The 144,179-nt window shown below is 44.4% G+C and overlaps 1 protein-coding gene across 1 annotated transcript; it reads left to right on the top strand.

Moving 5' to 3' along the window:
* Window positions 1–62,176: 62,176 nt before the first annotated feature.
* On the top strand, window positions 62,177–137,711 carry NCS1 (neuronal calcium sensor 1). The gene is made up of 8 exons (XM_069747496.1): window positions 62,177–62,546; window positions 94,128–94,152; window positions 121,777–121,915; window positions 122,177–122,255; window positions 124,353–124,441; window positions 124,732–124,809; window positions 124,967–125,087; window positions 136,786–137,711. Exons 1-7 carry the CDS (start codon window positions 62,483–62,485, stop codon window positions 125,063–125,065), a joined length of 573 nt encoding a protein of 190 aa, XP_069603597.1. The 5' UTR covers window positions 62,177–62,482; the 3' UTR covers window positions 125,066–125,087; window positions 136,786–137,711.
* Window positions 137,712–144,179: the final 6,468 nt, after the last annotated feature.

The raw sequence follows: 144,179 nt of genomic DNA, 5'->3' as shown, positions 1-144,179 counted from the left end.
AATGGGCGTGCGCTAGCGATGTGCCGTCATTGAGTGATGGACCCGAGACGCGGGCTGCAGCGTTTCAGGGTCCGTCACTCCTAGCGCACTGCTAGCGCAGATTGAGCGAGCAGATGCTCCATCTGCGTTAGCGCAGTGCCAAAGTCGGCACTTGCGTTTGTGCAGTCCGTGCAGGTCCTATCGCAGGTCGTGATCGTTGTACACCTCTGTGTTGAAGGGACAATGAAGCAGGAAGTGGTCCATGCTTTCCAGCACGGTACCACAATGCTCCCGAGGACAGTTCCTGTCCTCAGAGCTCCTACACTTCAGATTGTCCCTCACACACCGTTTCCCATGGAAGCAGCTCTAAGCCAAGTCCCAAAACTTTGAGGGAATCCTGATAGAATTCAAAAGATGCAAACCCACCCCAATATCCCGATCCCTGAGCGCCAGAGGCCTCTGGAAATGGGTCAACAAAACCATATTGTCAAGGAGTTTCCTTGGCAGAGTCCTGATCTCCCACATTCCCAGACCCCCCCGACGAATTACCTTCAGAACCAAGGTAGCGTAAGCCAGAAGATGTCCATGTGGTGTGCGAAGATCCTTCACTTCCCCTCCTGTCTCCCATTCCTGGATGAAAGGCTGAAACCATCCCCTACAGGAGAAAACCCACGGAGTAGCCCTCTCTTTCCAGAGGTTTGCAATATTGATCTTAATGACCACACCCAACCCTCCTAGTCTCCTCGTACGGTAAGTAACCTCCCTCTTGACCAGGTTCAGTCTATTCCCCCATAACAGTTGGAAGAACAAACTGTAGACCCGAGTTCAGAGAGATTCTGGCAAGATGCACACATTGCCCAGATAAATCAGTAAAGGGAGCAGGTAAGTTTTGATCAGGTTTACCCTTTCCCTTAGGGTCAAAGACCATTGGTTCACCTGAGTGGTGATCTCTAGCCTGCTGTCCCAATTTTGTTTGGGGTAATCCTTCTGGCCAAATTCAATGCCAAGGACTTTTGCAGAGACTTTGGGTCCTAGAAGGGTATCCGACAGATCAAAACCAGGATCTCCTCCTCCCAGCCAGAGACACACTTATCCTGGTTGATCTTGGACCCGGATGCTTCCAAGTAGCGATCTACCTCTGACATCAGCCACCCTGCCTCCTCGTGAGAGGAAACAAAAACAGTGACATCATCGGCATATGCCACCACCCTCAGAGTGGTTTCCGGTGCTGCCCGGTCCATCCCGGCTAACGGTCCACAATCCACCCTCCTAAGAAGTGGGTCAATTGCACGTACAGCAACGGGCTCAAGAGACAACCCTGGCGAACACCAGACCCAACCTCAAAAGAGCTGCCAATCCAACCGTTCAGAAGCGGGAAACTCTCTGCCCCACTAAACAAGGTCTTAAGCCAATCAACAACACCCCCCCCCCCCCCCCCCTTGCAGGCCATATCTCAGAAGGACGCACCAGAGGTACTCGTGATTAACCCAATCAAGCACTTTTGCCTGGTCCAGTGACAGCATGTACCCCTCCCAATGACCAGCCCTACCCTGCTCCACCGCCTCTCGGATACAGAGCACAGCACTAAATGTGCTGCGGCCTGGAACAGAGAATGCTGGGCCTCTGAAAGGAGTCGGAGTGCAAATTTGACCAGCTAATTAAACAGCACCTTTGCCAGAACCTTCCTGTCTGCAATGAGAAGTGCTATGAGACGCCAATTCTCAATGGAAGATGGGTCCTTACCCTTTGACAAGATGATCAGGGCAGACCTCCTCATTGACTTTGGTAGAGTGCCCGAGGAAAGACACTTATTGAACACCTCAATCAACAGGTGAACCAAAGCATCCTTAAAGGTCTTATAGAATTCAGATGCTAAGAAGTGATGAGCAAATATACTCATTGCTCGGGTTTTCCCAAGCACGCTCGGGTGGTCTCTGAGTATTTGTGACTGCTCGGAGATTTAGTTTTCCTTGCTGCAGCTGCATGATTTGCAGCTATTAGACAGCTTGATTACATGTGGGGATTCCCTAGCAACCAGGCAACCCCCACATGTACTCAGACTGGCTAGCAGCTGTAAATCATGCAGCTGCGTCAACAAAAACTAAATCTCCGAGCAGTCACAAATACTCGGAGACCACCCGAGCAACCAGTATACTCGCTCACCACAAATGTTAAGCCATCTGGACCAGGTGATTTTTTTTTGGGGGGGGGGGCAAGCCCTTCAATCGCCAACTTCCTCTTCCCTGATTATCTCTCTCAAAACGTCGAGAAGGGTCTACCCCTGGTTCAGGGACGGCTTCAGCCAGGAAAGCCAACATCTCATCCCAATCAAGATGCCTCTTCCCCAAAAGGTGTGAACAGAAGGATCTGACAACCTCCAGGATCCCTGATCTGGATTGCCTCAGGGACCCTGCAGTGTTGACCAATCTTGTAACTACTTAGAGGTCTGGATACACATGATGAGAGCATTATACTGCCTCTGTACAAATCCCTAGTTAGACCGCACATGGAGTACTGTGTCCAGTTTTGGGCACCGGTGCTCAGGAAGGATATAATGGAACTAGAGAGAGTACAAAGGAGGGCAACAAAATTAATAAAGGGGATGGAAGAACTACAATACCCAGATAGATTAGCGAAATTAGGATTATTTAGTCTAGAAAAAAGACGACTGAGGGGCGATCTAATAACCATGTATAAGTATATAAGGGGACAATACAAATATCTCACTGAGGATCTGTTTATACCAAGGAAGGTGACGGGCACAAGGGGGCATTCTTTGCGTCTGGAGGAGAGAAGGTTTTTCCACCAACATAGAAGAGGATTCTTTACTGTTAGGGCAGTGAGAATCTGGAATTGCTTGCCTGAGGAGGTGGTGATGGCGAACTCAGTCGAGGGGTTCAAGAGAGGCCTGGATGTCTTCCTGGAGCAGAACAATATTGTATCATACAATTATTAGGTTCTGTAGAAGGACGTAGATCTGGGGATTTATTATGATGGAATATAGGCTGAACTAGATGGACGAATGTCTTTTTTCGGCCTTACTAACTATGTTACTATGTTACTATGTTACTTTACTATTCACGGACATCTTGCAGTTTCTGTAAGGGCCAGGTTAGCGATACTTCCTGTAATCCCTCTCAAAAACCAAAGATGCGTGTCTATCATACTGACACCTCATAAGCAAAGGACTGTCTTATCTCCGCTTCTTCCAAGAGAGACGAATTGAGCCTCCAAAAGCCTCTTCCCAGCCGGAGGGTCTCTGACATTCAGAGAAAACAAAATTAAACAGTGGTCGGAGAACTCCACCTCAACAACAGACACTGCTGAAGAGACTGCTTCCTCCTTTAAATACCTATCTATCTTGGACCTACAGTTACCTTTATGATAGGTGAACCCCTCGTGGCCTGGTGTGTGCTGAATGTGGACATCCACCAGGCGAGCCTCGCTAGCTATTTTATTAAGGGCGACGCTACCGTAAGTCAGCTTGTCTCTGGAACCGCTTCAATCTTGGGGCCTCATGACAGTATTCAAGTCCCCTCCAAGGATAACCTGCCGAATTGTAAAAAGGTAGGTCTTGATCCTAATGAAAAGACTTCCGGTGCAAATTAGATTGGGGACCATAGATGTTAATGAGCCGGAGCTCTTGTCCCTTCATAAGGACATCTAAGATCAGGCACCTCCCCATTTCTCACTCAATAACCCATAGGCATTCCACCACTGCAGTAAAAAGAACCACCACTCCACTATATCGCTCGGCCGCAAGAGACCAATAGGAGGGCCCAAGTCTCCACTCCCTCTTAGCTTTAAACACGTTTGGCAGTCTGATCTCTTGCAAAAAGAAAATGTCAGCTTGAACCCGACTGAGAAAATGAAAGGCCGCAAATCTAGCTGTATTTGACTTTATGCTGGTGACATTAATGGACGCCAGCGTCAATGGAGTGGGTACCCCCATAATTGGTGATTGAGTTACATGGCTTTCTTCTTCCCACTCCCCTTATCCTCTGCCTCAGGAGGAATCCTTCCCTCTCTTTAATGACATAGAGGTGTCCATTCCCACGTGTTTCCTCACCCTCAGCTTCCTCCTCAGAGGAAGAGATGTTCTCAAGGGCTTGGAACCGGTTAGAAAGACCAACCAAAGGGGAGTCAGTTTTTCCTTCCTTAGGTACCTTGGTCAGAGCGGGAGATGTTTTATCTCCATTCTTTCTCTTTTATGTGCCGAGCTTACGCTTGTCCTCTAGCCACTGCCTATTATCCTCATCCATACTTTTATAATGGGAGGATTTGGAGGCAGTGGTGCTTTCCTCCCTGTGGATCCTCCTGCCCTCCTCATCCAACTCATCCCTCGGGGCCTCAGCAGCAAGACTGGTGTCCAGGACAGGGGCCGCCCCAGTAGCCCGGGTCTCGCCCAGCTCCCTATCCTGTCTGCCCTTGTCCAGAAGCCTCAGCTGGGCAGGTGTCTTTTTATTGCTTTTCCTCCTTGGCCCCTCAGCTCCCCCATCCCTGCTAGTTCCTTCCCCAGCAGAATCAGCCTCACGGCTTTCTCCCACTGGGGTCACGACTGCGAAGGAGCGAGGACAATGGCTGAATGGGTGACCTAACTCAACACACAGGTGGCACCTAATCTCCAAACAAGATGCAGCAAGATGGCCGACATCCCCACACAATGCACATTTCTGCACAGTGCAGTTTGCACTGAAGTGTGTGTGGTCGCCGCACTTGTGACAGAGCTGCGATTGCCCCTGGTAGAAGACCAGGATACAATCTCTACCCGGGAAGGCAGATGATGGTATGTGGGAAACCGTACCACCTGAACTTAAGCTTTACCATAAGTGTCCAGACCCCTGACCAGATACCAAACTCATCACGGTTTTTCTTTGGCATTTCCACCACTTCTCCATACCAGCCAAACCATGTCATGATGTCATAACAAGAAAGCGACTCGTTACAGGTCATCACGGTCACTTTCTTGACTTGGTTTTGGTGAGACACCACCTGAACGGCAAAATCTAACCAGCTGGGCTCATTTTTTGCCAACTCATAGTTCGACCAGAAGAGCTTAAGCTCCTCCGGCCGAGCAAAGCTAACATCCACTCAGGCGCGGAATAGGGATGGATCAAGGTGCAGATAACAATTGCCTTGAAGCCCATCCTAAGCAGGAGCTCCACAACCTTAAACCTTAAAGGACATGCATCACTGCCCCTCCACCGAAGATGGACCACGTTCCTACGCACACTACCCGACTCGGCTTTGGGAGAGACCACACTGTATCCCCCCTTTGCTCTCGGAAGACAGCGAGGCCATGCCTCTCTATCCAGAAGGATAGATCAACATCTCGACCCTCTACCATTAGCGATCTCTCCCGCTTCTTTAAGGCCTCCAGGAGATGCCGCTGCAACACTCCGTCCCCAGAGCCAAGGAGGACACCCTACTTCCCCACACTATTACCCACCTCCATAACCCCATCACTCTCCACCAAACCAGCAACCACACCACTAGACAAAGAATTTTCCTCTTCCATACCCACCACCACATTCACTCCTGCTGGACCAGTGACAACAAGGGGTGACATTTTGATCTCCGCATCATCAGGCACAAGGGGCTGAGTCTCCTCCACAGAACTAGAGGCGACCTCACCCCTGGTCTTACATGTGCCCTCGGCATCATCAGTTGGCAATTTCCGCTGTTTCACAGTTGATGCCACACGCCGCTGATCTTTCACCGCTGTGATGTGCCGCTGATCCTTTATATCACCATCCTGTTGACCAGCAGTGCCAACACAGAATAGGACTTTGGAGGGAGGACCGGAACTCCCAGCCCCGGCAACCCCCTCACACTGCCGCTGCTTCTCAACTAAGTGATGCCCTAAAAACTCATTTGTTCAGATTGACCTACCGCCTCAACGCATTAAGTTAACTATCCCTATGTGGTCCATTTAAAAAAAAAACTTAAACCATATTCAGGTTTCTCGCATCATGTTCTCATACACTTTATGCAGTTAATGGCCCTCTGTGTCTATACTGTTACATACTTAGACAGTTAACTGGTTCATGCAGCTTTACATGAACACCCGAGCATTACATTATGGCTGGTCCGAATAACTAAAGCAATTGTTACCATCCACCTCTCGTGTCTCCCCCTTTTCCTTATAGTTTGTAAGCTTGCGAGCAGGGCCCTCATTCCTCTTGGTATCTGTTTTGAACTGTGATTTCTGTTATGCTGTAATGTCTATTGTCTGTACAAGTCCCCTCTATCATTTGTAAAGCGCTGCGGAATATGTTGGCGCTATATAAATAAAAAATATTATTATTATTACAAGTGATCAGCGACAACAGCATTTAGGGGCACCGAGGCTACCAGCGCTGCCCCAGACACTGGGCCACTCCCCCCTCCCACTAAGGAGCGCGCCACTGTATCGTGGCCTGACCATACGCCCGCCGCCCTCACTGTCCAGCCTCTCGGCTGATGCACCTGCTGCTATATCCCTGCTACTACAAGCAGAGACGGAGCTCTGCGCCTCACTACTTTGCTTTGTAATCTCCCCGTGCCTTTGCACTGGATCCACAGCAGACCCTGGGCTGGGCAACAGGGCTTATACGGCGAGCTGACTCAGGGGGTGCAGGGAGAGGGGCATATACATAGCTTACCGCTTCTTGCAGCTTTGGCTTAGTGGTCTTCTTTACCTTTTTCTTCTGGCTCCCTGGTGCCTCCTGGTAAATCATCACCAAGACGGAAGTTCTGAAGGCACACTAGGGACCCCATGAGCTTTATTTCTGCCATTAGCGCCCCTCCCTGACCGCTGTTGTCACTGTCCTCCCCAAGGCCAGCAGAACTGCACCCAGATGTTAATGTCGCCTGTCCTGCAGGGAGCTCGCTGCACGTGGCCTGCGGGTGACTTTGCAGGCTGCCAGGTGGGGCTTTCTGCTGGTCATCATCATCATCATCATCCACCTGGCTATCAGGCTGCAACCCCATCTGCCTTTGCTCTCTGGTGTCATCCATTTCTCTGAATCTGTCCTCATTCAAAAGCTTACCCTTAAACAGTCCACTTTTTTTCTCTGATGAAAGCTTTTCTGACTTTAAGCTCATTGATTTCAACTTTCAGTCTCATTACCTCCGCCTGGAGCGGATTCTTCCTTGATTTAGAGGCACCTGCAGCTTTAGCGCTTGTGCAGCGCAGCTCCTCTCGGAGCCTCCTCATGGTCTTGCTCGCGTCTTCATACTCACATAGGAGGCCCTTGACCGGGGGGGATAGGTTGACACAGACTCCCGGGGTCTCTCCAGCCCCCAACCTTCCCCATTGAGGTCGGCCTCACCTCCGTGAGCACTCAGCTTTCCCCCGGGAGGATCGCCATCATGCACAGTAGAAGGCTTCTCCTCCATGTTGGAAGCCTTGCGGCTTCTCTGGGTCTCTGCAGACCTGGGGGGAGTAGGAGCCACATTGCTGCGACTCCTGGTGGAGCGTCTCACCCCTTAGTCCTCTGATGTGCAGGCCGGTTGCTGGTTTCTTCCGGCCCCGCCGGCCTGGTCCGGGAAACAGAAACCTGGGACTTGGCTCCATTGCTCATCCCAGGAAACCCACTCCCTCCCAGGGTAGAAGAGAGCAGGTCCCTGGGTGGATAGCCTTTGGTTTCTCAGGAGCACACTGCAGGATCAGTGGTGACCACACCCACAATGAGCAGCTGAGCAGAGCTGCACTCACTACTCTGCTGGTGCAGTAACTGTGTACATACATTACTGATCCTGAGTTTCATCCTGTATTATAATCCAGAACTGCACTCACTATTCTGCTGGTGCAGTCACTGTGCACATACATTACTTATCCTGTACTGATCCTGAGTTACATCCTGTATTACACTCCCTGACAGAAGTTATGTCGCTTATCCATGTTATGTAAATAAAAGCTTATAACCTGACGTTAAATTCATCCACTGGTTGTATAAATTATTCTTTTGAAAGCTGAAACCCTCCGAAATGTGGTTTAGGTTAAGAAAATAAATTGGCATCAATGCAGAAATATTGATCAGTTAATGGACACAGAATCGTAAGATTTTGGCAAGACAAACATTTTGTCACCTGGTCATATAATGCACCCAATCCTAGTTTACATCCTCACCTGTGCTCACCCCCTGACGAAGGACTAAAGATCCGAAACGCGCATCGGGGTGCGCTATTACGGGACCTGGCTGACCGTCATATTAAGGTATATTGTGTACATACCCCTAGTTGTTTTACTCCGTGCACTTGTATTGATTTTATTGCGGGGCCCCTGCTGTATCTCCTCTTCTGAGGAGTACGCTGCACATTGCACTGCACAATTAAGGCACCTGGACATCCGGTGTTGCGGTATTGGCATTTTACCTAAGATCTTCTACATACATATTGATAGCCTCCATTTTTTGCGATATTTTGCACATTATATGTTCCAGTACTAGTTAACTTTACACAATTGCAAATTCTGCCTTGTTACTCTGCTCTCTATTTCTTGCACCTTATATTATTTGCACTATATATTGTGAAGCATACTACATGCAGGTTGAGAAATATATATTGGCAGCTGTTAGCACTTGATATTTTGCACCTTATATTTGCACATTATACGTTTTAGCATTCAATTGTTTTTTATTTCACAGTTTTTTAGTAGTTACACTTGTTTTAGCCTGATATATATATATATATATATATATATATATATATATATATATATATATATATATATATATATATATATATATATATATATATATATATATATATATATATATATATATATATATATATATATATATACTGGCATTACTTTGCCGTCTTTATCCTGCACTTTATCCACTTTTTTCACTTCATATACTACCTACACCATATATTTTGAGGCATATTGTGAGGCATATTGTGAGGTATACCACGACCCATGCTATATGTAGGTTGATATATAGTAGTGGCCTTTAACCCCTCTGTGACCTTAGGCTACGTTCACATTAGCGTTGCGCCGCCGTGCGTCGGCGACGCAACGTGCGACGCACGCTAAAACGCGCGCAAAAACGCGCGCGTTTGGCGACGCGTGCGTCGTTTTCCGACGAAAATCGGACGCACAGAAAATGCTACATGTAGCGTTTTCTTGCGTCCGACGCTAGCGTCGGAAACGACGCACGTGGCGAAAAACGCCACCAAAACGACGCACGCGTCCCCTATGTTAAACATAGGGGCGCGTCGCCGCTGCGTCGCCGCTGCGTCGCCGGCGCAACAGCGACGCACATTGGCGGAACGCCAATGTGAACGTAGCCTTAGATGTACTATCCCGTCGAGGTGCCCTAGGCTTATCTGACCCTGGACGGGATAGTACGTCATAGCCGATCGGCCGCGCTCACGGGGGGAGCGCGGCCGGGTGTCGGCTGCTTATCGCAGCTGACATCCGGCACTATGTGCCAGGAGCGGTCACGGACCGCCCCCGGCACATTAACCCCTGGCACACCGCGATCAAACATGATCGCAATGTGCCGGCGGTGCAGGGAAGCACCGCGCAGGGAGGGGGCTCCCTGCGGGCTTCCCTGAGACCCCCGGAGCAACGCGATGTGATCGCGTTGCTGCGAGGGTCTCACCTCCCTCCCTGCTTCCTCCAGCCCTGGATCCAAGATGGCCGCGGATCCGGGTCCTGCAGGGAGGGAGGTGGCTTCACAGAGCCTGCTTAGAGCAGGCACTGTGAAGGCTGCAGCGCTGCATGTCAGATCACTGATCTGTGATGTCCCCCCCTGGGACGAAGTAAAAAAGTAAAAAAAAAATTTTCCAAATGTGTAAAAAAAAAAAAATTTAAAAAAATATTCCAAAATTATGAAAAAAAAAAAAAAATATTATTCCCATAAATACATTTCTTCATCTAAATAAAAAAAAAAACCAATAAAAGTACACATATTTAGTATCGCCGCGTCCGTAACGACCCGACCTATAAAACTGTCCCACTAGTTAACCCCTTCAGTAAACACCGTAAGAAAAAAAAAAAAAAAACGAGGCAAAAAACAACGCTTTATTATCATACCGCCGAACAAAAAGTGGAATAACACGCGATCAAAAGGACAGATATAAATAACCATGGTACCGCTGAAAGCGTCATATTGTCCCGCAAAAAACGAGCCGCCATACAGCATCATCAGCAAAAAAATAAAAAAGTTATAGTCCTGAGAATAAAGCGATGCAAAAATAATTATTTTTTCTGTAAAATAGTTTTTATCGTATAAAAGCGCCAAACCATAAAAAAATGATATAAATGAGGTATCGCTGTAATCGTACTGACCCGAAGAATAAAACTGATTTATCAATTTTACCAAACGCGGAACGGTATAAACGCCTCCCCCAATAGAAATTCATGAATAGCTGTTTTTTGGTCATTCTTCCTCACAAAAATTGGAATAAAAAGCGATCAAAAAATGTCACGTGCCCGAAAATGTTTTCAATAAAAACGTCAACTCGTCCCGCAAAAAACAAGACCTCACATGACTCTGTGGACCAAAATATGGAAAAATTATAGCTCTCAAAATGTGGTATTGCAAAAAATATTTTTTGCAATAAAAAGGGTCTTTCAGTGTGTGACGGCTGCCAATCATAAAAATCCGCTAAAAAACTCGCTATAAAAATAAATCAAACCCCCCTTCATCACCCCCTTAGTTAGGGAAAAATAAAAAAAAATGTATTTATTTCCATTTTCCCGCTAGGGCTAGGGTTAGGGCTAGGGTTAGGGTTAGGGTTGGGGCTACAGTTAGGGTTCGGGTTTAGATTACATTTACAGTTGGGAATAGGGTTGGGATTAGGGTTAGGGGTGTGTCAGGGTTAGAGGTGTGGTTAGGGTTACCGTTGGAATTAGGGTTAGGGGTGTGTTTAGATTAGGGTTTCAGTTATAATTGGGGGGTTTCCACTGTTTCGGCACATCAGGGGCTCTCCAAACACGACATGGCGTCCGATCTCAATTCCAGCCAATTCTGCGTTGAAAAAGTAAAACAGTGCTCCTTCCCTTCCGAGCTCTCCTGTGTGCCCAAACAGGGGTTTACCCTCACATATGGGGTATCAGCGTACTCAGGACAAATTGGACAACAACTTTTGTGGACCAATTTCTCCTGTTACCCTTGGGAAAATACAAAACTGGGGGCTAAAAAATAATTTTTGTGGGAAAACAAAAAGATTTTTTATTTTCACGGCTCTGCATTATAAACTGTAGTGAAACACTTGGGGGTTCAAAGTTCTCACAACACATCTAGATAAGTTCATTGAGGGGTCTAGTTTCCAATATGGGGTCACTTGTGGGGGGTTTCTACTGTTTAGGTACATTAGGGGCTCTGCAAACGCAATGTGACGCCTGCAGACCAATCCATCTAAGTCTGCATTCCAAATGATGCTCCTTCCCTTCCGAGCCCTCCCATGTGCCCAAACGGTGGTTCCCCCCCACATATCGGGTATCAGCGTACTCAGGACAAATTGGACAACAACATTTAGGGTCCAATTTTTCCTGCTAACCTTGGAAAAATACAAAACTGGGGGCTAAAATATAATTTTTGTGGAAAAAAAAATATTTTTTTTTTGCACGGCTCTGCGTTATAAACTGTAGTGAAATACTTGGGGGTTCAAAGCTCTCACAACACATCAAGATGAGTTCCTTAGGGGGTCTACTTTCCAAAATGGTGTCACTTGTGGGGGGTTTCTACTGTTTAGGTACATTAGGGGCTCTGCAAACGCAATGTGACGCCTTCAGACCATTCCATCTAAGTCTGCATTCCAAATGGCGCTCCTTCCCTTCCGAGCCCTCCCATGCGCCCAAACGGTGGTTCCCCCCCACATATGGGGTATCAGCGTACTCAGGACAAATTGGACAACAACTTTTGGGGTCCAATTTCTCCTGTTATCCTAGGGAAAATACAAAACTGGGGGCTAAAAATTAATTTTTGTGGGAAAAAAATTTTGTTTTATTTTTATGGCTCTGCATTATAAACTTCTGTGAAGCCCTTGGTGGGTCAAAGTGCTCACCACACATCCAGATAAGTTCCTTAGGGGGTCTACTTTCCAAAATGGTGTCACTTGTGGGGGGTTTCAATGTTTAGGCACATCAGTGGCTCTCCAAACGCAACATGGCGTCCCATCTCAATTTCTGTCAATTTTGCATTGAAAAGTCAAACGGCGCTCCTTCCCTTCCGAGCTCTCCCATGCGCCCAAACAGTGGTTTACTGCCACATATGGGGTATCAGCGTACTCAGGACAAATTGGACAACAACTTTTGAGGTCCAATTTCTCCTGTTACCCTTGGTAAAATAAAACAAATTGGAGCTGAAGTAAATTTTTTGTGTAAAAAAGTTAAATGTTCATTTTTATTTAAACATTCCAAAAATTCCTATTAAACACCTGAAGGGTTAATAAACTTCTTAAATGTGGTTTTGAGCACCTTGAGGGGTGCAGTTTTTAGAATGGTGTCACACTTGGGCATTTTCTATCATATAGACTCCTCAAAATGACTTCAAATGAGACGTGGTCCCTAAAAAAAAATGGTGTTGTAAAAATGAGAAATTGCTGGTCAACTTTTAACCCTTATAACTCCCTAACAAAAAAAAAATTTGGTTCCAAAATTATGCTGATGTAAAGGAGACATGTGGGAAATGTTACTTATTAAGTATTTTGTGTGACATATCTCTGTGATTTAATTGCATAAAAATTCAAAGTTTGAAAATTGCGAAATTTTCAAAATTTTCGCCAAATTTCCGTTTTTTTCACAAATAAACGCAGGTACTATCAAAGAAATTTTACCACTATCATGAAGTACAATATGTCACGAGAAAACAATGTCAGAATCACCAGGATCTGTTGAAGCGTTTCGGAGTTATAACCTCATAAAGGGACAGTGGTCAGAATTGTAAAAATTGGCCTGGTCATTGACGTGCAAACCACCCTTGGGGGTAAAGGGGTTAATACTTGATATCCCGCACCTTATATATTGCAATTTGCACATTTTAAAAAAACACCATAAGAGGAAAAACCTCCACTATACTAAACAGCAAAAAAAAAAAAACACCAGAATACAGGCAGAGATGCTTACCTGTTCAAGGCCTCCAACAATTGCACTAACCAAGGTGCACCAGGCCCAAGTAAAGATAGCAAAATACACAGGTGCAAATAATACCACTAATGCAGCCAACCTACAATCAGGAATTGGCCGCTTGGAGCACCCGTGCAAAAAAATAGTCTGTATGTGGCATATTCACACAGAAATGCAAAGTATATGGTGCAAAGCCTATTAATGACGCCATATGTATAGCGGGCTAACCATGATGCATCCTGTGTGAACAGAGGCCACAGTGTACAGAGCCATCTAGGGCCCAGCCGCACCCTGGAAAAATATACAGTGCACCAAAAACATAACAATATATGCAAGGTATTGGTTGATATTATGGCCACAATATTTAAGCTGCCAACCCACGTCAAGGGTCCTTGTATATTGGCAGTCCTAATCTAAAAAAACACCATAAGAGGAAAAACCTCCACTATACTAAACAGCAAAAAAAAAACCACCAGAATACACACAGGATGCACACAGGATGCATCATGGTTAGCCCGCTATACATATGGCGTCATTAATAGGCTTTGCACCATATACTTTGCATTTCTGTGTGAATATGCCACATACAGACTATTTTTTTGCACGGGTGCTCCAAGCGGCCAATTCCTGATTGTAGGTTGGCTGCATTAGTGGTATTATTTGCACCTGTGTATTTTGCTATCTTTACTTGGGCCTGGTGCACCTTGGTTAGTACAATTGTTGGAGGCCTTGAACAGGTAAGCATCTCTGCCTGTATTCTGGTGTTTTTTTTAATTTGCACATTTTACCATCTGGATGATATATTGCTAAGTTTTTTATTTTTTCATCATCTCTTTTGGGGCTGCACTACCTTGGATTTAAAATATATGTATATAATTGGGTCAGCCTCTACCATCTTCTTTTATTAAATTTTAATTATTGATGTAAATATTTTCTTGTCCTGTTATGCGCACAAATTGTTATATTATTTTACTTGCCAATCAGATATAATAAAGGCATTCTTTATATCTATCCTTGTCTTGGTCACTTCCTCCGGGTACGTCTATATATTGGCTGTGTTCGTTCTCTCTCACCTGTGCTCAGTAGATGATCGGTTAATTAGTGCATGTGTGTATTAAAAGAAACTCAGCACCCCAGACCTTCACTTGAACTGCAACTTGAGCTCTGTCAACATGCCAAAAATCCACCCTGCGACCAAAGCCTGGATTATCAAGAGGCTGAAGACCAGATCCACTGCAGAGGTGGCTGGCATCTTTAATGTGCCTCAGTGTCAAGTGCAAAGATTTAAAAAAAGATTTGAAGAGACGGGAGATGTGTTTGACAAGCCCAGGTCCGGAAGACACCGCAAGACAACTGCTCAGGACTCTCGGGAGGAACGTTGGTTAGAAAATCCAATGCAAGACCCTCTTCTACTGCAGCAGAGCTCCAACAGGCCTGGTCACCTCAAGTTCCTGTGTCAATTAGAGCAGTTTGTAGGATTCTGTCTCGAAATGGCCTCCATGGTTGAATCAGTGCACAGAAACCAGCACTAAACAAAAGGCAAATAAAAAACCGAGTGGCATTTGCAAAGTCCCACAGCCTGCTAAACAGATGGACGCTGGAAAAGTGGAAGAAGGTGGATTTCTCTGATGAATCTAAAGTAGAATTACACCACAGCTGCTGCAAACACTGCAGGAGACCTACTGGAGCCCGTATGGATCCAAAATACACCCAGAAAACAGTTACATTTGGTGGTGGAAAGATCATGGTCTGTGGTTACATTCAGTATGGGGGTGTGCGAAACATTTGCAAGGTGGAAGATAATATCAATAGCCTAAAATATCATGAAGTATTAGCTACCTCTTATATTCCAAATCATAAAAGGGGTCAAATTCTGCATCAGGATGGTGCTCCATCTCATACATCCATATCTACAACAAAGTTCCTCCAGGCAAAAAAGGTCACGGTGCTCAAGGACACCAGTCACCAGACATGAACATCATTGAGCATGTTTGGGGTAGGATAAAAGAGGAAGCTTGGAAGACCAAACCAAAGAATCTAAATGAACTCTGGGAGGCATGTAAGACTGCATTCTTTGATATTCCTGATGACTTCATTAATAAATTGTATGAATCATTGTTGAACCGCATGGATGCAGTCCTTCAAGCTCATGGAAGTCACACAAAATATTAAATGACTAATAGCACCACAACTTCATTCACAAATGGTATGCAACATATATTTGTATTTTAAGTTAATTATTTGTTTGAATATCACATTACTTTCTGTGGGCGACAAAACTTTTGTCTTGCCAAAATCTGACCATTCTGTGTCCATTAACTGATCAATATTTCTGCATTGATGCCAATTTATTTTCTTAACCTAAACCACATTTCAGAGGGTTTCAGCTTTCAAAAGAATAATTTATACAAACAATGGATGAATTTAACGTCAGGTTATAAGCTTTTATTTACATAACATGGATAAGTGACATAACTTCTGTCAGGGAGTGTATACTCCAGAGCTGCACTCACTATTCTGCTGGTGTAGTCACTGTGTACATACATTACTGATCCTGTACTGATCCTGAGTTACATCCTGTATTATACCCCAGAGCTGCACTCACTATTCTGCTGGTGCAGTCACTGTGTACATACATTACATTACTGATCCTGTCCTGATCCTGAGCTACATCCTGTATTATACCCCAGAGCTGCACTCACTATTCTGCTGGTGCAGTCACTGTGTACATACATTACATTACTTATCCTGTACTGATCCGGAGTTACATCCTGTATTATACTCCAGAGCTGCACTCACTATTCTACTGGTGCAGTCACTATGTACATACATTACTCAACACAAAAGAAAAGAATATGCACACAGTGGGATCAACCTGATATAATAAATTTTATTTTATTATAGAATAACACCTCACCACACATAAAGGCAAAACAGGAAGGAACATACATTTAAAAACATCTAAAAACTAGACAGACCTACCCTCAACCCCCCACATATGAAAGCAAGGGTCTATAAATGAAAAAAATATACATATGCAACTACCGCAGAGAGCATAACATACAAATTGGCAGATAAGAGACAATACATATATATAAGTTTAATTTCTGATGTAGCCAATTAGCATACTGCCCCTACACAGACATATATTTATAGAACCCTAAACAATAGCCCTACCTCCCAGTCCTGTCACAGGCCTGTGGCAAAAACACAATACCATTCGCCAGGTTAATACCTGGTGTAGGACAGGCTGTGGCTACACCAGGTATTAACCTGGCGAATGGTATTGTGTTTTTGCCACAGGCCTGTGACAGGACTGGGAGGTAGGGCTATTGTTTAGGGTTCTATAAATATATTTGTCTGTGTAGGGGCAATATGCTAATTGGCTACATCAGAAATTAAACTTATATATATGTATTGTCTCTTATCTGCCAATTTGTATGTTATGCTCTCTGCGGTAGTTGCATATGTATATTTTTTTCATTTATAGACCCTTGCTTTCATATGTGGGGGGTTGAGGGTAGGTCTGTCTAGTTTTTAGATGTTTTTAAATGTATGTTCCTTCCTGTTTTGCCTTTATGTGTGGTGAGGTGTTATTCTATAATAAAATAAAATTTATTATATCAGGTTGATCCCACTGTGTGCATATTCTTTTCTTTTGTGTTGAGTGTGTACATTATATATGCACGTGGCTGATCCCTGTAGCTTACATATCTGTTGTGCGGTGCCCGCCTTTCTTTGCTTTTTATGTACATACAGTACATTACTGTTCCTGTACTGATCCTGAGTTCCAGGCTGTATTATCCTCCAGAGCTGCACTCACTGTTCTACTGGTGCAGTCACTATGTACATACATTACTGTTCCTGTACTGATCCTGAGTTCCAGGCTGTATTATACTCCAGAGCTGCACTCACTGTTCTACTGGTGCAGTCACTATGTACATACATTACATTACTGTTCCTGTACTGATCCTGAGTTCCAGGCTGTATTATTCTCCGGAGCTGCACTCACTATTCTGCTCCCATACTTTTCAGGACGTATCTTACATTAGATATAGCAGGTTATTAGGGGCCCAGTGAATGGCCCTTCGTACTCAGCCCTGTGATATTCGGGGCCCTGTCCCCGCATTATCGCCTTTCCAGTGAGTGCAGCTCTGTGTAGATCCTATAGTGAACGAGGCAGCACCAATGGGCTGGAATCTGCATGAGAACAGACAGAAATGTGCCTCCAGCACCTGTGGTACTAAAAGCCTCAGCATGCCATCACTTATGTTTCCCATTTGCTGGGAACCTACACCTCACTGATGCATAGGTGCGCTGTGTCACCCCTGCTCCACCCTCCGGGTGCTGACAGGACGTGCGCCCCGAGTGATGAGCCTGATGGAGACAAGCGGGAGTAAAGCTTGCGATTCTGCTTTTAATTATGGTGCTTTTTGCTGCACATCGCAGCCGCCCCCACCCGCGGAGAGGCACCATTGCCAGGCAACAGTTGTTATGATGCACATTAACTGCTGCAGACAATGTCTGACAGGTCGTCCCCGCCCCGAGCCTGCGAGAAACCACCGAGCTCCTGCAGCCGGGCTCTGGGGACAGCTGCAGCCATGTTTGCCGGCCCGGGCTAGATACAGGCAGGGTGAGGGGGCCAGGAGCAGAGTGGCCAACTTGTTATTTTTTTCTGGACAGCTTCTAATAGAAATCATGGATGGGCAATGTTTTTTTACGCTCACATCACCATAATAAAGCGTTGTAATTCTCAGCGATCCGCATGTACAGCCCATAATCCTGACATGTTCACATCAGCCGCAGTCATTGGAAAGCAATAATTCCAGTCAAAATAATCTGTAGACGTTTCTGCAGCATAGAAAAGATCACTGACATTACATTTTTTTTTTTATGGATGGGAAAAAGTGTCCTAATACAGCCTGCCTGGGTGGTCCGCAACCCTGAGCAGGAGACCGAGCCTGGGAGACCCCTAGATGAGAGGAGGCTACACATCATTCTTCTAAATGCAGAGGAAAGCTGAAATCCGCAGGACTGAGGCTATTTGCACACGTTGCGGATTAGGCTTAGGAATTTCTGGTGCAGATTCTGCCTCTCCTGGCAGAAAACGCACCTGCAGATTTGTCGCGTTTTTTTGTGCGTTTTTGCTGCGGTTTTCTTGTGGAGTTGCTGCGTTTTTTACTCCTGCGGTTTTCTATAATGGAATGGGTACAAAAACGCTGCAGATTCACAAAAAAGAAGTGACATGCTACTTCTTTTAGGCTACGTTCAGATTTGCGTTGTGCGCCGCTGCGTCGGCGACACAACGCAAATAAAAACACACCAAAACGCACGCAAAAACGCTGCGTTTTGCGACGCATGCGTCCTTTTTTGCTGAAATTTGGACGCAAGAAAAATGCAACTTGTTGCATTTTCCGCGCCCGACGCTTGCGGCAAAAAAACCGCATGCGTCGCACAACGCAGCACAACGCATGTCCATGCGCCCCCCATGTTAAATATAGGGGCGCATGACGCATGCGTTGCCGCAGCGTTTCCCGACGCAGCGTCGGGAAACGCTAATGTGAACGTTGCCTTAAACCGCAGCGGATTTTCCACAAAGTGTGCACAGCATTTTTTTTCTCATTGATTTACATTGTACTGTAAATCAATTGCGGATCTGCACTGCAAAAAACGCAGAGCATCCGCAACGTGTGCACATAGCCTAATAGCCGCCACCACACTGCCCATAGGGGCCAGAGACAGGAGAGCTCAGGAGTGACCCCGTCTATTCTCACCCCATCTCTGCGTTGTCAAAGGCAATAAACTTACTTGTAAAATGTTTCTCAGTGTGTGAAGGGACCCTGACCTCTTATTTCCCTGCTCTCTCCTTACCTAGCTCTCTTTCCTCCTCCCTATCCACCCCTCACTGCATCAGTCCCCTTTTCTTCTCCTTAATTCCCCTCAGCTTGTCGTCTCTTGCCCCTCTTCTCTATCTGTCTCTCCTTCCTCTCCCATCTTTCTATCCTATTTGTTTTCTCTCTATTATTTCCCTTTTCTTTCCCCTCTTTGACTCTTCTATATTTCCTCTCTTTATTTTTTCCTCCCTCCCCTCCTCTCTTAATCTATCCCTTCCACTCCCTCCTCTTCTTTACCCCTTCTTTCTTTCTGTCTCTCATCTTTTGTCTCTCCTCTCTTCCCTTTTTCTACCCCTTTTCCTGTCTATTTTTCTGTCTTTTTCTCCTTTCTTATCTATGTCTATCCTCTTTCTGCTCTTTCCTCAGACTCTCCTCTTTCCTGTCTCTCCTATTTCCCCTTTCCTCTATGCATCTCCATTTTTCTCTTTCCTTTCTCCCATCTCTCCTCTCTCTCTCATCTCTCTTTCCATGTCTCTCATCTTTACCCTCTTCCCTGTTTCTCTCCTTTTTCTGCTCTTACCTCTACTCCTTCTCTATCTTCTTTATCCTTACTCTCTCCTCTTTCCTATCTTCTCTCCCAAGTTTCTCCTCTTTCCTCTCTCTTTCCTCTGTATGTCTCTCCCTCGGTCTCTACTCCTTCCTCTCTCACATTCCCCCCGATGTCTATCCGCTTTCTATTTCCTATTTCCCTCTACTAACCTACCTTTGCCTGACATTGCCATCTCCGTGTGCGGTTCCACCATTACTCCAAAGCAACATGCCCGCTGCCTTGGGGTCATCCTTGATTCTGACCTTTCATTCACCCCCTACATCCGATCACTGGCTCGCTCTTCTTACCTGCATCTCAAAAACATTTCTAGAATTCGCCCTTTTCTTAATTTCGACTCTGCAAAAACTCTGACTGTTTCACTTATTCATTCTCGTCTGGACTATTGTAACTCTCTACTAATCGGTCTCCCTCTTGCAAAACTCTCCCCGCTCCAATCTGTCCTGAATGCTGCAGCCAGGATCATATTCCTCACCAACCGTTACACCGATGCCTCTACCCTGTGCCAGTCATTACACTGGCTACCCATCCACTCCAGAATCCAGTACAAAACTACTACCCTCATCCACAAAGCACTCCATGGCTCAGCACCACCCTACATCTCCTCCCTGGTATCAGTCTACCACCCTACCCGTGCCCTCCGCTCCGCTAATGACCTCAGGTTAGCATCCTCAATAATCAGAACCTCCCACTCCCGTCTCCAAGACTTTACACGTGCTGCGCCGATTCTTTGGAATGCACTACCTAGGTTAATACGATTAATCCCCAATCCCCACAGTTTTAAGCGTGCCCTAAAAACTCATTTGTTCAGACTGGCCTACCGCCTCAATGCATTAACCTAACGATCCCTGTGTGGCCTATTTATAATAAAAAAAAAAAAAGGGTTCCTCGCATCATGTTCTCATACACTTTATGCAGTATTAGCCCTCTGTGTCTGTACTGCTACATACTTAGGCAGGTAACTGGTTCATGCAGCTTTACATGAACACCTGAGCCTTACACTATAGCTGGTCCGAATAACTAAAGCAATTGTTACCATCCACCTCTCGTGTCTCCCCTTTTCCCCATAGTTTGTAAGCTTGCGAGCAGGGCCCTCACTCCTCCTGGTATCTGTTTTGAACTGTATTTCTGTTATGCTGTAAGGTCTATTGTCTGTACAAGTCCCCTCTATAATTTGTAAAGCGCTGCGGAATATGTTGGCGCTATATAAATAAAATTATTATTATTATTATGTCCCTCCTCTTCCTCTTTCTTCTCTTTTCCTTTCTTACTCTCTAAGTCTCTACTCTTCCTCTCTTTCCTTCCTGACCTCTTCATCTCTCTTTCCTCATTATGTCTTCCCCTTATTTCCTATGTCTCTCCTCTTCCTCTCTAAGTCTCTGCTTTTTCCAGATTTTCCTGTCTCTCCTCTTTTTTCTCTTTCGTCGCTCTCTTCTTCATCTCTTTTCTCTCTCTGTCCTCCCTACAGCTCTCCTCTTCTCACCCTGTCTCTGATTGCCATCCCATTTATTGGCACTCTTCCTCTCACAGGCTGTGGTCTATGTAGAGCCATCTCTGTTGAGTCTTATCATAGAGCTATGTAAGGAGGCTGTCTGATGGCAGAACGCAGAATGCCTGATATGTCAGCGTAAACAGTGCTCGTGATATTAAACAGGGCTCCCCCCAATAACCAAACGCCGCATGTTGCCTATGCGGTCACATCTGACACCTGCCGCCTCCCAGTGATGGCGGGTTAATATGGTCTGATCTGCAGCGGCCGTGTCCCTCCCGCTACGCTTCATCCTCATCTTTGATAGCACATTAGACAGAGAGCAGATAAAGAGATGTCTCCTTGGGGACCCTGCAGAAATCCCACAATGTCTGTTCTGCTGTCATGTATCCCTGCTCTGATACCACTGGGTGTGATTGCTGCTCGCTGCTTCCCACTGGTTGGGAGGGGCTTGTTTATAAGAAAATGGGGTTCTGCAAACTGGAGGAGCCCTTTATTTTGGTATTCTGATGGTGGCTTCTGCAGTAATGTATGTGCGGCTGGGGGGGTTAATCTGTAACCCCCAAATCCCTACGGCCCAGTGGGAAATGCCCCAACTGCTATCCTCGCCCAATCCAGCCATGTCCCTCCTGGTTATCCCAGGCCATTACTAGCCTCCACACTAATGCCCTCATGGATCATATGTACTGGGCTGCCCAAGAAACCTGCTGCTGGCACCACCGTGACAGCCTCTTCCACCACCAGCCCAAACATAACTCACCCATTGTGATGAGCTGTGTAGACCCCCCATTCCTTCTCTCTTCTAGCCCCCATTGATGATAACATATTAAAGAGGTTCTCTGTGAACTTTGTATACCGATGACCTCAGCCTCCATGATCCTCAGCTGATCCAAGTCTTGGTTTGCTCTGCATCCTCTTCCCCTGTAATCTAAGCACAGCGCCTCATGTCATAGTGGCTGTGTCTGGTACTGCAGCTGAGTTGCATAATCCCATCAGGTAGTCAAAGACACAGTCACTTACCAATATATGGAGCAGTACCCAATAAAAGGAAGTTATCGCTGTGTCCTAATGGATCAGCCAATCGTGCAGGCATCAGAAGTCAGACCCCACTGCTCAACCCTCAGATATTGGCCCACGATTAGCCTACAAGTCCTGAACATTAAACGCTTTCTCAGTCAATTATTTCAGGGCTGCACAGATCAAAAGCGACAAATAGATTTCCAATGAACCAGAATGACCAGAATGCACAGGGAAGAGACCCTGCACATGAAGGGAGGACAAGAGCGCTGGAAAGTGGGTCTGTCGCTTTGGATTAGCGGCTGGGACTGAGCACTACATCAGAGCCGCTCAGTCAGATCTGCACAGTCCTCACTTCTTACATGCTGAGTCCATGAACTTGATAGTGACACTTCTTATGTGGTGTGATCTGTGGAGACAGAAACAATTATACCTGCAATTTACCATCACAAACAAGGTCGCCCTGCACTAAAAAAAAACTTCTCACAGGCTGCTGGGACCTGCAGCGATCAGGTCTTCTCTGACAACCCAAAAACAATACAACAGTTTCCCTGCAGCGCCACCACAGGAGAAAAGAAGCATTACATGCTGGGGAGTGGAATCAAAAGACTAAGGTGAGAAGCATGGATGTGTCGGGTCCTCCAAAGAAAGGGACATGCTAATTGCAGCATTTTCTGCCACAGACAATTAGTGGAAGTTATGAATGAAGGACACTCACAATGTGGGCTTTGTGAACCAGATAGAACAGCTGTTGCTCTTCAGGGAAGGATTTCTACAAGATTTTGGTGGCATCAATAGGAATTTTTGCCCTTTCATCCATAAGAGAATTTGTGAGGTCATAACTTGATTTTGGAGATGGCCGGGTTCACAATCTCAATTCTTGGATGAGTTGAGGTCCAGGCTCTGTGCAACCGGGTTTTCCCCCCTCCATTCAGAGCAGGCATTAGGGGTGTTGAAAATTGGGCAATTACCTTGGGCCCTCCACGCCTGCAGGGACCCTCAGCATCTACAGACAAATTTATATTAATAATGGCTCTGCAATATCAATATAATTTCTGATTTTGACACTTCTTAAGGACCTTTGGTGATATAACAGTTATGTGACCATGATGTCACCAGAGGTCCTGTACTGTACAGGAGTTTAGAAGAACTGGAGAAGGGGAAACTGGTAAGCAGTCTATAGTTTGCATGTGTGTATGTGTGTATATATATATATATATATATATATATATATATACACACACACAGCATGCTTCTGTATGTATGTGATCCGTATACATATATGCTCTGTGTAGGCAGCATGTCTCTGTATGTAATCTGTGCACATATGTGTTCTGTGTAGGCAGCATGTCTCTGTATGTATGTAATCTGTGCACATATGTGTTCTGTGTAGGCAGCATGTCTCTGCATGTGATCTGTATATGTGATCTTTAATGTATGTGCTCTGTTTGCATGTATCTGTATGTATGTGCTCTGTGTTTGCATGTATCTGTATGTAGTTGCTCTGTGTATGCGAATATCATCAAAATACATAATATATTTCAGGTCTTGAATACAAAAAGTGAAACTCATATATTATATAGAATCATTACAAACAGAGTGATCTATTTCAAGTGTTTATTTCTGTTAATGTTGATGATTATGGCTTACAGCAAATTAAGACCCACAAGTTATTATCTCAGTAAATTAGAATACTTTATAACACCAGTTTGAAAAATAATTTTAAAATCCAAAATGTTGACATACTGAAATGTATGTTCAGTAAATGCACTCAATACTTGGTCGGGGCTCCTTTTCCATCAATTACTGCATCAATGTGGCGTGGCATGGAGGCGATCAGCCTGTGGCACTGCTGAGGTGTTATGGAAGCCCAGGTTGCTTTGATAGCAGCCTTCAGCTCGTCTGCATTGTTGGGTCTGGTGTCTCATCTTCCTCTTGACAATACCCCATAGATTCTCTATGGGGTTAAGGTCAGGGGAGTTTGCTGCCAATCAAGCACAGTGATACTGTTGTTTGTAAACCAGGTATTGGTACTTTTGGCAGTGTGGACAGGTGCCCAGTAGTGATGAGCGAGTATACTCGTTGCTCAGGTTTTCCCGAGCATGCTCGGGTGGTCTCCGAGTATTTGTGAGTGCTCGGAGATTTAGTTTTTGTCGCAGCTGCACGATTTATGGCTGCTAGCCAGCTTGAATACATGTGGGGAATCCCTAGCAACCAGGCAATCCCTACATGTACTCAGGCTGGCTAGCAGCCATAAATCATGCAGCTGCGACAAAAACTAAATCTCCAAGCACTCACAAATACTTGGAGACCACCCGAGCAACGAATATACTCGCTCATCACTAGTGCCAAGTCCTGCTGGAGAAAGACATTTCCAACTCCAAAATGCTTGTCGGCAGAGGGAAGCATGAAGTGCTTTAAAATTTCCTGGTAGATGGCTGTGCTGACTTTGGTCTTGATAAAACACAGTAGATCTACATCAGCAGATGACATGGCTCCCCAAACCATCACTGATTGTGGCAATGTTACACTAGACCTCCAGCAGCTTGGATTGTGGCCTCTCCACTCTTCCTCCAGACTCTGGGACCTTGATTTCCAAATGAAATGCAAAATTTACTGTACTTTCTTTGTTGAGTGTGTCAATGACTGCCTTCTGGACATCTGGCACTCAGCAGTCTTCCCCATGATTGTGGAGTCTACTGAAAGAGACTAAGGCTTCTTTTACACTTGCTGTGTTTTTGCGGCTCGTTTTTGCGGACCCAATACATTTCTATGGGGCCGCAAAAATTTGCCAGAGCGCCATACACCGTATGGCCGTGAGGGCTGTATTTACGGCCGTGAAAAAATATTGAGCCTGCTCGATATTTTTCACAGCTTACGGACACAGCCCCCATTGAAAATCAATGGGCCGCAAAAACAACGGAAGCTTGTTTCTGCGGTGCACTGTGAATACCGTTTTTGTGGACCAACTTTTTTTTGTTTCAATACTTTTTCCCAAGTATTCAAAACCAGAAAAAAGGCGATCCGAAAGATTTTTGGGGCCCATTTTTGTGGCAGACCGTGAAAATTACAGCAATACAGCCCGCAAAAAAACACGGCAAGTGTAAAAGAAGCTTTAGGGACCTTTTTAAACTCTTAGGAAGCCTTTGCAGGTGTTTTTTGTTAATTATTCTAATTTACTGAGATAATGACTCTATATAATGAGTTTCACTTTTGTATTGAAGAACTGAAATAAATTAACTTTTTGATGATATTCTAATTTTGTTTGTGTTCCGTGTACACAGTATCTGTATGTAGGTGCTCTGCATGCATGTATCTGTATGTATATGCTCTTTGTATACATATATGTGTGTGCTATGTGTTTATACATATGTGTGTGTAACATGCAGAATGTGTATTTGTGTAACACACAGTATTTATGTTGCATACTATGTGTGATTGTAGCATCCACATTTATAAATACTGGCAGCACAAACGAGCGTTCATAGGTATAAACATCGTCAATCACCCATCGAACGAGCAAAGCGCTGCTTATTCATTGGGTGATTGGATTGTTTATGGCGGAACAAAAATCATTGTTCTCGGCAGCACATCGCCGATGTAAACTGCAGATATGCTGCTGATAACATGATACTGTATGGGGACAGATGGATGTTGCATTCTTCCTCAGCCGATGTAAAGAGGCCGGAAACAAGCATCGAACTAGTTCAATATTGTTGATTTGATCGCACTCGTTTAACTGCCTGAATGCAAATACAGCCAAAATGTTTCTTCAGATCAGAGCACCATTTTTGTTTTATAAAACAGACCCTGCCTCCATGTCTGTATGGAGCTTGTGCTCTGGGCACAGTCATGGAGGACAGGGCCTTCCCCAAACTGTCCCCACAAAGCTGAAGCTACAATTGCCCACGCTGTATGCACTGGTCACACGCACAGCGTTACTGACGTTGCAGTTGGTGTAATAGGGACATTTTGGGTCCAATCCCCATTGTGTCCCAGCTCCGCCGGACTGACAGACGCACTTTGGCATGGAGGTTACACACCTCTGGAGATTTTTTTTTTAGTGCGAATAACCCTGAATATGTAAAAATAAAAAAAAATCATCTTTCAACATCTTCCTCCGGCTGGGAATGAACAGGCCCGCCGCCGCTTATCTCTGGAGAACAAATGTCAGACTCCACACTGAGAAGCTGATTCTGTTTCCTGGCGGCGATGATTATCTGTGGGTCTATACGTCCACAGCGCTGCCTCGTGGTAATCAGATGTTGGGGAGCAGCAGGCACAGAACGCTCCCATCAGACGCTCTCACCCACCGTGCAATCCTGCTCCAGCCAAATGCAGGCACCTCTCATCACAATCAGTGATATCTACCTCGCGGCCTGAGGTTGCTGCATGCACCGGACCCCTGGGGGATATAATGGGGTCCTCCAGGTGGGGGACACTAACATTCTGCGGATTGGGTGATGGCCCTACAGACCCCCGATGATGTATACACAAGCAAATGTGACCCCGGCCTAAATGGAAGGATCTTGCAATCTGAATATCTAGTACAACAGCATATGGGAGAACTACAACCCCCATTACAAGAGGATGATTCAACATCAAGCTCCTGTGCCGGATCTGAGCGTGCGGCTGCACGGAAGTACATACAACCACGTGCTCCGGTCCCGAGTGCCGGCGGCTGTGCTGGGTATTGAGATGCGAGACTTGTGCGAGTTTCTTGCAAGTGTGACCCCGGCCATAGCATGACTGTCTGCTGGAGTCTCTGGATGCTGGAGATGGCCGTGCTAATGCTTTACACTGCAGCTCTTCTCTATTAGGTCATTAGGGAGGACACACATACTCTGTCCGATATTAGGAGACTCCAGTAGACAATGCTGCTAAGCTGGAGTCCCTGATCATACAGGATCCGGATGTTGGTGATTGGTGTACTGATGCTTTACACTGCAGCTCTTCTCCATTAGGATACACCGTACATATGATCAGTGACTATATCTTAGCTGCTGGAGTCAAAAAATTCTCTTTCTGTTTTATAAAAAGTTTAGGCCTGTGCTCAATCCACTTGAGCTTTACACTGCAGCTCCTCTGGGAGCATAGTTGTTCTCCATGTCTACAGCTTAAATGCATTGTTCGTTGGGAGTCACCAGTCATCTAAAATTTGGCATTTTATTTAATCCAAGCCTTAAACCCTGTACACCTCGCTTTACACTGAAGCTCTGCTCTAATCCGTTTATGTCTATAGTAGATGTATAAAAATTATTACACAAGGACAGACTGGTTATAAATCACAAGAAACTAAAACACCGGTGAGATGGGGAGTTATGCTAATAATCTTACCCAAGGTCCCGATGTTGATGGTTATTATGTGTGCAATCTGTGATAAACGTGTCACTGTTTTGCACACATGTAACATAAAGCCATTCCCTCTGCTAATGACGTCCTCAGATCTGCGGCTCCAAAGTGATTTTTCCCTCCTCACTTCCCCAGGCGCTCAGTGTATAGATTCGGAGCCTGCAGGAGCCACTAACTACGGACTAATGTATTTAAATCACAGGCTCGAGCACCAGTAGGAAGCTGCGCCAATGCCGCAATCAATACAGCCGCTGCCTGCTGCAGTGATGTCAGGGATGAGCGGCCACAGCGTCCAGGGGCATCTCCATGAATAGTACCAGAATCACTCTTATCTCTCCCATCATGCATCAGGATAACGCTGCGTGATCCCATCACCCCATAAGACAAGCTATATACTGAGAACACCCCAAAAGATCCGCATACCTCCCAACTTTTGAAGAAGGCAAAGAGGGGCAAATTTTAGACCACGCCCACACCCATTTCACAACTAGTCACACCCATATCCACACCCCAACTACACCCATTTAGCACTGCTGATCACACTGTTTCATAAACAATAATTATAAACAAAAAAATATGGCCGCATGGTGCTCCATACTGTATAATAGCCCCACATGATGATGTGTACAGTATAATGGCCCTACATGATGCTGCACAGTATAATGGCCCCACATGATGCTGCATACTGTATAATGGCCCCACATGATGTTGCGTACTGTATAATGGCCCCACATGATGCTGAGTACTGTATAATGGCCCGACATAATGGTGCGTACAGTATAATGGCCCCACATGATACTGCGTACAGTGTAATGGCCCCACATGATGCTGCATACAGTATAATGGCTCCACATGATGCTACGTACTGTATAATGGTCCCACATGATGCTGCGTACTGTATAATGGTCCCACATGATGCTGCATATTGTATAATGGTCTCACATGATGCTCCATACAGTATAATGGGCCCACATGATGATGCATACTGTATAATGGCCTCACATGATGACATGATGCTTTGTACAGTATACTGGCCCCACATGATGCTGCATACTGTATAATGGCCCCACATGATGCTGCGTACAGTATAATGGCCCCACATGATGCTGGGCACAGTATAATGGCCCCACATGATGCTGCATGCTGTATAATGGCCCCACATGATGCTGCATACAGTATAATGGCCCCACATGATGCTGCATGCTGTATAATGGCCCCACATGATGCTGCGTACAGTATAATGGCCCCACATGATGCTGGGCACAGTATAATGGCCCATGATGCTGCGTACAGTATAATGGCCACACAGTTACCCCACCCCCATCATTGCCCTCACATCCCCATCATTGCCTTCTCCATCACCACTCGCACAAACACACCTACACACACACACCTACAGACACACCGCGCTCCCTCACAGCAGCCGGCAGCTTCCTCTCCCGCGGCGCTGAACGATGTCATCCAGCTGTGCCCAACTGCTCACGTTGCTGCAGCTACGGTACATCATTGATAAGGACGTGTGTGTCTCCTGTGCTAGTCAGTGTCTGAGCAAGGAGCAATATCTGCTCTGATCCGACACAGCTAGCGATCGCGCTAGCAGATTAAAGAAGCGGCGGTACATTTGATCTGAAGCCATGCGGGAAAAGGAGGATCCCGGCCGGGACAGGGAGAGAGTCTCAAAATTGGGACTGTCCCACTGGATCCGGGACGGTTGGGAGTTATGGACCCGCCGTATACCGGGAACATTCCACAAGACAAGCTATATACCGGGAACGGCCCACAAGACCCTCCATATACCAGAAACAGCCCAGAAACCTGCCATATACTGGGAACACCAAACATTACCTGCCGTATACCAGAAACACCTAGAACTGCTTTACACTGGGAACACACAACAGGACAAGCCATATACCGAGAAGACCCCACATGACCAACCATATTTGAGAAACACCCCACAAAACCGTTCGCATACAGGAGGCAGCCCACAAGAACCGCCATATTCTGGGAAAACCCCAAAAGGCACGCCATATACAGGGAACATCCCACAAGACCTGCTGTATACTGGAAACACGCCACAAGACCCGTTGTATACTGGAAACACCCCACAAGACCTGCCGTATACCGGGAACACCCCACAAGACCCTCAGTATTCCAGGAACACCCCACAAGACCCTCCGTATACTGTGAACACCCCACAAGACCAGGTGTATACTGGGAACACCCAATAAGACCAGCATATACTGGGAACAACCCCACAAGACCCACCACTGTATACTGGTAACGCCCCACAAGACCCGCCGTATACCGGGAACACCTCACAAGACCCGCTGTATACTGGGAACACTACACAAAACCCGCCATATACTGGGAACACCCCACAAGACCCACCGTTTTCCCGGAACACCCCACAAGACCCACCATATACCGGGAACACCCCACAAGACCAGCTGTATACCAGGAACACCCCACAAGACCCACCATATACCGGGAACACCCCACAAGACCCACCATATACTGTGAACACCCCACAAGAACCACCATATACCGGGAACACCCCACAAGACCCTCCATATACCGGGAACACCCCACAAGACCTGCTATTTTGGAGATGATCCGGTCTATACATCAGTTTTTCCCTTGTCACAGTTGCTCAGATACTTCCACATTTTACCCTGTCTGCTCACTTGCTGCCCTCATTGTGCCACCTCTGAGAGACGCCATTACACATAAGCTTTTGGCTTCACTTGTCTCAGTTGATGGCTGGACTCAGACAGGGATGCTTTGGCGATCATTACACCACAGCTCCCGATCTGCAGTCTCCATACATTGCAGCTGCTCACAAATTATGGAAGCGGAGAAGAGACAGATGTTTGGGCCCCCTTGAGGGTCCGGACAGAGATGAATGAGCTCATGCCTCTGTCAGTTCCAGAATGTTTTTCCTATAATGTAGAGGACTTTCCTTCCCCAGGACTGAGTCTCGGCTCTGCTTCACCAAGGCCCAAGAGAGTCTGGAGTCAATCCTGAAATAGCAGCAGCGACATTATTCTTAGACCGTCGCCGTTTTGTTTGTGTGTGGACGTATGTGAAGTAACTCGGGCGGTATCCTGCCATGTGAGTAGTATGCTAACCAAATATTGACTAATACTAATAATAATAATAATTTTTATTTATATAGCGCCAACATGTTCCGCAGCACTTTACAATTAATACTGGGCCTTTACACAAACTTGCGGGCACTGACCTGTGCCACTGCCAGGCCTGCAGCGCCTGTGCACTCCATGCGCACCTATCAGACACTTACCTCGCCAGGAAACATAGGACCGGGCATTGTAACCTGCACATCATCATTTCACTGCACCCCTTCATGTAGTCATTCATCCACCTATTGACATTTTCCAGACTGATTGAGCAGCTTGGAAATGTAAAAGTCTGTCCGCATTGTCCCAGTGCGGTGGTCATGGTCCATGACGTATGAGATGAAGCAGCGTGTAGCTAGAAGCCTATTATCTCGTATCTTCTTCACAGTGTGATCCGGCAATATCTGTCCATCTCATACCTGTGCGTGCTAAAATGCTCAAAGCTCAGCAGTGTCAGCGAGAAAACACGGTATTATGACAAAAATGTGATCTACTTCCCCAACCACATCAACATGTCCCCACGTATAACCACTAGATTATATTCCAGGCGTTGTGACCACCCACAGTGCCCCGTCCAACATGGACAACATCATCATATGTAAGACCCAGCGACATAAACGTCTGACTCCGCACTCTGGAAACAAAAATATTTGCAGAAAAAGGACGATTTTCTAAATATATAAGTTTATATTAAGCTTTACTGTCTCAGATCCTCAACTGATTGCAATATATAACACACAACAAACAGAATTACATCGCAGTAAACTTTATGTGATAATGATACTGCATTACTAAAATACTACTGCCTCATGTGCAAGAATATATCCACTATAATACTGTCCCTATATAGAAGAATATAACTACTATAATACTGCCCCCTATGTACAATAGAACTACTATAATACTGCTCCTATGTACAAGAATATAACTACTACAATACTGCTCCTATGTACAAGAATATAACTACTATAATACTGCCTCCTATGTACAAGAATATAACTACTATAATACTGCTCCTATGTACAAGAATATAACTACTATAATACTGCCTCCTATGTACAAGAATATAACTACTATAATACTGCCTCCTATGTACAAGAATATAACTACTATAAATACTGCTCTTATGTACAAGAATATAACTACTATAATACTGCCCCCTATGTACAAGAATATATCTACTATAATACTGCCCCCTATGTACAAGAATATGACTACTATAATACTGCCCCTATATAGAAGATTATAACTACTATAATACTGCCTCATGTACAAGAATATATAGTCATGGCCAAAAGTATTGATACCCCTGCAATTCTGTCAGATAATACTCAGTTTCTTCCTGAAAATGATTGCAAACACAAATTATTTGGTATTATTATCTTCACTTAATTTGTCTTAAATGAAAAAAACACAAAAAGAATTGTCCTAAAGCCAAATTGGATATAATTCCGCACCAAACATAAAAAAGGGGGTGGACAAAAGTATTGGCACTGTTCGAAAAATCATGTGATGCTTCTCTAATTTGTGTAATTAACAGCACCTGTAACTTACCTGTGGCACCTAACAGGTGTTGGCAATAACTAAATCACACTTGCAGCCAGTTGACATGGATAAAATTTGACTCAACCTCTGTCCTGTGTCCTTGTGTGTACCACATTGAGCATGGAGAAAAGAAAGAAGACCAAAGAACTGTCTGAGGACTTGAGAAACCAAATTGTGAGGAAGCATGAGCAATCTCAAGGCTACAAGTCCATCTCCAAAGACCTGAATGTTCCTGTGTCTACCGTGCGCAGTGTCATCAAGAAGTTTAAAGCCCATGGCACTGTGGCTAACCTCCCTAGATGTGGATGGAAAATAAAAATTGACAAGAGATTTCAACGCAAGATTGTGCGGATGTTGGATAAAGAACCTCGATTAACGTCCAAACAAGTTCAAGCTGCCCTGCAGTCCGAGGTTACAGCAGTGTCAACCCATACTATCCGTCGGCGTCTGAATGAAAAGGGACTGTATGGTAGGAGACCCAGGAAGACCCCACTTCTTACCCCGAGACATAAAAAAAAGCCAGGCTGGAGTTTGGCAAAACTTACCTGAAAAAGCCTAAAACATTTTGGAATAATGTTCTCTGGTCAGATGAGGCAAAAGTAGAGTTTTTTTGGGCAAAGGCATCAACATAGAGTTTACAGGAGAAAAAAAGAGGCATTCAAAGAAAAGAACACGGTCCCTACAGTCAAACATGGCAGAGGTTCCCTGATGTTTTGGGGTTGCTTTGCTGCCTCTGGCACTGGACTGCTTGACCGTGTGCATGGCATTATGAAGTCTGAAGATTACCAACAAATTTTGTAGCATAATGTAGGGCCCAGTGTGAGAAAGCTGGGTCTCCCTCAGAGGTCATGGGTCTTCCAGCAGGACAATGACCCAAAGCACACTTCAAAAAGCAGTAGAAAATGCTTTGAGTGAAAGCACTGGAGACTTCTAAGGTGCCCAGCAATGAGTCCAGACCTGAATCCCATAGAACACCTGTGGAGAGATCTAAAAATGGCAGTTTGGAGAAGGCACCCTTCAAATATCAGGGACCTGGAGCAGTTTGCCAAAGAAGAATGGTCTAAAATTCCAGCAGAGCATTGTAAGAAACTCATTGATGGTTTCCGGAAGCGGTTGGTCGCAGTTATTTTGGATAAAGGTTGTGCAACCAAGTATTAGGCTGGGGGTGCCAATACTTTTGTCTGGCCCATTTTGGGAGTTTTGTGTGAAATGATCAATGTTTTGCTTTTTGCTTCATTATCTTTTGTGTTTTTTTCATTTAAGACAAATTAAATGAAGATAATACCAAATAATTTGTGTTTGCAATCATTTTCAGGAAGAAACTGAGTATTATCTGACAGAATTGCAGGGGTGTCAATACTTTTGGCCATGACTGTAACTACTATAATACTGCCCCTATATAGAAGAATATAACTACTACTAGATGGTGGCCCGATTCTAACGCATCAAGTATTCTAGAATATGCATGTCCACGTAGTATATTGCCCAGCCACGTAGTATATTGCCCAGCTACGTAGTATATTGCCCAGCCACGTAGTATATTGCCCAGCTACGTAGTATATTGCCCAGCCACGTAGTATATTGCCCAGCTACGTAGTATATTGCCCAGTCACGTAGTATATTGCCCAGTCAAGTAGTATATTGCCCAGTGACGTAGTATATTGCCCAGCCACATAGTATATTGCCCAGCCACATAGTATATTGCCCAGTCACGTAGTATATTGCAGCGTTAATAGCAGCGTTAATGGAGTGCGTTACACCGCGGCATAACGCGGTCCGTTAGCGCTGCCATTAACCCTGTGTGAGCGCTGACTGGAGGGGATAATGGAGCGGGCACTGACTGCGGGGAGGAAGGAGCGGCCATTTTGGCGCTGGACTGTGGCCGTCGCTGATTGGTCGTAGCTGTTTTGCCGCGACCAATCAGTGAGTTGGATTTCCGTGACAGACAGAGGCCGCGACCAATGAATATCCGGGACAGACAGACAGACGGAAGTACCCCTTAGACAACAGAGTATTTTTGACCTCACTGTGCTCTTTTGTGTCTTCAAGTTTCTTGGTGGTGTGTGAACAGGTTCCTACAGACTTGTTCATTGTGCAAGTAGCCCATTGTTCTCTTGTTTCTACAAGACTAGGGTGTCCACCACTCCTTATGGGTCATTTGCATCAAAGCTGTTCCAGCCAGCATGTCCACATGAAAATTCCCTCTCTGAACCCTGCTTATACAGGTACTATACAGATGATCAGGTTTTTAAATACATCAGATAGGGATTATATACATTAGGTAGGACTGCTCTATATGGGTATACCTTGACGATTGGTGGAGCAGCTTAGTATACATTTTTTTGCAAAAAAAAAGTATCAACTAAATACCCTGTTGTTTCCATCTTTTGACTAGCACTTGCTTATTACTGTGATTTTTTTTTTTACAACAGAGTATTTTTTACCTCACTGTGCTCTTTTGTGTCTTCAAGTTTCTTGGTGGTGTGTGAACAGGTTCCTACAGACTTGTTCATTGTGCGAGTAGCCCATGTGTTTCTGGTTCTGTAACTGCTATAATACTGTAGTAATGGGCATGATCGACCACCACTTCGTTAATTGGGGCTCTGTAGAGCCTCTTGTTCTAAGGATCATGGGGGTAACAGTGGTTTAGTCCCCACAATCCTAGGAAGTAACCCTCTATCAAATGAAGATTAACCCTTTTAATGATTAGTAAATGAGAATAGAGCTAATACACAGGTTTACAGAACTGTAAAGGTTGTGGAGATACTGTATAAATTGATGGGGGAGAGTGATAAACTCTCCGTGTCTCCTGAAAGCTTGGCAGCATTAATGTCTTTATGTAATTTGGGGGAATTCACATATTTTCCTAATTCTCCTAAATCCTGGAGATTTATAACAAGTTTATAACTAATGCCGTAATGTTGCTGGGATGTGTGATCAACCATTAAAGCTGTCACTAGTGGAAGTGGCTGTATGCCCAAGTGTATACATTTTGCAGGAAAACAAACACTTATCTTTATTAAATGTTGTCCCGTCTTAAAGGTCTTCTATTTCTTTGTGGAGCTGAAATTAATGAGTGGAGCTGAAATGAATAAAAGAGTGCCCAGTGTTTTCATGCAGGTCCTACAGTCCCCCTGCAAGATATACAGATACATGTTGAAATATTGGTATATATAATTTTGTATTCTGCAGTTAAAAGTTAGGCCTTTGGTTAATTTCTAAAAGGTTCTTAATGAATGTAATCAGGGGGCTCATATCCATGTTTACAGTATCTTAAAATACAAAGGATCTTGACCATACGATATTCCCCTATTGTATTACACCTATTACAGGGTGATACCACCTGGCCAACATGTCTCTGTGTCATTTACAGGTTGCCAGTGATGAAGAATTAGGGTGTCATTATCCTTTGTAAGCATACAATAGGGAAGGAACACGTAGGTCAGAGCAGTTCTCTATCCATAACATGAGACGCTGTGTCTTCAGTTGTGGCGGAATGGGATAACTTGCTTCCCAAAAGGGGTATAAAGATCCAAGTGTGACAAGGGAGGAGACTAAGGTCCCTGAGATAGGCCGCACCAAGGAGAGGACATTCCTGGGAGAGGACAGCCACATCAGGGTGACACAACTAGGAGGCACGATGGGAAAGGTTCCTTACTGGGAATCAGGGCCGCCATCAGGGCATTACAGCCATGACTGGCGTATGGGGCGCAGCGGGCCCCATCTCATCTGCTCACCGTGCCCCCCACTACAGGCGCTGCGGCACGTTATGGACGTGCGGGCCCGCACGTCAATAGTTAACAGCCGTCAGCCAGTCGGAGGCTGGCAGCTGACTTGAGCTGCAGTGCGCAGTTTGCCGGCGTCTGACGTCATTGTCAGCCGCCTGCGAGTGCATGCTTCACCTGCGTGGAGGGAGTGAGCTTTGCCCGCCGCAGGTGCACAGCCAGGTAAGAATTCGTGTTTTTTTTTTTGTTTTGTTTTTTAGAGCGGCGATCCAATCGGGCCCTGGGGCAGAATGCTGGACACGCTGGGGCAGATATGCTGGACACAGGGGCAGAATGCGGGACACAGGGGCAGAATGCTGGACACGAGGGGCAGAATGCTGGACGCGAGGGGCAGACTGTGAGACACAGGGGCAGAATGCTGGACACGAGGGGCAGACAGACACGGGGGCAGAATGCTGGACACAGGGGCAGAATGCTGGACACGAGGGGCAGAATGCTGGACACGAGGGGCAGACTGAGACACGGGGGCAGAATGCTGGACACGCTGGGGCAGAGATTCTGGATACGGGCAGAATGCTGGACACAGGGGCAGAATGCTGGACACGAGGGGCAGAATGCTGGACACGAGGGGCAGACTGTGAGACACAGGGGCAGAATGCTGGACACAGGGGCAGACAGACACGGGGCAGAATGCTGGACACAGGGGCAGAATGCTGGACACAGGGACAGAATGCTGGACATGAGGGGCAGACTGTGAGACACAGGGGCAGAATGCTGGACACAGGGGCAGAATGCTGGACATGAGGGGCAGACTGTGAGACACGGGGGCAAAATGCTGGACACGGGCAGAATGCTGGACACGAGGGGCAGACTGTGAGACATGGGGGCAGAATTCTGGACACAGGCGCGGAATGCTGGACACGGGCAGACTGTGAGACACTGGGGCAGAATGCTGGACACAGGGGCAGACTGTGAGACATGGGGCAGAATGCTGGACACAGGGGCAGAATGCTGGACACGAGGGGCAGACTATGAGACACGGGCAGAATTCTGGATACAGGGGCAGAATGCTGGACACAGGGGCAGAATACTGGAAACAGGGACAGAATGCTGGACACCAGGGAAGAATGGCGATACAGGGCATGACTGGAGACACTGGAGGTATGACTGGAGACAGATGGGGCAGAATGGAGACACAGGAGGCATGATTGGAGACATGGGGGCATTACTGGAGCCATAGGGGGCAGAATGGAGATACACGGTATGATTGGAGACACGGTGCAGGATGAAAAACAAGGGGGCATGATTGGAGACAGATGGAGCAGGGTTGGAGACAGATCGTGCAGGATCATGGGACAGGATGGATACGATGGAGACAGATGGGGCAGGATGGAGAGATCATATGGGGCAGGGTGGATACTCATGAGGGCATGATGGGTGAACATATAGCTGAAGCCAGGCATGAGACACACAGGGCCAGGGTGGGGGATATTATTATTACCATAGGGGCTAATTAAGGGATATTATTACTGCAGTGATGTATTTATTTTATTTTTTGAGGACACTGTTTTAAATGGGGGGGGGGGGCGGTCCTGTTACTGTGTAGAGTGACACTATGTCGCCTTTTTTTCTTCATGTGGTGTAATGTAGAAGTTGGAAAAAATTAAGTAATTGCAAGCGGAGCTCGAGATAACTGTGTTATTTCCTGCAGAGATGAGTCCTACCTGGATGAAATGATGGCGGTCTGTGCTGGATGAAAGATGGTCTACCACCCTACCCGTGCCCTCCGCTCCGCTAATGACCTCAGGTTAGCATCCTCAATAATCAGAACCTCCCACTCCCGTCTCCAAGACTTTACACGTGCTGCGCCGATTCTTTGGAATGCACTACCTAGGATAATACGATTAATCCCCAATCCCCACAGTTTTAAGCGTGCCCTAAAAACTCATTTGTTCAGACTGGCCTACCGCCTCAATGCATTAACCTAACGATCCCTGTGTGGCCTATATTAAAAAAAAAAAAAAAAAAAAAAAATTAATTAACTGGTTCATGCAGCTTTACATGAACACCCAAGCCTTACACTATGGCTGGTCCGAATAACTATAGCAATTGTTACCATCCACCTCTCGTGTCTCCCCTTTTCCTCATAGTTTGTAAGCTTACGAGCAGGGCCCTCACTCCTCTTGGTATCTGTTTTGAACTGTATTTCTGTTATGCTGTAATGTCTATTGTATGTACAAGTCCCCTCTATAATTTGTAAAGCGCTGCGGAATATGTTGGCGCTATATAAATAAAAATTATTATTATTATTATTATTATTATTATGAAGGACTTCACCTAGAGACGTCACTGGTGAGTCAGTGTGTTACCTATACACTGACACTATACACTGTATACTATATACAGAGGTCCTGTGTATAATGTCACCGGTGATCACTGTATAACCTGTACACAGACATTGCATACTAAGTACACATCTCCTGTGTATAATGGCACTGATGGTGATATTAGTATTGTGTTTTTTTTATTACTGATCAGTATTGTAGTATTCAGTCACTATGTGGTGGTAATATGTGGTCTGGTCATGGTGTTGTGGTATTTGTCCCTGGTATGTGATATTATTCGATAACTGTGGTGGTAATATGTAGTCTGGTCATGGTGTTGTATTTGTTCCTTGTATATGATATTATTCGGTCACTGGTGGTAATATGTGGTCTGGTCATGGTGCAGTGGTATTTGTTCCTTGTATGTGATATTATTCGATCACTGTGGTAGCAATATGTGGTCTGGTCATGGTGTTGTATTTGTTCCTTGTATGTGATATTATTGGTCACTTTAAAAATTGAAAAATAAATAAAAATATACCTAAATTGTATTGCATATTTTAACAAATATTTAGTAGGCTACAGCAGAGTAGGGCCCGGCCAAAAGTGTCTACAGTGTTATGATGGTGGCTTAAAAAGTCTTTTGGCCAAAACAAAAGCTGCTGGCTATATGTGTGATCTGATGATTGGAACTGTTAATGTGTGATAGGTGAGAAGTGGGGTTTTTCCAAGAGAGAGCGGTGGGACTGTGGACAGTTTGAGGGGTGGAGCGTGGAGGCGGGACTGGGGTGGAGCCTGGGCGGAGTCTCAAGGGGGCCCCCAAAATTTTGCCAGTATGGGGCCCTGAAATTTCTAGTGGCAGCCCTGCTGGGAATTATGACAATGTGAATGACCGTAAGCATAAGGAATTAATGTTTCTTGGTTGTAATCACTTTGTTGCTGTTTGTTTTTGTACAGTTTATACTGCACATTTGGTTTGGGATATAACATAGTTTATTTTTTATACTCTAGTGTCGGTGTGCTTTCTTTGCTGACCATCCCCGAGAACCTACTGTATGTAGGGATCTTGTTGTTGTGCAATATTTGTATTGTCAATAATAATATTTATTGATGTTACTGTCGTTGACTATCTTTGTCATTCGATATTGATATTGCTCGCGATAATGGCATGTCTTACATAAATGGCGAGCCAGCCAGGAGGGGAGTAGGTGTGGCTGGAGAGTATAGAGATAATGGAGTAGATTTTCAGATCCAGAACTATTTGTGGTCTTGTAGGTTCACATTGCGTTAGTGCAACCCGTTTAGCGCTAGCGGGTTGCGCTAACGCAATGTTTTAATGGGGCTGCGTCTCGGGGTCGCGGTACGTCCCCGCTCTCGCAGATCCCCGATCTGCGAGAGCGGGGAACGGACCGCGGGCGCGCCTCGGACGCTGCAAGCAGCGTCCGCGGCGCGCCAGGAAACACCGGCGCGTCGCATAGCGCGTGCCGAACATGGCACGCGCTAGTGCTGCGCGTTCCCATTGCTGTGAATGGGCGCGCTAACGGACGCGTTGCACGGCGTTAATTTCACCGTGCAACGCTGTCCGTTAGCGCTTTCCCATTAACGCAATGTGAACCCAGCCTAATTTAGAGTTGATAAACTTTTAGATGTGTTGGTTGACATTTTGTAGCCTTCCGTTTCAGAAGTGTGCAGTGCGTTTGTCAGAGGATTATTGCTTTTTTAGGTTTTTTGTTGTTGTGTTTAGTTGTTGTGTAAACTGAAGCATGAAAAGGATTGTTAGGGTGAAGGATACTAAGGTTCTTGTAAGTGAAGGGATCTGGTGATCCATGGGTGCATTTCTTACCCCCTTAAGCCCTGACCAGTAGGTTTTCAACTTGCATTTCTTCTGTGAAACTATAACTCCCAGCATTCCCGCTAGCTATATATGCTATTAATCTGTTTGATAGGTCTTTACTTCGATGCCAACCCGTTATTTATATTTTGTCCCAATACAGAAATATATTTTTACTTTCTTTAAAACACAAATCCAAAAAACATAGGACTTTTCTAGATGGGCGCACTCTGGCTATGTCAAGTTTCCCCTGCACGGGCTGATACTGTATCAATATGGGGTTCCCCAAACACACTGTGCAGCAACAGAAGCTTCTTCACAGTCTGGTGAGTAGACATAAGAGCGGCCATACACTTCAGCAAGTGCCCATTTGGCTGGCACGTACCCCGCCAACTCCCTCATGAAGGTCTGGTGACCTCCATACACATTAGATAGTTGGCCAACCCCACCTATTACATTTCCTTAAAATGAATTGGCATCTTGAAGGGGACCAGTCACTTGCCATAAATACATATGTTTTCTAGCTGTTGTTAATGCTGCTATTCTCCTGAATCTGGAATTGTTTTCGTTTTGTTACTGCGCCTCTTTATTCCTGATACATGGCTACATTTTTCCTATATGCTAATTGAGTCTTGTTAGCAATCTGGGCGTGGTCACCATGGAGACTCCCACATAGAAGATTCACACACAGGGAATAGACATCCATATCTCTGGAACGGAGAGGCGCAGGGGGGAAAGAAATACAACGCCGGATTCGGGAGAGCAGTGGCATTAACACCAGCTAAAAAAAGTATATATTTATGGCAAGTGACACTTCCTATCTAACGGATGAGAGATGATCTTATTGCAATTAACTGGGACGATATCCTGAGACATAAAAACACACAAAGTAAATGGGAGACGTTTATTAGCATCCTGGATAGGACCTGTGCACAGTATATACCGTATGGGAATAAACATACTAGAAATAGGAGGAAACCAATATGGCTAAATAGAGCTGTAAGGGGCGCAATAAGTGACAAAAAGAAAGCATTTAGCGAATTAATGGAAGTAGGTAGTGATGAGGCATTAAATAAATACAGAAAATTAAATAAATTCTGTAAAAAGCAAATCAAGGCAGCAAAGATTGAGACAGAGAGACTCATTGCCAGAGAGAGTAAAAGTAATCCCAAAATATTCTTTAACTACATAAATAGTAAGAAACTAAAAAATGATAGTGTTGGCCCCCTTAAAAATAGTCTGGGTGAAATGGTGGATGAGGATGAGGAAAAAGCCAATATGCTAAATGACTTTTTTTCATCAGTATTTACACAAGAAAATTCCATGGCAGACAAAATGACTAGTGATAAAAATTCCCCATTAAATATCACCTGCTTAACCCAGCAGGAAGTGCGGTGGCATCTAAAAATCACTAAAATTGACAAATCTCCGGGCCCGGATGGGATACACCCTCGAGTACTGCAGGAATTAAGTACAGTCATCGATAGACCATTATTTTTAATCTTTTACCCCTTAAGTGCCAAGGGTGGTTTGCACGTTAATGACCGGGCCAATTTTTACAATTCTGACCACTGTCCCTTTATGAGGTTATAACTCTGGAACGCTTCAACGGATCGTGGTGATTGTGACACTGTTTTCGCGAGACATATTGTATTTCATGATAGTGGTAAAATTTAGTTGACATTACCTGCGTTTATTTGTGAAAAAAATGGAAATTTGGCAAAAATTTCGCAATTTTCCAAATTTGAATTTTTATGCCCTTAACCCCTTTCTGACATTAGACGTACTATCCCGTCTAGGTGGGGTGGGCCCGTATAACCACCGACGGGATAGTACGTCATATGCGATCGGCAGCGCTCACGGGGGAAGCGCTGCCGATCGCGGCCGGGTGTCAGCTGCTTATCGCAGCTGACATCCGGCACTATGTGCCAGGAGCGGTCACGGACTGCCCCCGGCACATTAACCCCCGGCACACCGCGATCAAAGATAATCGCGATGTGCCGGCGGTATAGGGAAGCTGAGCCCCCCCCCCCCGCAGCAACGCGATGTGATCACGTTGCTGCGAGGGTCTTACCTCCCTCCCTGCCTGCTCCAGGCCCGGATCCAAGATGGCTGCGGATCCGGGTCCTGCAGGGAGGGAGGTGGCTTCACTGTGAAGCCTGCACTGTAAGTCAGATCAGTGATCTGACAGAGTGCTATGCAAACTGTCAGATCATTGATCTATGATGTCCCCCCCGGGACAAAATAAAAAAGTTAAAACATTTTTTTCCAAATAATGAAAAAAAATATATATATTATTCCCATAAATACATTTCTTCATCTAAATAAAAAAAAAACAATAAAAGTACACATATTTAGTATCGCCGCGTCCGTAACGACCCGACCTATAAAACTGGCCCACTAGTTAACTCCTTCAGTAAACACCGTAAAAAAAAAAAAAAAAAAAACGAGGCAAAAAAACAACGCTTTATTATCATACCGCCGAACAAAAAGTGGAATAACACGCGATCAAAAAGACAGATATAAATAACCATGGTACCGCTGAAAACGTCATCTTGTCCCACAAAAAAACGAACCACCATACAGCATCATCAGCAAAAAAATAAAAAAGTTATAGTCCTGAGAATAAAGCGATGCAAAAATAATTATTTTTTCTGTAAAATAGTTTTTATCGTATAAAAGCGCCAAAACATAAAAAAATGATATAAATGAGGTGTCGCTGTAATCGTACTGACCCGAAGAATAAAACTGCTTTATCAATTTTACCAAACGCGGAACGGTATAAACGCCTCCCCCAAAAGAAATTCATGAATAGCTGGTTTTTAGTCATTCTTCCTCACAAAAATCGGAATAAAAAGCGATCAAAAAATGTCACGTGCCCGAAAATGTTACCAATAAAAACGTCAACTCATCCCGCAAAAAACAAGACCTCACATGACTCTGTGGACCAAAATATGGAAAAATTATAGCTCTCAAAATGTGGTAACGCCAAAAATATTTTTTGCAATAAAAAGCGTCTTTCAGTGTGTGACGGCTGCCAATCATAAAAATCCGCTAAAAAACTCGCTATAAAAGTAAATCTAACCCCCCTTCATCACCCCCTTAGTTAGGGAAAAATGAAAAAATTTTATTTATTTCCACTTTCCCATTAGGGCTAGGGTTAGGGCTAGGGCTAGGGTTAGGGCTAGGGTTGGGGCTACAGTTAGGGTTGGGGCTAAAGTTAGGGTTTAGATTACATTTACAGTTGGGAATAGGGTTGGGATTAGGGTTAGGGGTGTGTCAGGGTTAGAGGTGTGGTTAGGGTTACCATTGGAATTAGGGTTAGGGGTGTGTTTGGATTAGGGTTTCAGTTATAATTGGGGGGTTTCCATTGTTTAGGCACATCAGGGGCTCTCCAAACACGACATGGCGTCCGATCTCAATTCCAGCCAATTCTGCGTTGAAAAAGTAAAACAGTGCTGCTTCTCTTACGAGCTCTCCCGTGTGCCCAAACAGGGGTTTACCCCAACATATGGGGTATCAGCGTACTCAGGACAAATAGGACAATAACTTTTGGGGTCCAATTTCTCCTGTTACCCTTGGGAAAATACAAAACTGGGGGCTAAAAAATAATTTTGGGGGGAAAGTTTTTATTTTTTATTTTCACGGCTCTGCGTTACAAACTGTAGTGAAAAAATTGGGGGTTCAAAGCTCTAACAACACATCTAGATGAGTTCCTTAGGGTGTCTAGTTTCCAAAATGGTGTCACTTGTTGGGGGTTTCTACTGTTTAGGTACATTAGGGGCTCTGCAAACGTGGTGCAGTGGTTAGCATTGCAGCCTTGCAGCGCTGGGGTCCTGGGTTCTAATCCCACCCAGTACAGCATCTGCAAAGAGTTTGTATGTTCTCTCCGTGTTTGCGTGGGTTTCCTCCGGGCACTCCGGTTTCCTCCCACATTCCAAATACTTACTGATAGGGATTCTAGATTGTGAGCCCCATCGGGGACAGTGATGATTATGTGTGCAAAACTGTAAAGCGCTGCGGAATATGTTAGCGCTATATAAAAATAAAGATTATTATTAAGATTATTAATGTGACACCTGCAGACCATTCCATCTAAGTTTGCATTCCAAATGGCGCTCCTTCCCTTCCGAGCCCTCCCATGCGCCCAAACAGTGGTTCCCCCCACATATTGTGTATAATCGCACTCAGGACAAATTGGGCAACAAATTTTGGGGTCCAATTTCTCCTGTTACCCTCGGGAAAATACAAAACTGGGGGCTAAAAAAATAATTTTTGTGGGAAAAAATTTTTGTTTTATTTTTACGGCTCTGCATTATAAACTTCTGTGAAGCACTTGGTGGGTCAAAGTGCTCACCACACCTCTAGATAAGTTCCTTAGGGGGTCTACTTTCCAATTTGGTGTCACTTGAGGGGGGTTTCAATGTTTAGGCACATCAGTGGCTCTCCAAATGCAACATAGCGTCCCATCTCAATTCCTGTCAATTTTGCATTGAAAAGTCAAACGGCGCTCCTTCCCTTCCGTGCTCTCCCATGCGTCCAAACAGTGGTTTACTCCCACATATGGGGTATCAGCGCACTCAGGAAAAATTGTACAACAACTTTTGGGGTCCAATTTCTTCTCTTACCCTTGAGAAAATAAAAAATTGGGGGCGAAAAGATAATTTTTGTGAAAAAATATGATTTTTTATTTTTACGGTTCTGCATTATAAACTTCTGTGAAGCACTTGGTGGGTCAAAGTGCTCACCACACCTCTAGATAAGTTCCTTAGGGGGTCTACTTTCCAAAGTGGTGTCACTTGTGGGGGGTTTCAATGTTTAGGCATATCAGTGGCTCTCTAAACGCAACATGGCGTCCCATCTCAATTCCTGTCAATTTTGCATTGAAAAGTCAAATGGCGCTCTTTCGCTTCCGAGCTCTGTCACGCGCCCAAACAGTGGTTTACCCCCACATATGGGGTATCCGTGTACTCAGGACAAATTGTACAACAACTTTTGGGGTCCATTTTCTCCTGTTACCCTTGGTAAAATAAAACAAATTGGAGCTGAAGTAAATTTTTTGTGAAAAAAAGTTAAATGTTCATTTTTATTTAAACATTCCTAAAATTCCTGTGAAGCACCAGAAGGGTTAATAAACTTCTTGAATATGGTTTTGAGCACCATGAAGGGTGCAGTTTTTAGAATGGTGTCACACTTGGGTATTTTCTATCATATAGACCCCTCAAAATGACTTCAAATGAGATGTGGTCCCTAAAAAAAAAAATGGTGTTGTAAAAATGAGAAGTTGCTGGTCAACTTTTAACCCTTATAACTCCCTAACAAAAAAAAATTTTGGTTTCAAAATTGTGCTGATGTAAAGTAGACATGTGAGAAATGTTACTTATTAAGTATTTTGTGTGACATATCTCTGTGATTTAATTGCATAAAAATTCAAAGTTGGAAAATTGCGAAATTTTCATAATTTTCGCCAAATTTCCGTTTTTTTCACAAATAAATGCAGGTAATATCAAATAAATTTTACCACTATCATGAAGTACAATATGTCACGAGAAAACAATGTCAGAATCACCGGGATCCGTTGAAGCGTTCCAGAGTTATAACCTCATAAAGGGACAGTGGTCAGAATTGTAAAAATTGGCCCGCTCATTAACGTGCAAACCACCCTTGGGAGTAAAGGGGTTAAATCACAGAGATATGTCACACAAAATACTTAATAAGTAACATTTCCCACATGTCTACTTTACATCAGCACAATTTTGGAAACAATTTTTTTTTGTTAGGGAGTTATAAGGGTTAAAAGTTGACCAGCAATTTCTCATTTTTACAACACCATTTTTTTTAGGGACCACATCACATTTGAAGTCATTTTGAGGGGTCTATATGATAGAAAATAACCAAGTGTGACACTATTCTAAAAACTGCACCCCTCAAGGTGCTCAAAACCACATTCAAGAAGTTTATTAGCTCTTCAAGTGTTTCACAGGAGGTTTTGGAATGTTTAAAAATAAATGAACATTTAATTTTTTTTTCACACAAATTATACTTCAGCTCCAATTTGTTTTATTTTACCAAGGGTAACAGGAGAAAATGGACCCCAAAAGTTCTTGTAAAAGTTGTCCTGAGGGAAGGAGTGCTATTTGACTTTTCAATGCAAAATTGGCTGGAATTGAGATGGGACGCCATGTTGCGTTTGGAGAGCCACTGATGTGCCTAAACATTGAAACCACCCACAAGTGACACCATTTTGGAAAGTAGACCCCCTAAGGATCTTATCTAGATGTGTTGTGAGAGCTATGAACCCCTAAGTGTTTCACTACAGTTTATAACGCAGAGCCGTGAAAATAAATTTTTATTTTTTTTTTCCACAAAAATTACTTTTTAGCCTCAAGTATTATATTTTCCCAAGGGAAACAGGAGAAATTGTTCCCCAGAAGTTGTTGTTCAATTTGTCCTCAGTACGCTGATACCCCATGTGTTGGGGTAAACCCCTGTTTGGGCGCACGGGAGAGCCCAGAAAGTAAGGAGCACTGTTTTACTTTTTCAACGCAGAATTGGCTGGAATTGAGATCGGACGCCATGTCGCGTTTGGAGAGCCCTGATGTGCCTAAACAGTGGAAACCCCCAATTCTAACTGAAACCCTAACCCAAACACACCCCTAATCCCAACACCCCTAACTCCAACCCTAACCACACCCCTAACTCCAACACACCCCTAACCCTAATACCAACCATAATCCTAACCACACCCCTAACCCTAATCCCAACCGTAAATGTAATCCTAATCCTAGCCCCAATCCTAACCCTAGCCCCAACCCTAGCCATAACCCCCAACCCTAACCCTAGCCACAACCCTAACCCTAGCCCTAACCCTGATGGGAAAATGAAAATAAATACATTTTTTAAATGTTTTTATTTTTCCCTAAGGGGGTGATGAAGGGGGGTTTGATTTACTTTTATAGCGGTTTTTTTTAGCGGATTGTTATGATTGGCAGCTGTCACACACTAAAAGACGCTTTTTATTGCAAAAAAATTTTTTTTGCATTACCACATTTTGAGAGCTATAATTTTTCCATATTTTGGCCCACAGAGTCGTGTGAGGTCTTGTTTTTTGCGGGACGAATTGACGTTTTTATTGGTAACATTTTCGGGCACGTGACATTTTTTTATCGCTTTTTATTCCGATTTTTGTGAGGCAGTATGACCAAAAAACAGCTATTCATGAATTTCTTTTGGGGGGCTGTTTATACCGTTCCGCGTTTGGTAAAATGGATAAAGCAGTTTTATTCTTCGGGTCAGTACGATTACAGCGATACCTTATTTATTTTTTTTTTATGTTTTGGTGCTTTTATACGATAAAAACTATTTTATAGAAAAAATAATTATTTTTCCATCGCTTTATTCTGAGGACTATAACTTTTTTTTTTTCTGATGACACTGTATGGCAGCTCGTTTTTTTGCGAGACAAGATGACGTATGATAATAAAGCGTTGTTTTTTGCCTCGTTTTTTTTTTTTGTCTTTTACGGTGTTCACTGAAGGGGTTAACTAGTGGGACAGTTTTATAGGTCGTGTTGTTACAGGTGCGGTGATACTAAATAGGTTTTTTTTTTTTTTTTTTAGATAAAGGAATGTATTCATGGGAACAATATTTTTTTTTTCTTTATTTAGGATTTTTTTTTTACAAATCTAATTTTTTTTTTTTTATACTTTACAACATTGCCGGGGTGGGGGGGTGGGGGGGGGGTGGGGGGGGGGGTCTTGTCGCATCATGTTATAAGGTTAGATTGCTGATCTGACACTTTGCAGTGCACTATGTCAGATCAGCGATCCTCCCTGCAGGACCCAGATGCAGCCCCATTTTGGATCCGGGGCCTGCAGGGAGGAGACGCTCGGTACAAGGTGAGCACATCGCCTTGTACCGAGGGTCTCAGGGAAGCACGCAGGGAGCCCCCTCCCTGCGCGATGCTTCCCTATGCCACCGGAACACTGCGATCATGTTTGATCGCAGTGTGTCAGTGGTAAATGTGCCGGAGGCCGTCCGTGACCGCTCCTGGCACATAGTGCCGGATGTCAGCTGTGATAGTCATCTGACACCCGGCTGCGCTCCCCCCGTGAGCGCGGCCGATCACTATGAAGTACTATCCCGTCCCTGGGAATTACAGTAAGTCCCAGGTCACCTTGATGGGATAGTACGTCATATGGGATTAAGGGGTTAAAGACTCCATAATAACGGGGTCTGTACCACAGGACTGGCGTATAGCAAATGTGGTGCCAATATTCAAAAAGGGACAAAAACTGAACTTGGAAATTATAGGCCAGTAAGCTTAACCTCTACTGTGGGTTAAATCCTGGAGGGCATTCTAATGGATGCTATGCTGGAGTATCTGAAGAGGAATAACCTCATGACCCAATACCAACATGGGTTTACTAGGGACCGTTCCTGTCAGACTAATCTGATCAATTTCTATGAAGAGGTAAGTTCTGGACTGGACCAAGGGAACGCTGTGGACGTAGTGTATGGACTTTTCAAAAGCTTTTGATACGGTGCCACACAAAAGGTTGATACATAAAATGAGAATAATGGGGATAGGGGAAAATATGTGGAAGTGGGTTAAGAGCTGGCTCAGGGATAGGAAACAAAGGGTGGTTATTAATGGAGCACACTCGGACTGGGTCGCGGTTAGCAGTGGGGTACCACAGGGGTCAGTATTGGGCCCTCTTCTTTTTAACATATTTATTAATGACCTTGTAGGGGGCATACAGAGCAGAATTTCAATATTTGCAGATGACACTAAACTCTGCAGGGTAATTAATACAGAGGAGGACAATTTTATATTACAGGATGATTTATGTAAACTAGAAGCTTGGGCTGATAAATGGCAAATGAACTTTAATGGGGATAAATGTAAGGTCATGCACTTGGGTAGAAGTAATAAGATGTATAACTATGTGCTTAATTCTAAAACTCTGGGCAAAACCGCCAATGAAAAAGACCTGGGAGTATGTGTGGATGACAAACTCATATTCAGTGGCCAGTGTCAGGCAGCTGCTACAAAGGCAAAAAAAATAAAGAAATGCATTAAAAGAGGCATAGATGCTCATGAGGAGAACATAATTTTACCTCTATACAGGTCACTAGTTCGACCACACTTAGAATACTGTGTACAGTTCTGGTCTCCGATGTATAAGAAAGACATAGCTGAACTAGAGCGGGTGCAGAGAAGAGCGACCAAGGTTATTAGAGGACTGGGGGTCTGCAATACCAAGATAGGTTATTACACTTGGGGCTATTTAGTTTGGAAAAAGGAAGACTAAGGGTGATCTTATGTTAATGTATAAATATATGAGGAGACAGTACAAAGACCCTTCTGATGATCTTTTTAATCATAGACCTGAGACAGGGACAAGGGGGCATCCTCTACGTCTGGAGGAAAGAAGGTTTAAGCATAATAACAGACGCGGATTCTTCACTGTAAGAGCAGTGAGACCATAGAACTCTCTGCCGTATGATGTTGTAATGAGTGATTCATTACTAAAATTTAAGAGGGGCTTGGATAGCTTTCTTGAAAAGTATAATGTTACAGGATATATACACTAGATTCCTTGATAGGGCATTGATCCAGGGAACTAGTTTGATTGCCATATGTGGAGTCGGGAAGGAATTTTTTTCCCCAATGTGGAGCTTAGGCTACTTTCACACTTGCGTTTTTCAGCTTCCGTCACCATCCGTCGATTTTTGAGAATACAGGATCCTGCATTCTCCTCCCGTTTTTTCTGCACGCCGGAAAATCAGTCAGCGACGCATCCTGCGCTGCCCGTCATCGGCTATAATGGAAGCCTATAGACGCAGGATCCGTCGCTAACCGTCACACACAGGAATCCAGCGACGTATCACGTTTTCCCCCTCTGAGCATGCCCGGAAGCATTTTCAGATCTGGAAAAAAGTCAGTCTCTCTCTCTCCCTCCTCCCCGGACATTTTATTCCCGGAAATTTCTCCATTCAAATTGTGGATGACGCATCCGTCATTACACTGGATGAATCACACACGTTTTTCGCTATTTTACTGACTTCCATCGATACGCCATTTTGCTGCACAACAACGTACAGCAGAAAACGCAAGTGTGAAAGTTGTTGTGAATTCTGCTCTTGGGCTCCCTCCGGTGGTTATGCGTGGTAGTGCTGCGGTAGTTGGATCGCAGCATTTATCAGGTGTATCTATTTTTTGCAATTTGGGCTGGGTTATATAGCCTTGCTTGATCCTTTAGTCAGTGCCAGTTGTCCATTGTTTTTGGAGGATTCACATCTCTTCTGGTCTCTCCTGTTTGCTGTGCTTTTCTTCAAAGATAAGTCCTGGCTTTGTTTTTGCTGTCCACCTGCTGTGGACCTTATAGTTCTGTGCATTTTCATGTTTTTGTCTTGTCCAGCTTAGTCTGTGAAGGATTTTTTGCAGCCTAGCTATTTCTCTGGAGATGCAGATATACCCTCCATGTCTTTAGTCAGATGTGGTGTTTTGTATTTTCTGTGGTGGATATTTTCTAGTGTTTTGATACTGACCGCATAGTACTCTGTTCTATTCTTTCTTTTTAGCTAGTGTGGCCTCCTATGCTAAATCCTGATTTCATTTCTGCGTATGTTATTTCCCTCTCCTCTCACAGTAAATATTTGTGGGGGGCTGTCTTTCCTTTGGGGATTTTCTCTGAGGCAAGATAGGTTTCCTGTTTCTGTCTTTAGGGGTAGTTAATTCTTAGGCTGTGTCGAGGGGTCTAGGGAGTGTTAGGTACCCCCCACGGCTACTTCTAGTTGCGCTGTTAAGTTCAGGGTTTGCGGTCAGTACAGGTTCCACCTTCTCCAGAGTACGTCTCATGCTGCTCCAAGGCCACCAGATCATAACAGAAAGTAGCCTAAGGCTGGGTGCACACGTTGCAGATTTTTCACGTTTTTTTTGCATTTTTTCGCTATAAAAGCGTGAGAAAAAAGGAAACATACGTTATGCAACCCATCATTTAGAATGCATTCCGCAATTTTTGTGTACATGATGCATTTTTTTCCGCGAAAAAACGGATTGCGGTAAAAAAACGCAGCATGTTCATTCATTTTGCGTTTTTTTTTTGCAGATTTCCCACTATATTATTGCATTGGGAACCTCCGGAAAAATCTGCAAAAAAACGCACCAAAACGTGGTAAAAACGTGAGAAAAAAACACTCAAAAAACACATGCGGATTTCTTGCAGAAAATGTCCAGTTTTGCTCAGGAAATTTCTGCAAGAAATCCTGAACGTGTGCACATAGCCTTACTCTTTGCCACATGGGGTTTTTTTTGCCTTCCTCTGGCTATGGGTTGAACTAGATGGACTTAAAGTCTTCCTTCAACCTTAATAACTATGTTACTATGTTACTATTTAAGACCATGAAAAGAAATCACAGTCTGCAAACCAGGAATATATGGGAATAGTCATACAAGTCTTTATATTTTCAGATTATATATGACTGGAGCAAAAATATCCTTTTATAAAACCTGCAGAATCGTGTCGTTACTTGAAGCTAAAAGTCCTCAAAAAGTCCCCATGGAAACGGAGTGCAAAGTCATAATTACAGAAATTATATACCAGCAAGCATATCATTTATCGCCACCGACCTTCTGCCCAAATCATACTGCAAAACAGTCACAAATCTGTGCAGCAATGTCCAAGAGCTACAGACTAGGGGGAAGTGGAAGAGGGGTGTTTGCTGCCACCACCTTCATAGGAGTAAAATCAGGAGGTCCCGGAGGCAGGCTGCATTCAGAATAGGAAAATGCACTATACTCACCCCTGCACACTATGGCTCTGAGAGAGGGGCCATTCACATGGCGGTGTGTGGTTGTGTTTTTTTTTGTTTACAGACTAATCTATTCAGTCATTCTGTATAAAGCAGCGATGTCAAACTCAAATACACAGAGGGACAAAATTAAAAACTTGAACAAAGTTGTGGACCAATCTTGATATTTCCCTAAAAAAATGTCTACAATTGAGGATGTTTCTCCTTATCATCATATACAGCTCTGGCAAAAATTAGAGACCACTGCACAGTTTTATAAAAGTCAGCTCCTCTACATGTCTGACAGCCATTCTATTCTAGTGTCAGTTGAATTCCAACCAGAGTACAACTCATTCTACTTAATGTGCTTCTGATTAGGTGATCACCTGAACCAAATCTTATTTAACGAAGGAAAGTCCAAAAAACACTGCTGTGGTGTTCACAATCCTCTTGCAATAGGACAAGCTGGATGGCAAAACAAGTGCTAGTAAAAAAAGAAATAGGAATGAAAAAAAAACTTTTAACCATGCCAAAGGAGTTGAAAAGAAAAGTCTTGAGTAAGGAAAAGAAGGGCTCAATTCGGGCTTTACTATCAGAGGGATACAGTGAGCGTCATGTTGACTCTATCATTAAAATTTCTAAGAAAGCAGTCCATTACAACAAGGTCAAGCAGCAGATATTGGGGACAACAAAGCTACAGACCGGCAGAGGGAGAAAACGACTCTCCACTGACCGGGATGACCGTCATCTTATTTGAATGTCACTCAGCGACCGCGGGATGACATCACGTGACCCACAAAAGGAATGGCAAATGGCAGCTGGGGTGAAGTGCACGGCAAGAACAGTTCGTAACAGGCTCCTAGAGGCAGGGCTCAAGTCATGTAAAGCTAGAAAAAAGCTTTTCATCAATGAGAAGCAAAGGAGAGCCAGGCTGAAGTTTGGCAAAGACCATAAGGATTGGACCATAGAGGACTGGAGTAAGGTAATCTTCTCTGAAGAGTCTAATTTTCAGCTTTGCCCAACACCTGGTCGTCTAATGGTTAGAAGGAGACCTGGAGAGGTATACAAGCCACAGTGTCTTGCACCCAGTGTGAAATTTGGTGGAGGATCGGTGATGATCTGGGGATGCTTCAGCAAGGCTGTAATTGGGCAGGTTAATCTTTGCGAAGGATGTACACTATCGTTCAAAAGTTTAGGGTCACCCAGACAATTTTGTGTTTTCCATGAAAACTCATACGTTTATTAATCAAATGAGTTGCCAAATGAATTGAAAATCTAGTCCAGACATTGACAAGGTTTGAAAAAAAGATTTTTGTTTGAAATAATACTTTTCTCCTTCAAACTATGCTTTCGTCAAAGGATGCTCCCTTTGTAGCAATTACAGCATTGCAGACCTTTGGCATTCTAGCAGTTAATTTGCTGAGGTAATCTGGAGAAATTTCACCCCCACCAGTTGGTTTGTCTTGATGGGCACTTTTTGCACCATACGGTCAAGCTGCTTCCACAACAGTTCAATGGGGTTGAGATCTGGTGACTGTGCTGGCCACTCCATTACAGATAGAATACCAGCTGCCTGCTTCTTCCCTAAATAGTTCTTGCATAATTTGCAGGTGTGCTTTTGGTCATTGTCCTGTTGTAGGATGAAATTAGCTTCAATCAAGCACTGTCCACAGGCTATGGCATGGCGTTGCAAAATGGAGTGATAGCCTTCCTTATTCAATATCCCTTTTACCTTTTACAAATCTCCCACTTTACCAGCACCAAAGCAACCCCAGACCATCACATTACCTCCACCATGCCTGACAGATAACATCAGGCACTATTCCAGAATCTTTTCAGTTGTTCTGCGTCTCGCAAATGTTCTTCTGTGTGATCCAAACACCTCAAACTTGGATTTGTCTGTCCATAACACTTTTTTCCAATCTTCCTCTGTCCAATGTCTGTGTTCTTTTGCAAATATTAATCTTTTCCTTTTATTAGCCAGTCTCGGATATGGCTTTTTCTTTGCCACTCTGCCCTGAAGGCCAGCATCCCGGAGTCGCCTCTTCACTGTAGATGTTGACACTGGCGTTTTGCGTGTACTATTTAATGAAGCTGCCAGTTGAGGACCTGTGAGGCATCGATTTCTCAAACTACAGACTCTAATGTACTTGTCTTGTTGCTTAGTTGTGCAGCGGGGCCTCCCACTTCTCTTTCTACTCTGGTTAGAGCCTGTTTGTGCTCTCCTTTGAAGGGAGTAGTACACAACGTTGTAGGAAATCTTCAGTTTCTTGGCAATTTCTCGCATGGCATAGCCTTCATTTCTAAGAACAAGAATAGACTGTTGAGTTTCACATGAAAGTTCTTTTTTATGGCCATTTTGAGAGTTTAATGGAACCAACAATTGTAATGCTCCAGATTCTCAACTAGCTCAAAGGAAGGTCAGGTTTATAGGTTCTCTAATCAGCCAAACTGTTTTCAGCTGTGCTAACATACTTGCACAAGGGTTTTCAAGGGTATTCTAACCCTCCATTAGCCTTCTTACACAGTTAGCAAACACAAAGTACCATAAGAACACTGGAGTGATGGTTCTGGGAAATGGGCCTCTATACACCTATGAAGATATTGCATTACAAACCAGACGTTTGCAGCTAGAATAGTCATTTACCACATTAACAATGTATACAGTGTGTTTCTCAGTCCATTACAGTTATATGAAAAAGTTTGGGCACCCCTATTTATCTTAAGCTTAATGTTTTCTAAAAAAAATTTTTTTTTTGCAACAGCTATTTCAGTTTCATATATCTAATAACTGTTGGACACAGTAATGTTTCTGCCTTGAAATGAGGTTTATTGTACTAACAGAAAATGTGCAATCTGCATTCAAACTAAATTTGACAGGTGCATAAGTATGGGCACCCCACAAGAAAAGTGACATTAATATGTAGTAGATCCTCCTTTTGCAAAAATAACAGCCTCTAGTCGCTTCCTGTAGCTTTTAAGGAGTTCCTGGATCCTGGATGAAGGTATTTTTGACCATTCCTCTTTACAAAACAATTCCAGTTCAGTTAAGTTTGATGGTCGCCGAGCATGGACAGCCCTCTTCAAATGATCCCACAGATGTTCAATGATATTCAGGTCTGGGGACTGGGATGGCCATTCCAGAACAGTGTAATTGTTCCTCTGTATGAATGCCTCAGTAGATTTGGAGCGGTGTTTTGGATCATTGTCTTGCTGAAAGATTCATCCCCTGCGTAACTTAAACTTTGTCACTGATTCATGAACATTATTGTCGAGAATCTGCTGATACTGAGAGGAATCCATGCGTCCCTCAACTTTAACAAGATTCCCGGTGCCGACATTGGCCACACAGCCCCAAAGCATGATGGAACCTCCACCAAATTTTACTGTGGGTAGCAAGTGTTTTTCTTGGAATGCTGTGTTTTTTGGCCAGCATGCATAACGCCTTTTTGTATGACCAACAACTCAATCTTGGTTTCATCAGTCTACAGGATCTTCTTCCAAAAAGAAATTGGCTTCTCCAAATGTGCTTTTGCATACCTCAGCCGACTCTGTGGCGTGCTTGCAGAAACGGCTTCTTTCGCATCACTCTCCCATACAGCTTCTCCTTGTGCAAAGTGCGTTGTATAGTTGACCGATGCACAGTGACACCATCTGCAGCAAGTTGATGCTGCAGCTCTCTGGAGGTGGTCTGAGGATTGTCCTTGACAGATCTCACCATTCTTCTTCTCTGCCTTTCTGATGTTTTTCTTGGCCTGCCACTTCTGGCCTTAACAAGAACTGCACCTGTGTTCTTCCATTTCTTTACTATGTTCCTCACAGTGGAAATTGATAGGTTAAATCTCTGAGACAGCTTTTTGTATCCTTCCCCTGAACAACTATGTTGAATAATCTTTGTTGTCAGATCATTAGACAGTTTGTTGTGAATTCTGTGGCTGAGTTCACTTCTGTGGTCACAAGTGGTATTGCAGTCTCTGGGCTTCCTCCCTCAGGTGTTTTGGTGAGCTCGTTGGCTGCCTTGCTATTTAGCTCCACCTGAGTCTGTCTTCCTTGCTCCTTGTCAATGTTCCAGTGTTGGATCTGAGCTACTGCATCTTTCCTTGGGCCTGCTGCTCTGCTAGATAAGTGCTTCTAGTTTGTTTTCTGTTTTTTTCTGTCCAGCTTGCTATTGTCTTTTGCTGGAAGCTCTGAGAAGCAGAGGGGTGCACCGCCGTGCTGTTAGTTCGGCACGGTGGGTCTTTTTGCCCCTTTGCGTGGTTTTCGTTTTAGGGTTTTTTGTAGACTGCATAGTTCTCTTTGCTATCCTCGCTCTGTCTAGAATATCGGGCCTCACTTTGCTGAATCTATTTCATTCCTACGTTTGTCTTTTCATCTTGCTAACAGTCATTATATGTGGGGGGCTGCCTATTCCTTTGGGGTATTTCTCTGAGGTAAGTCAGGCTTGTATTTCTATCTTCAGGCTAGTCAGCTCCTCAGGCAGTGCCGAGTTGCATAGGTAGTTGTTAGGCGCAATCCACTGTTGCTTATAGTTGTGTGAGGATAGATCAGGTACTGCAGTCTACAGAGATTCCACGTCTCAGAGCTCGTCCTATTGTTTTTGGTTATTGCCAGATCTCTGTATGTGCGCTGATTACTGCACGCTGTGTTGCCTGATTGCCAGCCATAACAGTACAAGGAGCCACACCAATGATTCCCAATAGAGGGAAAAAAGAAATCCTGACATCATTTTTTTTTCTTAGCTCTGTCTTCAGTCTTTTTTTTCCCCTAGACATTAGAGTGCTTCAGGACACAGCTGTGGACATGGATATTCAGGCTCTGTGCTCCTCAATGAATAATCTCGTTGTAAATGTACAAAAGATTCAAGATACTATTGATCAGAAATCGATGCTAGAACCAAGAATTCCGATTCCTGATTTGTTTTTTGGTGACAGAACTAAGTTCCTGAGCTTCAGAAATAATTGTAAGCTATTTTTGGCCTTGAAACCTCATTCTTCTGGTAATCCTATTCAACAGGTTTTGATTATTATTTCTTTTTTGCGCGGCGACCCACAGGACTGGGCGTTTTCTCTTGCACCAGGAGATTCTGCATTGAGTAATGTTGATGCATTTTTCCTGGCGCTCGGATTGCTTTACGATGAGCCTAATTCAGTCGATCAGGCTGAGAAAAATCTGCTGGCTTTATGCCAGGGTCAGGATGATGTAGAAGTATATTGTCAGAAATTTAGGAAATGGTCAGTACTCACTCTGTGGAATGAATCTGCACTAGCGGCTTTGTTCAGAAAGGGTCTCTCTGAAGCTCTTAAGGATGTAATGGTGGGATTTCCTATGCCTGCTGGTTTGAATGAGTCTATGTCCTTGGCCATTCAGATCGGTCGTCGCTTGCGCGAGCGTAAATCTGTGCACCATCTGGCGGTACTGCCTGAGAGTAAACCTGAGCCTATGCAGTGCGACAGGACTATGACTAAAGTAGAACGGCAAGAACACAGACGTCTGAACAGACTGTGTTTCTATTGTGGTGATTCTACTCATGCTATTTCTAATTGTCCTAAACGCACTAGGCGGTTCGATAGCTCTGCCGTTATTGGTACTGTACAGTCCAAATTCCTTTTGTCCATTACCTTAATGTGCTCTTTGTCATCGTATTCTGTCATGGCGTTTGTGGATTCAGGCGCTGCCCTGAATCTGATGGATTTGGATTATGCTAAACGTTGTGGATTTTTCTTGGAGCCTTTGGGGTGTACTGCATAATTTGCATGATGTGGTCGTGTTGGGGTTGCCATGGCTACAAACCCATAATCCAGTATTGGATTGGAACTCTATGTCGGTAACCAGCTGGGGTTGTCAGGGAGTACATGGTGATGTTCCATTTTTGTCTATTTCGTCATCCATTCCTTCTGACATCCCAGAGTTCTTGTCGGACTTTCAGGATGTATTTGAAGAGTCCAAGTCTGATGCCCTACCTCCGCATAGGAATTGTGATTGTGCTATCGATTTGATTCCTGGTAGTAAATTCCCTAAGGGTCGTTTATTTAATTTGTCCGTACCTGAACACACCGCTATGCGCAGTTATGTGAAGGAGTCCCTGGAGAAGGGACATATTCGCCCATCGTCGTCACCATTGGGAGCAGGGTTCTTTTTTGTAGCCAAGAAGGATGGTTCGCTAAGACCGTGTATTGATTACCGCCTTCTTAATAAGATCACTGTTAAGTTTCAGTATCCCTTGCCATTGATTTCTGACTTGTTTGCTCGGATTAAGGGGGCTAGTTGGTTTACTAAGATTGATCTTCGTGGTGCGTATAATCTGGTGAGAATCAGGCAGGGAGATGAATGGAAAACGGCATTTAATACGCCCGAGGGTCATTTTGAGTATCTGGTGATGCCGTTCGGACTTGCCAATGCTCCATCTGTTTTTCAGTCTTTTATGCATGACATTTTCCGTGAGTATCTGGATAAATTCTTGATTGTTTACTTGGATGACATTTTGATCTTCTCAGATGATTGGGAGTCTCATGTGAAGCAAGTCAGAATGGTTTTCCAGGTACTGCGTGCTAATTCCTTGTTCGTGAAGGGATCAAAGTGTCTCTTCGGTGTGCAGAAAGTTTCATTTTTGGGGTTCATCTTTTCCCCTTCTACTATCGAGATGGATCCGGTTAAGGTTCAGGCCATCCAGGATTGGACTCAGCCGACATCTCTAAAAAGTCTGCAGAAATTCCTGGGCTTTGCTAATTTTTATCGTCGCTTCATCTGTAATTTTTCTAGCATTGCCAGACCATTGACCGATTTGACCAAGAAGGGTGCTGATTTGGTTAATTGGTCTTCTGCTGCCGTGGAAGCTTTTCAGGAGTTGAAGCGTCGTTTTTGCTGTGCCCCTGTGTTGTGTCAACCTGATGTTTCTCTTCCGTTCCAGGTCGAGGTTGATGCTTCTGAGATTGGTGCAGGGGCGGTTTTGTCACAGAGAGGTTCTGGTTGCTCAGTGTTCAAACCATGTGCTTTCTTTTCCAGGAAATTTTCTGCTGCTGAGCGTAATTATGATGTGGGCAACCGAGAGTTGCTGGCCATGAAGTGGGCATTCGAGGAGTGGCGTCATTGGCTTGAGGGTGCTAAGCATCGCGTGGTGGTATTGACTGATCATAAGAACTTGACTTATCTCGAGTCTGCCAAGCGCTTGAATCCTAGACAGGCCCGTTGGTCGTTATTTTTTGCTCGTTTTGATTTTGTGATTTCATACCTTCCGGGCTCTAAAAATGTGAAGGCGGATGCTCTGTCTAGGAGTTTTGTGCCCGACTCTCCGGGGTTATCTGAGCCGGCGAGTATCCTCAAGGAAGGAGTCATTGTGTCTGCCATCTCCCCTGATTTGCGGAGAGTGTTGCAGAAATTTCAGGCTAATAAACCTGATCGTTGTCCGGCCGAGAAACTGTTCGTCCCTGATAGGTGGACTAGTAAAGTTATCTCTGAACTTCATTGTTCGGTGCTGGCCGGTCATCCAGGAATCTTTGGTACCAGGGAGTTGGTTGCTAGATCCTTCTGGTGGCCATCTCTGTCACGGGATGTGCGTGCTTTTGTGCAGTCCTGTGGAATTTGTGCTAGGGCTAAGCCCTGCTGTTCACGTGCCAGTGGGTTGCTTTTGCCCTTGCCGGTCCCGAAGAGGCCTTGGACACATATTTCGATGGATTTCATTTCTGACCTTCCCGTTTCTCAAAAAATGTCGGTCATTTGGGTGGTCTGTGATCGCTTTTCTAAAATGGTCCATCTGGTGCCCTTGGTTAAATTGCCTTCCTCCTCTGATTTGGTGCCTTTGTTCTTCCAGCATGTGGTTCGTTTACATGGCATTCCTGAGAATATTGTTTCTGACAGAGGTTCCCAGTTTGTCTCGAGGTTCTGGCGAGCCTTTTGTGGTAGGATGGGCATTGACCTATCTTTCTCCTCGGCCTTCCATCCTCAGACTAATGGCCAGACCGAACGAACCAATCAGACCTTGGAAACATATCTGAGATGTTTTGTTTCCGCTGACCAGGATGATTGGGTGTCATTTTTGCCGTTGGCTGAGTTCGCCCTTAATAATCGGGCCAGCTCGGCTACCTTGGTCTCTCCATTTTTCTGCAATTCTGGGTTCCATCCTCGTTTCTCTTCAGGACAGGTTGAGTCTTCGGACTGTCCTGGTGTGGATTCTGTGGTGGACAGGTTGCAGCAGATCTGGACTCAGGTAGTGGACAATTTGACCTTGTCCCAGGAGAAGGCTCAGCTTTTCGCTAATCGCAGACGCCGTGTGGGACCCCGACTTCGTGTTGGGGATTTGGTTTGGTTATCTTCTCGTCATATTCCTATGAAGGTTTCCTCTCCTAAATTTAAACCTCGTTTTATTGGTCCGTATAGGATTTCTGAGATTCTCAATCCGGTGTCTTTTCGTCTGACCCTCCCAGACTCCTTTTCCATACATAATGTATTCCATAGGTCGTTGTTGAGGAGATACGTGGCACCTATGGTTCCATCTGTGGAGCCTCCTGCCCCTGTTTTGGTGGAGGGGGAATTGGAGTATATTGTGGAGAAGATTTTGGATTCTCGTGTCTCTAGACGGAAACTCCAGTATCTGGTCAAATGGAAGGGTTATGCTCAGGAAGATAATTCCTGGGTTTTTGCCTCTGATGTCCATGCCCCAGATCTTGTTCGTGCCTTTCATGTGGCTCATCCTGGTCGGCCTGGGGGTTCTGGTGAGGGTTCGGTGACCCCTCCTCAAGGGGGGGGTACTGTTGTGAATTCTGTGGCTGAGTTCACTTCTGTGGTCACAAGTGGTATTGCAGTCTCTGGGCTTCCTCCCTCAGGTGTTTTGGTGAGCTCGTTGGCTGCCTTGCTATTTAGCTCCACCTGAGTCTGTCTTCCTTGCTCCTTGTCAATGTTCCAGTGTTGGATCTGAGCTACTGCATCTTTCCTTGGGCCTGCTGCTCTGCTAGATAAGTGCTTCTAGTTTGTTTTCTGTTTTTTTCTGTCCAGCTTGCTATTGTCTTTTGCTGGAAGCTCTGAGAAGCAGAGGGGTGCACCGCCGTGCTGTTAGTTCGGCACGGTGGGTCTTTTTGCCCCTTTGCGTGGTTTTCGTTTTAGGGTTTTTTGTAGACTGCATAGTTCTCTTTGCTATCCTCGCTCTGTCTAGAATATCGGGCCTCACTTTGCTGAATCTATTTCATTCCTACGTTTGTCTTTTCATCTTGCTAACAGTCATTATATGTGGGGGGCTGCCTATTCCTTTGGGGTATTTCTCTGAGGTAAGTCAGGCTTGTATTTCTATCTTCAGGCTAGTCAGCTCCTCAGGCAGTGCCGAGTTGCATAGGTAGTTGTTAGGCGCAATCCACTGTTGCTTATAGTTGTGTGAGGATAGATCAGGTACTGCAGTCTACAGAGATTCCACGTCTCAGAGCTCGTCCTATTGTTTTTGGTTATTGCCAGATCTCTGTATGTGCGCTGATTACTGCACGCTGTGTTGCCTGATTGCCAGCCATAACAACAGTTGTTTTGAGGAGCCCATGATGCCACTCTTCAGAGGAGATTCAAAGAGGAGAACAACTTGCAAGTGGCCACTTTAAGTAGCTTTTCTCATGATTGCATACACCTGGCTATGAAGTTCAAAGCTCAATGAGGTTAGAAAACAAAAAAAAAGTGCTTTAGTAAGTCAGTAAAAAGTAGGTAGGAGTATTTAAAACAAGACAATGATAAGGATGCCCATACTTATGCACCTGTCAAATTTAGTTTGAATGCAGATTGCACATTTTCTGTTAGTACAATAAACCTCATTTCAAGGCAGAAACATTACTGTGTCCAACAGTTATTAGATATATGAAACTGAAATAGCTGTTACAAAAAAAAAAACAATTTTTAGAAAACATTAAGCTTAAGATTAATAGGGGTGCCCAAACTTTTTCATATATCTGTACTGTGTATAATTTACAGTGATACATTATAACTCTGGTCACATAGATAACACTGGGTGACTTCTGAGATTCTTTATATACTGTGTATAATTTACAGTGATACATTATAACCCTTTGGTCCCATACAACGAGACTTTCTTCGCAGCTGCTGTGACTTCCCTGTAGGATAGCACTTTTTAGTCTCCTCAATGTGCTGAGTTTGGCCTTGTGGCCACCCCAGGCCACACACACACAAGTCACTGACCTGACTGTCACCCGCCTGCATTTTTATAACCTCTGCTGATGGCTGCACAAAGGCTGAGCACAATGCAGAAGCAGCAGCAGCACAGGACACAATGTGCTGGGGTTAATGGGGTGACTCCCAGCAGATAACTGGGGATGAGGACATGAAAGAAAAGCAATTGGGGAGAGAACAGAGAGGCGTTATCTGCAAAGGAGGATGGGGGGAGGGTGTCAGGAAGGAGGGAGGGTGTCAGGAAGGAGGGAGGGTGTCAGGGAGAAAGGGGTGCAGCCAGTGAATGAGAGACATAGGAGGAGACTGCAGGGACAGAGCATGTGTAACAGAGTCAAGTAACCAGGGACAACCACACAAGCAGCGGCAGCAGAGACAGCCTGCACCTCCAGCAGAGGCCACAGGGTGCTGCCAGCTCAGGGGCCCCGCCATTGTCAGGACACGGGGGTGCTGCCAGCTCAGGGGCCCCGCCATTGTCAGGACACGGGGGTGCAGCCGGCAATTGTCGGGACAGACGGGAGAGGCAGCAGCCTGAGCTGCGGGAGTCCCAGCTCCCTCCCAGCAGCAGAGACTCGGGCAGGGCCTCACCCGGGACCGGAGGCTGACATCCATGAATTAATCATCGGAGACAATGGGCAAATCCAACAGCAAACTGAAGCCGGAGGTGGTGGAGGAGCTGACCAGGAAGACCTACTGTAAGTGCTCTGCCATCTGGGGGCCTGCACCGGGGGAGAAAGGGTTAACGCTCCCAGAGTCTAATATTTAGAAATGAGAGTCCTCAGTGGTTGATACCTTTTAATGGCCAACTGAATAGATGCAATTTGTTAGCATCTTTTCAGTTAGCCATTAAAAGGTATCAACCACTGAGGACTCTCAATTCTAAATATTTGTCTATCTACTGGCTAACACGGTACCAAGATATATTTCTTTCCTGTATCAAAGTCTAATATGTCACATAAGGATACAATGATGATACAAAAGTGCACAGATATTATATACATGTTTATAAATAATATGAAAGATAGAGATACAATAATGATATAATGCATATATATACACACACAAGTCTATAAATAAGAGTAATGTCACATAAGAATACAATGATGATATAATTCATATATATATGTCTAATATGTAAGATAGATACAATAATGATACATAAGTTTATAAATCAAAACTACAAATATACAATAATGCTATATAATACACAGATATACAATACGTGGGTATAAATAAAAGTCTGTAACATAAATAGACAACAATGATCATAAGTCTATAAAGTCTAGTATATATACCATGAGACACACAAGGGTGATAATAACCATGAGCGGCACAGATGGAGGGCGCTCACTGATCACCAGAGCTCACACTCTACAAGGAAGGTGCTATGTGTCTTAACTGGACAGTCAGGGCTGGGTTTCTGGGGGGCAGCAGTAGGTATCCTGCCTCGCACAGAGGACCTGGGTCACTTGGCTGTGGGGTACAGTAAATGAGATGTGGGGGCGTTTTACTTCTTTAATGAGGTGTTGTGGGTTGCGCAGAATACAATGTGGGGGTGCGTGTTGAGAGGGGGGCTTGATCATTGGGTTAGTGGGGAACAGATGTATTTGTATAAGTCATCTGGCAGTGGAGGCTGAGTGATGGCTGTTACGCACTGAGGCTTCTATGCTGGCAGGTAGTCATGGGCTACAGACATGGGTGCGAGCAGGAGGCCGAGACTGTTGTAATTATGGTGATTATAATCACAGGGGCCCCTTGTATCCAGCCCCCAAACTGTTACATTACATCCAGTTCTTATGATGTGGAGTCTCCAAACTGATGTACTGATGATGAGGTTATTAGTGGGGTAAGCCAGGAACAGACTATTATCTATCTATCTATCTATCTATCTATCTATCTATCTATCTATCTATCACAAAGCTATCTATTATCGATCTATCATCCTCATCATAACATGTAGTAATAATAGTCAGATTCTGTCCTGATCTTCATTTTCCTCGCTGTAGTTCTCTCTCGGCTTTCTGGCAGCAGACTGGCATTTCACACATCCAGGAGGAAATCTCCTTCTCATTATCCTGAGCCTCCCCCTCCAAAAGAGCCCACATGGGTCTCTACAGCTGTCCGGCCGCCTCCAGTATGAGGCCTAGTGTAGCAGCTTCTGTGAATGCGGGTTTTCCTGTGCACTCCAGGCCTGATAATATTTAGGGAAATACTGTATGGGCGCTGTGCACACTGCTGGACATATTCTGGGCATTGCTTGGAATTCTGGACCTGAACACTGACCACAGGGAGAAAGAATAAAGTCACTCCATAGAAGTTCGACCACCCTATAAACATGTGACTCCCCCTACACATCTACACATTATTAATTTACATAGCACCATTAATTCCATGGTGCTGTACATGAGAAGGGGTTACATCAAAATACAAATATCACTTACAGTAAACAAAACTAACAATGACAGACTGGTACATAGGGGCGAGGACCCTGCCCTTGCGGGATTACATTCTACAGGATGGTGGGAAAGGAGACAGTAGGTCGGGGGTTGCTGTAGCTCTGATGGTGTTGAGGTGGTCGTGTGGTCATTATAGGTTGTAAGCTTCTTTGAAGAGATGGGTTTTCAGGTTCCATTTGAAGGATCCAAATGTGGTGGATAACCGGACGTGTTGGGGCACAGAATTCCAGATGATGGGGATATTCGGAAGAAGTCTTGGAGGCAATTGGATGAAGAGCGAATAAGCGTGGAGGAGAGAAGGAGGTCTTGGGAGGACCGGAGATTACGTGAGGGAAGATATTGAGAGATTAGTTTGGAAATATACGGAGGAGAAAGGTTATGGATGGCTTTGTAGGTCAGTGTAAGTAGTTTAAACTGGATACGCTGGGAAATTGGGAGCCAGTGAAGGGATCTGCAAAGAGGGGAAGCAGGAGTGTAGCGAGGAGAGAGATTAGTCGGGCAGCAGAATGAAGGTACCGTCACACTGAACGATATCGTTAACGATATCGTTGCTTTTTGTGACGTAGCAACGATATCGTTAACTAAATCGTTATGTGTGACAGCGACCAACGATCAGGCCCCTGCTGGGAGATCGTTGGTCGCTGGGGAAATTCCAGCACTTTATTTTGTCGCTTGATCTCCCGCTGACATCGCTGATTCAGCGATGTGTGACGCCGATTCAGCGATGTCGTCACTGGTAACCAGGGTAAACATCGGGTTACTAAGCGCAGGGCCGCGCTTAGTAACCCGATGTTTACCCTGGTTACCGTTGTAAATGTAAAAAAAACAAACACTACATACTTACATTCCCGGTGTCTGGTCAGGTCCCTCGCCGTCAGCTTCCCGCACTGACTGGTGAGCGCCGGCCAGCCGTAAAGCAAAGCACAGCGGTGACGTCACCGCTGTACTCTACGGCCGGCGCTCAGTCAGTGCTGGAAGCTGAAGGCGAGGGACATGACCAGACATCGGGAATGTAAGTATGTAGTGTTTGGTTTTTTTACATTTACAACGGTAACCAGGGTAAACATAGGGTTACTAAGCACGGCCCTGCGCTTAGTAACCCGATGTTTACCCTGGTTACCCGGGGACTTCAGGATCGTTGGTCGCTGGAGAGCTGTCTGTGTGACAGCTCTCCAGCGACCAAACAGCGACGCTGCAGCGATCGACATCGTTGTCGGTATCGCTGCAGCGTCGCTTAGTGTGACGGTACCTTTAAGGATGGACTGTAGAGGTGCGAGAGTGTTAGAAGGTAGGCCCCAAAGGAGGATGTTGCAGTAGTTGAGGCGGGAGATGATTAGGGCATGCACAAGCATTTTGGTAGAGTGAGGGTTGAGGAAAGGACGGATTCTGGAAATATTTTTGAGCTGGAGGCGTCAGGAGGTGGCGAAAGCTTGAATGTGCGGTTTAAAGCACAGGGCAGCGTCAAGGTTACTCCGAAGCAGTGGATTACCAGGACTGGTGGGGGGGGGGGGGGGGGGGGAGTGTGAATTCACTTATTGTGATAGATAGATCAGATAGGGAAGGTGTGCGAGATGGAGGAAGGATAATTAGTTCGGATTTGTCCACATTGAGTTTGAGAAAGTGAGAGGAGAGGGAGGAGGATATGGCTGATAGACACTCTGGGATTCTGGAGAGCAGAGAGGTGACATCTGGGCCAGAGAAGTATATCTGAGTGTCATTGGCATATAGATGGTACTGGAAGCCATAGGTCTTTATGAGTTGTCCCAGGCCAAGGGTATAGATTGAGAAGAGAAGAGGTCCTAGGCCAGAGCCTTGAGGGACACCAACAGAGAGGGGGCGAGATGAAGAGGTAGTATGGGAATAGGAAACGCTAAATGTGCGGTTGGTGAGGTATGAGGAGATCCAGGATAGGGCGAGGTCTTTGACACCAAAGGAAGAGAGGATCTGTAGTAGGAGGCATATGACACACCCCATAAGAAACACTGGACCCCAACATAGATATGCTACCACCACATAGAGGTGTGACTGTCCCATGGACAAGACTGGATAAGCGATAGTATAGATAAAACTACCCACTACACGTGATCACCCTCAAAGGAGACATGGGACCCCTACTTAATCTTCACCTGTCTCCAGAGGCATTCTAATCCTGCTCATTATCAACCATAGTCATGAAGGGGCTGATAACAGAGCAGCAGCAATAATCTGCTTGGAAATCATAAGTGATCATTTTAACAATATTTGGGGTATTGGGATGCTCCACACTGCCGCCCCATTCCCGGAGATCCAGTTCTAGACCATTACTTTAGGGCATCCATTCTCTGCCAATAAACTGGACGTAGACTGCTTCCTTCATGTTTTTTCTGTTATAGGCATATTTTTGGGAAAATATCTTGACAAACCAATAGATGATAAAAGTATTATTATTTCTATAGTGCCAACATATTCCGCAGCACTTTACATTATAGAGGGGACTTGTACAGACAATAGACATTACAGCATAACAATAAACACAGATCAAAACAGATACCAGGAGGAGTGAGGGCCCTGCTCGCAAGCTTACAAACTATGAGGAAAAGGGGAGACACGAGAGGTGGATGGTAACAATTGCTTTAGTTGTTTGGACCAGCATGAGATGTAGAATTCTATTTATTGCTCTCTGTTATCAGCCACTGGAAGCTGTTATAGGGACTGGTAAAAAAATTGTGTCTTCTGCCATTTCAGACTTGTTAGGTGACTGTAGGACAGGTGAGTACAATCTATTACTCCATGTTATCATTGTAATGAGTGGCATGAAGTGTAGAGACCTCCTTGCCCGCCATAATCACTGTCCCATATCATATCTCCAGTGCTATTGTCTATAAGTGTGTCTGATATCAGCTGGTCCTCTTATATCGCTTCAGCAGTGTTATAATCTCCAGACTGTAAAGTTAATAGCCCTTTAAGGCTTTCTGGTAGCCCTATCTGTCATATAAGTAAATTCTTGTTATCTCGGGTAAAAAGTCATAAAAGATTGCCATTAGGAGGTTAGGATTAATAAAGTCAGCTATAACGGGTAGTGTAATTAAAGGGTTTCAGATCAGACGGCTCCGGACGTTTTTTGTTTGTCTCTAAAACTTGTGAGTAAATTCACTGGTGACAAAATTACCGGTTAGGAACATGAATCCATATATCTGGGATAATGACGTTATAGATCAGTCTCCACGGCCATCACATGGGAAGAATTACATGGGTATTTGTGGGTCTCTTTGCGATAACGGGGCACCGAAAACAGGAGATTGCCATAGTAACAAGGCGTGAACGCTCAGGCAGCAGAGCGTCAGATCCAGAAATTCATCTCCATGGTCTTCTATTCTCTACAGAAGCCAATATCAGGATATGCTGCGCTCCTTATCGCTGCCCACAACCCCTGCCGGGGCGCACAAGGGGTTAATGTGTGCCCATTAATGATATTTATGACGCAGAATCTGGGTGGCATTGTCATAAAACTGCAGTAGCTGCCAATGCCCCTTCCTTGGGAGACATGTGTGCGCGTGGGCACGGGGGGCCGCGCTGTGCTGGGGGCTCCTCCATCCTGGCAGATGTCTTACTTTCCTTGAGATGCAAAACTGAAACGAAGCGTCCTCACTGCAGGCGGTGTGAAACTTTAGTGCACCAGAACCATATCTGCAATGGAAGGATGACCCCCATCATTTATATGATGATTTTGAGCTTATGGTCATTAACCCAGAGCAGAATGCCCATCTGCTTTACTGGCAGCGTCCAGTCTGGGAAATGCAGCCAGGGCAAGGTATGGCGGTGTTATTAATACTGTCATGTGAAGGTTTTTTGTGGGTTTATAGTTTACGTTTTTTTATACCAGGGCCTGGATTGGGTGGGATGTGACATTATGGAGGACTCATAGCATCCATCTACCATAACTCCCAACCATCCCGGATCCCGCGGGACAGTTCCGATTTTGAGACTCTGCTCCGCTGTCCCAGCGGGGATCCTCCTTTTCCCACATGGCCTCAGACCAAATGTACCGCCGCTTCTTTAAACTGCTAGCGCGATCGCTAGATGTGTCGAATTGGAGCAGATATTGCTCCTTGCTCCGACACTGGCACAGGAGACACGGAGAGGAGTCTTTATCAGCTGCAGCGACGTGAGCAGTCAGCGGCGTGGTGCAGCTGGATGACATCATTCAGTGCCACGGGAGACGAAGCTGCTGGCTGCTGCAAGGGAGCGCGGTGTGCAGTGAGAGGTGTGTGTAGGTGTATGTATGTGTGGTGATGGAGAAGGCAATGATGGGAGGAGAAGGCAATAATGGGGAAGTGAGGGCAATGATGGGGTGGGGTAACTGTGTGGCCATTATACTGTACGCAGCATCATGTGGGGCCATTATACTGTACGCAGCATCATGTGGGGCCATTATACAGTATGCAGCATCATGTGGGGCCATTATACTGTACACAGCATCATGTGGGGCCATTATACTGTACCCAGCATCATGTAGGGCCATTATACTGTATGCAGCATCATGTGGGCCATTATACAGTACGCAGCATAATGTAGGGCCATTATACTGTACGCAGCATCATGCAGGGCCATTATACTGTATGCAGAATCATGTGGGGCCATTATACAGTATGGAGCACTGTGTGGCCATTATACAGTATTGAGCATCATGTGTGGCCATTATACAGTATGGAGCACTGTGCGGCCATTTTTTTTGTTTATAATTATTGATTATGAAACAGTGTGATCAGCAGTGCTAAATGGATGTTGTTGAGGCGTGGATATAAGTGTGACTAGTTGTGAAATGGTTTGGGGTTAGGCTCTGAAATGAGGACACTTGCGGTAGTGACGGGTGTGGTGATCATAGTTCGTGCTCAGGGACTGGGGTGTAAGGACTGAGGTGAGGACACTCAGGGTGGTGGCGGGTGCTAGCACCATGCCAGATCCCTGTTCTGACAGGTGTGTCACTTCACTCACCCACTTAGCGGTCGGTTCCTTCCTTCCTTCCCCATGTTCTGCATGCGTCCAGCAGAGCTTCCAGCCGGGCTCCCAGCCATGACCTTAGGGCGTGTGCGCTCCCGCCCTCTTAAAGGGCCTGCGCGTGCACTTGCTATTTCCTCCCCAGCCAATGGCAGATCCTGCCTGCTGCACTCTGATGCAGATCCTGCCTGCTGCACTCTGCTACGAACTCTGCCTGCTGCACTCTGATACAAACGTTGCCTGCTGCACCATCCAGCCTGTCCTACTGGGTCCAGCTGCTGTACCTCCATTGGTCTGTCCTGGAGTGGCAACTGGTGTTCATCCGGAGCCAAGCCTAACCTCACCATCAGAGGCTCTAGTTCCGTGATCGCTTACTCACGCCCCTCCAGGCTCACCGCGGTCTGTGTCACAGTGGTTCCACAAACCACGTCCGTGACAGCGGGTGAGTTGGTTTGGGCTCTGGGGTGTAGGGACTGAGGTGAGGACACTCAGGGTGGTGGGTGAGTTGGTCTGGGTTCGGGCTCTGGGATGCAGGGGCTGAGGTGAGGGGACACTCAGGGTGGTTGCGGGTGAGTTGGTCTGGGTTCGGGCTCAGGCTCTGGGGTGTAGGCACTGAGGAGAGGACACTCATGGTGGTGGCGGGTGAGTTGGTCTTTGTTTGGGGTTAGGCTCTGGGGTGTAGGGACTGAGGAGAAGACACTCAGGGTGGTGGAGAGTGAGTTGGTCAGGGTTCGGGCTCAGGCTCTGGGGTTCAGGATGGGTAGGTTTGCAGCATTGTATCATTTTCTCCTGGTGTGTAATAACAACACTGATGGCTGTCATGGAGAGAAATGAGCCTCACAGGAATGAGGAGCATTTACAGTAAATTCTGGGTCCTTCAGCCGCTCGCAGCAATCAGCCGTTGCCTTGGGTGACGTAGACGTCGTGAAGGACAGGGGTGTGCTTAGAATTACACACATCAGTGGTGTGTGTCGGGTGGCTGCATTTACAGAGCCCGCTGCAGTGCTCACCCATCTGTCCTAGACACCTGAATGGTAAATCTGCCCGATTGTTTCGGGCTCTCTGTTCTTCAGCATAAGCCCTGGAGGCTGCAGAGCGGTGTTTGATGGGTGTGGCTTTTCTGAACAGGGGTGCAAATACTTTTGGCCTGGAGCTGTGCATGCTGCATTGGCAGGCCAGCATCTGAGTGCACTTTGCTGAACGCCTCTTGAGCATTGATCCCCTGGTGATTTAGATACATTCCCCCTCTTAGGGCTCATACTCACTTGCGAGAAACTCTGATGAGTCTCGCATGTTAATGCCCGACGCTGCTGCCAGCACTCAGATTGGAGCGTGCGGTCGCATAGGAATGCATGCAGCCACACGCTCCGCTCCTGAGTGCCCGCTGCAGTGCCGGGTATTGCCGTGTGAGACTCATCTGAGTATCTTGCATGTGAGTATGAGGCCTTCATGTTAAAACAGAACAATCCAAACAAATCTCCTGCTGGACGGGATCCATGCGCTCACTTAGGCAGGGTTCACATTAGCATTTCTGTGCGCAGAGTATGATTTGCATGCATCCGTATTCGTCATGCGTACATATCATTAACATGGTGTACGCAGGGTCATGCTCTTGCATGCGGATGCGTTCGCATGCGTTGTTTCGCGGTGTGCGGTGGTTTCCAGCAAACGCAACATGTTGCATTTTTTTGAGGTGTCAAATATTGCACAATAGTCCCCATGTGGACGATTGCAGATTATTGCGTAAAAAAACCCCGCATTACTGTCTATGGGAACGCAAGGACATGCGTACAAAATGCGTTCGATATGCGTGTGTACTTTAGACTGCGCATGTCCAGAAAATGATGTCACCGCCTCCACCATGCGCATAAAAAACGCAAACGCATGCCAAAACGCATTTAAACGCATGCATACGCAGCGTTTTTGTTTGCGTCATGCGCAAGATGATGCGCAGGCGTAAGCATGCTTTTGCATGCGTTTTGGCATACGTTTGTGCATGCAGATGATACGCTGCACACAGAAACACTAATGTGAACCTAGCCTTACTGCCTGATAGTAGGAGATACACTGCTGGTCTCTGCAATGTGTGAACAAAGCCACAGGTGAAGCTTAAGGGGGTTCTCTGGGCTTAAACATTGATCACCTAGTCTAAGAGCAGGCCACTAATATCTGAGGACAAGAAACCCCCTTTAAAATGACATTTTAATGCTAAAAAAAATGGTCAGTCTTCTCGGAAACACGCAATGGTTAAAACGGCGCACTACATTGTACACCTATACGTGCCAATGGGACTGAGCTGTAATACTAGACACAGCATGAACGTGGCGCTGTTTCAGAAATTATGCAGACTGCTTTTTTCTTACCCTTTACAATCGGGATGTTTTGTTTCATATAGGTATGCAGCATGTCATTCGGTTCTCCGAATGTTTCTCTACACTCAGTGCATATATATTCTCTCTTCTATTGGACTGTCACTTTTCGTATTTTTATTATGTCACATACCTGTGTTATTAATACTGGGAGTTGTTTTATCTTCTTCCTATTCATATCAGGACTATTGTCACTAGTCTGGCTGGTTCATGTCTTCATATTTATTAGAGACAGGCCGGTATTCAACACTTGGTGGGTTGTGCGCGTGCGCATTGGTGTCCCGGGAGGTGCTGCCGGCGACGGCGTCTCTTACTGGCTGTGGGCGGATGTCATGGGGCGGCTCCCTGCTCGCGCTTTTTTGTGCTTTGCCGGGGGCCCCTCCTCGGCGTCCTGCCTCCAGTCATGACGCTCTCGCCGACGTCACTCTCCTTGAAGATTCCGAGCGTCATGCGCCGCTTGTAACCACACGAGTCCGGCATCTCACTACAAGTTCCATGATCCCTTTCGGTCCAACTTCCGGTCTCATGATCTATGACACGCTTTATCAGTATTGGCCACTGTTCATTTAAAAAGGGCATGTTTCCGCTGTGATGCCACTCCCCCTGACGAAGGCACAGTGCCGAAATGCGCATTGGGGCTGTGGCATCACCATTTGGATGTTGGTAAGTGTTATACTATGTAACTCTATTATTCCTCACCTATACTATCTTAGTTATACATCTGTGACTTAGGGGTTTTAGCGTTATGGACCTTTTGTGGCCCTAGTTCTGGCGTCATTGCATGAAGTCAGCCTACTACTTACTTCAACCCTTTAGTTATTAACTAACTGATATATTTTTGCATTGAGGACCGAGGGTCTTGATAAGTGGGGCTCTGTATTTACAGATCATTGTTTATGGCTAGTGTTTTTCTATACCCCGGCACCTAAGAGCTATATACTGAGGAATTTACTGTGTAGCTTGTTAAATCTTGTGATTTATTTGCCCATCCATTGGTGATGCTTGGTTGTTTTCTCTTGGCTCACTTATAGCACTGTTGGCTATTTTTAAAATTGTCTGTTTTCATACTATTTAATAAAGTTTGTTTCTTGTTCATAAATACGTGCTTCCTTTATAAGTTTCAAAGTTTCATGTCCAGAAAATGATGTCACCGCCTCCACCATGCGCATAAAAAACGCAAACGCATTTAAACGCATGCATACGCAGCGTTTTTGTTTGTCATGCGCAAGATGATGCGCAGGCGTAAGCATGCTTTTGCATGCGTTTTGGCATACGTTTGTGCATGCAGATGATACACTGCACACAGAAACACTAATGTGAACCTAGCCTTACTGCCTGATAGTAGGAGATACACTGCTGGTCTCTGCAATGTGTGAACAAAGCCACAGGTGAAGCTTAAGGGGGTTCTCTGGGCTTAAACATTGATCACCTAGTCTAAGAGCAGGCCACTAATATCTGAGGACAAGTAACCCCCTTTAAAATGATATTTTAATGCTAGAAAAAATGGTCACGGTCTTCTCGGAAACACGCCATGGTTAAAATGGCGCACTACATTGTACACCTATACGTGCCAATGGGACTGAGCTGTAATACCAGACACAGCATGAACGTGGCGCTGTTTCAGAAATTATGCAGACTGCTTTTTTCTTACCCTTTACAATCCCTTGAACACTAGGTGATGGCAGCAGCCGCAGCAGGACAACATGTCCATTGCGGTGGGTTCTCCCAGCCCTTACAGTACTGCTCTTTGGCTATGAAGTATCCGGGGTTGTGACTGCAGGACCCCCAGATCTCGTCCAGTGGAAAGTCCTCATCACAGGTTGTAATCACAAGTGACATTTTTGCTGCAGTTTTTGATAATGTATCAGCTGTGAGAGCAGTGGGCTCTGGCCCCAGGAGATGATGCTGGGTACCCCCACATCATGGACGTTACATATGCAGTGTGTTTCTGGACACTTTTAGGCCCAATTTCCACCTCATTATCGTCTCGTCTCCACCTGGGCTACAGATTAAAGCAGACTGTGCACTTCTCAGCTTTTCCATAATTCAGGGTGTTTCATTAGTTGCCATTTTCAGCGTCTCTCGCCTGCACTCATCCCCCATTATTCAGTGTGAAGTAGAAATTTCTTTGTAGCTTTTTGGTGTTGGAGGATAACGATTGTGATGTAACATTCGCCCTGATAGGAGGAGAATGGTTACAGCAGCACAGAGTGTTTCAGGAAAGAAGCAAGTTCTACTTAGAGGAGGTGACAGGATGAGAGAGAGAATACACATTATTAGGAAACTGCTCCCCAGCAATACAGAATATTTCAGAAAAGGAGTGTGATGACCCAGTGCAAGGTCAAGGACCAGGAGTTATGGTAGATAATGGAAGCAGCAAAGTATCCAATAGCACAGAGTATTTCAGTAGAGGAGGGTAGTCATTAAGTGGGGGACACTGGATGAGCAGTATGTCTTTGGCATTAACTCAACTCACCGTTTGGAGGAAGAAAAATTCTGCCTATGATCCAAAGAACATCATCCCCACTGTCAAGCATGGAGGTGGAAACATTATGTTTTCAGGGTGTTTCTCTGCTAAAGGCACAGGACTACTTCACTTCATCAATGGGAGAATGAATGGAGCCATGTCCCGTACAATCCTGAGTGACAACCTCCTTCCCTCCGCCAGGACATAAAAATTGGGTCGTGGCTGTAAAATTATAGACTGTGCATGCCTTTGTCAGTGTCCAAACTTACAAAATCAGCAAGGGATCAAATAATTGTTTCCCCCACTGTACATAGATCAGGGACCAGGGTCTCCAGCAGTGCAGAGTATTTCAGAAGAGGTCAGTCTTGTAGAAGGTTACATAGCTCAGGGAGCAGGGTCCCCAGCAGTGCAGAGTGTTTCAGCATGGGAGAACTACAATACCCAAATAGATTAGCGAAATTAGGATTATTTAGTCTAGAAAAAAGACGACTGAGGGGCGATCTAATAACCATGTATAAGTATATAAGGGGACAATACAAATATCTCGCTGAGGATCTGTTCATACCAAGGAAGGTGACGGGCACAAGGGGGCATTCTTTGCATCTGGAGGAGAGAAGGGTTTTCCACCAACATAGAAGAGGATTCTTTACTGTTAGGGCAGTGAGAATCTGGAATTGCTTGCCTGAGGAGGTGGTGATGGCGAACTCAGTCGAGGGGTTCAAGAGAGGCCTGGATGTCTTCCTGGAGCAGAACAATATTGTATCATACAATTATTAGGTTCTGTAGAAGGACGTAGATCTGGGGATTTATTATGATGGAATATAGGCTGAACTGGATGGACAAATGTCTTTTTTCGGCCTTACTAACTATGTTACTATGTAGTTCAGTCTTGTAGAAGGTTACATAGCTCAGGGAGAAGGGTATCCAGCAGTGCAGAGTATTTCAGCAGTCAGTCTTGTAGAAGGTTACATAGCTCAGGGAGCAGAGTCCCCAGCAGTGCAGAGTATTTCAGCAGAGGTCAGTCTTGTAGAAGGTTACATAGCTCAGGGAGCAGGGTCCCCAGCAGTGCAGAGTATTTCAGGAGAGGTCAGTTTTGTAGAAGGTTACATAGCTCAGGGAGCAGGGTCCCCAGCAGTGCAGAGTATTTCAGCAGAGGTCAGTCTTGTAGAAGGTTACATAGCTCAGGGAGCAGAGTCCACAGCAGTGCAGAGTATTTCAGCAGAGGTCAGTCTTGTAGAAGGTTGCATAGCTCAGGGAGCAGAGTCCCCAGCAGTGCAGAGTATTTCAGCAGAGGTCAGTCTTGTAGAAGGTTACATAGCTCAGGGAGCAGGGTCCCCAGCAGTGCAGAGTATTTCAGCAGAGGTCAATCTTGTAGAAGGTTACATAGCTCAGGGAGCAGCGTCCCCAGCAGTGCAGAGTATTTCAGCAGAGGTCAGTCTTTCAGAAGGATACATAGCTCATTGAGCAGAGTCCCCAGCAGTGCAGAGTATTTCTGCAGAGGTCAGTCTTGTAGAAGGTTACATAGCTCAGGGAGCAGGGTCCCCAGCAGTGCAGAGTATTTCAGCAGAGGTCAGTCTTGTAGAAGGTTACATAGCTCAGGGAGCAGCGTCCCCAGCAGTGCAGTGTATTTCAGCAGAGGTCAGTCTTGTAGAAGGTTACATAGCTCAGGGAGCAGGGTCCCCCAGCAGTGCAGAGTATTTCAGCAGAGGTCAGTCTTGTAGAAGGATACATAGCTCAGGGAGCAGAGTCCCCAGCAGTGCAGAGTATTTCAGCAGAGGTCAGTCTTATAGAAGGTTACATAGCTCAGAGATCAGGGTCCCCAGCAGTGCAGAGTATTTCAGCAGAGGTCAGTCTTGTAGAAGGATACATAGCTCATGGAGCAGAGTCCCCAGCAGTGCAGAGTATTTCAGCAGAGGTCAGTCTTGTAGAAGGATACATGGCTCAGGGAGCAGAGTCCCCAGCAGTGCAGAGTATTTCAGCAGAGGTCAGTCTTATAGAAGGTTACATAGCTCAGAGAGCAGGGTCCCCAGCAGTGCAGAGTATTTCAGCAGAGGTCAGTCTTGTAGAAGGATACATAGCTCAGGGAGCAGAGTCCCCAGCAGAGCAGAGTACTTCAGCAGAGGTCAGTCTTATAGAAGGTTACATAGCTCAGAGAGCAGGGTCCCCAGCAGTGCAGAGTGTTTCAGGAGAGGAGTGTACTGCTGTAGGGTGGCTTGATGGTGAGGACAAGGCTGCAGGTGCACATACCACAGCTGTATAACACACAGCCACGTTGGATGGGACATTTGCAGTCTGTGCCTGTGCAGATTGCAGGCACTTTGGTAATTCTCTTTACTGTTTTCCTTGTACCGCAGGGAATTAGAACAGTTTCTTGTAAATTGCTTCTTTGAAATTGCTTCTCTCTTCCCATGGGTCCGCGTCCCCCTCACCCTTCTCTATCACCCTCCATCCTGCCCTGTTTATTTTCTCCTTTTAAGAAGCTTCTCCAATAATGAAGCAATTAGCTCCCCGTCTGTCCCGCAGCCGCGTCTCTCACTTTCTGTTCCTTGGTGCCTGATGGTTCTGCCGATCTGTGCAATCTGAGATCCAGTATGTGAAACCCGCTTCTATCATCAGCATATTGGTAAGTCACATGTTGCGTTCGGCGGGCATGTCAAAACGACACACTCGGACGCATCTGCATACAACGCATGTCCCTGCATACTTTATGTTAAAGATAGATACGCAGGACGCATGCGGAAGTAGGCGGAGCTAAGGACAGAAGTCCGCAGCACCACGCTGCGGACTCAAACGTTAATGTAATCCCAGCCTAACCTCTGCAGTGATCTGTACCACCCACTCCCGGCTCCAAGACTTCTCCCGCGTTGCGCCAATCCTCTGGAATGCTCTACACCAAGAAATTGGGACTATCCACAACTTGCACAGTTTTAGGCGTTCCCTAAAAGCACATCTGTTTAGAGCGGCCTATCACATTCCCTAATTGGAGTGTGTGTCATTCATAAGATATCTGAGAGTAACTCCATCAAACTCCACGGCACACAAAAGCACCACACATCCCAGCTGGTGACTACCTCATGCTGCCTTTATCTACCTCCGCATTTCATCAAGATGGCTGGACCATCTTTGTAAATACGTCCCTGTACTTTGTGTCTCCCCGACCTCATTGTAGATTGTAAGCTCTCAGGACCAGGGTCGTCTTATTTCGCTGTAATTTTTGTATTATCTTTAATGTTGTTACTTATGACTTGTATATGATCTGTTGAATTGTAAAGCACTGCGGAATATCTTGGTGCTATATAAATAATCTTTAATATTATTATGTCACCACTGCAGCCTGTAGACAAACGCTGGAGCACTGACAGGGAGGCACTGCTGGTTTGGGTTTGGACAGGCGAGGCAATTACAGCGCTCATGTAAGTTTAAGTAGGAAATCCCCATTATTAATGGGGCGTCCTGGTCATCTGCCCCCTCTGCTATTGGGGTCTAGTGTTTGGGTAGTATTCCGATCCAGGTGCACCCCTCCAGTATGGGGTCGCCATCTTCCCTGTACTGTCCCCCAGATTTTCCTCTCCCTTCCACATTGTGACGTTGCTCTGCTCCAAGCAGCAGACAGTCACCGAGGAGCAAACAAAGCGTAGTGTGATGCAGTGACCGGGGTCATATGCGAGGGTCGCTATGTGTCCCCCAGGATACGCACACAAGCATATTGAGGCCATGGCAGTACATTGCAGTCACAGGTATAGCTGTGATTGTAATGCAGAATAAAAGTGAGTGTTGGCTTTGGGCTAGCTATGTGTCCAGGGCAGATTTAGGAAAACCTGTAATGGGCTTTTAGATTTTAAACGGACTACAGGAAGGTAGCGGAGATGGGTTTTCCATGTGGCCTATGGCCACAGATTATTGTAAAAACCCTTGCAGCAGAGGTTGGGTGTGTCAGTTTTGGTCTTGGAAGCGTGCAAAGCAGAAGGCTCTGCAGCACTCAACCTGGGTGAGGCAACACAGGGCCAAGCGGAGCCAAAAGGCCTGGCACCCTTAGCATACACGGTGCAGTCGCCCGTGGCAACCGGTCACGGACTATCTTTGTTTTCCTGGCTGCGATCCGGAGGATCCTATTTACTTTCTGTTTGTGAGTACACTGATCATTAAATGAGAATTTACTTTGAACTTTTCCTGGGTCACTCCCTCATCACTGCACAGTGTGGACACCGCTGCACTACAGTAGATTAGAAACAAATGGGGAATGTGATGAATTGTATGGGACTTTGGAGACGCCAAGTAAATCTGAAAACATCCCCATCCCCCAGCCAGTGCCCCCTCCGGTCCCTGCAGCCCACCATGTACCCAAACTGCCTTCCTCACAGTATTTGTGGCCTCCACCTGCAGTGCAGTAATTGATAATTGCTCAGAGAAGCTTTATGCTCAGGCTGTGATTGCTGTCACAGGGCGGCGGGGGCTCCGCGAAATCCTGTCACCTGAGAATCACAATGCACAGTCTGCAGTGACTCCTCCAGATTTGGTGCATCTCGGAGCAGAGACTCCTCTGGGCTCAGTGCATCTCGGTGCAGAGACTCCTCTGGGCTCAGTGCATCTCGGAGCAGAGACTCCTCTGGGCTCAGTGCATCTCGGAGCAGAGACTCCTCTGGGCTCAGTGCATCTCGGAGCAGAGACTCCTCTGGGCTCAGTGCATCTCGGAGCAGAGACTCCTCTGGGCTCAGTGCATCTCGGAGCAGAGACTCCTCTGGGCTCAGTGCATCTTGGAGCAGAAACTCCTCTGGGCTCAGTGCATCTTGGAGCAGAGACTCCTCTGGGTTCAGTGCATCTCGGAGCAGAGACTCCTCTGGGCTCAGTGCATCTTGGAGCAGAGACTCCTCTGGGCTCAGTGCATCTTGGAGCAGAGACTCCTCAGGGCTCAGTGCATCTCGGTGCAGAGGCTCCTTAGGGCTCGGTGCAGAGACTCCTCAGGGCTTGGTGCATCTCGGTGCAGAGACTCCTCTACGCTCAGTGCATCTCGGTGCAGAGACTCCTCTACGCTCAGTGCATCTCGGTGCAGAGACTCCTCAGGGCTCAGTGCATCTCGGTGCAGAGACTCCTCAGTACTCAGTGCATCTCGGTGCAGAGGCTCCTTAGGGCTCGGTGCAGAGGCTCCTCAGGGCTCGGTGCAGAGACTTCTCAGGGCTTGGTGCATCTCGGTGCAGAGACTCCTCAGGGGTCAGTGCATCTCGGTGCAGAGATTCCTCGGGGCTCGGTGCATATGGGTACAGAGACTCGTCAGTGCTCAGTGCATCTCGTTGCAGAGACTACTCAGGGCTCATTGCATCTTGTTGCAGAGACTCCTCAGGGTTGGGTGCATCTCAGTGCAGAGACTCCTCAGGGCCTGGTGCTTCTGGATGCAGACACTCCTCGGAGTTCATTGCATCTGGGTGCAGAGACTCCTTAGGGCTCAGTGTATCTCAGTGCAGAGACTCCTCGGGCTCGGTGTGGAGCGCCCGCCAGGGCCTAGGGGTACTCGGTACTGGGTCTGGTCATCATTAAAGGGGTGGTCAGGGTGGCAGCGACCCAGTCCATGGCCCTGGGCGTCCAAATTAAAGGAAAGGTCTTTAAAGGGTTTTTTAGAAATAAGAATGTTCATGGTGCCACCTGTGGTATTCGGTCAGGGGTGACCGATGCTCCTTAAAGGGGTCCACTGGGGTGCTGTTATGGCAGCAGGTATGGTATGGCTTCCCACAAGTGAAGCTGGGTCCCCAGGGCTCCCGGTATAGTAGATAAAGATGGTAGGTGGTGTAGAAAGAGACAGAGAACACAAGTTGCAGTCTCTTTACTGATGCAAGGCAGCCACAGTCCAGGGTCCAGATCATGGGTGTTGGTGTGGCCCGACCTGGAGCGACTCAGGAATCCCCTTAGCCAGGTGGAACCCGCATGGCAGGTAATGCAAGCCTTTTTACAGGATCTCTAATTATGACCCGGGCTCTATGTGTTACTGTGCCTTCGGGTCTGAATGGTGGACAGGTGACTTGAAATCCAGCTGTCCGCTGGTTTCTGCTGAGGGGCATAGAGTTACCATCACAACCTCGGTCTTCTGGCTACCGGAATTCTGCGCTTCAGCATAGAGGAAGCTCAGTCGCAGCTTCCCTCCAGCTCTTTACTCTCCTTTGCTTCTCTTCCTTTCCAGTCTCCTACAGTCTGCTCTGCTTTCCTCTTTACTTTCCCAGGAGCTGCAGCACCTCACGTGGCTGCACGGCTCCAGCTCACATACTCTCTCTGTTTGCTTTCTCTGTCCTTCTGACAGACTGACTAACTCCTCCTCCAAGCCAGGAGATATATATATATATATATATATAGTACAGACCAAAAGTTTGGACACACCTCATTTAAAGATTTTTCTGTATTTTCATGACTATGAAAATTGTAAATTCACACTGAAGGCATCAAAACTATTAATTAATACATGTGGAATTATATAATTAACAAAAAAGTGTAAAACAACTGAAAATTTGTTTTATATTCTAGGTTCTTCAAAGTAGCCACCTTTTGCTTTGTTGACCGCTTTGCACACTATTGGCATTCTCTTGATGAGCTTCAAGAGATAGTCACCGGGAATGGTCTTCCAACAATCTAGAAGGAGTTCCCAGAGATGCTTAGCAATTGTTGGCCCTTTTGCTTTCACTCTGCGGTCCAGCTCACCCAAAACCATCTCGATTGGGTTCAGGTCTGGTGACTGTGGAGGCCAGGTCATCTGGCGTAGCACCCCATCACTCTCCTTCTTGGTCAAATAGCCCTTAAACAGCCTGGAGGTGTGTTTGGGGTCATTGTCCTGTTGAAAAATAAATGATGGTCCAACTAAACGCAAACCAAATGGAATAGCATGCCGCTGCAAGATGCTGTGGTAGCCATGCTGGTTCAGTATGCCTTCAATTTTGAATAAATCCCAAACAGTGTCACCAGCAAAGCACCCCCACACCATCACACCTCCTCCTCCATGCTTCACGGTGGGAACCAGGCATGTAGAGTCCATCCGTTCACCCTTTCTGCGTCGCACAAAGACACGGTGGTTGGAACCAAAGATCTCAAATTTGGACTCATTAGGCCAAAGCAGAGATTTCCACTGGTCTAATGTCCATTCCTTGTGTTCTTTAGTCCAAACAAGTCTCTTCTGCTTGTTGCCTGTCCTTAGCAGTGGTTTCCTAGCAGCTATTTTATCATGAAGGCCTGCTGCACAAAGTCTCCTCTTAACAGTTGTTGTAGAGATGTGTCTGCTGCTAGAACTCTGTGGCATTGACCTGGTCTCTAATCTGAGCTGCTGTTAACCTGCGATTTCTGAGGCTGGTGACTCAGATAAACTTATCCTCAGAAGCAGAGGTGACTCTTGGTCTTCTTTTCCTGGGGCGGTCCTCATGTGAGCCAGTTTCTTTGTAGCGCTTGATGGTTTTTGCCACTGCACTTGGGGACACTTTCAAAGTTTTCCCAATTTTTCAGACTGACTGACCTTCATTTCTTAAAGTAATGATGGCCACTCGTTTTTCTTTACTTAGCTTCTTTTTTCTTGCCATAATACAAATTCTAACAGTCTATTCAGCAGGATTATCGGCTGTGTATCTACCAGACTTCTGCACAACACAACTGATGGTCCCAACCCCATTTATAAAGCAAGAAATCCCACTTATTAAACCTGACAGGGCACACCTCTATTGTGAAAACCACTCTCGGTGACTACCTTTTGAAGCTCATCAAGAGAATGCCAAGAGTGTGCAAAGCAGTCATCAAAGCAAAAGGTGGCTACTTTGAAGAACCTAGAATATAAGACATATTTTCAGTTGTTTCACACTTTTTTGTTAAGTATATAATTCCACATGTGTTAATTCATAGTTTTGTTGATGCCTTCAGTGTGAATTTACAATTTTCATAGTCATGAAAATACAGAAAAATCTTTAAATGAGGTGTATCCAAACTTTTGGTCTGTCCTGTGTGTGTGTGTGTATGTGTGTGTGTGTGTATACACACACACACACACACACACACACACACACACACACACACACACACACACACCGTGTATATATATGTATGTGTATATATATATATATATATATATATATATATATATATATATATATATATATATAGATATATATAGATATATATATATAGTAGATATATATCTATATAGCTATATCTATATACAGTACAGACCAAAAGTTTGGACACCTTCTCATTTAAAGATTTTTCTGTATTTTCATGACTATGAAAATTGTAAATTCACACTGAAGGCATCAAAACTATAAATTAACACATGTGGAATTATATACTTAACAAAAAAGTGTGAAATAACTGAAAATATGTCTAAAGGTACCTTCACACTCAGCGACGCTGCAGCGATACCGACAACGATGTCGATCGCTGCAGCGTCGCTGTTTGGTCGCTGGAGAGCTGTCACACAGACAGCTCTCCAGCGACCAACGATGCCGGTAACCAGGGTAAACATCGGGTTACTAAGCGCAGCCCTGCGCTTAGTAACCCGATGTTTACCCAGGTTACCAGCGTAAAAGTAAAAAAAACAAACACTACATACTTACCTACCGCTGTCTGTCCCCGGCGCTCAGCTTCTCTGCACTCCTCCTGCACTGGCTGTGAGCACAGCGGCCGGAAAGCAGAGCGGTGACGTCACCACTCTGCTTTCCGGCTGACCGACGCTCACAGCCAGTGCAGGAGGAGTGCAGAGAAGCTGAGCGCTGGGGACAGACAGCGGTAGGTAAGTATGTAGTGTTTTTTTTTTTTACTTTTACGCTGGTAACCAGGGTAAACATCGGGTTACTAAGCGTGGCCCTGCGCTTAGTAACCCGATGTTTACCCTGGTTACCAGTGAAGACATCGCTGGATCGGTGTCACACACGCCGATCCAGCGACGAATTAAAGTTCTGGACTTTCCTCAGCGACCAACGATCTCCCAGCAGGGGCCTGATCGTTGGTCGCTGTCACACAGAACGATTTCCTTAACGATATCGTTGCCACGTCACAAAAAGCAACGATATCGTTAACGATATCTTTATGTGTGAAGGTACCTTTATATTCTAGGTTCTTCAAAGTACCCACCTCTTGCTTTGATGACTGCTTTACACACTCTTGGAATTCTCTTGATGAGCTTCAAGATGTAGTCACCGGGAATGGTCTTCCAAAAATCTTGAAGGAGTTCCCAGAGATGCTTAGCACTTGTTGGCCCTTTTGCCTTCACTCTGCGGTCCAGCTCACCCCAAACCATCTCGATTGCGTTCAAGTCTGGTGACTGTGGAGGCCAGGTCATCTGGCGTAGCACTCCATCACTCTCCTCCTTGGTCAAATGTCACTTACATAACCTGGAGGTGTGTTTGGGGTCATTGTCCTGTTGAAAAATAAATGATGGTCCAACTAAATGCAAACTGGATGGAATAGCATGCCGCTGCAAGATGCTGTGGTAGCCATGCTGATTCAGTATGCCTTCAATTTTGAATAAATCCCCAACAGTGTCACCAGCAAAGCATCCCCACACCATCACACCTCCTCCTCCATGCTTCACGGTGGGAACCAGGCATGTAGAGTCCATCCATTCACCTTTTAAAGATTTTTCTGTATTTTCATGACTATGAAAATTGTAAATTCACACTGAAGGCATCAAAACTATGAATTAACACATGTGGAATTATATACGTAACAAAAAAGTGTGAAACAACTGAAAATATGTCTTATATTCTAGGTTCTTCAAAGTAGCCAACTTTTGCTGTGCACACTCTTGGCATTCTCTTGGTGAGCTTCAAGAGGTATTCACCGGAAATGGTTTTCACTTCACAGGTGTGCCCTGTCAGGTTTTCTAAGTAGGATTTATTGCCTTATAAATGGGGTTGGGACCATCAGTTGTGTTGAGCAGAAGTCTGGTGGATACACAGCTAATAGTCCTAATGAATAGACTGTTAGAATTTGTATTATGGCAAGAAAAAAGCAGCTAAGTAAAGAAAAACGAGTGGCCATCATTACTTTAAGAAATGAAGGTCAGTCAGTCTGAAAAATTGGGAAAACTTTGAAAGTGTCCAAAGTGCAGTTGCAAAAACCATCAAGCGCTACAAAGAAACTGACTCACATGAGGACTGCCCCAGGAAAGGAAGACCAAGAGTCACCTCTGCTTCTGAGGATAAGTTTATCCGAGTCACCAGCCTCAGAAATCGCAGGTTAACAGCAGCTCAGATTAGAGACCAGGTCATTGTCACACAGAGTTCTAGCAGCAGACACATCTCTACAACAACTGTTAAGAGGAGACTTTGTGCAGCAGGCCTTCATGGTAAAATAACTGCTAGGAAACTACTGCTAAGGACAGGCAACAAGCAGAAGAGACTTGTTTGGACTAAAGAACACAAGGAATGGACATTAGACCAGTGGAAATCTCTGCTTTGGTCTGATGAGTCCAAATTTGAAACACAGTGTCTTTGTGCGATGCAGAAAAGGTGAATGGATGGACTCTACATGCCTGGTTCCCACCGTGAAGCATGGAGGAAGAGGTGTGATGGTGTGGGGGTGCTTTGCTGGTGACACTGTTGGGGATTTATTCAAAATTGAAGGCATACTGAACCAGCATGGCTACCACAGCATCTTGCAGCGGTATACTATTCCATCCGGTTTGCGTTTAGTTGGACCATCATTTATTTTTCAACAGGACAATGACCCCAAACACACCTCCAGGTTATCTAAGGGACATTTGACCAAGGAGGAGAGTGATGGAGTGCTACGCCAGATTACCTTGCCTCCAGTCACCAGACTTGAACGCAATCGAGATGGTTTGGGGTGAGCTCGAGCAGAGTGAAGGCAAAAGGGCCAACAAGTGCTAAGCATCTCTGGGAACTCCTTCAAGATTTTTGGAAGACCTTTTCCGTTGACTACCTCTTGAAGCTCATCAAGAGAATTCCAAGAGTGTGTAAAGCAGTCATCAAAGCAAAAGGTGACTACTTTGAAGAACCTAGAATATAAGACATAGTCAGTTGTTTCACACTATTTTGTTAAGTATATAATTCCACATGTGTTAATTCATAGTTTTGATGCCTTAAGTGTGAATCTGCAATTTTCATAGTCATGAAAATACAGAAAAATCTTTAAATGAGAAGGTGTGTCCAAACTTTTGGTCTGTACTGTATCTATATCTATATAGATAGGGAAGCCACCCACAAACTCGATCAGAGCTCCCCCCTCTGGCTTGGAGTCAGAACAGTGTTGCATGTGCTGAATACCTGTTAAAGGGATCCTTCCTCGCCTCCAAGCATGGCATCACTCTCCCCAAAAGGAAAGCAACACCACTGTTACAACCGGTTACCTGGGGTGTTACATGTGCATCTCAGTGCGGAGTCTGCTCAGGGCTCCGTGCATTTTGGTGCAGAGACTCCACAGGGCTCACTGCATCTCGGTGTAGAGACACTTCAGGGCTTGGTGCATCTCAGTGCAGATACTCTTCAGGCTCGATGCATATCAGTGGGTTTCTGGGGTCACTTAGGATTAGGGCAGATGCAGATTCACATAATTACCACACCACAGAAGCCTCCTTTATTCTTTGATACTGGGGCTTTTTGTGCAATCATGTTCATGGTTTTAGGAGTTTGATAGAATGACATGATGGGAGGCGAGGTGTGGTTTACTGAGAATATATCACACATGATAGGCTTAGATACACTGTCACAGCTTCACATGATGGAGATGTAGCACTCTGGAAATCCATATGGTTGTATGACAGAATAAGCTTAGATACATCAGTTCATCATCAGATGATGGGGTGCAGCATTGTGTGGTTCCTGTGGCAGTCCCACACATGATGAGCTTAGATACAATGTGTCAGCTTCATGTAATTGTGATGTGTTATTGTGGGGTTCTCTGGGGCAGTCCCACACATGATGAGCTTGGATACAGTGTCTCAGCTTCATATAATTGTGATGTGTGATTGTGGGGTTCCCTGGGGGCAGTCTCACACATGATGAGCTTAGATACAGTGTCTCAGCTTCATATAATTGTGATGTGTGATTGTGGGGTTCCCTGGGGACAGTCTCACACATGATGAGCTTAGGTACAGTGTCTCAGCTTCATATAATTGTGATTGTGGGGTTCCCTGGGGTAGTCTCATATATGATGAGCTTAGATACTCTATCTCTGTATCTGTGGGGCTCTCTGGGTATGACAGGTTAAGCTTAGATACACGTTACATGATGATATCGGTGGACTCCCTGGCGGGTAACACTGAGCAGACAGATCATGGAGGATTAGAAGGGACCTTTGTATCAACTAAAATAGGATTCTTCCCTGTAAGTGGAAACTCGCGGGGATTTCAGCAGCTTCATTCAGAATAAGATTTACGGTAATTCACATTCAGGACTGAAGGAGAAGGATTCAATTCTGGGCTTATTTTCCACTGTTGACATCATACAAGTGCCTACAGCACCGCAGGTCCATGCTGAACCTACTCTGGGAGAACTGCTCCATCCACGATAAAACTTTGTCACCTTGAAACTATCAGCAGATTCCTCTCCTTAAATATTCTGTGCTGCTGGACACCCTTCTCCTTACACAATGTAACTCTATGTGTAACCTCCCATGAGATTAGCACCCTCCTCCCCTGAAATCCTCTGCGCTTCTCTCATTTCTTCCAGTCTGTGACCTTCGGCACAGGATTGTGGTCACCTTCCTCTTTATGTGCCATTGCAGAAGCCTGACTTGTGTGGGGGTGGGGTGGGGGGTGATCAACCGTTCAGTCTCTATCTGTGCATTGTAACCGCCCTGTTGGCTATAGTAATGGTCTCATCCTTCACTGTCATGGCCTCCCCATGCTGTTATACAGTAACGTGTGAAATGTCAGAAATCTTCCCGAGACTCATGTTAGATGATGAAACACTAGTGTTCCCCTCTAAGATGTAAAGTCTCTGGTTTAGTAGCGATGCTGGGGGTCAGAACATCCCTAGTGCTAGGCTGCAAGGGTAGGTGGCAATTGTACTGATGGGGTCGGGTGTAGATGTGGCGGACCCTCTGTCAAATAACGCACCAAGATACAAATGTTTTTATTTCTGCAAAACAGGATCTAAAAATGCTACAATCAGACATCGGGTGACGGCAGCCATCAGATCGGACACGAAAATCACTGGATCCGTGGACTCAGATCTTTGTGACCACTGAGGAATCGGCTGCTCATTAAAGGGGTGTAATGCATAAAGTCATAATAACACATCCCTTTAAGACCCAAGTACACCATGTTCCAAATTATTATGCAAATGACATTTTTCTCGGATTTTCCTAAATGGTCGGTGCAAATGACAGTCAGTCTAATAAGTCATCACCCAATAGATTATACATCGAATTTTATTGAAGAAACCTCCCAATGATAACAGTATAATCTCCAAAATGAATAAAAACTCAAAATGCACTGTTCCAAATTATTAGGCACAGTAGAATTTCTAAACATTTGATGTTTTAAAGAACTGAAAATGCTCATTTGTGGAATTTGCAGCATTAGGAGATCACATTTACTGAACGAAAAAGCTATTTAACTCCAAAACCTCCTAACAGGCCAGGCTACATGTTAACATAGGAACCGTTCTTTGATATCACCTTCACAATTCTTACATCCATTGAACTTGTGAGTTTTTGAAGAGTTTCTGCTTGTATTTCTTTGCATGAAGTCAGAATAGCCTCCCAGAGCTGCTGTTTTGATGTGAACTGCCTCCCACCCTCATAGATCTTTTGCTTGATGATACTCCAAAGGTTCTCTATAGGGTTGAGATCAGGGGAAGATGGTGGCCACACCATGAGTTTATCTCCTTTTATGCCCATAGCAGCCAATGACTCAGAGGTATTCTTTTCAGCATGAGATGGTGCATTGTCATGTATGAAGATGATTTTGCTCCTCAAGGCACATTTCTGCTTTTTATACCATGGAAGAAAGTTGTCAGTCAGAAACTCTATATACTTTGAAGAGATCATTTTCACACCTTCAGGAACCTTAAAGGGCCCTACCAGCTGTTTCCCCATGATTCCAGCCCAAAACATGACTCCTCCACCTCCTTGCTGACGTCGCAGCCTTGTTGGAACATGGTGGCCATCCACCAACCATCCACTACTCCATCCATCTGGACCATCCAGGGTTGCTCGACAACACTTATCAGTAAACAAGACTGTTTGAAAATTAGTCTTCATGTATGTCTGGGCCCACTGCAACTGTCTCTGCTTGGGAACACTGTTCAGGGGTGGCCGAATAGTAGGATTATGCACCACAGCAAGCCTTTGAAGGATCCTACACCTTGGGGTTCGAGGGACTCCAGAGGCACCAGCAGCTTCAAATAACTGTTTGCTGGTTTGTAATGTTATTTTGGCAGCTGCTCTCTTAATCCAATGAATTTGTCTGGCAGAAACCTTCCTCATTATGCCTTTATTTGCATGAACTCTGTCTGTGCTCAGATTCAGCCACAAATCTCTTCACAGTATGATGATCACTCTTAAGTTTTCGTGAAATATCTAATGTTTTCATGCCTTGTCCAAGGCATTGCACTATTTAACGCTTTTTAGCAGCAGAGAGATCCTTTTCATTTCCCATATTGCTTGAAACCTGTGGCCTGCTTAATAATGTGGAACATTATTTTTAAGTAGTTTTCCTTTAATTAGAATCACCTGGAAAACTAATTATCACATGTGTTTAAGATTGATTTCAGTGATCCATTGAGCCCTGAGACACAATACCATCCAGGAGTTTATTTGAAAAAACAAAACAATTAAATCTTTATGACACTTAAATCCAATTTGCATAATAATTTGGAACAGTGTAGTTTGGCAAACTGTCATGTTTTCAGCTAAGATTTCCATAAAATTCTCGCAAAATTGCACAAAAACAGTAGAGGGTCTGCCATGTACCGAGGGCTGTAGACTGAATTTTACAACCTTCTCCTTGAAAGAGCAGAGTAATAAGAAAAAGCCTTTATCTTACTGCAAAACACTGGAGTCAACTTAGATAAAAACGGCGCTAAATTGATCATAAAGCGAGCACCATTGTGTTAAATGACGCAGAATGACGTGCAGTGGTCGGGGGGGCGCTCCGGAGCCCACAGTGACGAGGACACACTGAGCCTGTGCAGGGTCACAGTAATTGGGAACCCCGACTGGCAGCGACTTTGATACGAAGAACCTGCGCGTCACAAAAATCCCCCAGAGGCTGAAGAGATGAAAGAAGGTGGCTTGTGCTAGATACACACTTCATGGCGGGCTCAGCTCAGTCTGGGGCAGCAGAACAGGGGGTCCAGGCTCAAAAGGATGAAAGGTCAATCTACTCCTGTAGCAGAGCAACCAGTAACCGACCAGTCAGTACTGGGATGTGTGGGAGAATGGGAGGACGAGTGGTCTGTGCAAAAGTATCTCAGGGTAATGTGGCCATTAGTGTTCAGACCCCAGCGATCAGACCTGTTGATACGTGCAGATGTCCCAGCAGCTTAAGGACTTTGGGTTATAATAAAAATCTGTTTTCGAACCTGTGGCTTTTGGCAATTGCAAAACTACAACTCCCAGCAGCTTAAGCACTGTACCAGCGGACACATGTGTCACTCTCCAGATATTATAAAACTACAACTCCCAGCAGCTTAGAACTATACCAGCGGTCAACCGTGCCGCTCATCAGATATTATAAAACTACAACTCCCAGCAGCTAAAGAACTATACTAGTGGTCACGTGTCGCTCTCCAGACATTATAAAACTGCAACTCCCAGCAGCTTAAGAACTATACCAGCGGTCACATGTGTCACTCTCCAGGTATTATAAAACTACAACTCTCTGCAGCTTAAAGGGAACCTGTCACCTGAATTTGGCGGGAATGATTTTCGGTCATATGGGCGGAGTTTTCAGGTTTTTGATTCACCCTTTCCTTACCCGCTGGCTGCACAAGAAGTTTTGACGAAACGTGCGTTGGGGCGGCGGGGATTATCTGTCGCCAGCATCTTGCCTGTTTAAACTTATGTAAGTATTGCTCACCTCATGCCTCTATTATGAGCTTGCATTTTTGTAGACTATCCACTTTGGACCTAATGCACCTTGCACTTTTCAGTATATGTTAAATGCAGCTACGGTAATCTTAGCTACTTGTACAGATCTCATGCCTATTTGCACATACGTTAGTTCAGAGGTATGGAGCATTAATATTCATCTAGGCATTTGTTTATGCTGGTGACAGAGTTCCCTGTTATTGTGGTATCCAGTAGTATATTTTTTTATTATTGGTTATTTTGATTGTTTATTTATGTTATTTAATAAAATACTATTTTAAGGATTATACTTTTTTTGTGGTCATTGTACCGCTGGGTGTTATTTATATTCTTTTGAGTTTTTGTCCTTGGATATTCCCCTTGGGGCATTTGGTTTTGGTGTTATTACAGAATGCTGTAGATAATCCCCTGATGCCGGTGGGCTTGGCTCACCTTCCAATTTGGGGGTGACAGGTTCCCTTTAGGAACTATACCAGCGGTCACACATGTCGCTCAACAAATATTATAAAACTACAACTCCCAGCAGCTTAGAACTATACTAGTGGTCACGTGTCACTCTCCAGTTACTATAAAACTACAACTCCCAGCAGCTTGTGGCCTTTCTGTTTTAATAGAGCAGTGTTCTGTATCCAATTTTGTAGCTTTTAAAGGGAACCGGTCAGCAGTTTTGGCCGATCTAAGTTACAGCCATCACCTTTCAGGGCTGATAGGTACCGCATTCTATAATGCTGTATATCTGCCCCCAGCCCGACCTGGAAGAGAAGAAAAATAACTTATACTCACCGGTCCGAGGGGTGTCGCTGGTCTTGGTCCGGCGCCTCCCATCTTCTTGTGATGCCGTCCTGCTGCTTCGTGTGGATGACGCGTCCCTGCATCACCCACAGTGTCTCCTCGGCACAGCGCTCCTGCGCAGGTGTACTTCTCTGCCCTGTTGGTTCTGTTGCCCTGTACTCAGACCCTCAACAGGTCAGAGAAGTATTCTGCGCATGAGCGCGGTGCCGAAAAGACTGTGGATGTGTCATCCACAAGAAGCAAACAGGAGGACGGCGATCATAAGAAGATGGCAGAAGTCGGATCAAAATCAGCCGGATCAAATCACCCCTCGGACCGGACCACCCCGCAGGTGAGTATTATAAAAGTTCTTTTTCTTCTCTTCCAAGTCGGGGCAGTTATACAGCATTATAGAATGCTGTATATCAGCCCTGAAAGGCAGTGGCCGTAACTTACAGTATATCGGCAAAAACTGCTCACAGGTTCACTTTAATCTGTTGCAAAACTACATCTTCCAGCATGCTGGCTGCCATAGCATACTGAGAGTTGTATGTTTGCATTAGCCAGAGACTAGTTACTTCGGCCATTATGCCCTTCGCCTCTTCTCATTAGTAGACCCATCGTGACATTATGTGTGTGCCATGCCGCTGTAAGGATATGGACATGCTACCCACGTTCCCCCGTTGGATATGTGCAGTTTTGACTGTAGGAACAGTTAGAGTTAGTGTTTGTGACTATCCCACAGTCGGAGGGGTAGTATAAGGGAAAGTGACTATTTCCTGCTAGTGCAGCGCCCCAGGGTCCTGGTCTTTGCAGTAATATCATTCTCATCTAAGGGGGGGTGGTGTTACATTTGAAGGCAATAAAGGAGATCACTTTACCAGGTATCACAAACCATGCAACACACTTCACACTCCAGTCCACCAGGGGGAGCTTTGCTCCTATTTATTAGGGCACTCTTCACAATTAGGTAAAACTGGTGGTCTGGATAGGAAGTTAGTCAGAAGCTGACTGGGCTTCACCCAGCCAGTATCTGTCAGGCAGACAGAGGAAAGGAGGAACATCTAGCAGTTGCCAACAGAGGGTCCCTGACAGGGGTGGGATCCTGTCAGAGGCCTAGACAGAAAGACACAGAGCTGCGACTGCCTACCGATGCGGCAGCATCCTAAGGAAGGACACGAAAGAGAATTGTATTGTAGAGGGTGAGAAACGAAGTCATAGCAAAAGGAGAGGAAACCAGTAGGAGTTCTGCCCTACACAGGCTGCCTCCTTCTGAGCCGCAGGATCCGTTAGCCGGAACACCGAGGGAGCAATTGTCTCCATGCCTTGCTCCAGAGACCAGCAGAACAGTTAATTGCACATTGCTGATCCGCACCTATACCCAGGAGGCACGGCAACTTGTGGGGGCTGGGGCGTGCTAGAGTCCCTGTAAAAAGCCCCAGGCCACCGGTCATACGGGTTTCTTCCTATCCATCTGGGGGACAGAGAGAGAGACATAACATCTAGAACATCTACAACAGTTGTGAGGACCTTACGAGAGGCTCAGCAGTAAGGTACTACAACATCCAGGCGCTAGAGGAAGGCTACGGATTTCCACCTGGATAAGGGGACTCTGGATTTGCTTTCAGACCGGCCGGACTCTGCCTGCCCTGTGATCTGGTTCTCTGGACTGTGGATGCTGAAGCCTTCAGTAAAGGTAAAGAGACTGCAACCTTGTGTCCTCGTTCTTCACTGCGCCTCACACCATCCACCATCTACACTCTGGGAAGCCCTGGGGACACACGTCACCTGTGGGAAGATATACCATCTAGCTGCCATAACATCACCCCAGCGGACCCCTAAGCAGCGTCGGTCACCCTGACCGAATACCACAGGTGGCGTCACAACCTTTTCCCCCCATTTTACAACGGACCTCCCGAGGGCCACGGACCGGGTCAGCCACCGTGACATCCCCCTTGAGAACCGAAGGACCCGGTACTGAGTATCCCACTGCCCTACGGGGGCGATCCACTAGGAAGACAAATAGGGCCTGGAGAGCTGAGTTAGCAGACCTGAAGGTCCAGGGTAAACAGTTTGGCATTCGAGGGTGACCATAAATGAGATGAGACCAAAGAGAAGAGATAACAAGATCCGAATGACAAGTGACTGAGAGACAGAGTGGCCTTCTGGAGATGGGTCTTAGGAGAGGATGCGTAGCCACACGACAGTGGGCTTATAACACTGGAAGGTAACTGTCCTAAAACAGGACTGAGTAAATGGGACTTGTGAAGGGTACTAAGCGGGAGTTTCAGAGTGCCAGTAGTGGAAAGAGGAGGCGGAACCGAGGAACAAGTAGATGACACTTGTCAATCAGAACTGTAGCGTTAAAGCTGGGTTGTGGTGACGTAGGAAGAAACAGTGGACATAGCAAACCCTGGAATAAAACACTGAGGAAGGAAACTGTGTGAGAAATGCTGCAAGTTTTAAAGGAAACGTCCAAAATATATTGTGTCCACTCTCTCCTGTATATTACCCTTATCAAGTTACCGTTCAGTAAAGAGTTTTATCTTTGAATGGTGGTCTCCCTCATTGAACTGTGAAACATCTGGTCCTGGCCGGCCCACAACATGTCATATGCGGCCTGCCCAGGCATAGCGCCCTCACAGCACAAGTCTACACTCCCAGTCAGGACCTCCACTTTCATGTTAGATGGTGGGCCACCACAGATTAGCACCTCGCCCATGGCTGCCGCCCTGCACAGCGTTACACCGCAATAATAACGTTGCACCGCACCTACAAGTCAGAAGATGCACCAGAGATTTAGGCAGATAGGCAGGGCTAGCAAGGCTGTGGTCTGGCAGCCACGGACTACCCATGTGACAGAGGGACCAGGGTCCTGCCACTCTTTTTGCCAACACCAGAGATCAAATGAGTGACATTTCGGATCGCTGCAGAATTGTTTTTGACGCCGGTTGTAAGCTATGCCAGAACTGCTGCCCGGAGGCTGAGAGTTTCCCTTTTTCTTGACTTGAGTGTGGATTCAGATGGTCCATGTTTCTGTGTGTTTTTTTTCAGAAAGTTCCGTGATTCATTGATAAAACCTTCATGAGTGTTAATGATTAATCCTAAAATAGAGCTGACGCTGGCGCGGCTCCCTGTGTGGTCTGACGTGTGGGGGTGGGGGTGGGGAGAGGAGCTTGCAGTCTAATTGTCTAATTCTGCCTCCTGTCTTGTGTCTTGCAGTTACAGAGAAGGAGGTGCAGCAGTGGTAAGTCTCTCTATCCTCAATGTTTGTATTGTATGCGGAAGCCTTGGTGTAAAGGGAGAATCCACATAAAATGCATCGCTGCAAGCGCCGCCAATATACTGCAAATTGTCTCAGTGGAGGTGGTTAGTGGCCGTGCAGCCTATATGGGTGAAGCACAGATTTGTGGTGTTCACCTGTACAACAAGCCACAAACCTGCTGCAAATGTGGATTACCGTATATAATTAAAGGGGGATTCCATTAATGTGATTTCATTAAATTCCATGGCCGCAGTGGGAGTGGGTTTAAAGACGTTGCTTTTTTTCAGCAAGATTTCCCCCCTTGGCTTCTACGTGGTGCCTGAAAAATAATACATGGAACATCACAATTGTATTTAACTGCAGAATCCCTTAGTTTCTGCACTAAAAACAAATAATGATTTAAAAAATCTGCACCAAAAAAACCCACATAAAACTAAAAGTAACAAAAACCCAATAAAAAGAGCAGATTGTTGTGGCATATTTTTGCTGCGGAAACTGGAGAATATCTAAAATAAAACGCTGCGTTATACAGTACCAGCGCGGGCCTGAGATATTGAAAATATCCAAAAATTGACAGGAGGATTTCAGATCTGAGTCATGTTAATGTATATAAGCAGAGGGTGAGATTTGCCTCTTCATAATGAGCTCTGCTGCGTATTTACTGTGGTGGGAGAGCTGCAGTATATTAGTTCTATAGCAAAATAGCCTACATTTTCTGGATAAGAAAGGGCAACTTGTCATCTGCATTGTGTCCCCTCTGTCGTCCGTAAGTCTCTTTGTTCAGCCGTGTGGTATCTGTGGTGAATGCTGTGATTTTTATACTCGTGGATCTTCGGTCATTGTCTCTCACTGGTCCATTGTACATACAGGCAGCACACCTATGTCTCTGTGGCCGGTCCATATATAGTTCTACACTGTGTGCAGAATTATTAGGCAAGTTGTATTTTGATCACATGATACTTTTTATACACGTTGTCCTACTCCAAGCAGTTCAGCCTTGAGAGCCAACTACCAATTAAGTAAATCAGGTGATGTGCGTCTCTGTAATGAAGAGGGGGTGTTGTCTAATGACATCAAAACCCTATATAAGGTGTGCTTAATTATTAGGCAACTTCCTTTCCTTTGGCAAAATGGGTCAGAAGAGAGATTTGACGGGCTCTGAAAAGTCCAAAATTGTGAGATGTCTTGCAGAGGGATGCAGCAGTCTTGAAATTGCCAAAGTTTTGAAGAGTGATCAACAAACAATCCAGCGTTTCATGGCAAATAGTCAGCAGGGTCGCAAGAAGCGTGTTGGGCAAAAAAGGCGCAAAATAACTGCCCATGATTTGATGAAAATCAAGAGTGAAGCTGCCAAGGTGCCATTTGCCACCAGTTTTGCCATATTTCAGAGCCGCAACGTTACTCGAGTTACAAAAAGCACAAGGTGTGTGATACTCAGGAACATGGCCAAGGTAAGGAAGGCTGAAAAACGACCACCTTTGAACAAGAAACAAAAGATAAAACGTCAAGATTGGGCCAAGAAATATTTTAAGACTGACATTTCAAAGGTTTTATGGACTGATAAAATGAGAGTGACTCTTGATGGGCCAGATAGATGGGATCAGTAAAGGGCAGAGAGCTCCACTCCGACTCACACGCCAGCAATGTGGAGGTGGGGTACTGGGATGGGCTGGTATCATCAAAGATGAACTTGTGGGACCTTTTCGGGTTGAGGATGGAGTGAAGATCAACTCCCAGACCTACTGCCAGTTTCTGGAAGACAACTTCTTCAAGCAGTGGTACAGGAAGAAGTAGTTATCGTTCAAGAAAATGCAGGACAATGCTCCATCACATGCCTCCAACTACTCCACAGCGTGGCTGGCCAGTAAAGGTCTCAAGCAAAGAAGAAAAAATAATGACATGGCCCCCTTGTTCACCTGATCTGAACCTCATAGAGAACCTGTGGTCCCTCATAAAATGTGAGATCTACAGGGAGGGAAAACAGTCCACCTCTCGGAACAGTGTCTGGGAGGCTGTGGTGGCTGCTGCACGCAATGTTGCTCGTTAACACATCAAGCAACTGACAGAATCTATGGATGGAAGGCTGCTGAGTGTCATTATAAAGAAAGGGGGCTATATTGGTCACTAATTTTTTGAGGTTTTGTTTTTGCATGTCAGAAATGTTTATTTCTAAATTTTGTGCACTTATATTGGTTTACCTGGTGAAAATAAACAAGTGAGATGGGAATATATTTGTTTTTTTATTAAGTTGCCTAATAATTCTGCACAGTAATAGCTACCTGCACAAACAGATATCCTCCTAAGATAGCCAAATCTAAAAAAACCCCACTCCAACTTCTAAAAATATTAAGCTTTGATATTTATGAGTCTTTTGGGTTGATTGAGAACATAGTTGTTGATCAATTATAAAAATAATCCTCTAAAATACAACTTGCCTAATGATTCTGCACACAGTGTATATGTCTCTGTGGCCGGTCCATATATAGTTCTATATGTCTCTGTGGCTGGTCCATATACAACACCTGGCAAAAATTATGTAATCACCGGCCTTGGAGGATGTTCATTCAGTTGTTTAATTTTGTAGAAAAAAAGGAGATCACAGACATGGCACAAAACTAAAGTCATTTCAAATAGCAACTTTCTGGCTTTAAGAAACACTGAAATCAAGAACAAAAAATGTAGTGATCAGTAATGGTTACTTTTTTTAACCAAGCTTAGGGGGGAAAATGATGGACTCACTCAATTCTGAGGAAAAAATTATGGAATCACCCTGTAAATTTTCATACCCAAAAATAACACCTGCATCAAATTAGATCTGCTCGTTAGTCTGCATCTAAAAAGGAGTGATCACACCTTGGAGAGCTGTTGCACCAAGTGGACTGACATGAATCATGGCTCCAACAGGAGAGATGTCAATTGAAACAAATGAGAGGATTATCAAACTCTTAAAAGAGGGTTAATCATCATGCAATGTTGCAAATGATGTTGGTTGTTCAGTCAGCTGTGTCTAAAAGCTGGACCAAATACAAATAACATTGGAAGGTTGTTAAAGGCAAACATACTGGTAGACCAAGGAAGACATCAAAGCGTCAAGACCGAAAACTTAAAGCAATATGTCTCCAAAATAGGAAATGCACAACAAAACAAATGATGAACAAATGGGTGGAAACTGGAGTCAACGTCTGTGACCAAACTGTAAGAAACCGCCTAAAGGAAATGGGATTTACATACAGAACAGCTAAACAAAAGCCATCATTAACACCTAAACAGAAAAAAACAAGGTTACAATGGGCTAAGAAAAAGCAATCATGGACTGTGGATGACTGGATGAAAGTCATATTCAGTGATGAATCGAGAATCTGCATTGGGCAAGGTGATGATGCTAGAACTTTTGTTTGGTGCCGTTCCAATGAGATTTATAAAGATGATTGCCTGAAGAGAACATGCAAATTTCCACAGTCATTGATGATATGGGATTGCATGCCAGGTAAAGGCACTGGGGAGATGGCTGTCATTACATCTTCAATAAGTGCACAAGTTTATGTTGATATTTTGGACACTTTTCTTATCCCATCAATTGAAAGGATGTTTGGGGATGATGAAATATTTTTTCAAGATGATAATGCATCCTGCCATAGAGCAAAAACTGTGCAAACATTCCTTGAAAAAAGACACATAAGGTCAATGTCATGGCCTGCAAATAGTCCGGATCTCAATTCAATTGAAATCTTTGGTGGAAGTTGAAGAAAATGGTCCATGACAAGGCTCCAACCTGCAAAGCTGATCTGGCCACAGCAATCAGAGAAAGTTGGAGCCAGATTGATGAAGAGTCCTGTTTGACACTCATTAAGTCCGTGCCTCAGAGACTGCAAGCTATTATAAAAGCCAGAGGTGGTGCAACAAAATACTAGGGATGTGTTGGGAGTGTTTTTTTTTGTTGTTTATTTTTCATGATTCCATAATTTTTTCTTCGGAATTCAGTGACTCCATCATTTTTCCCCTATGCTTCGTTAAAAAAAGTAACCATTACTGACATTACCACATTTTTTGTTCTTGATTTCTTTTAGTGTTTCTTAAAGCCAGAAAGTTGCCATTTGAAATGAATTTAGTTTTGTGCCATGTCTGTGATCTGCTTTTTTTGTACAAAATTAAACAACTGAATGAACATCCTCCAAGGCTGATGATTCCATAATTTTTGCCATGGGTGGTATAGTTCTATAGGTCTCTGCGGCCGGTCCATATATAGTTCTATATGTCTCTGCGGCCGGTCCATATATATAGTTCTATGTCTTTGCTGCCAGTCCATATATAGTTCTGTATGTCTCTGCGGCCGGTCCATATATAGTTCTGTATGTCTCTGCGGCCGGTCCATATAAAGTTCTATATGTCTCTGCGGCCGGTTCAAATACAGTTCTACAGTTATATGAAAAAGTTTGGGCACCCCTATTAATCTTAAGCTTAATGTTTTATAAAAATTGTTTTTTTGCAACAGCTATTTCAGTTTCATATATCTAATAACTGTTGGACACAGTAATGTTTCTGCCTTGAAATGAGGTTTATTGTTCTAACAGAAAATGTGCAATCTGCAATCAAACTAAATTTGACAGGTGCATAAGTATGGGCACCCTTATCATTTTCTTGTTTTAAATACTCCTACCTACTTTTTACTGACTTACTAAAGCACTTTTTTTGGTTTTCTAACCTCATTGAGCTTCGAACTTCATAGCCAGGTGTATGCAATCATGAGAAAAGCTACTTAAAGTGGCCACTTGCAAGTTGTTCTCCTGTTTGAATCTCCTCTGAAGAGTGGCATCATGGGCTCCTCAAAACAACTGTCTAATGATCTGAAAACAAAGATTATTCAACATAGTTGTTCAGGGGAAGGATACAAAAAGCTGTCTCAGAGATTTAACCTGTGAATTTCCACTGTGAGGAACATAGTAAGGAAATGGAAGAACACAGGTACAGTTCTTGTTAAGGCCAGAAGTGGCAGGCCAAGAAAAATATCAGAAAGGCAGAGAAGAAGAATGGGGAGATCAGTCAAGGACAATCCTCGGACCATCTCCAGAGAGCTGCAGCATCAACTTGCTGCAGATGGTGTCACTGTGCATCGGTCAACTATACAACGCACTTTGCACAAGGAGAAGCTGTATGGGAGAGTGATGCGAAAGAAGCCGTTTCTGCAAGCACGCCACAAACCGAGTCGGCTGAGGTATGCAAAAGCACATTTGGAGAAGCCAATTTCTTTTTGGAAGAAGGTCCTGTGGACTGATGAAACCAAGATTGAGTTGTTTGGTCATACAAAAAGGCGTTCTGCATGGTGGCCAAAAAACACAGCATTCCAAGAAAAACACTTGCTACCCACAGTAAAATTTGGTGGAGGTTCCATCATGCTTTGGGGCTGTGTGGCCAATGCCGGCACCGGGAATCTTGTTAAAGTTGAGGGACGCATGGATTCCTCTCAGTATCAGCAGATTCTTGACAATAATGTTCATGAATCAGTGAGAAAGTTGAAGTTACGCAGGGGATGGATCTTTCAGCAAGACAATGATCCAAAACACCGCTCCAAATCTACTCAGGCATTCATGCAGAGGAACAATTACACTGTTCTGGAATGGACATCCCAGTCCCCAGACCTGAATATCATTGAACATCTGTAGGATCATTTGAAGAGGGCTGTCCATGCTCGGCGAACATCAAACTTAACTGAACTGGAATTATTTTGTAAAGAGGAATGGTCAAAAATACCTTCATCCAGGAACTCATTAAAAGCTACAGGAAGCGACTAGAGGCTGTTATTTTTGCAAAAGGAGGATCTACTAAATATTAATGTCAATTTTCTGGTCGGGTGCCCATACTTATGCACCTGTCAAATTTTGTTTGAATGCAGATTGCACATTTTCTGTTAGTACAATAAACCTCATTTCAAGGCAGAAACATTACTGTGTCCAACAGTTATTAGATATATGAAACTGAAATAGCTGTTGCAAAAAAGATTAATAGGGGTGCCCAAACTTTTTCATATAACTGTATGTCTCTGCGGCTGGTCCATATACAGTCATGTGAGTCTGTGGCCGGTCTATATACAGTACTATGCTTTCTTTTGGTGTTTATTAACCCCTTCATGACCCAGCCTATTTTGACCTTAATGACCTGGCCGTTTTTTTGCAATTCTGACCAGTGTTCCTTTATGAGGTAATAACTCGGGAACGCTTCAACGGATCCTAGCGGTTCTGAGATTGTTTTTTTCGTGACATATTGGGCTTCATGTTAGTGGTAAATTTTCACATTTTGAATTTTTATTCTGTTAAACCAGAGTTATGTGACACAAAATAGTTAATAAATAACATTTCCCACATGTATACTTTACATCAGCACAATTTTGGAAACAACATTTTTTTTTTTATAGGAAGTTATAAGGGTTAAAATTTGACCAGCGATTTCTCATTTTTACAACGAAATTTACAAAACCATTTCTTTTTTAGGGAGCTCACATTTGAAGTCAGTTTGAGGGGTCTATATGGCTGAAAATACCCAAAAGTGACACCATTCTAAAAACGGCACCCTTCAAGGTGCACAAAACCATATTCAAGAAGTTTATTAACCCTTCAGGTGCTTCACAGCAGCAGAAGCAACATGGAAGGAAAAAAATGAACATTTAACTTTTTAGTCACAAAAATGATCTTTTAGCAACAATTTTTTTTATTTTGCCAAGGGTAAAAAGAGAAACTGGACCCCGAAAGTTATTGTACAATTTGTCCTGAGTATGCCGATACCCCATATGTGGGGGGGAAACCACTGTTTGGACGCACGACAGGGCTCGGAAGGGAAGGAGCGCCATTTGACTTTTTCAATGAAGAATTGGCTCCAATCTTTAGCGGACACCATGTCGCGTTTGGAGAGCCCCTGTGAGCCTAAACATTGGACCTCCCCCACAAGTGACCCCATTTAGGAAACTAGACCCCCCCAAGGAACTTATCTAGATGCATAGTGAGCACTTCAAACTCCCAGGTGCTTCACAAATTGATCCATAAAAATGAAAAAGTAGAAAAAGTACTTTTTTTTCACAAAAAATTTCTTTTAGCCTCAATTTTTTCATTTTCACATGGGCAACAGGAAAAAATGGATCCTAAAATGTGTTGGGCAATTTCTCCTAAGTACACCGATACCTCATATGTGGTCACAATCCACTGTTTGTGCACACGGCAAGGCTCGGAAGGGAAGGAGCGCCATTTGACTTTTAAATGAAAAATTAGCTCCAATCGTTAGCGGACACATGCCGCGTTTGGAGAGCCCCTGTGTGCCTAAACATTGGAACTCCCCCACATGTGACCTCATTTTGGAAACTAGACCCCCAAGGAACTTATCTAGATGCATAGTGAGCACTTAGAACCCCCAGGTGCTTCACAAATTGATCCGTAAAAATGAAAAAGTACTTTTTTTCACAAAAATTTATTTTAGCCTCAATTTGTTCATTTCCACATGGGCAAAAAGATAAAATGGATCCTAAAATTTATTGGGCAATGTCTCCTGAGTACACTGATACCTCACATGTGGGGGTAAACCACTGTTTGGGCACACGGCAGGGCTCGGAAGGGAAGGAGCGCCATTTGACTTTTTGAATGAAAAATTAGCTCCAATCGTTAGCGGACACCATGTCGCGTTTGGAGAGCCCCTGTGTGCCTAAACATTGGAGCTCCCCCACATGTGACCCCATTTTGGAAACTAGACCTCCCATGGAACTAATCTAGATGTACGTTGACCACTTTAAACCCCCAAGTGCTTCACAGAAGTTTATAATGCAGAGCTGTGAAAATAAAAAATAATTTTTCTTTCCTCAAAAATGATGTTTTGGCAAGCAATTTTTTATTTTCACAAGGGTAACAGGAGAAATTGGACCCCAATAGTTGTTGCCCTGTTTGTCCTGAGTACAAGGATACCCCATATGTGGGGGTAAACCACTGTTTGGGCGCACGTCGGGGCTCGGAAGGGAGGGAGCACCATTTGACTTTTTGAATGCAAGATTGGCTGGAATCAATGGTGGTGCCATGTTGCGTTTGGAGACCCCTGATGTGCCTAAACAGTGGAAACCCCTCAATTCTAACTCCACTCACTCCAACACACCCCTAACCCTAATCACAACCCTAACCCCAACACACCCCTAACCCTAATCCCAACTGTAGCCGTAACCCTAATCACAACCCTAACCCCAACACACCCCCTAACCCTAATCCCAACTCTAGCCATAACCGTAATCACAGCCCTAACCCCAACACACCCCTAACCACAACCCTAACTCTAATCCCAACCCTAACCACAACTTTAACCCCAACACACCCCTAACCATAACCCTAACCACAGCCTAATCTTAACCCTATTTCCAACCCTAGCCCTAATTCCATGTGCCCACATTGCGGATTCGTGTGAGATTTTTCGGCACCGTTTTTGAAAAATCCGCAGGTAAAAGGCACTGCGTTTTACCTGCGGATTTACCGCGGATTTCCAGTGTTTTTTGTACGGATTTCACCTGCGGATTCCTATTGAGGAACAGGTGTAAAACACTGCAGAATCCGCACAAAGAATTGACATGCTGCGCAAAATACAACACAGCGTTTCCGCTCGGTATTTTCCGCACCATGGGCACAGTGGATTTGGTTTTCCATAGGTTTACATGGTACCTATTTTCATTGGTGAAATATTACTATAGCTCTGATTGAAGGTGAAAGGTCACTTTCAACAGCCAATCAGAGCGATTGTAGCCACAGGGAGGGGGGGGGGGGGCGAAGTACCACTCCCCCTGTCCCTGCAGGTCGGGTGAAATTACAGTTAACCCTTTCACACGACCTGCAGGAGCGCGATCCGACCATGACGCATATGCTGCGTCACAGGTCGGATTGGCACAGGTGTTCATGTCGCATATGCTGCGTCACAAGTCGGATTGGCACAGGTTTTCAGGTCGGGAAGGGGTTAAAGCCAGAAAGTTGCCATTTGAAATGACTGTAGTTTTGTGCCATGTCTGTGATCTGCTTTTTTTTTCTACAAAATTAAACAACTGAATGAAAATCCTCCAAGGCCGGAGATTCCATAATTTTTGCCAGGGGTTGTATAGTTCTATAGGTCTTTGCTGCCGGTCCATATATAGTTCTATATGTCTCTGCGGCCGGTCCATATATAGTTTATAGGTCTTTGCTGCCAGTCCATATATAGTTTTATATGTCTCTGCGGCCGGTCCATATATAGTTTATAGGTCTTTGCTGCCAGTCCATATATAGTTCTATATATCTCTGCGGCCGGTCCATATATATAGTTCTGTATGTCTATGTGGCCGCTCCATATATAGTTCTATATGTCTCTGCGACCGACTCATTTATAGTTCTATATGTTGTTGTCCTTGTTTTGCTGCAGACTTGGCTTTGCAGCTTTGTGTGCTGACTGGGTCGTGCCGATGGCAGGCAGTAATCATAGAAGAATTAATTCTACCACTGGCGGACACAGACAGAATGGGCCCCAAGAACAGTATATGGGCCCTTTGCAATCCAATAGCTCATTATGACAATTCCACCTGCTCTGGAGGTGGCAGCGGCCCCCTCACCTCTTGGACCCCTGTGTGGATACACGGTTGCACCACTGATCTGTCCGCCACCTGCCTTCTACCTTTGCAGCGATCTCTAATCTTGTATATTTGAGGGTTGCGTCCTTGCAGCGACTCTGGTGGGACTTTATCCACGCTCAGTACGGAGGTGCACACCTTACATTTTTATATCTCATCATTTATTCTTTTCTTATGTTTGTGCAGAATATTCATTGCGTTTTTCCTGTTATATGACTATTACACAGTATTGTTACATGGATGCCATTGAGTGCGGCTGTCGGATCACGTGCCCCTTCCCCCTGATATTGTAGTGTGGTCTATCACTCGGGCCAATGACCGCAGTGGTGCGAGGAGACGTGAGCTAGATAATTGAATACAGCCGGCCGTGTCCAGTGAGGGTTAGGAATCATCGCCTCCCGCGCCCGCCGTGCTGCAGCTTTTCCTGGAGACAGTAGATTCCCCGGGATGTGAAGAACCTGATGCACTTATCAAACATTCATTCTGCAGAGCTTGTGCTTACATGACTCCGGGTGAGGCCATATATATTTATGCCTGAGTGACGTAGTAAGAATAATTATTTTATTTCTATAGCGCCAACATATTCCGCAGCATTTTACACTGTAGTGGGGACTTGTACAGACAATGAATATATTACAGAATAATCACATAACTCAGATACCAAAAGGAGCGAGGTCCCTGCTCACAATCTTACATTATCTGAGAACTATGGCGGTATGTTCATTTCTATGTGTAACGGGTATTGTAAGGTCAATATGTGGCAATTACATGGCAGGCTTTAAGCTGCCGCCCATCAGCAATATGCAATCACTCATGGTAATACCTCATTAAAGGAGAACTCCAACCAGAGCTTCTACAGTGTAACTTGCAGGGTCTGATAGGCCCGAGCATAATACAACTATTCAAAGACCACCAGAGCCGTGGCGCCTCCTGCCTGTCCCCACCGGAGCCGTGGCGCCTCCTGCCCGTCCCCACCGGAGCCGTGGCGCCTCCTGCCCATCCCCACCGGAGCCGTAGCGCCTCCTGCCCGTCCCCACCGGAGCCGTGGCGCCTCCTGCCCGTCCCCACCGGAGCCGTGGCGCCTCCTGCCCATCCCCACCGGAGCCGTAGCGCCTCCTGCCCGTCCCCACCGGAGCCGTGGCGCCTCCTGCCCGTCCCCACCGGAGCCGTAGCGCCTCCTGCCCGTCCCCACCGGAGCCGTGGAACCTCCTGCCCGTCCCCACTGGAGCTGTAGCGCCTCCTGCCGGTCCCCACTAGGAATAACAAAGTAGTCTTGTCCTTGCTTTTCTTTATAAAGTGGCTGCCCACTACTTTTTCTTTACCAAACTTCCCAGCATGGTCCAAAAAATGAAAATCCCTCACCTGCAAATCCCCCTTTATAACACACCCCAAGCCTTCTCTTCCTGCGGGGACATCCTATGACTGCTGCAGCCAATCAATAGCCACAGCCACAACTCATTGGCTGCAGCGTTCAGGTGTACAAATATATCTAATTCTTATTGTACAGTCATGTGATTGTTGCAGTCAGTCACTGGTCACATCAATGAATAATGAGTCACCGCTGCGTCCATTGATTGCCTGCAGCAGTCAGATGATGTCTCCACAGGGAAGGAAGGTTTAAGACTGGCAGGGAAATCGGGGTCAATACGCAGTGGGGGCACATCTGCCCAGCCAGTATCTGGCCGTGTGGTACAAGACAAGGACTGGACAGCCCCTTTAATTATTTGATTGTACTGTTATGGATCCTCGCCCAGGACCTTGAAAACAAACCGTTCCTGATTGTAGATAATCTGATAGTAAAGTCCGAGTACAGTAACATGCAGGAGAAAGACGTGGCCTGTAAGTGGGAGAGGGTGAAACGTGGCAGATGCAACAATGCCAGCCTTATAATAAAGGGTCTAAGCAGGAGATGCTGCTGTATCATACCCATCCGCACTCCGGCTGCTGCACAACTACAACTCCCAGCATGCCCTGGTAGAGCACATTAAATACCCACATGGGCTACACGTGACTTCTGCTCGCAGGGGATCTGCTTCTATGTGAGGATCCGCAGTGATGTCTGCGGTCCTGCCATAATCACAGCGCAGCTCTGCTCCTCTGAAAGCCTCTATATTATTAGTGTTCAGCTTTGTCTATTTCCGTATCTGTGTCGTGTCATTATAGCACTTGTGCCCACGCGCTGTGGAACCAGCCATATAATTTTTTTTTTTTACTGTACACCTTTTAAAATTATTGCCCAGCAGAGTGAAGAAACAATCATACTGCTCCCCCCTACTACTCATCTAACACTGCCCAGACCCCCATCAATAATAATAATAATAATAATTTTATTTATATAGCGCCAACATATTCCGCAGCGCTTTACAAATTATAGAGGGGACTTGTACAGACAATAGACATTACAGCATAACAGAAATACAGTTCAAAACAGATACCAGGAGGAGTGAGGGCCGTGCTCGCAATCTTACAAACTATGGGGAAAAGGGGAGACACGAGAGGTGGATGGTAACAATTGCTATAGTTATTCGGACCAGCCATAGTGTAAGGCTCGGGTGTTCATGTAAAGCTGCATGAACCAGTTACCTGCCTAAGTATGTAGCAGTACAGACACAGAGGGCTAATACTGCATAAAGTGTATGAGAACATGATGCGAGGAACCTTTTTTTTTTTTTTTTTTATTATAAACAGGCCACACAGGGATCGTTAGGTTAATGCATTGAGGCGGTAGGCCAGTCTGAACAAATGAGTTTTTAGGGCACGCTTAAAACTGTGGGGATTGGGGATTAATCGTATTAACCTAGGTAGTGCATTCCAAAGAATCGGCGCAGCACGTGTAAAGTCTTGGAGACGGGAGTGGGAGGTTCTGATTATTGAGGATGCTAACCTGAGGTCATGAGCGGAGGGCACGGGTAGGGTGGTAGACTGATACCAGGGAGGAGATGTAGGGTGGTGCTGAGCCATGGAGTCTCTATGCCATCAATCTCTATGCTTTATCTTCAAACTGCAGTCATGTGCCTGATGTAGTCAGTCATTGCCACAGCCCTGGGGAATGTGCCACCACTGCAGGCAATCACTGGCTGCAGAGGTCTCATGTTCATGTACAGACCCTATGTGACTACTACAACCAATCACTGGCCACAGCACTGAGCAATGTGATACTTCTGTGGCCACTGATTGGCTGCACAAGTCACATGTATGGAAGAAGGCGCACAAAGACCGGAAAGGGATCAAAATAGTGCTGAAAGAGAAAAAAAACGGAGAGGAGGATTACTTTTTTTTTTCACGTAGTTTTTTTTTTTTAAATTATACAGTGGCAAGCAAAAAGGGTAACAATGTTTTGAACGTTTGACTTTCAGGCTCCATATCTCACCATCCACTACTGCTTTGACTACCATCATTTTATAGACAATCATCTTGGATAGCTCATACATAAATATGACTTGCAGCTATTTAGCATATGATTAGTTATGCAGATTCTTGTCATCTCACTGCATTGTTACGGTTTTAACCTGGTGGTGGAAGAATCTTTTTCTTCCTGCATACTATAAGATACAACCTGTTCTCACATTCCCTAATAGCTCAGTCATTATTAGGTTGATTCCCTAATGAAAGGTCACTGGTTCGAATTGAGGAGCAGCCGTGAAGACGATTTCCCAAGAAAAGAGAAACTGCATCATCCTGCTCATCGATAGCGGTCTCTCGACCAAGAAAATTGCCAATCTGCATCATGTGAGCGCCATGACAGTTGGGAGAATACTAAATGTACTCCATCCATTCAAACCCCAAAAGGTGGATGTTCAGGCAAAATATCAGAGTCAACAAGTCGGCTCATCCCAAGGACTATCAGTTCTGGAGTGAAGGACATGTCAGTGGAGATGGCTGCTATGCTTCATAATAGTGAGATCACAGATGTCCATGAAACGCACATTACACAAGTCTGGAATGGTGGCCCGAAAAAAGGTGAAGAAGCCTTGACTTGAATATCGTCATAAGAAGCATCAGCTCGAGTTTGCTAAAAAGTACGAAAAATGAACAGTAGAAGATTGGAAATGGGTGATTTGGAGCAGTGAGATGAAAGTCAATAGACTACGCTCTGATGGGTGCAAATGGGTCTGAGAGAAAGAAGGGGAAAAAGGGGCTAACAGATCCGGAAATTGAAGGAATTGTCAAGTTTGGAGAGGAAGCCTGATGATATGGGGTTATTTCCAGGGTCGGTGTTAGGGGCAGCCAGACCAAGCAGCTGCTTAAGGCCCCCGCTCCTCCACGGTCCCTCAGTCAGTGGCGTGCCACTAATAGCGCCACTATGGGGCCCGGCGCCGCCAACCCACATTGCGCGCTCAACCTATCCAGTTGAAGGCACTGATGGAAGACAAAGCGTCAGATGAGTCTCCCTCTCCCTTTACTACCCCTCTACTTATGACGTCACTTAATCGTGCGCCACACTGTGCTAGCAGTGGAGCTGAGGAGACTGGAGCAGAGCCTGCAGCAGAGCAGGGAACGAGGAGAAGTAAGTAGTGTGTATGTGTGTCTGCATTAATATGTCTGTATTATACTGTTTGTGTGTCTGCATTATACTGTGAGTGGAGGACTGCATTATACTGTGTGTGTGTGTGTTGCGCTGCACTATACTATGTGTTTGTAGGGGGCTGCATTATACTCTGGGAGGTTGCATTATACTGTGTGTGGCTGTATTGTACTCTGGGAGGGCTACATTATAATGTGCTGGGCTGCATTATACTCTATGGGGGCTGCATTATAATGTGTGTAGGTGGGGGGCTGCATTGTACTCTGAGGGGGCTTCATTGTACTGTGTGTATGGTGCTGCATTATACTCTGAGAGAGCTGCATTATACTGTGTGTGGGACTTCATTGTACTGTGTGTGTGTGTGTGTGTGTGTTTGTGGCTGCATTATACCCGGAGGGGGCTGCATTATCCCCTGAAGTGGCTGCATTATACTCTGAGGGGGCTACATTATACTGTATGTGGGGCTGCATTATACCCTTAGGGGGGCTGCAGTATACTGTATCAAGGACCATGGGGAGTGCATTATACTATATGGGACTTGCATTATAGTGTATCGAGGACTATCTGTCCCCATCATTCTTCCTCGATCGGTGTAAAGAAACTCGGGAACAAGCATCGAACGATTCAATTTTGTCGATCACGCTTGTTTAACGGCCTGAAATCAGCACATGTAAACACAACTGAAATGTTTTTGTGTGATGGTGCAGTATGTGACCATTTGGGGCCCCACTTTAAACTTTTCTCTAAAACCGGCCCTGGTTGTTTCACAGCCAAAGGTGTTAGATACTTAACCAGGATCGAGTTCTCAATGCTGAGCTATATGTGAGTGTACTACAAGACAAGTTACTTAGACGAGTTACTTCGTACACCCGAGTTCTATGGGTATGAAATGGACAACATAGTGTTTCAGTAGGACAACAACATGAAGCAGACATTGAGATTGGCAAAGAAATGGCTCAATGACAATTAAGTAGAGGTGCTGGATTGGCCTCCACAGGTCTCAGACCTCAACTCAATCAAATACTTGTGGGTAGAATTGGAGAAAAAGCTGTATACAAACCCAAGTGAGGCAACAACTTTGGGAACGTGTAGAAGAGACCTGGGATCAGATTTCAGTCAACATATGCTTGAATCTAATCGAGAGCATACCCAGAAGGATTCAGGCAGTGTGGAAAGCCAAATATGATTTACAAAATAATAAAATTAAATATTAGATTTTTAGGGGCAATGCAGTGACATGACAAGAATCTACATAACAGATCATATGCTATAATTGCAAGTCAAATTTATACATGAGATATCCAAGATGATTGTCTATAAAATGATGGTAGTCTCATGTTCGAAGCAGAAGTGGATGATGAGATATGGAGCCTGAAAGTTAAAAGTTCAAAACATTGTTACCCTTTCGCTTGTCACTGTACATTTTTTTTTTCATTGGGGGTAAACAGCCCTTTTACTTCATTAGTAGCCAATAGTGCCAAAAACACATTTCTCAAAAACTGATTTTACTTTATATAATGTGAGTATGATCATGCAGGGCCGATAGCCCCAGGTCCTGTCTCTTCTCTGTGAGCAGATCGGTCTGCACCTCCCTGCTGTTATATGAATGGAAACTGAGCTGCTCTCATGCTGCTGTCCATCTGCCGGTATCCACTGCAGCACAGGAGGCCACGAGATCTGCAGCGAGATGGCAATGTACAAATTATTACTGAATACAGGCGAGCATGGTCCGTATCACAGTATGCAAGATGCATGACGGATAGCAATTGTAAATTCTATACAGGAGATGCCCAGGTTATACCAGCTGTAAGGCTATGTTCACACATTGCGTTTTTTAATGAAAATTTTAAGCTGCATTTTACAGTACCAGCAAAAGTTATTAGATTTCAGAAATCTCATGCACACATTGATTTTTTTTTTTTTTGCATGATGAGTTTTGTAAAACTGCTGCATTTTTGCATACTGCAGCATGTCATTTCTTTTAGTGTTTTTCACTCATAGAAAGTAATGGGTAAGTGAAAAAACACAGGAAAAAACCAGGTATCAGGTTTTGCTGCGTTTTGGTGCCAAAACCTTAGGGAATGTGCATCTATTTTGGGGGGCATTAAACTTTATCAGCATGCACAAGAGAACATAAAAAAAGCAGCAAAAACAGCTTTTTTTTGAAGCTGCTTATTGCCAAAAGAGCATAAAAGCAATGTGTGAACATGGCATAATTCTATACAGGAGATGCCCAGGTTGTACCGGCTGTACATATCTAATTATATACAGGAGATGCCCAGGTTATATCGGCTGTACATATCTAATTATATACAGGAGATGCCCAGGTTATACCAGCTGTACATATCTAACTATATACAGGAGATGCCCAGGTAATATCGGCTGTACATATATAACTATATACAGGAGATGCCCAGGTTATATCTGCTGCACATATATAATTATATACAGGAGATGCCCAGGTTATACCAGCTGTACATATATAATTATATACAGGAGATGCCCAGGTTATACCAGCTGTACATATATAATTATATACAGGCGATGCCCACGTTATACCAGCTGTACATATATAATTACATACAGGAGATGCCCACGTTATACTGGCTGTACACATATAATTATATACAGGAGATGCCCAGGTTATACCAGCTGTTCATATATAACTATATACAGGAGATGCCCAGGCTATACCGGCTGTCCATATAATTATATACAGGAGATGCCCAGGTTATACCGGCTGTACATATATAATTATGTACAGGAGACGCCCAGGTTATAGCGGATATACATATATAATTATGTACAGGAGATGCCCAGGTTATATCTGCTGTACATATATAATTATATACAGGAGATGCCCAGGTTATACCAGCTGTACATATATAATTATATACAGGAGATGCCCAGGTTATATCTGCTGTGCATATAATTATATACAGGATATACCAGCTGTACATATATAATTATATACAGGAGATGCCCAGGTTATACCAGCTGTACATATATAATTATATACAGGAGATGCCCAGGTTATACCAGCTGTTCATATATAATTATATACAGGAGATGCCCAGGTTATACCAGCTGTACATATAATTATATACAGGAGATGCCCAGGTTATACCAGCTGTACATATATAATTATATACAGGAGATGCCCAGGTTATACCAGCTGTACATATATAATTATATACAGGAGATGCCCAGGTTATACAAGCTGTACATATAATTTTTATACAGGATATACCAGCTGTACATATATAATTATATTCAGGAGATGCCCAGGTTATATCTGCTGTACATATAATTATATACAGGATATACCAGCTGTACATATATAATTATATTCAGGAGATGGCCAGGTTATACCGGCTGTACATATTGTGGTAGATCGGCTCACTCGGCTGCACACAGAGGTAGACATAGGAACTCTGTCTCTAAGACTTTCACTGCCATTCAAAATCTCTGATGCCGCTGTCGCAATCGCGTTATCCTAATGGTTTCCATGGAGACCCCTGGCCGCAAGATGGCCACGGGGTCCTTCAGGGCCTGCATCAAAGGAAGCTTTGGGGTGGCAAAATTCCCAAATAAAGAAAAAAAAAAGAAACAAATATTTTTCCAATAAATATATTTATTTATGTAAATAAAAAAAAGTAAACAATAAAAGGTACACATACTGGGTATCGCCGTGTCCGTAATGACCCGCTCTATAAAACTGTGCCACTAGTTAACCCCTCCACTAAACACCATAAAAAAAATTGAAGCAACAAAACAATGTTTTATCATCATACCGCCGAAGAAAAAGTGTAATAAAACGTGATAAAAAGACGAATGTATGCAAAAATTGTACCGCTCAAAGCGTCATGTCCCGCAAAAAAAAGCCACCATACAGCTCCATCAGCAGAAAAATAAAAAAGTTATAGATCTCAGAATAAAGTGGTGCAAGAATAATTATTTTTTTCTATAAAATAGTTTTTATTGTGGAAAAGCAGCAAAATATAAAAAAACATAAATTGGGTATCACTGTAATCGTACTGACCCAAAGAATAAAGCTGCCTTACCAATTTTACCACACGCGGAATGGTATAAAAAAACAGCAGTTTCTGATTTGCGTTTTTTTGTTCATTCTGCCTCCCAAAAATGAGAATAGAAAGTGATTAAAATATGTAATGTGCCCGAAAATGGTATCAATAAAAAGGCAAGCTCGTCCTGCAAAAAACAAGCCATAACATGATGCTGTTGGCCGAAATATGGAAAAATTATAGCTTCCAAAATATGATGATGCAAAAACTAGTTTTCCCAATTAAAAGCGACTTTTAGTGTGTGACAGTAGCCAAACATAAAAGCCCAATATAAATCTGGTATCGTTGTAATCGCAATGACCCAAAGAATAAAGGCGCCTAGTCACTTAAACCGCACCAGGAACGGTGGAAAAACTATAAAACCAATTCTTCACATGCTGTTGATTTTTTTCAATTTGCCTCCCAAAGATCGCAGTAAGGCACGGCGCACATTTATCCTGTGCTCTACGCTGAGCGCTTACAACAGGGCTTCCATGTAAATCTCTGAAATACGTGATTTACACAGAACCCCCAGCAAAGCACCAACCACCAGAGCCAGGGACCCAATCCCAAAATAAGAGACGTGGCAAGGATATATATGTAATATAACAATATTTTATTAGGTAATGGTGATAACATATATATATGTGCACATATGGAGGGATATTAAAAGCATAATCACAACAATTAAAATAAAAAATATGACAATATATATCGGTAGATATAGGGTATGCCAAAGAAGGTGGATATCAGGTCTCTCAGAAAAAGATAAAAAAGTGTAACTCACTAGTGTGCCAAGGAATAAAAAATGTCCGTGAAATAGCTAAAAAAAATTAATTAAAACTGACCTATAATAGAATATAATCTGGCCATATGACCAACACCTAATTCAATAAGTGCAATAGTGCAAATAAGGAAGGGGGCCAGAAAGCGCACTGTGCAACACTGCAAAGGGTTATTGACACATCTTACAATACATTCTGGCCATGTGGCCGACACCTCATAATAGTGTGCAATAGTGCAAATGAGCAATATACAAGAGGGCACTGTGCAAAGCCGCAAAAAGTAAACAGAATTAGCAATAGTGCAAAATAAGATAGGGGGCCAGAAAGCGCACTGTGCAACACCGCAAAGGGTAAAATAGAATTATTGACACATCTTTCAATACATTCTGGCCATGTGGCCGACACCTCATAATAGTGTGCAATAGTGCAAATGAGCGATATACAAGAGGAACAGAATATACGGCAAAAGCCAGCTCACCGATCATTGCAAGAAGCCCGGAACTTCGTCCTGACAAGACGCAGTAGGATTCCATAAACGAAAAGAGAATGGTTCCAGCTGCAATAAAATCATGAAAATTTATTCCAATTTTTAAAAAGCTGTGATAAAGACCGCTGTGTCGGTCGAAACGCGTAGCCCACCTCGCATGTGCTATGGTGCTGTCCCAGGAGTTGTTTCTCCATTTTAAAAATTGGAATAAATTTTCATGATTTTATTGAAGCTGGAACCATTCTCTTTTCGTTTATGATATACCCAAGCGCTTTGGTCGGATCCTGCGTTGCCATTTTAGGTACAGGTACTCTCTACTTTTTCACTTTTACCACTTTTGTTCCATTGTTTACTTTTTGCGGTTTTGCACAGTGTCCTCTTGTATATCGCTCATTTGCACTATTGCACACTATTATGAGGTGTCGGCCACATGGCCAGAATGTATTGAAAGATGTGTCAATAATTCTATTTTACCCTTTGCGCTGTTGCACAGTGCGCTTTCTGGCCCCCTATCTTATTTTGCACTATTGCTAATTCTGTTTACTTTTTGCGGCTTTGCACAGTGCCCTCTTGTATATTGCTCATTTGCACTATTGCACACTATTATGAGGTGTCGGCCACATGGCCAGAATGTATTGTAAGATGTGTCAATAACCCTTTGCAGTGTTGCACAGTGCGCTTTCTGGCCCCCTTTCTTATTTGCACTATTACACTTATTGAATTAGGTGTTGGTCATATGGCCAGATTATATTCTATTATAGGTCAGTTTTAATTAATTTATTTAGCTATTTCACGGACATTTTTTATTCCTTGGCACACTAGTGAGTTACACTTTTTTATCTTTTTCTGAGAGACCTGATATCCACCTTCTTTGGCATACCCTATATCTACCGATATATATTGTCATATTTTTTATTTTAATTGTTGTGATTATGCTTTTAATATCCCTCCATATGTGCACATATATATATGTTATCACCATTACCTAATAAAATATTGTTATATTACATATATATCCTTGCCACGTCTCTTATTTTGGGATTGGGTCCCTGGCTCTGGTGGTTGGTGCTTTGCTGCTATCGAGTGGTTCCCACTCATCTGTTTTGTTCTCACTGGGGGTCTTTAAGTGGTCATTTTTTATTCTATTGTATACATATATATTGCCCCTTTAAGTGTTAACAATTTGTGTCTAACAGAACCCCCAGCGCAAGATTCCCTATAATGAGGCAGGTGGAGGCACTGTGAACGCCATAGGACCTGTGATCCGGCGGTGTCAGTCTTTTTAGGATTGCCGTCGGTCACAGTTTTGTGCACTTCTGAAAAGAAGGACACCGTTGAACAGAGGCCAGAGACCAGAGTAACTGTGCTGCCTCATTATAGTGAATTGATCCATCGGGGGTTTCATCTGTCATGTCACTCGGAGATTTAGATGGAAACCCTGATGTACGTGCTCAGCGTAGAGGGCCAGATAAATGTGATTATAAATGTTATGTAAAATATTCCCAATAAAAGCTTAAACTCAATCCACAAAAAAAGCAAGCCATCACTCAGGTCCATCATCTGTTAATGGAAATATAGGGGCTTCCACGTTTTTGGTAGCACAAAAGCTCTGGAAAAGAGAAATGGCTCCTCACCCCCCAAAAGAAATTCAGCAAATTCAATGCTGCCAAATGCCCCCTCCCTTCTGAGCCCCAGTGTGCCAAAACCACATTTAGCGCCCACATATTTGGCATTTCTGTAGTGATGAGGGCCCACCTAACTTACAGGTGCGTGTCTCCAGAAGCATGAGCTGGGCATAACGTACTGGTCACTACAGCAGCAGTTTACAATTTTCACTCCGCAACATCCACTGCTGCTTCTTTCTAGAAAACACCCATGGGCTCAAAATCGTCACTACATCTGTAAATAAATTCCCAAAGGGGTATAATTTTCAAGATGGGGTCACTTGAGCCAGAATTCTGCTTTTCTATCACTTAGGGGCTCTTTATATGGAATCCGCAAACTATTCTAGGAAAATCTGCATTCCAGGCAGCATATAGCTTTTCGCCCCTCCCGAGTCTCTCCCTCAGAGAAAAGAGGGAGACACAAAAGCGCAAATAGGGTCTTATCAAACATTACACAAAGTTGCCCACCAAGAGAACTACCGTACTCACCTGGTAAGATTTAAGGAAGGACATATATTAATGGCGGCTGCTGCAGATCCACAGGTCAGTGCAGGACCTGATTGTAACACACACTTAGATAGGAGAAAAAAGGATCATCCCCGCGCTGCCGTAAGAAGAATTTCAAAAATTGTAGAGGTTTCAACGTGGTTTATTCTACGCGTTTCAGGGTTCAGGTGACCCCTTCATCAGGACATACCACAAATAGGATAAACAAGAAGAATAAACCACGTTGAAACCTCTACAATTTTTGAAATTCTTCTTACGGCAGCGCGGGGATGATCCTTTTTTCTCCTAAGTGTGTATGGCTAAGTAGTACTGTACAGCCACATATGGGATATTGCCATGTCAATAGGACAGATTTTGGTGCCATTTTTACCCATTTCCCAGTGTGAAAATGTAAAACTTGGGGCTAATACACAATCTTAGTGGTAAAAATGTAAATTATTTTATCTTCACTGCCCAATGGTATAAAAGTCTGTGATACACCAGTGGTGTCAATATAATCACTGCACCCCTAGATGAGCTCATTGAGAGGTTTAGTTTGTAAAATGGGGTCACTTATGGGGGGCTTCGAAGTAGCCACCTTTTGCTTTGATGATTGCTTTGCACACTCTTGGCATTCTCTTGATGAGCTTCAAGAGGTAGTCACCGGGAATGGTCTTCCAACAATCTTGAAGGAGTTCTCAGAGATGCTTAGCAATTGTTGGCCCTTTTGCTTTCACTCTGCGGTCCAGCTCACCCAAAACCATCTCGATTGGGTTCAGGTCTGGTGACTGTGGAGGCCAGGTCATCTGGCATAGCACCCCATCACTCTCCTTCTTGGTCAAATAGCCCTTACACAGCCTGGAGGTGTGTTTGGGGTCATTGTCCTGTTGAAAAATAAATGATGGTCCAACTAAATGCAAACTGGATGGAATAGCATGCCGCTGCAAGATGCTGTGGTAGCCATGCTGATTCAGTATGCCTTCAATTTTGAATAAATCCCCAACAGTGTCACCAGCAAAGCACCCCCACACCATCACACCTCCTCCTCCATGCTTCACGGTGGGAACCAGGCATGTAGAGTCCATCCGTTCACCTTTTCTGCATCGCACAAAGACACGGTGGTTGGAACCAAAGATCTCAAATTTAAACTCATGAGACCAAAGCAGATTTCCACTGGTCTAATGTCCATTCCTTGTGTTCTTTAGCCCAAACAAGTCTCTTCTGCTTGTTGCCTGTCCTTGGCAGTGGTTTCCTAGCAGCTATTTTACCATGAAGGCCTGCTGCACAAAGTCTCCTCTTAACAGTTGTTGTAGAGATGTGTCTGCTGCTAGAACTCTGTGTGGCATTGACCTGGTCTCTAATCTGAGCTGCTGTTAACCTGCGATTTCTGAAGCTGGTGACTCAGATAAACTTATCAGAAGCAGAGGTGACTCTTGGTCTTCCTTTCCTGGGGGCGGTCCTCATGTGAGCCAGTTTCTTTGTAGCGCTTGATGTTTTTTGCCATTGTACTTGGGGACACTTTCAAAGTTTTCCCAATTTTTCAGACTGACTGACCTTCATTTCTAAAAGTAATGATGGCCACTCATTTTTCTAGGTGGCGCTAAAGAGTTTAAGTCCTCTTTTTCTCAGAAGAGGCAATTTGCATCTTGCCATAATACAAATTCTAACAGTCTATTCAGTAGGACTATCAGCTGTGTATCCACCAGACTTCTGCCAACACAACTGATAGTCCTAACCCCTTTTATAAGGCAAGAAATCCCACTTATTAAACCTCACAGGGCAGACCTGTGAAGTGAAAACCATTCCCGGTGACTACCTCTTGAAGCTCATCAAGAGAATGCCAAGAGAGTGCAAAGCAGTCATCAAAGCAAAAAGTGGCTACTTTGAAGAACCTAGAATATAAGACATATTTTCAGTTGTTTCACACTTTTTTGTTAAGTATATAATTCCACATGTGTTAATTCATAGTTTTGATGCCTTCAGTGTGAATGTACAATTTAACGCTCAGGTTATAGCAGCTGTACATATATAACTATATACAGGAGATGCCCAGGTTATACCATCTGTACGTCTATAATTATATACAGGAGATGCCCAGGTTATACCAGCTGTACATATATAGTTATAGTCATATAACAACAGTCACACTCAAGGAAAAATTTTCAGAGTTTCGGTTTTTGCTGAAAAACGTGTTTTCTCTTTATTGTAAACACCAACAAAAAGGTAAAGAAATCACTGCAGTGTTTCAAAGTAGGTAACGTTTCGACCCATAGGGTCTTTCTCAAACCTTACTTATAATTGTAGGAGCAGAGCTGAGAGCATAGATGCCTGGAAGGGTGTACGAGTCCCAGTTCGGGCTATAGCAGCGTAGGTTGTGGTGGAGAGTGCACGTCTTGTTCGTTAATACATATATAGTTATACACCGGAGACGCTCAAGTTATACCAGCTGTACATATATACGGTAATTATATACCAGGATGCCCAGGTTATACCAGCTGTACATACTGTATATACTTGGGACGGCTCGGACTGTGCAGTCTCCGGAATGACAGCTGTGTTTACAGATGTGATCGTGTGACTTCCTCTTCACATTTGCACAGTGTGGACTGTCACGGCGCTGCTGTGTGCAGTCATGGCAATGCCTTGTGTACCCGCAGCTGTGTATCCAGCACAAATACACAGTCCTGAGTCATGTATACAAACCCTGCATTGTATATCAGCGCCACTGACTTGTATATTCACAGTGGTGCCCATACCGGTATACAGCCTGAAATATCCCTGCAGGTCACCAGTGCAAATGTCCACAGATCCCAATCTGCAACATAATAGTGATTATGCATCTAATCCCATCATGTGCGATACTGTTGGCTGAACTGTGTATCCAATCCTAAAACATGTGATACAATTTCCTGGCATTACAGCACTACGTCACTCTCGCAGCCATGTCAGTGTATTTCCCATATGGGACATTAGTGGGGTAATGATAATATTCCATATATAATATCTATAATATGTACATACTAGAGCTGTAGTGACAGATTCCGCACAGACCGATCGCCTCCCCCGCTCCGCATCTCCCAGGCTCTGGCACATTCATGTGTTATGTATTATTGTGTATCTTGCGCTTATCCTTGTGCAGTTTAGGGTGAATCTGGGCATTTTCCTTTTTTTTTTTTTGTAATTAAGTGGGATTTGGATGGCAGTGGATTTATGGAGGAGGCATCTTCTCCCTTTTATCAGCTGAGGGCAGATCCAATAACAAGTTAGGTGCACAGATGGTGACTATGAGGAGCTAATGAGGAACCAAAAATAAAGCTGGCCATACACATTAGATGGCCGTCAGCCGATCTATCATCCAGCGGCCATCTCCAGTGACTCATGTACAGGAGCACTTGGCCAAGGATTCTCTGTGACTGACACACCGGCCAGTGACTTCTCTCCAGGAAACAATGCGATCAGCACTGTATAGAGATCCGATAGCTGCTCTTGCGCAGGAGCCAGCAGCAGCGCCATCATGGAGGAGGACATTTTTTTTCTTCTCCAGGAAGAAGGCGCCGCCAGTGCCTGCGCAACAGCAGCTATCGGATCTCTATACACACACCGATAGCTGCTACTGCGCGGGCACCATTTTGAAATTGATTTTTTTTGTACTTGATCAATAACATGAAGGACAGTAATTACCAGGACCGTAAACATGCGATTATGCTGCAGCGCAGGGGCCACGGCCGGCACCTCCCTGCAGAAGGGTTTTTTCTTTTTTTTCTTCAGTATGTACATATATTCATTAAGTAAACTAGTGGGCAGGTCAGTGAGGGATCAGTGACCTGTCAGCAGGCTGCATTATGAATATCTAAGCAGAGCACCACATGAAAACCCCCCACAGGCCGTCCCAGAACACGAGCATATCATTAACTGAAAATAAAGATTACACAGCCACAAGACTGTTTTCATCAACCAAGGTATCATTGTAATCAGTATAACATCGCCGACCTGACACTGCAGGTTACTGTGCACAATCCTGCTGACAGGTTCCCTTTAATAATCTAACACTCAGTGGTGTACAAATCTGTATACAGGAGCTCCCCCTAGTGATGGCTGCAGACGGAATCTTATGTATCACTGTATACAGGGAACTCCCCCTAGTGATGGCTGCAGACAGAATCTTATGTATCACTGTATACAGGGAGCTCCCCCTAGTGGTGGCTGTAGACAGAATCTTACTAATTATCTCTATACAGGGAGCTCCCCCTAGTGGTGGCTGCAGACAGGATCTTATCATGTATCTCTGTATACAGTGAGCTCTCCCTAGTGCTGGCTGTAGACAGAATCTTATCATGTATCTCTGTATACAGGGAGCTCCCCCTAGTGGTGGCTGCAGACAGAACCTCATCATGTATCTCTGTATACAGGGAGCTCCCCCTAGTGGTGGCTGCAGACAGAACCTTATCATGTATCTCTGTACACAGGGAGCTCCCCCAGTGGTGGCTGCAGACAGAATCTTACTAATTATCTCTATATACAGGGAGCTCCCTCTAGTGGTGGCTGCAGACAGAACCTTATCATGTATCTCTGTATACAGGGAGCTACCCCTAGTGGTGGCTGCAGACAGGATCTTATGTTTCTCTGTATGCAGGGAGCTTCCCCTAGTGGTGGCTGCAGACAGAATCTTACTTATCTCTATATACAGGGAGCTCCCTCTAGTGGTGGCTGCAGACAGAAACTTGTCATGTATCTCTGTATACAGGGAGCTCCCCCAGTGGTGCCTGCAGACAGGATCTTATGTTTCTCTGTATACAGGGAGCTCCTCCTAGTAGTGACTGCAGACAGAATCTTATGTATCTCTGTATATAGGGAGTTCCTCCAGTGGTGACTGCAGACAGAATCTTGTGTATCTCTGTATACAGGGAGCTCCCCCTAGTGGTGGCTGTAGACAGGATCTTGTCATGCATCTCTGTATACAGGGGGCTCCCCCTAGTGGTGGCTGCAGACAGGATCTTATGTATGTCTGTATACAGGGGGCTCCCCCTAGTGGTGACTACAGGTAGAATGCTATCAGGTATTTCTATAGCTATGTGATGGGAAGCTGGGATTTTACAGTTTTGTATCATAGCTAATAAGATATTTAAGTAGAAAATGAAGACAGCGCCTCAAACGTTGGTGAAAAATCGCAGTTCCTTTATTCTGCCCTCTGTGGCGACGTTTCGATCTACATGATGTAAATCGAAATGTTGCCACAGAGGGCAGAATGAAGGAACTGCGATTTTTCACCAACGTTTGAGGCGCTGTCTTCATTTTCTACTTAAATGTTTGGATGTTTCCCGGGAAGGACTCTCTAGAATTGACGTGCGCCTCTTTTGTGGGTAAAAGTTAACCCTGTATTTGCTATGAGGTGCTGTGAATTGTTTATTCTTTGAGCTGATAAGATATATCATATAATGACCAATTAATTATCACTGAATTTTAGATGTATGTAGATAAGTAAATGCTTTGATGTTACACCTCGGTCTGTCTTTTTGCTGCTTATCTTCTGTACTAACACCCTCGCTGCAGGTGTGTAATATATATCGCTCTTTCTTGATGATAGTTCCTCGTGCGTTATCTGATCTCTTTACATTGATGAAATATTGAATGAAAAGATACAAGGATAAAGATAATGGACTTCACTGTGATTTATGGAATTGAGGAATTTCTAGTGACAGCTCATTTCCTGACTGCGTCCATTTAAAGGGATACTAACCCCAAATAGATGATATTTTGTAGATAGGAACCGTGAAGGTAGATGTATTCTTCATTGACAATCCTCTTCAGCTGTCTGCTGTGTTGCAGGCGGTGAAGCTTTATGAATGGAGATGTATGTTTTTGTATGGCCTTATATTATGTAGTGAGCCTGTCACTGGGGCCATATTGGGGATTGGGGTCCCCAATACCCCCATCTGCAAGCTCCTGAGATAATGGGTGTAATCCTCCTTCATCTTCCTCCTGCAGGTACAAAGGCTTTATCAAAGACTGTCCTAGTGGTCAGCTGGACGCAGCCGGCTTCCAGAAGATTTACAAACAGTTCTTCCCGTTTGGAGACCCCACAAAATTCGCCACTTTTGTCTTCAATGTTTTTGATGAGAACAAAGTAAGTTCCCAGTCATCTAACACCTAAAGAGAAGACAATTGATATGTAGTCCTCCCCGCCAGTTCTCCTATGATCATGTGCTAGTGGATCCAGTTCTTGATTTTATTGAGGATCTGCTAGTTTTGCAGTTACCTGATACAATCATTAGTGACTCAGGCATCAGAGTTGACGTGGGGATAATGGCAGTTGTAGTGTTTTACTTCTCGACTAATTTGTATGTAACATTTATTGTGGATTGTAACAACAAGTTTATTATTGCAGGATGGGAAGATCGAATTTGCAGAATTTATCCAGGCCTTGTCGGTGACTTCACGTGGCACGCTGGATGAGAAGCTGAGATGTGAGTGATCTCCGGACATGTATGGGATGTCTCTGCATTATAGTACAGTCATGGCCAAAAGTGTTGGCACCCTTGAAATTGTTCCAGAAAATGAAGTATGTCTCCCAGAAAATTATTGCAATTACACTTTTTGTAATACACACATATATTTCCTTTGTGTGTATTGGAACAACACAAAAAAAAGGCAAATTGGACATTATTTCACACAAAATCCCCAAAACGGGCGGGACAAAATTGTTGGCACCCTGAACTTAATATTTAGTTGCCTGCCCTTTGGAATAAATAACTGCAATCAATCGCTTCCTATAACCATCAATCAACAAGCTTCTTACACCTCTCAACTGGAATTTTGGATCACTTTTCTTTTGTAAACTGCTCCAGGTCTCTCATATGTGAAGTCGCCTTATCCCAACAGCAATTTTAAGATCTCTCCACATGTATTAAATGGGATTTAGGTCCGGACCCATTGCTGGTCAGTTCAAAACTCACCAGCACTTTGTTTCCATCCATTTCTGGGGGCTTCTTGAAGTATGTTTAGGGTCATTGTCCTGCTGGAAGGCCCATGACCTAGGACGCAAACCCAGCTTTCTGACAATGGGCAGTACATTGCGACCCAAAATCCTTTGGTAATCTTCAGATTTCATAATGCCTTGCACACGGTCAAGGAACCTAGTGCCAGAGACAGAAAAGCAACCCCAAAACATCTTTGAACTTCCACCATATTTGACTGTATGTACAGTGTTCTTTTCTATGTAGGCCTCATGGTGTTTTCGGTAAACAGTAGAGTGATGTGCTTTACCAAAAAGCTCTATCTTTGTATCATCAGTCCACAAGATGCTTTCTCAGAAGGATTTTGGCTTACGTACAACGTACATTTTGGTATACTGCAGCCTAGCTTTTTTAGGTCTCTGTGTCAGCAGTGGTGTCACCCTGGGTCTCTTGCCATAGCGTTTCATTTAATTCAAAGGCCAATGGATTGTTCACACTGACACCAATGCACCCTGAACCTGCAGGACAGCTTGAATTTCTTTGGAACTTGATTGCATTGCAACCTTTCATCAATTTTTCTCTGCTGTCCACGTCCAGGGAGATTGGTTACAGTGCCATGGGTTGTAAACTTCTTTATGTTGCACACTGTGGATGAAGAAACATCAAGATCTCTGGAGATGCTTTTGTAACCTTGAGATTGTTGATATTGTAGATTGTGAGCCCTCACGGGCAGGGTCCTCTCTCCTCCTGTACCAGTTGTGACTTGTACTGTTCAAGATTATTGTACCTGTTTTTATTATGTATACCCCTCCTCACATGTAAAGCGCCATGGAATATATGGCGCTATAATAATAAATAATAATAATAATATTGTTAGCAATTTTGGATCTTAAGTCCTCACACAGTTCTCTTCTCTTTCTGTTCTGCATACTTAATGAGGCACACACAAATGCAAAGATTAAATAAACTCCCCTTTTATCTGGCTTCAGGTGTGATTTTCATATCGCCCACACCTGTTTCTTGCCACCGGCGAGTTTGAACAAGCATCACATGCTTGAAACAAAAGTTGGTTGCTCACAATTTTTGGAAAAGTGCCAACAATTTTGTCCAGTCCATTTTTGGGGTTGTGTGTGAAATCATGTCCAATATACCTTTTCTTCTATTTTTTTTGTATTGTTCCATTATACACAGAGGAAATAAACAGGTGCATAAAAAAAAAGTGTAGGTGTAATAATTTTCTAGGAGAAATACTTAATTTTCTGGAATAGTTTCAAGGGCGCCAACACTTTTGGCATTGAGTGTATTTCACTGCATTAGTATGTGATGTCACTGCATTATATAGTAATATGTCAGTGCATTAGCATGTGAGGACTTTTTCAGGTGGCAGCCACCAATACGGCCAAGGCTCTAGTCACATCTGACTCAGGGTTTCCATCATGAATAAAAAAACAAATTATAGTAAATTTGTTTTTGAAGCCCCGCCCTCCTGTTAAGCCACACCCACAAGAGTGCTAAAAGTGTCTGTGATGACGTCCGCTGTCTGCACATGTCTGACTGTTCCGCTTCTCAGATGACTGATCTCCCAGGTCCATGATTCTCTTTCTCTAGGGGCTTTCAAACTCTACGATCTGGATAACGACGGCTACATCACACGGAACGAGATGCTGGACATAGTGGATGCCATCTACCAGATGGTGGTAAGATTCCCAGACCCTGACACTGCGGGGTTCCCCCGTACACATATCGGCGGGGCTCCCCCGTACACATATCGGCTGATTGCCTTCCTGCATTACTCTGCATGCTTGCTATAGTCCCCAGCAGCTGGACACGACCGGATAATTGTCAAACACCATGTCGGTTACTTCTTACTATATAATTGTCACAGACTGTATGTAAAGGAGAACTCCAGGGGTCGATGACACAGTACTTTATAGGGGAAAGAATGCCTCCCTAGGGGGGTTTACATTAATACGTCTGTTCCTTGCAGGGGAACACAGTGGAGCTTCCTGAGGAGGAGAACACCCCAGAGAAGAGGGTAGACCGGATCTTTGCGATGATGGACAAGGTGAGAGAAGCAAACGAGAGAGTTCTTTTAAGACATTTCTATGCTCCTTAATGGAGCTTGCGGAAATCCCACCCAAAAAAAACCCCCACTTCAAATAAATGAGAAATCTGCCTTCCATCAGGAGCCGATATTAACCCTTGTTGCACTTTCTTTCCAGAACTCAGATGGTAAGCTTACCCTGCAGGAGTTTCAGGAAGGATCAAAGGCAGACCCCTCAATTGTGCAAGCGCTATCACTATACGACGGGCTGGTATAGGGACCGCCAACCACCACTGTGTGTAAGTCATTAATTGTAGCTGGTGTCTGGGATTGGGAGGATCCAGATTATCATCCACTAATGGGAAGATCTGGTTGGACTTGCACTGTTAGTCTACCTCTTGTAGGACTACAAGTTCCAGAAACTCCTTCCAACACATCACTGGTGCCCTTTTGCGGTGCAGGGGAAGGTGTTTGCATTGAGGAACTCTGGTGTCACTTGCAATGCACTTCTGGAAATGGGGCGAGTATAGGATGTGTGGGGGCTACTGTGGACCCTCGTGTCACATTATAGGAGCACTGATCCTATAATATGATCCCACAGACATCCACTTCCAAATCTGCATCAACCGTGTAGATTCTGCACGAGAAATTCTCATGTTAGATCTCAGGGAATGGGATCCTGCTCTTATAATGCAGATTTCTGGCCATGCTACTGACTACAGCATGCTGTACAAAGCAGCCCAGGAGTTGTCAGTTCTCCTCCGGCATCGGTGCAGACCCCATCTTCTGTGCTGATAAACACTAACAGGGGCCTCCCTTGGGAATCGTCAGCCGCCCGGCCTTCACAGCTCCATGTCACAATATGAGCTGTCCTACATAGCACTGTGTGAAATCCCAAGGAAAAGACTGTGCTGGTGACAGCCGCAAGTGACTGTAACCAGATGAAACCATCGAAAACAGAGAAAGGAAGACTCAGTATAACCATAGCATGACCACAAGGGGGCGCTGCAGAGCCATAGCACAAAGTATCATAATAAGTTACAGCGGGTACGTAAAGTATTCAGACCCGTTTGCAAAAATTTCTACATTTGTTTTTTTTTTTTCAGTCAAGATGGGGTGCAGAGTGAACATTAATGAGAAAAAATTAACTTTTTTAATTTACCAAATGGCTGCAATGAAACAAACAGTGAAAAATGTAAAGGTGTCTGAATACTTTCCGTACCCACTGTATATCAGTACCACAGCGTTATAAGAGGCCGGTATGAGTCACATATGGTGTAATGTCTGGAGGATATATCAGTACTGGAGCGTTATAAGAGGGGCTGGTATCAGTCACATATGGTGTAATGTCTGGAGGATATATCAGTACTGGAGCGTTATAAGAGACTGATATCAGTCACATGGTGTAATGTCTGGAGGTTATATCAGTACTGGAGCTGTTATGATACGGTGGTCTAGGAGCAACATGGAACGAGCTCTGAAGGAAGTGGTAACTATACTGACCGCAGTCCCTAAGCTCAACACAACACTAGAAGTAGCCGTGGAATGCTCCTAACTCTCCCTAGGCATCTCGTCACAGCCTAAGAGCTAACTACCCCTAAAGAACGAAGCAGGAAAGCTATCTTGCCTCAGAGAAAATCCCCAAAGGATAGATTAGCCCCCCACAAATAATGACTGTGAGTGGAGAGGGAAAAGACATACACAGAATGAAACCAGGATTTGCACAGGAGGCCAGTCTAGCTAAATAGATAGGACAGGATGGAATACTGTGCGGTCAGTAACATAGTAACATAGTTAGTAAGGCCGAAAAAAGACATTTGTCCATCCAGTTCAGCCTATATTCCATCATAATAAATCCCCAGATCTACGTCCTTCTACAGAACCTAATTGTATGATACAATATTGTTCTGCTCCAGGAAGACATCCAGGCCTCTCTTGAACCCCTCGACTGAGTTCGCCATCACCACCTCCTCAGGCAAGCAATTCCAGATTCTCACTGCCCTAACAGTAAAGAATCCTCTTCTATGTTGGTGGAAAAACCTTCTCTCCTCCAGACACAGAGAATGCCCCCTTGTGCCCGTCACCTTCCTTGGTATAAACAGATCCTCAGCGAGATATTTGTATTGTCCCCTTATATACTTATACATGGTTATTAGATCGCCCCTCAGTCGTCTTTTTTCTAGACTAAATAATCCTAATTTCGCTAATCTATCTGGGTATTGTAGTTCTCCCATCCCCTTTATTAATTTTGTTGCCCTCCTTTGTACTCTCTCTAGTTCCATTATATCCTTCCTGAGCACCGGTGCCCAAAACTGGACACAGTACTCCATGTGCGGTCTAACTAGGGATTTGTACAGAGGCAGTATAATGCTCTCATCATGTGTATCCAGACCTCTTTTAATGCACCCCATGATCCTGTTTGCCTTGGCAGCTGCTGCCTGGCACTGGCTGCTCCAGGTAAGTTTATCATTAACTAGGATCCCCAAGTCCTTCTCCCTGTCAGATTTACCCAGTGGTTTCCCATTCAGTGTGTAATGGTGACATTGATTCCTTCTTCCCATGTGTATAACCTTACATTTATCATTGTTAAACCTCATCTGCCACCTTTCAGCCCAAGTTTCCAACTTATCCAGATCCATCTGTAGCAGAATACTATCTTCTCTTGTATTAACTGCTTTACATAGTTTTGTATCATCTGCAAATATCGATATTTTACTGTGTAAACCTTCTACCAGATCATTAATGAATATGTTGAAGAGAACAGGTCCCAATACTGACCCCTGCGGTACCCCACTGGTCACAGCGACCCAGTTAGAGACTATACCATTTATAACCACCCTCTGCTTTCTATCACTAAGCCAGTTACTAACCCATTTACACACAATTTCCCCCAGACCAAGCATTCTCATTTTGTGTACCAACCTCTTGTGCGGCACGGTATCAAACGCTTTGGAAAAATCGAGATATACCACGTCCAATGACTCACCGTGGTCCAGCCTATAGCTTACCTCTTCATAAAAACTGATTAGATTGGTTTGACAGGAGCGATTTCTCATAAACCCATGCTGATATGGAGTTAAACAGTTATTCTCATTGAGATAATCCAGAATAACATCCCTCAGAAACCCTTCAAATATTTTACCAACAATAGAGGTTAGACTTACTGGCCTATAATTTCCAGGTTCACTTTTAGAGCCCTTTTTGAATATTGGCACCACATTTGCTATGCGCCAATCCTGCGGAACAGACCCTGTCGCTATAGAGTCCCTAAAAATAAGAAATAATGGTTTATCTATTACATTACTTAGTTCTCTTAGTACTCGTGGGTGTATGCCATCCGGACCCGGAGATTTATCTATTTTAATCTTATTTAGCCGGTTTCGCACCTCTTCTTGGGTTAGATTGGTGACCCTTAATATAGGGTTTTCATTGTTTCTTGGGATTTCACCTAGCATTTCATTTTCCACCGTGAATACCGTGGAGAAGAAGGTGTTTAATATGTTAGCTTTTTCCTCGTCATCTACAACCATTCTTTCCTCACTATTTTTTAAGGGGCCTACATTTTCAGTTTTTATTCTTTTACTATTGATATAGTTGAAGAACAGTTTGGGATTAGTTTTACTCTCCTTAGCAATGTGCTTCTCTGTTTCCTTTTTGGCAGCTTTAATTAGTTTTTTAGATAAAGTATTTTTCTCCCTATAGTTTTTTAGAGCTTCAATGGTGCCATCCTGCTTTAGTAGTGCAAATGCTTTCTTTTTACTGTTAATTGCCTGTCTTACTTCTTTGTTTAGCCACATTGGGTTTTTCCTATTTCTAGTCCTTTTATTCCCACAAGGTATAAACCGCTTACACTGCCTATTTAGGATGTTCTTAAACATTTCCCATTTATTATCTGTATTCTCATTTCTGAGGATATTGTCCCAGTCTACCAGATTAAGGGCATCTCTAAGCTGGTAAAACTTTGCCTTCCTAAAGTTCAGTGTTTTTGTGACTCCCTGACAAGTCCCCCTAGTGAAAGACAGGTGAAACTGTACAATATTGTGGTCGCTATTTCCTAGATGCCCGACCACCTGCAGATTTGTTATTCTGTCAGGTCTATTAGATAGTATTAGGTCTAAAAGTGCTGCTCCTCTGGTTGGATTCTGCACCAATTGTGAAAGATAATTTTTCTTGGTTATTAGCAGAAACCTGTTGCCTTTATGGGTTTCACAGGTTTCTGTTTCCCAGTTAATATCCGGGTAGTTAAAGTCCCCCATAACCAGGACCTCATTATGGATTGCAGCTTCATCTATCTGCTTTAGAAGTAGACTTTCCATGGTTTCTGTTATATTTGGGGGTTTGTAACAGACCCCAATGAGAATTTTGTTACCATTTTTCCCTCCATGAATTTCGACCCATATGGACTCGACATCCTCATTTCCTTCGCTAATATCCTCCCTTAAAGTGGACTTTAGACAAGACTTTACATAGAGACAAACCCCTCCTCCTCTCCGATTTTTACGATCCTTTCTAAACAGACTGTAACCCTGTAAGTTAACTGCCCAGTCATAGCTTTCATCTAACCATGTCTCGGTTATTCCCACTATGTCAAAGTTACCTGTAGATATTTCTGCTTCTAGTTCCTCCATCTTGTTTGTCAGGCTTCTGGCGTTTGCAAGCATGCAGTTTAGAGGATTTTGTTTTGTTCCAATCTCCTCGCTGTGGATTGTTTTAGAAATGTTCTTACCTCCCTTCTGAGTATGTTTTCCTGGATCTTCTTTGTTCAAGTCTAATGTTTTAAACACTACATATTAAACACTACAAAAATCCACGCAGAGTATACAAAAAACCTCCACACCTGACTAAAGGTGTGGAGGGCAAATCTGCCTCCCAGAGCTTCCAGCAAGACAGAATTAATTCACACTGATAAGCTGGACGAACATAGAAAGCACAGAATGGATAAGTCCACAATCTATGGACAGAAAAGAGCAAGCAAAAACTTAGCTTTGCTGAACTGGTCAGAATAACAGGGAACTCCAAAGAGATGTGAATCCAACCAGGAACCATTTACAAGTGGCACTGGCTGAAGAAAGAGCCAGGCCTAAATAGCCGAGCAGAAGAGACAATAAGTGGAGGCAGCTGATGACAGCTAACTCCAAGGAGCAGCCATACCACTAGAAACCACAAGAGGGAGCCCAAGAGCAGAACTCACAAAAGTGCCACTTACAACCACCGGAGGGAGCCCAAGAGCGGAATTCACAACAGAACCCCCCCCCCCCCTTGAGGAGAGCTCACCGAACCCTCACCAGAGCCCCCAGGCTGATCAGGACGAGCCAAGTGAAAAGCCACGAACCAAATCGGTGGCATGGACATCGGAGGCAACAACCCAAGAATTATCCTCCTGGCCATAACCCTTCCAGTTGACAAGATACTGAAGCCTCCGCCTCGAAAAACGAGAATCCAAAATCTTCTCAACCTCATATTCCAACTCTCCCTCAACCAACACCGGGGCAGGAGGGTCAACCGAGGGAACAACGGGCACCACATATCTCCACAAGAAAGATCTATGGAAAACATTATGAATGGCAAAAGAGGCTGGAAGAGCCAAACGAAAAGACACCGGATTAATAATTTCAGAAATTTTATAAGGACCAATAAACCGAGGCTTAAACTTAGGAGAAGAAACCGTCATAGGAACATGACGAGAAGACAACCAAACCAAATCCCCCACACGAAGCCGGGGACCAACACACCGACGGCGGTTAGCAAAATGTTGAGCCCTTTCCTGAGACAACGTCAAATTGTCCACCACATGAGTCCAAATCTGCTGCAGCCTGTCCACCACAGAATCAACACCAGGACAATGAGAAGGCTCAACCTGCCCAGAAGGAAAACGAGGATGAAAACCAAAATTACAAAAGAAAGGTGAAACTAAAGTAGCCGAACTAGCCCGATTATTAAGGGCAAACTCGGCCAATGGCAAGAAAGACACCCAATCATTCAGACACAATATTCTCCAGAATGCTATGCAAACGAACCACATGCTGAAAAAATAATGGAACCAGATCTGAGGAGGAAGGCAACGGTACCAGATGGACCATTTTAGAGAACCGGTCACAAACAACCCACATAACAGACATCTTCTGGGAAACAGGAAGATCCGAAATAAAATCCATGGAAATATGCGTCCAGGGCCTCTCAGGGACCGGCAAAGGCAAAAGCAACCCACTAGTGCGGGAACAGCAAGGCTTGGCCCGGGCGCAAGTCCCACAGGACTGCACAAAGGCACGCACATCGCGCGACAAGGAAGGCCACCAAAAGGACCTAGCAACCAAATCTCTGGTACCAAAAATCCCAGGATGACCAGCCAACACTGAACAATGAACCTCAGAAATTACCTTACTTTTCCATCTATCAGGAACAAACAGCTTCCCCACTGGACAGCGGTCAGGCCTATCAGCCTGAAATTCCTGAAGCACCCGCCGCAAATCAGGGGAGATAGCAGAAAAAATCACCCCCTCCTTAAGAATGCCAACCGGCTCAAGGACTCCAGGAGAATCAGGCGAAAAACTCCTAGAGAGGGCATCAGCCTTAACATTCTTAGATCCGGAAGATACGAGACCACAAAATCAAAGCGGGAGAAAAACAGGGACCATCGAGCCTGTCTAGGATTCAGCCGCTTGGCCGACTCAAGGTAAATCAGATTCTTATGATCGGTCAGGACCACAACACGGTGTTTAGCTCCCTCAAGCCAATGTCGCCACTCCTCAAACGCCCACTTCATAGCCAACAACTCCCGATTGCCGACATCATAATTGCGTTCCGCAGGCGAAAACTTTCTGGAAAAAAAAAAGCACACGGTTTCATCAAAGAACCATCAGACTCCCTCTGAGACAAAACGGCCCCTGCCCCAATCTCAGAAGCGTCGACCTCAACCTGAAAAGGAAGAGAAACATCCGGCTGACGCAACACAGGGGCAGAAGTAAATCGGCGTTTAAGCTCCTGAAAGGCCTCAACAGCCTCAGAGGATCAATTCGTCACATCAGCGCCTTTCTTCGTCAAATCAGTAAGGGGCTTAACCACACTGGAAAATTTGGCAATGAAACGGCGATAGAAATTAGCAAAGCCCAAAAATGTTTGAAGACCCTTCACAGATGTGGGTTGGATCCAGTCATGAATAGCTTGGACCTTAACAGGATCCATTTCTATAGACGAGGGAGAAAAAATAAAACCCAAAAAAGAGACCTTCTGAACTCCGAATAGGCACTTAGACCCCTTCACAAATAAAGCATTATCACGAAGGATCTGGAACACCATCCTGACCTGCTTCACATGAGACTCCCAATCATCGGAAAAAATCAAAATATCATCCAAATATACGACCATGAATTTATCAAGATAATTGCGGAAAATATCATGCATGAAAGACTGGAACACAGATGGAGCATTAGAGAGCCCAAATGGCATCACAAGGTTTTCAAAATGGCCTTCAGGCGTATTAAATGCAGTTTTCCATTCGTCACCCTGTTTAATACGAGCAAGATTATATGCCCCTCGGAGGTCAATCTTAGTAAACCAACTAGCCCCCTTAATCTGAGCAAACAAATCAGTAAGCAAAGGCAAGGGGTATTGGAATTTGACCGTGATCTTATTAAGAAGATGATAATCAATACAGGGTCTCAAGGAGCCATCCTTCTTAGCAACAAAAAAGAAACCCGCTCCCAATGGTGACGAAGAGGGCCGAATATGCCCCTTCTCCAAAGACTCCTAAACATAACTCCGCATGGCGGCATGCTCTGGCACAGACAGATTGAAAAGTCGGCCCTTAGGGAACTTGCAACCAGGAATCAAGTTAATAGCACAATCACAGTCCCTGTGCGGAGGAAGGGAACTGGACTTGGGCTCATCAAATACATCCTGGAAAACCGACAAAAACTCAGGGATCTCAGAAGAGGGGGAAGAGGAAATTGACATCAAAGGAACGTCACTATGTACTCCTCGACAACCCCAACTAGTCACCGACATAGTTTTCCAATCAGCACCAGATTATGTTCCTGTAACCATGGAAATCCCAGTACAACATCATCATGCAGGTTATGCAACACCAGAAAACGGCAATCTTCCTGATGTGCAGGAGCCATGTACATAGTCATCTGTGTCCAGTACTGAGGTTTATCCTTGGCCAAGGGTGTAGCATCAATACCCCCTCAAAGGAATAGGGCTCTGCAAAGGCTGCAAGGAAAAACCACAGCGCCTGGCGAATTCTAAGTCCATTAAGTTCAGGGCAGCGCCTGAATCCACAAATGCCATGACAGAAAAGGACGACAATGAGCAAATCAGGGTCACAGATAAGAGAAATTTAGGCTGTATAGTACTAATGGTAACAGACCTAGCGACTCTCTTAGTACGCTTAGGGCAATCAGAGATAACATGAGCCGAATCACCACAGTAAAAACACAGCCTATGCTGACGTCTGAATTCCTGCCATTCTACTCTAGTCAAAATCCTATCACATTGCATAGGTTCAGGACTTTACTCAGAGGATACTGCCATATGGTGCACAACTTTGCGCTCGCGCAGACGCTGATCTATCTGAATGGCTAGAGACATAGATTCGCTCAAACTGGCAGGCGTAGGAAAGCCCACCATAACATCTTTAAGGGTTTCAGAAATACCTTTTCTGAAAATAGCAGCCAGAGCCTCTTCATTCCATTTAGTAAGCACAGACCATTTTCTAAATTTCTGGCAGTATAACTCTGCCGCTTCCTGACCTTGGCACAAGGCCAACAGGGTTTTTTTCTGCATGATCCACAGAATTAGGTTCGTCATACAATAATCCGAGCGCTTGAAAAAATGCATCTACATTCAATAATGCCGGATCCCCTGTTTCAAGAGAAAAAGCCCAGTCTTGAGGGTCACCACGCAGCAAGGATATGATGATTTTTACTTGCTGAATGGGATCACCAGAAGAACGGGGTTTCAAAGCAAAAAACAATTTGCAGTTATTTTTAAAGTTCAAAAACTTGGATCTGTCACCAAAAAACAAATCAGGAGTAGGAATTCTAGGCTCTAAAGCCGGAGTCTGGACAACATAGTCCTGGATACTCTGTACTCTTGCAGCAAGTTGATCCACATGAGAAAACAAACCCTGAACATCCATGCCAAAGCATATATCCTGAACCAACCAGATATCAAGAGGAAAAAAAAGACAAACCAGAGCACAGAAAAAAAAATGGTTCAGAACTTTCTTTTCCTTCTTTTGAGATGCATTTAATTCATTTTTGGCCACTTGTACTGTTATGATACGGTGGTCTAGGAGCAACATGGAACGAGCTCTGAAGGAAGTGGTAACTGTACTGACCACAGTCCCTAAGCTCAACACAACACTAGAAGTAGCCGTGGAATGCTCCTAACTCTCCCTAGGCATCTCGTCACAGCCTAAGAGCTAACTACCCCTAAAGAAAGAAGCAGGAAAGCTATCGTGCCTCAGAGAAAATCCCCAAAGGATAGATTAGCCCCCCACAAATAATGACTGTGAGTGGAGAGGGAAAAGACATACACAGAATGAAACCAGGATGAGCACAGGAGGCCAGTCTAGCTAAATAGATAGGACAGGATGGAATACTGTGCGGTCAGTATTAAACACTACAAAAATCCACGCAGAGTATACAAAAAATCTCCACACCTGACTAAAGGTGTGGAGGGCAAATCTGCCTCCCAAAGCTTCCAGCAAGACAGAATTAATTCACACTGATAAGCTGGACGAACATAGAAAGCACAGAATGGATAAGTCCACAATCTATGGACAGAAAAGAGCAAGCAAAAACTTAGCTTTGCTGAACTGGTCAGGATAACAGGGAACTCCAAAGAGATGTGAATCCAACCAGGAACCATTTACAAGTGGCACTGGCTGAAAGAGCCAGGCCTAAATAGCCGAGCAGAAGAGACGATAAGTGGAGGCAGCTGATGACAGCTAACTCCAAGGAGCAGCCATACCACTAGAAACCACAAGAGGGAGCCCAAGAGCAGAACTCACAAAAGTTCCACTTACAACCACCGGAGGGAGCCCAAGAGCGGAATTCACAACATGGAGCGTTATAAGAGACTGCTATCAGTCACATATGGTGTAATGTCTGGAGGATATATCAGTACCTGAGCGTTATAAGAGAGGCTGATATCAGTCACATATGGTGTAATGTCTGGAGGATATATCAGTACCTGAGCGTTATAAGAGGGGCTAATATCAGTTACATATGGTGTAATGTCTGGAGGATATATCAGTACTGGAGCGTTATATAAGGGGCTGATATCAGTCACATATGGTGTAATGTCTGGAGGATATATCAGTACTGGAGCGTTATAAGAGGGGCTGCTATCAGTCACATATGGTGTAATGTCTGGAGGTTATATCAGTACTGGAGCGTTATAAGAGACTGATATCAGTCACATATGGTATAATGTCTGGAGGATATATCAGTACCTGAGCGTTATAAGAGGGGCTAATATCAGTCACATATGGTGTAATGTCTGGAGGATATATCAGTACTGGAGCGTTATAAGAGACTGATATCAGGCACATATGGTGTAATGTCTGGAGGTTATATCAGTACTGGAGCGTTATAAGAGGGGCTAATATCAGTCACATACAGCTCTGGCAAAAATTAAGAGACAACTGCAAAGTTTTCATTTTCTCTGATTTTTCTCTTTATAGGTATATTTTTGAGTAAAATGTAATTTTTTCTTTTATTCTGCAAACTTCTGACAACATGTCTCCGAATTTCCAAGCAATAAATTATGTATTTATTTTCTGAAAAGGAGAAATGATCAAAATTTAAAAAAAACCCAGTGCTTTCAGGCCTCAAATAATGCAAAGAAAACAAGTTCATAATCATTTAGAAATAACAATCCTAATCTTTTAACTCAGGAAGAGTTCAGAAATTAATATTTTGTGGAATAACCATGATTTTTAATCACAGCTTTCATGCCTCTTGACATGCTTTCCACCAGTCTTTCACACTGCTCCTGGTGCAAAACTGTAAGCAGTTCTTCTCTGTTTGATGGCTTGTGACTATCCATCATCCTCTTGATTACATTCCAGAGGTCTTCAATGGGGTTCAGGTCTGGGCCAGCCATGACAGGGATTTGATGTGTTGGTCTCTTAATTTTTGCCAGAGCTGTTATGGGCGGCAGGAGTTCGATATGTCTGATCATTTGCTCTTTGTTGGTTATTTTATGTAAAGGTTCAGAAGAATTTTTTTAGGGTCTCTGCTTGATGCCAGTGATTTAATATATAGTTCTTCCCATCCAGATGCTGGGATTGTGCACAGACCTGATACCTATCCCCGCTGAGGGTGCATTATCTAGACCACCCTTTTCGCACCAATTTCTCTGCTGTGCTGAGGCTTTGCTACAATGTATCATTGCAGATAAAGGCTATACAGCGCACAATGACAACCTATCAACTGTGAGAGCAGGACAAGTGTCCAGTTTTCCTTCCCATGGGTTGTGTCTAGAATTCAACACGAATCAGCATTTGATCAAAAATGGGCAATAATAGACTCATCGCCCCAGGAATACCCCAAAATAGTTTTCAGCAGAGTTTTAGTTAACAGCTCCAGTTTTGTTTTCCGGTTTGCTGGGTTATCCCAGAAATGCCTTGTCTGTCGGTAAATATGTCCGGGGCTGGACTGTTGTACCATGCACTGCCCATGAGCATGGGTGGCGCTAATTCTGGAAGAAAGCAGCCATGTTCTTGTCCCATACTCCCCTTTAACCATTGGGTAATCTGACACCCCATAGTGGCCTGACCCCAATGGCAGCGGGATTTGCCAGCCACCGTCTCCCATGCTGCAGTCGGCAGTGCACTGGTCGTCAGCCGCCATATTGTGCTCACGTAGGCATTGCGGTTACCATTGAATCTGACACCCAGATGAGCCGCCTAAGTGTTGTGTCGGGTTCGCACAGTACCCAATATTAATTTATGCTCATTTTTAGATGTTTGTTCCTTCTTTTTTGCAGATGCCCCGAATACGAGTATCTTCCCTGTGCCACCAGACCAATGTCAGCAGCTTACCTTCCTCTTATCAATCACTCCCATACGGCGCCAGGACGAGAACACCCATGTTAACATGCCCTCTTCTTCCCAATCACCTTCGCCCAGCGCTGGCGGCCGGCAGGAGGCGCTGCAGCATCTGCCTGTGCGCCCGGATACCTGCCATGCTTCAGTTTTTACAGCATCCCGTCTCCTTCTTGCTGCTTCTTGTGTTATCTCGCACTCGGAGAGGATTACTTTATTCACAAGGATGAGCTGGCCCAAATCCCCAGGACCAAGGACCCCACCCCAGACCTCACAAATCCTCAAACTGTACCCCTGGAGGATCGTAAGAGGCGACGTCAGACTACAGACAAGGCCGTCCCACTCCTGCAGTATTTTATGAAGAAAAAAAAAAGACTTCTTGGGGTAAAAAAAAAAAAAAGGGAAGAGCAGCGAGCGGCCGCCACAGGGCGGTGTCCACCATGCTGAATTGTGCTTTTTTTTGTGAATATGTGATTTTTTTTTTATACATATATGTATAGCATATCTTTTTATTTATTTTGTATATATTTGTTGTGTCACAAGCTTTTGGGGCCGCGGAGGGTCATATTGGCTGCAATTCACTTTTCTTTTCACGGTACATTAACGCATTTTTATTTTATGCAAAAAAAAAGGTACCGACTCTGTATCTTTGAAAGTAAATTTGTAATTTTATTTTTTATTTTTTTATGATTTTCTTGTCCTGATATTTTTGTGTGCTGCAGAACAAGAAGTTACAAATATTCCCTAAGGAGTGAGAATTAAAAAAAAAAGGATTGTTCAGTTTATACTTTGTAGGTTTCTTTTTTAAGCTGAAAAAATGTAAATATAATAAGAAATTCTATAATATATATATATATATATATATATATATATATAAAAAAAATATATATATATATATACATATATATATATATATATATGTGTATGTATGTATGTATGTATGTATATGTATATATATATATATATATATATATATATATATATATATATATATATATATATATATATATATATATATATATATATATATATATATATATATATATATATATATATATATATACACACACACACATATACATACACACAGTACCTAGCTGTATCCACAAGGGGTGCTAGTGAGAACGGCTGTATCTACCTTAGGCCAGTCTCGCATGTCCAGATAATTCCGGTACCGGAGAAAACGAGAGCGGAGTTATCTATGTGCTCACGTAGGCCATCCGTGTGGGATCCGTGTGATGTCCGTGAGTACGTTTTTAGGATCCGTGTGCTGTCCGTGTATTGCAACAATTTTTACAATTTTAACCATGACAGGAAAAACGCACACGGTCAGCACACAGATGGCACACGGACAGCATCCGTATGCGGTACGTGTTTACACGGACCCATTGACTTTAATGGGTCCGTGTGATACGTGCATTCCCACAAACACTGACATGTCTCCATGTTTTTCAAACGGGCACACGGTCCGTGAAAACCCGCTGACATGTGCAGAGACACATTGATTTTAATCTACGTGAGTCAGTGTCTCCTGTACGTGAGGAAACTGTCACCTCACGTACCAGAACCACTGACGTGTAAAACCGGCCTTACCTGTGGTGGTGGGTACAGTCATTTTGAGGTTTTTCATGGCAGCAGAAAAGAAACCTATGAAATATAAAAAATGAACAAGTCATTAGGTTCTTCCTGGACTCCCCAAAAACAAAACCTTCATAAATAAAATGATTGTAACAGCAGCACAGCAAACCATCATCGTCCTGTGCGGCTGCCATATTATATTTAATAAAAACTACTTTGGGGATATTTATGGAGTTGGCCTTCTAGCAATTTACTATGACCTGCAGGATTTCTAGTAGAATTCAGATTTTTCCATCAGTCACAGACTGGATGTTGCAGCATCTGAAACGACTGGGTCGCTCCATCAGAGAAAGGCTTTGGATATATTAGGGAATTGCAAAATAAGCGAATGCATTCTGTGCAGTACGGAAACCTCCACATCAATCCATAAGGGTACCGTCACACAGTGGCATTTTGATCGCTACGACGGCACGATCCGTGACGCTCCAGCATCGTAACAATATCGCTCCAGCGTCGTAGACTGCTGTCACACTTTGCAATGTACAACGCTGGAGCGATAATTTCATGGCGTATGTGCGATGTAGAAGCCGTTGGTTACTATGCGCACATCGTATACAATATTGTGCACACCTTTGTTACACCATGCGATCATGCCGCCACAGCGGGACACTAGACGACGAAAGAAAGTTTCAAACGATCTGCTACGACGTACGATTCTCAGCGGGGTCCCTGATCGCAGGAGCGTGTCAGACACAGCGAGATCGCTGGAACGTCACGGATATATCGCTGGAACGTCACAAATCGTGCCGTCGTAGCGATCAAAATGCCACTGTGTGACGATACCCTTATCCGCACTGGATGATGGTGGCAGTAGTCTATACTAGTTTCTGAAGGAATGTGCCAATTCTGGTGGGGGCCAAACTCCGTCACTGGACCATTGCCAAAATAAGACCCCATTATCTGCTTGGTACATAAGCCCCCGGGGTCCTGAGAAGCGAGTGCATTATATCTGTATGTACCTCGGCGTTCCGATTATGCACCGTTTAACTCCCTTGCTGCTGGATAAGACCGTTATGAATGTAATATAGTGGTTAAGCCTTGGATGAAGACTGGTGCCCTCTTATAGAGCGGTGGTCTAGGACCCTCTAGCGACAGCTTCAGGACCACAAACGTGTGATATCAAAGGGCATATTAAACAATGCCAAAGACTCTGGCCATGGGTGCAGTGCTGCTGCCATTCTGGGGTCCGAATTGTCTGTAGCCCCCCCATAGGCTTCTATGGCTGAGCTTTGCTGCTGCGGAGGTCTTGCACATACCGCAGACGGCTCCAGTACTGGGCTCGCTCTGGGGCGATATCTTATCTGTGTGGCTTTGTATATAAATTCTTGGCTCATCCCGTCCTGAGATTTCTGATAAAGTCATGGCCAGCCCAGTCCAGACCCCAGAGCACGTCACCAGTAACATCACTGAGGAGGGGCACTGGCTCCACACAGTAAATAAAGTTTAATGGTTGTATAATGAAGCTCTCCACATTTCTAACAGTTCCTTGATTTATCTTTTTGAGCCTTTTTCTAAGGGCTCATACCCACTTGCTAGAAAACCATAACCTGGATCGCAAAAATTGGATGCAAACTATGCGACTGTCATGCGAGTTCAATGCGATTTTTTAATCGCACCATCCGTGTTACATCCGTATGACATCCGTATGCAATGTGTTTTTTTTCCTCAGGAACTATTTTTATACAATCATTTACATGACCATTTACAGTGTTCTATGCCACAGAATGGTAAGGTATCTGTTAAAAACGGACGGAAAACGGATGGTCCGTATTCCGTGCGTTTTTTTTTCTTGCACCCAATGACTTGCATTGGCGAGTCTCTTCCGAGACTCGCAGCAAATCGCAGCATGCTGCGATTTTTTTCTCAGTCCAATCATGGCTGAGAAATAAATCGCAAATGAGAGGTCACCTATTGAATAACATTCGTCCGAGTGCAATCCGATTTTTTATCGGATTGAACTCGTCCGTTTTGCTCGCAAGTGAGTATGAGCCCCGAGAGTAAAAGTTTGGGTTTTCAGCATTTTTTTTGCACCCTCTTTTAGATTAGGTCTTTTTTTTTTAGCACTTATAAGGTTTTTTTTTTTGCATTTGCCCAGTCTTTATTATCTAGATATTTTTGGCTAAATCATCACTTACGACTGTTAAGACCGACATAAAATATGCGGGGATTATCTTTGTATGTGAGGCAATCCTTGCATGCTTTGTGGCTGTCTAACAGCCGCAAAACATGGGGCCGCGGGGACTCAACATGTCGCTCGAGCACCCGCGATACTCAATGCATACCCAAGCACCCTAGGCAAACTCTAGTAACGAGCATTTGCGCTCATCGCTTCTAAAGGGCATAAACGGAACAAAAAAAAAAAGAGGCCAAAAAAAAAGCAGCTTTACACCAAAATCATCAAAAATTGTTGCCAGTTTGGACGTAAAATTTGCTAGTTCAAAAAGAAAGCCAGAACAAAACAAAAACGGAGCAGCAGTAATGTTGGATCTTTTGTCATCTGACCACCGTTTGCAAGTTGCAGTCTTTTGTCCCTGACTACAATGCTGCAGGTCGGATGCGCAAATTAACAAAAAGGGTGGGGTTAAATAACAGAGAAACCGCACCACACTAGTCTGTGGGTCATGTCTACGATTGCAGCTGGATTTCATGTAAAAAAAAAAAAAAAAAAAAAAAAAGGGGGTTTAGCTGAAATCTCAGACACAACTTGAGGGTGGCGCTGTTCTTAGAAGGAGCCATGTTTTTCTACTCCTGTACAACCTCTTTAATCTACCCCGTTACACCAGCACTTCGTGAACTGACCGAGTACACGCCAATCTTCTGTACCAACCTCTTTAATGAGCATTGGATGAGATTGGCATTCTTGGTAGCGGACAATGGGTCAGGTCTTGTCCAGAGCCGGTAAAGTTGGTGTAGTAGGGCCCGTTCACACAGGGTGCAGACACAGTGGATTTTCCGGATGGTAGCAGCATTGTGCATATGTTGTTATGAACCCCTATTTCATCTCTGGGCTGTAGACCATTGTCTATGGCAGGGATGTCAAACTGCATTCCTCGAGGGCCGCAAACCATGCGTGTTTTCAAGATTTCCTTAGCTTTGCACAAGGTGCTGCAATCATTATGTGTGTAGATGATTAAATTATCACCTGTGCAGTACAAGGAAATCCTGAAAACATGACCTGTTTGCAGCCCTTTAGGAATGCAGTTTGACACCCCTGGTCTATGGCATGTGGAGATTAGTTAATACTTGGGTTCCTGAATGCAATTAATGCTGGGACTTGTAGTTTTGCACCTGCTAAAATCTGTCCTCCTACAGTCACCACTAGGGGGAGTTCACTGTATTGAACTCAGTAATAAACCCTGAGCCCACCTTCCTCCGTCCCCCTCGATTTACAGACAGGTTTGAGCTGCAGGACAATTTCTGTTGTGAATGAAGCAACTTTCATGTGTTACTGTTCTCCCCGTGAACACATGTTCACAATGTAGGACGCCATAGTAAGTCCTATGCTGGGTTCGGTTGTGCAGAGGGGCTCAGGAGCCGAGTTACATAGTGGCAACCAAGGCTTGCACCGACCGCGGCTGCTTAACCATTTAAATACTGCTGTCTCTGACCGCGGCTTTTAAATTGCATTGGGTTCAAGCAGCCATAGACATGCCTGCATTGAGCCAATGGGAGTTGGGTCTGTATATACAGTATATATAACTATTTTTTTTTTTAAGTTTAAATCGTCCCCAGTTTAAAAAAAATATATAAATATTAATATACTTGGTATCGTCGCGTCTGTAAACATCCGATTTTTCAAAATTTAAAACAAAAATAATTTAAAGTATAAATTCAATGCAGGAAAAAAAAAATGTTTGGGCCTCAAATTTTGACACCAACCAAATTTTTTTATTTATTTTTTTTTTTTTTAATAAATTTCTGGGGGGTTTTAACCACTAAAATATTTATAAAAATTAGACAAGTTTGTTATAGCCGTATCTGTACTGACCCGGACAATTATATTACCAGGTCCTTTTTACCGCACAATGAGCGCCATAAATACAAAATAAAAACACAGAAAATCCCCTGTTCATGAAAGGGTTAACATAAATATAAATGATTTTCTGCATGCAGTGACGTCAGGTGCGGGAGACCTGAAACTTTGTGTTGGTCAAAGTGAAATACAATGCACCCTGACAGCAGAGTCTACAGCAAATGTGCAGCACGGTGTACCCAGCCGACATGGCGACCAGTGCACAATTCCATTAACCTGTCTAGTAGAATTCAGTACAGAGCCGCTGATGGCTGCAAGCTGGGACCTGGCATCCTCTGCAGCGTTACTGCAGGGAACAGCCCAGCCACTTCTTATAGTGTTAGTAATTAACAGCATGAATCTGCGTCATGTGGCCTGATCCTCCCTCCCCCATCCCCACTACACCAGTGTGTCCATACAAAAATTATGAGAATTGCCAGGTTAGCGGGCGTTACCACAAAGAATACATGTCAGCTTTTCATCTGCTTCCCTGTGGGGTGGCATTAGAATGGGTATCCCCAGCTGCTGCCCTCCACAGATATTACCTGCATGCCTTCTAATGTGTACAGTTATGAGAATCACCACCCTTTAATACCGAGTCATTCTAGGCCCAGCATACAGGACTGAGATCAGGACAGTACAGTTAGTGCTTTACCATGCACAAAATTAAAGTGGTCCACTGTGGCTAAATCTGTCATAAAGCATCTCTGTCAGAACCGGCAGATAAACTTCAGACTATCACGCTACTGGTATATATTAATATATGCAGTTTATTCACTACTATATATTAAGGTATGCAAATTATTCACTGCTGGTATATACTAATATATATAGTTTTTTCACTACTAGTATATATTAATATATGCAGTTTATTCACTACTAGAATATCTTAAGGTATGCAGTTTAAACTGCATATTAGTATATACCAGCAGTGAATAAACTGCATACCTTAATATATACTATTGAATAAACTGCATGTTAATATATACTAGTAGTGAATAGACTGCATATATTTGTATACATCAGCAGTGAATAAACCGCATACTTTTATACTAGTAGTGAATAAACTGCGCTGGTATATACTAATATATATAGTTTTTTCACTACTAGTATATATTAATATATGCAGTTTATTCACTACTAGAATATCTTAAGGTATGCAGTTTAAACTGCATATTAGTATATACCAGCAGTGAATAAACTGCATACCTTAATATATACTATTGAATAAACTGCATGTTAATATATACTAGTAGTGAATAGACTGCATATATTCGTATACATCAGCAGTGAATAAACCGCATACTTTTATACTAGTAGTGAATAAACTGCATATATTAGTATATACCAGCAGTGAATATTCACTACTTGCATATATTAATTTATGCAGTTTATTCACTACTATATATTACGATATGTCATTTACTCACTGCTGGTATATACTAATATCTGCAGTTTATTCAGTATATATATATATGGTTTATTGACTGCTGGTACATATTAATATCTACGGTTATTGACTGCTGGTACATATTAATATCTACGGTTTATTCACTGCTGGTACATATTAGTATATGCATTTTGTTCATTGCTGGTATATACCAATATATTGTTTATTCACTACTGGTACATATTAATGTATGCACTTTACTCACTGGTAGTATATACTGCTAGACGCAATTTATT

The sequence above is a fragment of the Ranitomeya imitator genome, chromosome 2, assembly GCF_032444005.1.
Source record: "Ranitomeya imitator isolate aRanImi1 chromosome 2, aRanImi1.pri, whole genome shotgun sequence".
NCBI classification, from domain to species: domain Eukaryota; kingdom Metazoa; phylum Chordata; class Amphibia; order Anura; family Dendrobatidae; genus Ranitomeya; species Ranitomeya imitator.
Note: the sequence above shows the minus strand (reverse complement) of the source record. Positions and strands in the feature narration are given on the sequence as shown.

Coding starts and splice junctions, on each gene's coding strand:
- NCS1 (XM_069747496.1), top strand. CDS start 62,483: ATGGGCAAATCCAACAGCAAACTGAAGCCGGAGGTGGTGGAGGAGCTG. Junction 121,916..122,176: donor ATGTTTTTGATGAGAACAAA/GTAAGTTCCCAG, acceptor TTATTATTGCAG/GATGGGAAGATCGAATTTGC. Junction 122,256..124,352: donor GCTGGATGAGAAGCTGAGAT/GTGAGTGATCTC, acceptor CTCTTTCTCTAG/GGGCTTTCAAACTCTACGAT.